At 41.1% G+C, this 116,198-nt stretch overlaps 5 protein-coding genes and 1 long non-coding RNA gene across 9 annotated transcripts; 2 read left to right on the forward strand and 4 right to left on the reverse strand.

Moving 5' to 3' along the window:
• Positions 1 to 6,813: 6,813 nt before the first annotated feature.
• On the reverse strand, positions 6,814 to 34,258 carry LOC113437427 (dual specificity tyrosine-phosphorylation-regulated kinase 1B). Of its 4 annotated transcripts, none has more exons than XM_026702405.2 (11): positions 33,907 to 34,258; positions 14,857 to 15,002; positions 14,282 to 14,401; positions 13,798 to 13,986; positions 11,898 to 12,045; positions 10,970 to 11,256; positions 10,550 to 10,696; positions 10,141 to 10,281; positions 8,203 to 8,506; positions 7,941 to 8,047; positions 6,814 to 7,800 (listed from the first exon to the last, which is right to left on the reverse strand). In XM_026702405.2, the coding sequence occupies exons 2-11, from the start codon at positions 14,917 to 14,919 to the stop codon at positions 7,405 to 7,407; spliced, it is 1,902 nt and encodes a 633-aa protein (XP_026558190.1). In that variant the 5' UTR covers positions 14,920 to 15,002; positions 33,907 to 34,258; the 3' UTR covers positions 6,814 to 7,404. The 4 variants fall into 4 exon arrangements, with proteins under 4 accessions (XP_026558190.1, XP_087796023.1, XP_087796024.1 ...); XM_087939897.1 differs by lacking the exon at positions 33,907 to 34,258 and adding an exon at positions 22,256 to 22,551; XM_087939898.1 differs by lacking the exon at positions 33,907 to 34,258 and adding an exon at positions 15,674 to 15,692.
• Positions 34,259 to 36,175: 1,917 nt separating this feature from the next.
• Positions 36,176 to 47,605, reverse strand: FBL (fibrillarin rRNA 2'-O-methyltransferase). Its single transcript, XM_026702404.2, has 9 exons — positions 47,508 to 47,605; positions 47,279 to 47,341; positions 44,998 to 45,183; positions 40,728 to 40,822; positions 39,518 to 39,688; positions 38,493 to 38,625; positions 37,726 to 37,838; positions 37,387 to 37,532; positions 36,176 to 36,379 (listed from the first exon to the last, which is right to left on the reverse strand). Exons 1-9 carry the CDS (start codon positions 47,515 to 47,517, stop codon positions 36,346 to 36,348), a joined length of 951 nt encoding a protein of 316 aa, XP_026558189.1. The 5' UTR covers positions 47,518 to 47,605; the 3' UTR covers positions 36,176 to 36,345.
• A 413-nt stretch (positions 47,606 to 48,018) lies between these two features.
• On the forward strand, positions 48,019 to 51,582 carry LOC148124916 (uncharacterized). Its single transcript, XR_015744810.1, has 3 exons — positions 48,019 to 48,129; positions 49,594 to 49,648; positions 51,449 to 51,582. It is a non-coding gene; the product is annotated as an uncharacterized LOC148124916 (long non-coding RNA).
• On the reverse strand, positions 48,785 to 70,766 carry IL20RB (interleukin 20 receptor subunit beta). Its single transcript, XM_026702403.2, has 7 exons — positions 69,825 to 70,766; positions 65,297 to 65,423; positions 60,175 to 60,365; positions 58,698 to 58,822; positions 55,124 to 55,274; positions 52,777 to 52,922; positions 48,785 to 51,475 (listed from the first exon to the last, which is right to left on the reverse strand). Exons 1-7 carry the CDS (start codon positions 69,880 to 69,882, stop codon positions 51,347 to 51,349), a joined length of 927 nt encoding a protein of 308 aa, XP_026558188.1. The 5' UTR covers positions 69,883 to 70,766; the 3' UTR covers positions 48,785 to 51,346.
• A 99-nt stretch (positions 70,767 to 70,865) lies between these two features.
• Positions 70,866 to 83,429, forward strand: DBR1 (debranching RNA lariats 1). Its single transcript, XM_087939900.1, has 8 exons — positions 70,866 to 71,435; positions 73,620 to 73,744; positions 74,663 to 74,743; positions 75,514 to 75,599; positions 76,771 to 76,995; positions 77,894 to 77,974; positions 80,387 to 80,532; positions 82,427 to 83,429. The coding sequence occupies exons 1-8, from the start codon at positions 71,236 to 71,238 to the stop codon at positions 83,112 to 83,114; spliced, it is 1,632 nt and encodes a 543-aa protein (XP_087796026.1). The 5' UTR covers positions 70,866 to 71,235; the 3' UTR covers positions 83,115 to 83,429.
• Positions 83,430 to 92,588: 9,159 nt separating this feature from the next.
• LOC113437677 (kallikrein-14-like) lies at positions 92,589 to 103,242 on the reverse strand. The gene is made up of 6 exons (XM_026702805.2): positions 103,187 to 103,242; positions 101,322 to 101,413; positions 97,585 to 97,765; positions 96,029 to 96,279; positions 94,575 to 94,711; positions 92,589 to 92,874 (listed from the first exon to the last, which is right to left on the reverse strand). The coding sequence occupies exons 2-6, from the start codon at positions 101,362 to 101,364 to the stop codon at positions 92,704 to 92,706; spliced, it is 783 nt and encodes a 260-aa protein (XP_026558590.1). The 5' UTR covers positions 101,365 to 101,413; positions 103,187 to 103,242; the 3' UTR covers positions 92,589 to 92,703.
• Positions 103,243 to 116,198: the final 12,956 nt, after the last annotated feature.

Below are 116,198 nucleotides of genomic sequence, written 5' to 3' on the forward strand. Positions count from 1 at the left end.
CTGAAGAAGCTTCTTGGATGAGAAGTGAAACATCTTCACAGGAAAAAAAAAAAAACCAGAAAGTCCAGTTGCCTCTTGAAAAAGCACCTTTGGGACAACCATGACTTGGATGACTGAGAATCTCCACGGACTTTCAGGTGGTAAGTTTCAAAGGAGTCTGGCCAGTTCTGAGTTCGCATAAATGATTCCTGCCATTAACAATATGTGATCAAACATGCAGGATATCTTAACAGTTCCTAACTCAGGAAACCGATACTCAGCTATTAAAAAACAACAACAACCACACACACAATTTCTAGCTTTTGTCATCTGAGTTAACTCCCGTTTGTTCTATCACCCTTGAAAATGAGCGAACAGGCCACTTTGCACTTCCCAAGGGAGTGGGTGGCGATAATCTTGCATTACAGATTTCCATCTGTTACCGTTTTGTGGCCACCTTCAATTTTTTTTCTCTCTCTTCCGCTGCTAAGAGATTATGGATTTCCCTTCCCCCCCCTCCCCCACCCCAAAAAAACCGTCTTGCGATGAACACAGCGGTGGCCTTTATGAATAGATTGTATTTTTAGCATTTCTGTTATGCAAAAAACTCCACAGGTCGGTTTTCACAAGAGGAACTTGTACTTACTAAGAAGATGGATCTAGACCAGCATATACATCCGCTGGGGCACAAGGACCATGTATCATCCAGGTACTGATGTAAGAGAGCGCGAAGCGAATGTGTTTTCTGACATAGTTGGGAGCAGCACGGTAGCCTGATTGGAGGAGCAGTCTGAATTTTGTTAGCTTTATAGCAGTGGTCCCCCATTCCCAGTCCATGGACCAGCAGTGAGCCGTGGCATGCCAGAAACAGGGCCACGGAAACAAGCGAAGCCCTGTCCCACGGGATGCAGGCAGCATGTGAAACCACGCCCGCCTCCCTGGTTTTGCAGGAAAACCGATTCCTGGTGCCCAAAAGACTGGGGACTGCTCTGTAGCACATCAGCAAGTTCACGATCCTGTTAAGTGGCTTCCATGATGTTTACATATTTATTTTCAAAAAGGATACTTTTTAAAAAAAAAAAAAGAAATGAACAAGACAGTTTAAAGGAAACTGAACAAAGTCAGGAAATCAAAACAGAAACTTGAATATAACCTGTACTTCAAAATAGGAAAGTTTGAAAGGATTCCAGCCTGATGAATAAGCTCATCAAGGAAGCAATAAAACTTAAGAAAACTTCCTTCAACAAAATGGTATTACTCAAATTGAGGGCAGGAGGCAGAAGGGAATAATAATCTGGTGTAAGAAATGTAATTTGGTGGCTAGGACAATGGAAACAATCTCTGGGGAATATTGGCAGCATAAAGACTTTTAACAGGAATGATTCGAATCCTGGACTGAGCCAAATGTGGCTTGCTTTGCCTTGGGTTAGGGTTTTGTGAACACACCTATTGTCTGTGTTTTAGATGCCCTTACAAATATAGCCAGAGACCTTTTGTGCTCCTAATTGGCAAGTTAGATAGACTGTTGAAAAACTGAATTCCTCAACTCTTCACTATTAAAAACATCAGACCTTTCCAGGATGGATTTTTTTTTTAAAAAAAGGAGGTGAATAAAGGTAGAGATGTGTTAACATGTACTGATCTTTAACAAAACATTGAGCCCAAATATCCATGCTGCTGCTATTTATTATCATTTATTGCAGATGGAAATTGGAAAGTAACCAATGGTTACCAATGGATTCCTTAAAAAGGAAACTGCTTGTTCAAATTGACATGACAAGTTTTGCTGAAGAATGATTTTCTGCTTCTGCAAAGACAACTTCTGCCTTGCTATTATTTTTTGCTTTTAAATGTTTTGAGCATATTAAATAAGCATGTGGTTCAGAAGATTTGAAGCTCCTGTGGAAACGCTGCTTGCTCAGGGGACAAAATGATGGCTCTCCTAAGGTGTTTACAAAAGCAGCAGGGCAGAAATAAACATAAGGAAGGGAAACCTGCAAATGTCACTATTAAGGTTTCTAATCTAAACAAGTTTGAAATTGGAGGGATGAGGTAGCCATGCCAATTAAAAACCGCCCTGCTATCTTTTCATATCAATGCATTGTTCCCAATACATATGTACAGGTAATCCTTGACTTACAAGCATTCGTTTAGTGACCATTCAAATTTACAACAACATTGAAAAAAGGGACTTAGGATTGGTCCTTGCACTTACAACCATCATAGCATCCCTATAGTCATGAGATCAAAACTTGGTCACTTGGCAACCGGCATGTATTTATGATGCTAGCAAGCGTCCCAAGCAGTGGTAGTCTACTGGTTCTGGCGAGCCGGTAGCAGCGATGAGCAGCAGAGGCTGAACCACTTGGGCCCACTCGCCCGCCCAGGCTCCCATAGTCATTTTATCCGCTGAATTTGAAGCGCAGCTGCTTTGCGCAGCACAGAATAGTGCCACGCGGCAGCTGCTGAAGCGACTGGGATTGGGCAGGCTTGCAGGAGGGGAGTTAGAACGCCTCTGTGCCTGCGCAAAGTGTGCCTTTGGCGTGCACGTGCACGCAAAATGTGTGCACATGCACAAAGCGCGCCCACCAAGCCACGCCCACCAAACTGGTGGCAAAAATATTTGAATCCCACCACTGGTCCCAGGGGTCATGTGATCAACATTTGGGACCTTCCCAGCCACCTTTCAAGAAGCAAAATCAATGCTGGAAGCCAGATTAGCTTAATGACCACAGTTCACTTAATAACTGCGGTCAATTTTTTTTCCCACCGTGGCCAAAATGGTTGTAAAATTAGGCATGTTTCACTTAATAATCACTTAGCAACAGAAATTCTGGCCCCAACTGTGGCTGTGAAGTCAAGACTACTTGTACCCCAACTTGTAACTTCACTGTTGATTGTGACCAAAGATCTCTGAGTTCTGGGTATTTCAAATAAAAATTAGGTCTATTTATTGGGGAAGAAACTGAAAAACTTCCAGAAATGACACACACTTTTAAAGAATAAGTAAGTCCTCACAAGGTTCTGTTAGGGTTAGTATCCCCATTAGGAGGAGCATTGACTGTTTTTGTTCATACCCTCGCAAAGAAAAACCATCTCTCAATCCCAAGCAAGTCAAATCCACACTACTATCACCAGAATAGGTGAAGGGGAAGAAATTAATTTGAAGAGAGTTTCCCCCTCTCCCCTGTTCAAAGTTCATGGAAGTTAACAGCACATTAATTTGGCAGCAGGGATTGATCTGCTAAAAACTGATAGGAGGGTGAAGGAAAGTCATGTGGCGGGTCGGATTTCCCCCACCTAGCAATGTGCATTGGCTTTCCCATTGATTTGCAGAAGAAACTGGGTGACGATGGGATGTCAATGGGGAGGACAGCCTTCCAAACAGGCCTAGCTATGGCTATGCCGTATTGAGCTCGATAAGTTAATGGCTGTTAGGCTGTGTTGAGGCTATTAACCCAATTAGCCATTATTATCTAGGCAGATATTTTTCTGTGCTCCTTTCATAATGTATATAATCCATTTTCTCAACCCCCCAAATGTACAGGTAGACCTGGTGTGAAATATATCCAAGATTAATCTGCATTTGAGCTGATTTGGCTCAGGAAGCAAGTTGCAGGGCTCATGGCTGAGCTTAATAAACTTCCTTAAAGGGAGCAAAAGGTGATAGAGGAAGAAATACTTGCATCAGGGCGTGAGCTTACAAGGATACATGACGGTTGTTCTTACGGATCTATTATCGAGACATTAGATTGAACTGGAAAAAAGTAGCAGACATTATATCGTCCTAGGCCATCTATTGCATAGAAATTATTAATGGGAAGGGAACCTGGGGCTGTCAAAAACAATAGGGATAATTGTATTTGTGTGTGTGTGTGTGTGAAGTTTCAGATTTTTTTCCATGAAAAACCTGCTTGTGATTAAACTAATCACATTTTCATGTAATATCCTCAGAATGAAAAGAACATTAGCGACCACAGCAATACATCAAGAGTAACGATAGCGGAGTCCAACATGTGGAATTCTGTATTTTCACTGTATATAATCAGACAAGACTAGAAGTTGGAAAGAGAAAATCAAGCTAACCCAATCAAAACAGTAATTATCTCAAACACACACCCTGAAACACCGGGGATGTCACCCATTAGTCAAAATGGTGAATTAAAAATGAAGGGACTTGAGCAGATTAGACATTAATATCCTCAGCAACCCTATATATAGGCTATGATTTGTACAAGCTAGGCAAATTGCAAATTTCCATTTTTCTTCCCTATTTGTCACTTTTGAGGTACAAGATGGTAAAATAGCTCTCCTCAAGAACCAAAAATACGCTATTATTTTTGTTACCTATTCACCAAAGCAAAATACAGGTCTCATGGCATAAACCCAGTGGGGATCTACAGTGAAAGACTGACAAGGTAGATGGTGTGTGACTGGTTAACCCAACATGCTACCCTTAATCCAAATCTAAACAAATCATATGATGGCTTAATACAATGCATGAACGTCTCCTATGCTTTCAGTAATTCCTTGCCTTTAACCACATCAGCTCCAGGGGAAGAAACAGCCCTATCACTTTTTAAAATCCAAATGGTTTTAAACACCCGTGTCAAGTTTATGCTACAAGTCTTCTTGCTTACCTGAATTAAGTTTATAGTGTTAGGGATTGTATTTACAGCAGCTTTTATTCTCACCACCTCTAATTTGATCTTGTTTAAAACCAATCTCCACTGTCATTTTTAAAGTCCCCCTAATTAAAACTCAGGCCTAATCCAGGTAATTTGCAATTAAACCACTGAAACAGAAACGTTAACGTTTCCTTCCGTTTCCATACTTTTTCTTATATTTGTATCTAACTGAAAAGAAGAGTGACTTTGCAATGACGACCTTTCCTTGGGTGGGGTAAGTTAAAATTCAAGAAAGTTAAAAATCTACGGAACCGAGAAATCATTTCCTTCCCTTGTGCACCTGCACAGACTACTTATCGTTGTGGTTCCTAGTTTCAGCTTGTAAAATATTTGTTAAAACACAGCACAAGAACTGTATTTCCAGTTACAGCTACCCTGTGGCAACTAGCATTCCGGTTAATTGGTACCAAGATAATCACATAAGAGGCAAGTTGCAGAAGATGAAAAACTATTGTGTGCATTTTGAAGAATATAGATGGATGAATGACAAAGGTGTGAAAATGTGAACTCCATGGTGGGGAGGGAGAGACAACAGGTAGGCAAGCAAGAACACAGAATCCTTTGATGCTCATTTCTAAACATTTATCATTTAAGGAGGGCTTGCTAGCTAACAATACATTCCCAAGTTTAGTTTAAATTCTAACGTCAGCTCAGAATCAGCATCCAAAATTGCAGGGTGTGCAACTTTTGCGATGTTTGTTGCTGACTGGCAGTGCCTGAGGGTTCCGTTTCCAGTAGAAAGCTCTTCATACAAGTATCAATGAGCGTCAATGTAATTTTTTATCCACTGTGAAATTGTTCTTGAGTACGGCTGTGACTTTTCTTCCCAGTTAAGACTGCCTATAGCTATTGATGTCTTCATAGCCCTCCTTCCTAGCTGGGTATCTATGCCACTCCACCTCTGCAGTAATACATCTTTCAAACTTCTTTTAAGTAGCAGCAACCTGTGCAAGGTTATGTACCTTGTTGTAAATAACACAACAAAGCCTTGCAGCCTTGAGAAAACTTAAAATACTGCAAACCTGTGTAGATTGTGAAGTATGCTTTATTTCAGCTTTCTCTAGGTGGCAATGGACACTCCAGAAAAACTGCAGCATCCTCACTCCAACCAACCCGAAACCTCATGAGCTGCCTCCTTACTTCACCAGGTCTGTTTGCACTTTTAAAGCTAGCCTTTATGGCAGATTTTCAGGAAACTGGATCCTAATATCAAATGTCAAGCTACAACGTACCTGTGTGTATGTGTAATGACAGCTAAGCGCAAGGCTAATATTAACACAGAGTGTGAAACCTGTAGCTCTCCGGATATTGCTAAATTAGAACTGTCATTATCTCTGGACATAATGGCTGAAAGCCCATGGGATGGGAACACCACAAGTTTCTTAACCCTGATCCACTGGAATGAGTTTCTAGACTAAAAAAGGCTGTGCGCCATAGACAAAAGCCACATTCAACCACTTGATATTTCCACTGAGGCATCACCTTTGGTCTGACTTTAGCCAGGCCTGGAACTATGTGTCCTGCACTAGAGAACAAAGAAGAGAACATCTCGTTCCAGAGCAATCTGCTGGTGCTACAATACTAACACAAAACATCTCTAACTCTGGTCAGACACTAGCACTTTTCTTGACTGCATAGTATGATAGCACTAAGCACCTGGTGAGTAACAAGAAGCAAGTGGAAAGTGGAGATATGTTCTCCAAGAGACCTTTGGCCTTGGTGCATCGGTTTCTTGCCTATCCAACAGGGAAAGGGGAGGGAATGGGAGGGGGAGGGGGGAATACCCATATGAAGTTAATATATTGGTGCATGCTTGGGTGCTAAGGTTAAGGACCAATCTCAAGTGACAATGAATAGTGATATCGGGTCACATCCCTCATTCTCTGCACAGCTTCCAAACTTCCTATTCAAGAAAGCAGAATCAGACGACTGTGCAAAGATGCAAGAGCTCAAGTAAGGCAGAGTTAACAGTTCACAGCCACGGTCCAGCTCAGGTCCCACTTTGCCACCTTTCCTAAGGTAGCCTGGCACGTGTGGTTCCACCCAAGGATGTCAGAGCATAGACCTAGGCACTATCCCCTGGCATACACATAACAAGAGGCAGGTCCAAGATGGCTGCGCGTGAGTCAGCATAAACATTCGCTGGTTGGGGCAACCCTTTATTTCCAAGCAGGGAGGGAGTTTTAGCAGCAATTCCCATGGGACCACACAGGCCACCAAGCCCATCAGTCCATGTAGTGCACAGGAGTCTGTCTGTCCGTCCAAGCACAGGATGTTGAAATCTCTCGCACCAGGGAAGGGAATGGCTGGCAGGCCACATGTCGCTGAGTGAATCAAGAGGAGGGGCTGTGGCCAGGAAGGACCGCATGTCAGAGAAAGCACTGACTGTGACAAGGGGGAAGGCAGCATCCAGTTTGCAAGGGCGGCAGGATGCTGGCTCCACATGCTTCCCCCCTCTCAAATCCCCCCTCCCTCCCTAGTTCCCACCCAATAATGCTTACCACTGGCAGCAGGGTCCCGGGTAGTAACAGGACCTGGTCTCCAGACTGGCCATAGCCAGGCAACCTGACCCATCCCACCCCAAGTCCTGGCCCACTCAAGGTTCTCGCATGTGGAGAAGTGCTCTATGGGCACTAGTTCCCTGCCCTACAGTTAGTCCCGGCCCGTCCAGGCTCTGGTGCAACAAAGGAGTGCTCTTGCTGGGCACCGGCTCCTAGCCTGCCGGGCCAGTCCATCATCAGGAGCTGGCAGCTGTGCCCTGGGGCACACAGACGCCCATCAGTGCAGTCTCGTCAGTGTCTCGGTGCCCACGGCCACGAAGTGGGTAGTTGAGGCCAAGTCCCTCAGGGCGTGAGCCGCCAGCAGTCCTAGTCCGGAAGGCCGAGGCGCCCAAGTGCAAGCCGGAGGAGCCCAGCCCAGTGGGGTTGCAGTCCAGATGGCGAGGGCCCAGAGACACCTCCATGGCCTCCGGGAGTGGAGGAGATAGCGGGAGTGGAGGGCGCTGGTACGGAGGGTGCCCGCTTGGGGGGAAACATGGCATGGCCTGACTAGGTGTGGGCTTATGAGGTAAGATGTGAGGAATACCCTCGTTGTCACCGCTGGCCCAGAGGCGCATCTGCTGTTGAGGAAGCGCCTGCAGGAAAACGAGAAAGGAAAGAGAGGTAATTATAGAGCGGACGGAGGCAGGAAGGGGCTGGCGTTGTTCCTTTGAGGACTAGAGTTTCAGAGAAGACCTGCAACCCGTAAGTGGCTGGGGCCTGACATCCAACATACCTGGGGACTCTGCATCTCACAGTCAGCATGCACTGTGCCCATGTTGCTGTAGTAACGATTGCTGTAGCGGTAACCACGGTTGTCATTGGAAGAACCACTGGAACCACCTGTGCAAAGACAGGACAGTGGAGAAAAGAATACTCACCAGATGGACTAGTATGAAACTCTCCAAGCTGAAGATGGAACAGGAGTGCTGGGAACATGAGGAGGAGGAGAGCTAGGAAGAAGGGGAGGGGAGGGGAAGGGAAGGAGAGATGCATACCCGAACTGGACACAGAACTGGTGGTGCTGGTGGAGTGGCTATGCTCTGTTCCCAGGCTTGGTGAGGTGCTGGCACTCGTATTGGTGCCCTCATCAGCAGTTTTCTTGAAAAAGTTATGCTGCAGGGCATAGAAGGGAGTGATGCGGCTACGGGGTTCATAGTCCAGCATGCGCAGCACTAAATCCTTGAACTTCAGGTAGTCAGAAGGCGAATGGCCCTGCTCTCCTGCACGGCGTCCGCCTGGGCCCCCACTCTCTACCCCTAATACTTCATGCAGCCGCCGTGTCCCTGGAACCTTGTAGTCCTAAAAGATATCAAGCAACAGGAAAATTAATGGGAAGGTGGAGAGAATTCATTACTGTATAGAACAGCGGCCGCCAACCGGTGGGCCGTGAGAAAATTTTGGTGGGCCGCAGAGAAATCTCAGCCCCAGAGCACACACACCCCCCCAAAGCAATTAATCCAGGTTGCGCAGAAACACAAGGCTGCTCAGCCCACATGGCCTGCGGAAACCCTCCCCGCCCACTCACTCCTTACCCGGTAAACTTGTCTGCTAAGTTGCTATTTTTCCTTTTTCCGACCATCATCTGTTCTGCTGTGCCAGGAGATTTAGATTAGCTAGGAAGCAGGAAATGGATGGATTTCTTGCTTTCTAGCTAGTCTTTAGATCAGCCGAACCTCCCTTAGGACTGAAGGTCCTGAATTTGCAAGCAAATTCAGCGCAGACTCATGGCAAGCAAATTTGAGAGACTGAGCTAGCCGATGGCAGATAGATAGATAGATAGATCACTGAATGATTCTGTGAGCAACTCAATCTGCCTGCTTTGCCTGATTTTGGATAAAAGTTGCTTTTTTTCAATAAAAAATTCAATATTTACATACATGGTGTATTGTGAGTTAATTTTGTGAGTTTGCTTGCTAGCAAATTTTATGCGACAGACTGAGCTAGCCAATGGCAGATAGATTTCTGAATGAATCTGTGATTCTGCGAGCAACTCAATCTGCCTGCCTGCCTTGCCTGATTTTGGGTAAAAGTTGCTCTTTTTTATAAAAAAATTCAATATTTATATAAATATTTATATTTACATACAAGCCATGCTCAGCCAGTCACATGACCACCAAGCCACACCCACAAATTAGGCCACACCCACAGAACCAGTTAGTGGTCCCTGGGATCTAAAATTATGGGTTTGGTGGTCCCTGAGGTCCAAAAGGTTGACGACCCCGGTATAAAATATATAGAATATATTCATTACTGTACAGAAACGAAGTGTTTCCTTTTAACGTAAGTTCCACCAGAAATAATGCCCTTGTCTCCTTCAAGCAAAAGGCTTAACGTGACTCTAAAAGCCAACCCAAAGAACAGCATGAGGGCTATTCCTCAGCTTAGTATTTATGCAGTTGTTTCCCACCCCCCCAACCCCCCTTTTGCACGCAGGAAGTCCGAAGGGGGGAAAAAAAAGACCAGAATGTGAGCAGAAAGAGAGCAGAGAAAAGAGGATTTAATCAGCAACTGTCCTTGTATTTTCTTCCCCCGACTTTAGATCAGGGGTCTCCAACTTGGCAACTTTAAGATTTGTGGACTTCAACTTCCAGAATTTGCTGGCTAAGGAATTCTGGGAGTTGAAGTCCACAAATCTTAAAAGTTGCCAAGGTTGGAGACCCCTGCTTTAGATAGCGCTCTGCAGGAAACATGCTAGAATGAAGAATTTAATCATGAAAACCCATTTCTTCAGTGTTCGCCTTTAGCAGGGTATATTAGAGCAGACTTATATTATTATTGCCACCCTCCTCACTTCAGATGCACTTAAGGGCACTGATCTAACATAGCAGGTAGACCTTTAGTGCAGCTGTCTACATTTTCTGGAAATGCAGCTGAACGAGGAGTCAGAAGAACCCCTCCCTCCCAAAGATCCCAGAGTGATGCAGAGCAATTACCTTCCTGCCATCTTTGCCCCGCCGGAGGACCCAGCCCCCCTCGGGCAGCTTCTCAAAGTATTTCCGAGCCTTGGGAGCCTGCTCCAACATGTGAGGTGGCGGCAGTCCCAGCACCTCCACAATCCGGCTCATTTGATCTGCCTGCAAGAGAAAAGGGATCACAGGATCAGGGACCTTCTCCCCTGATATGAATTTCTGATGTCCTTCTTTCTTCAGTGACCTCTGGGATCCATCTATACGCTTACTGACTTAGAAAACTGGTCACGGTGCTCAGGCACCTCCAGTATTTTTGACTCAAAGCAACCGAGGTTTCGCTAGGCTCTCTGACTAGGGACTGGTGGCCCTGCCGGCCCAGTTCCAATTCCACTTGCGGTGAGTTGTTCTTTGAAATGTAAATAGACCACTTTACCTCATTGGCACCACTAAAGAGGGGCTCCCCTGTATGCATCTCCACCAGAATACAGCCCAAGGACCACATGTCGATTGCCAGGTCATAAGGCATGCCTAGCAGCACTTCAGGCGAGCGGTAAAATCGGCTCTGGATGTACTGATAGATCTGCAAAAGACAAAAGAGATGGTCACACGTCTGTGCCGAGAGTATCGGAAAGTCGAGGCAGATGGGATTCCTCTCTGTGGTTCTCTTGTCAAATGGTGACCGAATCAAACGAACCCCCCCCACCCAAACTAGGCAAGGTCAAAATGCTGAAGACCTGAGATGGAAGGGAGCTCTTCAAGATCAAAAAGGGCCAAGGTGAACCAACAGAAAGGGGCAGGATCAGGGCCCGGGAGACAGTTTCAGGGGGCAGGTGAGAGCTAGGGAATCACTTACACGCTGGCCCAGCTGGCAGGAGCTGCCGAAGTCTACGATTTTAATGGCACTGCGCTTGGGGTTGCAGAGCAGGATATTTTCAGGCTTGAGATCACAGTGGATGATGCTGAGTTCAGGTGTTGCCAGGAAGAGCAGCGCAGTGCACAGCTGCTGAGCAAACTTGCGAGTGAGATTGAGAGAGACGCCACGGAAGTTGGTGTTACGAAGCAGGTCATAGAGGTTGTAGGACAGCAACTCAAACACCAGGCACAAATGGCTCCGGAACATGAAATGACGCTTCAAGTGCACTGAGGAAGTAAAGAGAGCAAAGTGGTATGACAACACTGTCAGCCCGCTCCAGTTATTGTTATTGTTTCTGTTATTGTTTATTGAATCTGATTCATAACGTACTGTGTTCAGTACATAAATACCACCTCACTGACAAATTTCTCTCTAGAGGGGGTCCCCAAACCCCAGGCCACCCACTGGTACCTGTCCATGGCCCGTTAGGAACCAGGTTGCACAGTTGGGAGGTGAGCGGTAGGCGAGCAAGCAAAGCTTCATCTGCAGCTGCTCCCCAGGGCTACATCACAGCCTTCGCTCCATCTCCGATCATCGGGCATTAGTCTCATAGGAGCACGAACCATACTGTAAACTGCGCATGTGAGGGATCTAGGTTGCTCTCTCCTCCTCCCTCCACTCCCATCAATGGAAAAATTATCTTCCACAAAACCGGTCCCCAGTGCCAAAAGACTGCTGTTCTAGAGTATCACTGTCAGTGAAATCCTGTCTTTTATCAAAAGGTATGCTGTTGGCAACTGTCTCCAATTAACTCCTCCAATGCATGGAAACTTCTCATCAATCTCCAGTCCTGGCTACCTCTTAATGTTTCTCAACCAATTTCAGAATCTCTCCCTCCTGTTAAGAGAATCTACTCCCACAAACTCACCAATGTAGTATTTCATCTCAGTGTCATGCTGGTTCATGAGCTCCAGCAGCCGCAGTTCAATCTGAGCCTGACTCAGAAATGCTTTCTTATTCTTGATAATCTTGATGGCTACCCATTCCTGAGCCTGTTGATCGTAGGCCTTCACTACCTACAGGGGCAGGAAAAAAACAACACAATAAAATGACCTTGCATTCAGCAGCTTATTATTTATTACTTTGGTATATGCCACCATTTCTGAAGACCCAAGCGGCTTACAAAATAACAGCATAAAATTAAAGCACAATCAATCAGCATCAGAATGAAAGTGTCATCATTTGGACAGCAGAATCTTCAGGGACCCCAAAAAAGTGCCTCCTAGAGCAGTATTTCTCAACCTCAGCAACTTTAATATGGGTGGACTTCAACTCCCAGAATTCTCTAACCAAGCATGAGTGCACATCCTGTTAAAACTCCCTAGGATTCCCTGGTACAAACCTAACTCATATAACCTTGCAAAATGAGGTCTTGTATCAACTCAGATGGTCCTGCCCAGATTGTATCTAACTGAGTGAAATAGGCTGATTTGATCTTTTAAATGCTACATGAAGCCCAACAGACAATCTGGCTTGGTTTTCCCTAATAGCGCTACTGCTGGATGGATGGCTGTCCATGGATTCAGTGACAGTGGAGAATATCTTTCACTGCTCTTACAGTCCCAACATAGGCACGAACTTGAGGCTTTCCCTATGTTCAGTCACATATATTTTTCGTTTCACACCACAGTTCCTCTACTTGATTCCTAAATCATATAATCTCCCAGAGCTTCTCAGAGTTCCAATATGCTCTCTTAAGTTGATGGCCAGAGATGGGTCACTCAGAAGCCATTCTGTCTACCCCTGCAGCTGTGCCCTTTTTCCTGAGTTTAGCAAATATTCAGTAGTACTGTCCACTGGAAACCAACAAGATGTCAACTCATAAAATATTCCTATGCCTGCTTTAGCTTGGCTTAAGTTTGGCTTGAGAATCATGATTTAATTAGAATGACTGCTGGAATCTTGACACAAGAATCATTAGGCACTTGGGGTGGGCCAATCAAACAAGTCCTTAAGTAAGTCTGGGGAGCCAATCAATTCCATAGTAACCAGAGAGTGATCCTTCCCCTATAATAAAACCAAATAAAAAAATGTGGACATGTAGCAACCCAATATATACTGGGGCCACAATCCTGAACAAGTCCATGAATGTCATGGTGGTCACAAATTCAGAAGTTGCATCCCCATCTCCTAATGAAGGAAAACTGAAATTCCCGTACCAACAAGCTTAGGTAGGAATAACGCTAGTGACAGGGAGTCCAATACAGTGTCAATATCCCTAGCCTATCACCAAGGCCAAAAATCACAACTCCACCAAGTGCCATGTTAGCAGTTAACTCTTATGGAAAACTAACATGTGTAAGTAATTGCTCAAAAGAGAAAAACAGACAAATTTGCCAACAACAGTACTCTTTGGGAATTGGAAAAGGGAACTTAGCTTAGGATGAGGCGGAAATACAATTCCCAGTTACTTACAGAAGACAGGATCTACAGCCTTACAGAGACAAATGACAGTCCACATAATATAGTACTGTTTCCTGACAGGCAGAAAAGTCTGTGGGATTTCAAGCAGACCACTTACACACCCTCCTTTGGAATGCTTTATGTAGCATTCAAACCATGTGCTCTACCACTGGCCAGTGGCTCTTCCTTTCTGAAGATTGAAGATAATTTGCTGCTATGTCTACACTGTCTTCCATCTGATGGAAGACACTATCTGCGGCAAAGGAGGTTTTCTAGCCCATGTTCACGATGGAAATGAGTACAGCCCCACATATGGTTACAAATCAGATACAACATTATTTTCTTTGCTGCCCCCATCCTCTGACCTGTCCAAAGGATCCTTTGCCAATGAGGGAGTCTATCTCATAGCGTTCTAGCCAGCGCTCGCCATTGCGGACAATGTAATCATAGTTGTCATCATCATAGCCTTCGTTGTGCACTTTCCGTTCCTTTTTGGTACTTGTATCCTCAGGTGCCACCTGCAAAGCTCGGCGTTTCTTCTTAGCATAATAGACCTGTCAATTATAGCAAAGATCAGGGTGTAACTAAAAGCCAACCAACCACCCAAGCAAAAAAGAAGATATGGGTGTATGTGTGTGTGCGCACGCGCGCACGTATACGTGCATGCCCTTAAAAAAATGAAAGTTACTTTTTCTCAGGGCAATAACTAACATCTCAGATTGTCTACTGAGAGAACATGGAACGGTACTATCAACATAAAAAGTGAAGGAACAATGAGGCTGGTATCTATGACATTACTGCTCCTCCTCCTTTCATATTTTAATCAAAGCTGCCCTCAAAAGAACTTACCTCATTGATATGCTTGTATGTTTTGATGAGGTCCACGGAGAGCTTGCGCAGTGGAGCTGTGGCAGAGTCCCGAAATGTAAGTGGGATCCTTCTCTGCAGAACGGCCAGGTCTGGCATGATCTATGGAAAAGAAATAACCAAAAGACCACAGTTAGACATACTGTAGGCATAATTCCCATGGAACTAGGGTGAAAATAAATTCACCAAGAAAAGAGTGTGCAGTAATGATGTTAAATGACTGTATTTTGATTTTGAAATATAGAACCTGTCACCAAATTTGAGCTTCCTCCAGGGGATTGACCAATAGTTTGCTGTCACTTGGAGGTTATGATTGATACTATAGAAGCCATTTACCTCCTCTGAAATTTCTATCCATGTTCCTTGGTTTACAGACTGAACTAATGCCTGCAGGTGCTAAAAACCAGGGCTTCAAAGCTGAAAGGTATGCATGCAGATTTTGGCTGGAATAGCTACCGGTCGAAAGCGGGAAAACAGCTAAGTTTAATTGCATGCTTTTTGAAGATGAGCTGAATGAGATCTCTAAGGAAGGCAGTCAGGATTTCCCAGGGAACTACCTGCTGATGCTCAGCCATGGTCTGGATGCTGGAGAAGGGAGCATGGCTGTGCTGGCTCGACATGATTGTCTCAGTAGGAAGAGAGCGGCCCAGAGAGGCAACCTGGCTGCAGGGAGGCAGCTGGCATTGTGGGGTGCTGCTGCCACCTAGAGGACAAAAAGAGAGCCTAGATGAAAAATATTGCAAAACATGGTTTGGACTGCCCCAAAATAACATTATGCCTTGACCCCAAAATGAACTTGTTTAAGAACAGAGTCATGTATCTCCATTACAATTTAGAGGAAAGATGTGGACCAGAAATTCAGTTCTATTCCTAGCTTGTCTGTAGGAAAGGAGGAGAGCTGACAATGGATCTAATTTCCTAAAATAGCCCAGACAACAGAAATACATCAAATTGTCTGTATTTTACTATTAAGTATATTTCTTTAGTAATATTGTAAACCACAATGTGAGGGTCAAGCACATACAATTCACTATTTTAATGCTTGGGTTCAAACTCTGTGCTCAGTCCTGAAGGTTACTGGGTGACCTTCAGAACAATAACTACCATTCAGTTAATCCTCCTAGAGCAGAATGGGGAACTATGGCCCCTTTATGACTTGTGGACTTCAACTCCCAGAATTCCTGAGCCAGTCATGCTGGCTTTAAGTTAAAAGTCCACCAGTCATAAAAGGGCCATCGTTCCTCCCCTGTTCTAGAGGTTTGTTAAGAAGATCAAACAAAGGGAGACTCAACATATAGCCCTCTGGTTTTTAGAGGAAGGACAGGATAGAAATGTAATCAATTCTAGGTCTGGAAATGAAATGTTTCTCTTTACCTTTTAGAACCAAGAATGCATTCCTGAGGACATCCTATCACTACTGTAATTTGGAAAGGGAGGATGAGAGGATCACAGGGGCAGGCAAGAGGAGAAACTAAGGTGGAGCCAAGCATAAAGGAGGGGCAACAAGTAGAAAACGAGAAGGCGGCATTCGCATTATTTTTTGGTGAATACCTCTCCTTGGATACCTTTTCTGGTAGGCTAGGACCACAAGGACTGAAACAGATGATTAGGTGGGGCTTAGGCAAGAAACAAAGTTTTGTCTTGCAGCCAAGCCAAATTGCTTAGGGCTGTGCAAAATGTTGAAGTGGTGACTTACTTCAAAAGAGTTTCAATTGAACACCCTTTCAAATCAAGCCTATGATTTGAGGTGTCTTCAAATAGCTTTGGAGTGATTTGATGGTGATTCAAAGATTCTTTGCAGGTTTCTGACTTTCAGAGTTTTAAATATTATTATAATTTTCCTTCCATAAAAAGACAAATCTGAGGAGCAAAGTAGTAGAAGGGACTGGATTCCCTGATGGTGACATGAATAGCTGGACAACGAACTATGCCAAGAAACGTCCCAGCAAAACAGGTGGTCTGAGAGTGGTGAACCCATTGATCTTTAATCATAACAGTTTAAAAACTAGTTTTTGATGTTTTCAGTTCTAAACTGATTTAGGCAAATTCTTTATAGTCTGTTTTCTCATCCCTTCTAGCCTGTATTAAAAGAAGCAAAGGGGGAATAGTTCAAAAATATATTGTAATTAAATCCTCTAAAGTAGCTAGGGAAAATTTTGAGTGTTGGTGTCCTCCAAAAGTTCTATCACCACAGCTACTTACATCCCACTCTGCAAATAAAGTAGCTGAAAAGTTTTAATTCCTCTCCATTAGAGCCCCTCCCTTTTTAAAGAAAAAAAAACACTATGAAAACTTCAAATATGTTCAAAGCTAATCTTGTTCCTGAATCTTATATGAAAATAAAATCCTGCCATCTTCAAATACTAAACCTTGAGTTTGTATATTTTGGTTGTTTTATGCAACCCTACACATTTTAACATCAGTTTTATTTATTAAAACAATGAAATACAAAAGAAGAATCAGCATTGTGTAGTGATTACACAGTGAACAACAAAAAAGTAAATTATCTTAAAATATTTAAAATGATCTATATGTAACTATAAATAATAACAGAAAGATCCGTAAACTATGAATACCTATATAAAACTAATAGACATTAAGCTTATCATTAAATCTAAACCATATCGCAATATGGCCCTACAAATAAGATCACTTTTTAAACATAGTTAGGTAAAAGAGTTCCCAAGAGTAATCAATCTTTTAACTGTTTCTGGCACTGCCTTCAGATTCTAGACTATCATTTGTTGCTCTTCTCCCTCAAGAAATAACTTTTTACAGTCAGTGCAAGAACATATCAATGGGAATGAGTGGTATTCAGTTTTCCTAACGTACAATTATTACAAACGGCTCCAGACAAGGTCCTGATAAAACACTGTAGCGAGCGAAAAGTAATGAACAAGAATTCATGGAATAATCTGGAAATGGCAAGTGTCCATCTTGCTTGCTTCTAATTTCAATCTATGTCACATATGATATACTGTACATGCTGCATTATATCCCATTTGCATTTCCCCCCATTACACTGATATAAAGATGAAGGCCAAGGGCTCATTCGGACGTTGTTGCAGGATGTTTACGATCTGGCAACTCAATCCTATTCCCTGTGCAAATGTTTCCCCTCAGCCCACAATCACAGTGGCTAGGGGACTTGGATAGAATTGACCATTTATTTTCTCTAGATCAGTCAGAAAGATCAGGACACCTTCACATGATGTCTCAAAGGCAATAAGATGCAGAATCAGTGAATGTTACATCACGAAGAATTTATTCAATTTTTGGACTAAAAATAATTGCACAGGTATAGGTAAACATTTTGTTCTGAACTAACTACCGGTACCTGCTCCACATGACATTGTAGATTATTTCACTCAACTAGTCCTTGGTCAGCCCATGTGATCCAGCAAGAATTCTAGCACCTGCATGTTTGACTGAGGAAGGCAAGCTCTGATTTCTTTTCCAGCAATTATTTGTAATTTTGCACTGGAAACTTGAGGAGCACTCTTTTCAAATACTGAAGGTATCATCAGATCATCATTTTTATTCTACCGTTTTCCAGGATATATACATTTCTATTTTATGAACTCCTTTGCTGAGATTCACATGTCCTATCACAGCACCTTTTTCAAAGTATTCAAACAATCCCAAAACTTGAAATAACTTAAATGTTGCTCAAATAACATACATCCATTTGCATGATATATTACGCTATAATAAGGAAGTCATGGTGCTTTTAACTATCTGTAAATATAATCTTCTCTAATTTTTAACTTCTAGATGAAAACTTCTGCAGGACCAGACCAGATTACTATTACCAATTTTTTTTTCAAAGAAAAGTCCTACAGAATACTTTTTTTCCTCCCAGAATTAATTATGAAAAAAATAACCACAAAAGGTTTATTAATGTAAGATATTAATCTAATTGGGTGCCAAGAGAAGAATTTTGTTCATGCATATACGCTTTTTCTTCCCCCTCCCCTCCCTCTCTCTCTCTCACGCACATTCTCTGCTAGTCATGAGAAGTGGTAGTGCAGGTCACAGAATTCTAGTCCTATTTCTACTGGAAATCTGATTTTGACTTCATTTTCTTCATGTTATTTCCTCTGTTATAATGTGTGTGTGTATATATACAGCCTTGATATGCACAAACATTGGTAAAAATAGTTTGTCATATTTATATATTATGAGATTTCAAAGATTCCCAAAAATATAACCTAAAATGACCTTAGGAGGTATTACAGTATACTAATTCTCCTTCACCATAAAATCTGCCATCTTCACAAGAAACATTTCTAGACTAAAACTGTAAATCTAGGCTCAAATTTGATTCTTAATAATTTACAGTATATATTCCAATGGGCCATTGGAAGAAGACATGGGACATAGCTGAGAGGGAAATTAGCTTAGCAGGGACACGTCAGGGGCAGGAAGCAATTTAGCTACCATGTGAACAATGTTTCTTTGGAAGCTGAGCTAGATTTGTAAGCCAAACATTTTACCAACATTATCTACACTGATTCAGTGGCAATTCTCTTGGGCTTTCAGGAGATGTTTTCTTCAGACTTATAACCAAAGAACTTATATTGACGATGCTGGGGACTGAACCCAGGGCACTCTGCAAATGATATATAGCAGGGGTGTCAAACTCAAGGCCCGTGGGCCGCATCTGGCCCATGGGGTGCTTAAATCCGGGGCTGGCCTGGAAATATGAAAGAACTGGCCCGCAGTGCCTCTAGCGGCTAAAACAATCTGCATGCAGCCTCTCCGTGCCTCATTTTCACCATGGCCTCCTGCAGCACTCTGCCACCCGAAAATGGGCCAGAAAACAGCCCGTAAAACGGGGTGAAAACAGCCTGAAAAATGGCCCCAAAACAGAAATGGGCCCAAAACAGCTAAAAAAACAGCCCAATAACAGCAAAAAGAAACCCGGCCACACCAACCCTCCCTGCCGTCCCCCATCCTACCGGCCTGCAGAGGAGAACTACAATGCTGATCTAGCCCTAAAAGCAATCCAGTTTGACACCCCTTGATATATAGTGTTACAAAATAATGGCTGTGGTTAATTTCTGCTACTTTGAAGTGAGGATAAAACTAACTCAAGAATGGGTTCCATAGAGCAATGCTGCAGGAACAAGGATCTCAATGAACATTTTCAAACTCTCTGTCAAGTACATCCTTCCAATGCCTTGATGTCACATAAGTTGTGAAGGATTTTTAACCTATTACATATAATTGGCCAGGTGGTGTCCCATCCATGGATTTGAGCCCATGACCTCAACATGAAAAATGTGCAGCTAGACCATCTGTTGCAATTCAAGGAGGCAAGGCTGTTTGTTTAGTTTAAAATGCAGCTTTGCCTTAAGAGTATCCACAAATAACAAAAGCCAGTGACATGTCATATTAGTCAGTAGTCAAAACAGTGGGCTGGACCCGGCTACATCTCCACAGCATGTAGGTTCTACACTGTGGGGGCATTAATTATAATGCAATTAAGTACAATTTATTTAAACCAATGCATTTAAATACATAGTTGTTTAAATAAATTGGACAAGGATTTGAATAAGAGTACAATCCATGGGGGTAGTGTATCTCATGACTGGTGGAGAGACAATGCCTCCATAGCTTTAAAGGTTTTGGTCATTAGTTATTTATGTCATAGAATCTGTATTATTTGGAATGTCATATTCCATAGTACATAATAAAGCCAATCAGGGATGGTCATGGATGGACATTTATAGCAACTAATAAAGAAATGACTTTAAGATATATTCATCCTGGAGGATCAAAATATGATTTAAGTTTTAGCTTATTTTTGAGAAAGATTTGCAATTAACCCTAGGACTGGACTGAATTATAAATCATTTTGTGCATTATGCTCAGGAAAGATGGTTGTCACACACTTAACTGTACTTTTAGTTGAGAAAAGAAGTTGACTGTTTTAGTTAAGCAAGCTCTTCTGAATTGGAAATGATGGGGTTTGCTCTGCCTGACCAGAATTGTGAGCTCAAGTTGTCTGCACAGAGCAGAAGCAAAGCACCACAACCCTACTAAGTATGCAGCTATAGCTGGCACAACATTATAGAGATGCTGTTCTGCTGATAATTGCATGTAGCTGGGCTGAACTTGCTAAGACAGTACTGGATTTTGTGCTTCAGTGGAGCAAAGCTAGGAATAGAAATGGCTAGCTCTCTAACATGTTCGCTACTGTATCCCATTCCAGCCAGTCTTAAAACATCCCTTCCACATCTAAGAATAGCACTTGGTACTTTGAGTGTTGCTGGGGCACCATCCTTAGTAATAATAAATTCTATTTATTATTTATTTATCAAATATATATGGCCACTGATCTTTCAAGGAGTGATTTTGGGTGCCAAACAGCAAAAAAGTATAAAACAATAAACTTGACAAACACAGTCATATTTTAAAAGTTTTTAAAACAGCAGACACAAGAGAAATCACAAACGTAACTAAGAGATAGCCTATACAACTCCAGTGCCAATTCTGAAGGCTCCCCAAATCTTAATAATAGTTTAGTGCTGAGTGGGTTCTGCTGTTCCCTTGTATCAACCATTTATGTTAATATGGCATTTTGAGAGGCTTGGGAGCATTTGATTTTCTTCCCAATCATACATTATTCCTTTCATATTTTATACTTTAATTTTACTTCATTTTTTCTAAAAGGATAGCCACAAATAAATTCTCAGAAACACAGTTCTGGATGCACCTCTACTCTTTATTATCTTGGATTCTATCTAGCAAACCAGGGCTTGAACATGAAATTAATAAATTTAAGAATAATTTAAGACCTGGGAGTATTTTATTGTTAGGTCCAGCTCAACAAATGTTCTGCTATTAAATGCAACTGCAAATGGTTTTTTGAGTTTCATAGTCAACTTACGTTGTCTTGCATTTTGAAACCCATGTCTTATGGTCCTATAATGGTTTAATGGCTTTTTGTGTTTGTAAAATAAAATCAAGGCATTTCACTTCTTTTCCTTTAGTAAGGCATGTATCTTTCCATATCTTGAAAAGAGAATGCGAGCTCATGAATTTAAACAAATATTTTTTTTCTTTACGGTACTTTTCTTCTCACAAGGAATAATTTATACAATAGCATTTTAAAGAAAATACTGCAACCACCTTAACTCAGCAGATCAAATACGTTTCTATCAGATAAGCGACAAAGATAACCAGCAATATAATATGCAACTCCCACAAAATTCACTGATCATTCAGTCTAAATAAAATTCTGTAGCCATAAGATTCAAAAACTTCCATATATAGAACACTCGTCTGTTATAGCAGTAATTATAAGCATGGTCTTTATGATGCATCAGTATAGAATTCATCATGTTGAGTCTTAGAAATTCATTCAAACTCAGCCATGTTACTTCTAACTCAGGCATGTAACTTAAAGGTGTACTGCTATGGTTCATAAGATTTTCATTCTCATTACACTGAAGACAATCTATTCCTTGCATTTCAAGAAACTAGGTCACTTCATCTTCAAGAATAAAAAGTCATCCTAACCTAGATTTTAACTGTTAAATAATTTTTAATATCAATTTTACTGTTAATTTTAATCTATGTTTTACCTCTCTCTATTTTTAACTTTTCTTAACTATTTTGAGTACATGTCAGAGTAGAATGGCAGGATGTAAGCCAAATAAATAAATAAACTTAACACTTCAGCTAGACTTTCCTGCTCAGAATGCTTCCAGTTTCTCACACTGCTCTTTTATATGGCTTGAAAAATATTCTCACATTACAACTTCCTTTCCCATCTACTACAAATGTAAAACAAAATGCCTTTTCCTTCTCTAAAAAATCCATTGTCCTTTTGCCCTATGATTGTACACAATTGTATACCTCATCCGCCATCTCCATATTGACCGCTCAGGAGAAGGATTTTATTAAATGGCTATGTAGAATCCTTTTGCTACCACAAACAGATCTTACCTGTGACCATTTTTCTGTTATAGCAAGTGGAAGGCAGAAAACAGGAAGGCTCTTGCCGGGCCCAATGTGTCTGCAATGTCAGCAGCATTGTACAAGATAGACCTTAGCGATGGAGAAGATCACCAAAGGGAAAGGCCACCCCAGTTTCAACCACATACAATCCACGGAGTTGATAGCCAGGCTTTTGGGACAGTACTCACCCAGGTTGTGCCCCTGAGTGAGTCTTAAAACCACAGTGAGCTAACCCAGAAAGCAGTGCTACACAGCTGTCATTGCAAAGGCTATGGAAGGTCAGTGGGTGTGGAATGCTCTTTTGCCTGGATCAAAGCAAACAGCTGGTTGCATGCCATGGCTAAGTGGAAACTGATCAGAGGAACAGCTGACAAAAGATTTCTAAATGCAGCCCAGAGAAGCTACTAAGGAAAGGACTGAAATGTGCCAAATCTCAACTCCACTAACAAATGCTTCCTCTAGGCTACCACTTGACTCTGTGAGGTTTCTCAATGGTATTCACTTGTTGGTAAAGGCCTGGGCCACAAGACTTTAGGAGGTGTATATAAATATGATCACCCACTTTTTTCTGCCAAAATACAGCATACTGTTTCAATGTATGTTGACAATGTATTGAGCTAGTTCAGCTTATGCTTTATTGAACAAACCACGGTTGAGCAAGACAAATCATAGTTTGGAACTGCATAAATGAACATTTGCTGTACTCATTTTTGCACTATTAATTTACAGCAAACTGCTGTATCCAAATGCACAAACCTTGCAACTTTGACTAAAGCCCAGGAAGTTTTCCAGCAACTTCAAATTTAATCTGATTGGTCACATCAGATCTTTTGCATCTCTCAATTTTTTGCTCTTCAATAAATTGGCCCCGTCCTGTTTTTGGCCCAACACTGTCACTATTCCCAAGAAATTAATCTAAGGCATACAAGAAAGACCAAGCTTGTGGGAATTCTCCAGGGCAGAGCACATTGGAAGAAGGCAAATGTGCCCTTATCTTTATGTTTTGGTATCACACGAGAGACACTGTGTATACATCTGAAAGAGTTGGAATGTGAAATTTAAAATCTAACATTGATGATAATAGAACAACCAATTCTAAACTTGAAAGGAATAAAAAAGTTACATCATTATTAAATGGTCATTAAAGATGGGATGACAGTGATGTTTTTTTAACCCTGTTAAATCATATACAATGTATTTTTTTATCCAAGCATCAGTGCATGAGGTAGATTATGTTTCCCTCCCCCCCATCCTGGCATCTACATATTGAGAGAAGGTCCTGTAGACTTTCCTATCCCAATGACACCTGATTATCCCTCATATCACTGGCCTTTCTATTCTTATTAATTCCTCTAGTATATTAACACAGTTTTTTAAAAATCTAGCATGCAGAATCTCAAATAAGGTCTTACCAATGCTAAGCAAATTACAGTATATGTTGATATATTCTCTGAATAGACCAAAGAAAAATGAAATAATTTCTGGAGTTAATACTCAATGCTACTCTAAGTCTCTGAAGCACCTTGGCCTATTGGGAAAGAGCGATCTAGAAAACTTCTAATGAAAAAGGTCTGAGTTTACAGTTTACATTCCTGGAAGGCATGAAGACTTTCTCTTTTTGGGGGGTGGGGGGTGGGGTGTTGCGGTATTTTTTTTTTTTTTTTGACTTCTGGGTTCCTTAAGGCACTTCTGTAAGTCTTGAGAGGGTACTGTGTTTTTCCAACAGCTTTCAAAATTGTGTCATCCATACTTTTGCTGTGCCCAAGTACTTGCCACTTCTTCTGCTAGTGACTGGAGGAAGCAACTACTGTCTGGAATCACTGAGAGTATATGTATACTGCATTGTAAAAGCTCCATCTGAATAGTAAGGAATAGCTTTTAGGAAAGATACTGACACAGAACCTCATGTTTATTTGACACGAACATTACTTTGCCATCTTAATGGTTTCAGAGCTGCTTTCTTGATCAAACTTGCAATGTTATACAATTTGAACTGGCAATATGATGAAATTAACTAAGAACTTGGAAGTTGTCTGCAAAGACCACACAATTTATCCAGCTGCCTATTGAATTCCAAACACACAATCAAAATGAGTACAGTTGTCATTTCTGGAGGTCTCTAGTTGCTTTCTACTTTTTTATATGTCAATCTCTACCAAGTTTTGAAGCATTGGGGACAAAAACTTGGAGAGCCAATCATACAAGTTGTGCAAGTAGTTCAAAGCTTGAGAAAAATATGAAATCTTAGTAGAGGACATGTGTTCATCAAAAATATATATATTTTAAAAGCTTTTTTATTTTTGTACATTTTCTCAATGTAATCTGGTCAATTACTGGGACAAGAAAAAATGAAAAAGAAACCCCTTTCTTTTACGTTGGAAGATAACATCACTTTTCTTGCAAAAAGTAAGGTTACTACATCACAGCTACATCCAAATGACTCCTGGATAGCAGAAGAATGATACAGAAAAGCCTCTGTTGCCATCTAATGGTCATTTGGATTTTTGCCCAGATAATACATGGTACCCTCAACTGGAAACAGAAACACAAAATTTTCCATCTTTCTTCTTCAGGCCTCTCTTTTCTAGAAGCTGCAATATCATTTGAATTCCTTGTACGTGAATCTATGCAATTTATCAGAGCAATTCTATTGAGGATCCTGACTCCTGACTAGGACTTGTTCTATAACCCAGCACTAACTAGTGGCAATTAAAAATTACACCTATGCTAGGGCCACAATATAATCCAAGGAGGAAGTAGATGCAAGCAATCTGACATTTAGCAAATTAGATTTATGAAAGGGGACGTTTCTGATGCAATTTTGGAATGTGCTCCATTTATCAATAAACAAAGATACACTAGTGTAAAAAAAGTGTTTGGTTTAAAACAGCTGCATTAAATAAATCACATCTAAAGAGGTAAGAATTTGATGCCAGCACAAGCTGAAAAACTGCACTGCATACCAGTAAAAATTCAAAATTTCAGACTTTCATGGCTGCCGGTGAGTTCTATACGTATCAACGTTGCCAGCTCTGCTGTTGCAATGGCTTCTGATGGAACTGTGTAGCTAGCACAATTGCATGGCCCCTACACTAGGAGAATGCACAACAAGCTTTTTTGAGGCTGCATATGTCTCTTGTCAGAACACTCTTGCTGTTCAGAGTAGATGGGGGGGGGGGGGAGAGAAGGGGAGGGAGGGAGCTTACATGGAAAGAAGACAGAGGAGGGGTAGGAAAAGAGAAGCATGTTACAGGCACTTTGCAGCAGAGGAAATATTAGCCAAGGAGCCGTACTGCCATGTATGCAGGGTTACCTAGGGGAGTTTCAGTCTGTCAGCCCACCCTAGCATTGTACGTCACTGGCACTGGGCCAAGCCTGCACTCTGCTTCCAGGCCACAGGCTACGCATTAACCCTCTGCCTGGTCCCTATTCTGCCCTGCAGATTTCCACCAGGCAGCAAATTCAATCCCCGCCTCTTCATTTGCTTCTGTGCAATGGTATCTCTGCCATGGCAACAAGCTTCTCATTGGAGAATGAGCGCTGCTGAGGAGCCAATGAGAAGCCAGGCGGTGTTGCTAGGTTCTCCGGGATGCAATGGGCTGATTATGCCCAAACAAAGCAAGAAAGAGAAGGCGAGAGTCTCCAAAAATACCTCGGTGAAGAACTGGCTCTCCTTCCAGGAACAGGGGCTAGAAATAACCTGCAAAGGGAGACCCAGCAACAACAGGGTTCACAGTGCTGGCAGAATGCCATAGCCACTCACTGCAGTCGTGATCTCTCTTGCGTGGTGACTCTTACAGCCAGCTGGGTCAAAAGTCCTCCCCCCCTCCCGCAATCCCAAGTGGTGCTTGAATCACATCTTTCTCCATCTTCAGTGTAACAAGCAACTCTATCATAAAGGGCTTCTTGGTTTGGCCACAATGCCCTAGCAGGTCCTGCACCCTTTTGTGCCAACCACAAGGCATCCAGTATCTTTCCCCGAAGAGGCTCAGTGCCAGATCAGAAGCTTACGAGAGTTTCATAGAGTTAAGGAAAATACGTGGTCAAAATGAATGGCCTTATGAACAGGAAACAGCTGTGCTATAAAACCGGGCAGTTAAAAGCATTACTATATATTTTACAGGCTTGAGACCTTAGCCAAAGGCCACTGGAATAAACGGTGAACCTTTCCTTGAGATAAATCAAGGTCTGGATCAAGCCAAGTCTTTTGACTCTAGGATTGCCCTAATTAGCCAGAAAGAGCAGATTCCACCCCCCCCACATACTGTAGTTATTTCCTGGAAAGAGAATTATGCACCTGGGAACCTACTGCAACCCACTGGAGGTGAGGAAAAGCCCCAAAAGGTCATGCAATTGCAGTCCTAAATGTGCCTCTCAGAAACACCTTGAAAAATTAAAACAAGCAAAATCCTTGCAGAACGTTTTAAGGGCATATGATCTCATGAGGAAGGATGCCAAACAGCCTTTTGGTGTTTTTTTTTGTTTTGAAAGTTATGGATTATAATTTATGTCAAAAAACTACACAGACCATTCCCAGCTTGAAAGCTTTATATGCTGTACCTTTTACTTTAAATAATAAATGATAAGAAATATCTCCTTTAAGGAAAAGTTCATTCCAATGCCGCACAACAGTTTCACTCCCCATTATTTAATAATTTCAAATATATTACAACCTGTCAATAGGTAGAATATAAATAGTTTGTATAATATAGTTTGTAAACTGCTTTGAGATGCTTTTATACAGGAAACTATAAAAATTATTAAAAGTATATGTTGTTACTACTGTACAATATGTAAACCAAGTTTATATGTCATTGTATTTTTTTTAAAGCTCATCTTCTAAATTACTCACCTTCAATTAAATCAATAACAATAAAGCACACATATCTGCCTCATTTTCAAATTATTTGGGGGGAGAAAATTAATCACAGAATTATTAAATTACATGGCACCAACATATAAGAAAGTCATTCCTAAACTCTCTATGTTCAGAAACTCAAAAACAGTATCATAAAAATAAAAATAGGAAAGACTAGGTAGAAGAAAATGGTGTTTTTTTTTAAAAAAAAGAGGTTTCCAAATCTGAGTTCACCTCTTGGATTTTAACTGAAGTTACTTCCAAATGTATTCAAGAGAGCAGCCTGTTTTGAAACACTAAGCAGACTTACTGGGAAGTCTTATGAGCCACACTTCTGAGTAAAAGGTAGACCGTACAGAGATGACTCAGGGCACTGTGACACCACATCAGAAGCTTCAAGATCTACAGAAGCCCCCCAAAATATTTTCAATGCATCACAAAAAAAAAGTATGAAGATATCATACAGCAGAAAACAAACTGTAAATGAAAATAAGGTACCTAGAATTGCTGCCAGCTTTCCTTCTGAATAAGGTATATGAAAAGCTCAAATGGCAAGTGAATGGACTAGTAATAGCAGGAAAAGTGTATGTAGCAGGTTTGGCAGTAACATAGATGACATGATTAACCTACAAGCCATGTTTGGGTGTGAAAGATCCTGCCTCGGTGCAGAAACCTTGAGCAGACAAGCCATTCTGGGATAAACTGAAGGTTTATCAGCCAAGTAACTCATTGCCAACAGTAATTCCATTTGAGTGTTAACAAGACAACATTCAGATGGCATAATAAATCCCAAGCCAGCTTCATTATCTCCAATGTTGAAGATGAATTGTTTAAATTGAATCAAAGTTAAAATTAAGTAGTACATTGAGTTGACAAAACTCAACCTCTAATGTTCTAAAATGGAATAAAACCACTTCTGATAACTTCATAGGAAGGAGGGGGGTCATGTATATTGGAGATACACATAAGTTGGACTTAGTGTGCTAAAGATAATACACCTTGATGATGGGCAGCCAATATATTTTGATAGCTCAAGATGCTAAAAGAACAGCCCTTTTCTTACTGTTACACTTCCATACATTTATAGGTGAATCTTTTAAAATAATTTCTGCATTCCATGTAACTGAATTCAACGGATCAAAACTGAACTTTCCTAAAAGTTTTATCTTGTGAATGAACAAAATTCATTCCAAATTTGCCTTTTTAATCAAATTGTTAGCACTTTCAGGGAAGAAGTTTCTAACATTTTTAGCTCATTGAAGTGGATAAAACTGATCACATTTTTAGATGTGAGTGAGCCAAGATTTTCACAGCAAAATATGTGGATACATACATGAGTCATGTTAAAGTCTATTTTTAGGGACTCCTTTCTACCAAAGCTTAAAGTTTAAATCTTTATTTTCCCTCATTCATCTGATACAGGATGTCTCAAGGTGACATTTATAGGAATAACTTTCAAGATCTTCCTAACTGTATTCCGAATAACCAAAACCAAGTACCTGAATTTACCTGCTCCTTTTAGAAACCAGAAATGACCTGCTCTTGGGCATCTTAATTGTAAAATAAATCATAATGTACTTGGAGTTAAAGTCACACATATTTCTTACTTCTATTCTACATCTGAAATATTGTAAAATTAATCTTAAATTACAAGAATTTGAATAATTACTATATCATAAAAGTTCTTTTTAAGTCTCTCATAAGACTTAAAAATCTGCATTTTAAATCCTTTTTTCATTTAAAAAAATTCTGGTTTTCCTATCAATGAAACTGCAAGTTTTGTTCAGAACCTTGATAGATGCTGGAGTAGCCAGAAGTTAAAGTCCAAAAAGATAATAGCCAAGTTTTAGTCTAATCCTCCTCTTGAACCAAAACAAGTTTCCCACATTAAATGTACTGTTATTAATAAACTATAAAAGGCATCAAATATAAAAAATACCAGCAAATAGACATTAGAAGGCATCAGAAAAGAAGGTAGAAAATCCATACCAAACAATTTAGGGCCCCAAAATTAAACACATGAGAAATAGAACATAGGAATGTTGCCAGTGAAAAGTTACATTGTAAAAAAAAAGAACATTTGAAAGCATATCATAGACTCTAAATATAATAGGTTAAGGTTTTTGGAGAAGACGGTAATTCTCTCTGCATATTCTTTATAGGAAATCTGAATCTATGTCATCAATTTGGAGCTAAAGACACCCACTCAAAACATCCCTATGCACAAATTGTCAGAATATACTAACATAAAGGTGATGTAGGTTAGGAACTAGTTTTAATGGTTTAAATTGCTGGAGAAATGATTCAGAATAGAATTTAGCCAAATAGTAACAAAACACACTGAATCTGAAATGTCTAAAAATTGTAAATGAACAATACTATTTGGAGCTATATATGTTACTAATTCCTTATTCTGATGTTGCTCTATGTGCCCTGTAAATTGTTGGTTCAGAAGTACAATCAATAATACCTGTATGGTGTTTCCAAGCTATATACTCTAAGTTTAACAGGATTGTAGTTTTTCTCTATCAAAGATGAAGATTGATCCTAATATATGCAATAATATACTATGGCTAGTAAAATAAGATTTACCATAACCTCCAACCTCTTGCCTGAAATATGAATAAAGAACAGGCTATCAGCATGCAAACCTTACATATTTTCCCAATTCTGAAACACCTATAACTCCTTATTAAATTAACATACAATGTTGAGCCAAGTCTTAAAACTATACAGTATTAGAATCATCAAGCAGCTAAGAGTTTTGTGTTTTCATAGTATCCACTGAACCTGAAACTACTTTTTGAAAGTCATGGATTCAATTATAACAGTCTGACCTCAGATTATAACATTCTTGCCCATGCTTACATTTAATAGAAAATAATTTCTCAAGAAGATAAAAGTATAGCTCAATATTAATTTGTATGTTACATGTCCTATTGCATTTTAGTTTCTCTTCAGAAATGAAAACAGTTAGCTAATATGACTCCATGTTCCATCCAAGTTTAAGACCTCATCCAAGCTATTTCTACATAACACAGTGGTACCCTAGGTTAGTCTTATAGGTGACTGCAACTCAGCCATACTCCATAAATGTCATTGCAGGACACTTGTATTTTAGTGTCTACCACAATTTACCCCGGTTGCCTATGGGAAATTATGGTTTGGCCTCCACCATGAACTGGTTTCTAGACAACCAGTCCAAAAGTGATACTTTGGGGTGGGGGGGACTACATTCAGTGAATTAGATTCTTTAATGTGAACCATGGCACACAATATTTCACTTTAAAGGAAAACGTAATCATTATGAATTTGCAGTATACATCTTGACTTGTTTGTTGAATTACCAAATTAGATGGTCTTACAGGATCTTTATTATTCTTGGTTTATGGTACACTATGGATTCAAGGATTAACTTTAAATTGACATGTGAATTAACCCTTTCTAACAGAGTAATTAAGTTTTGTTGTTTCTTCAGCTCTGTGATTGTCAAAAATGATGTTTCCTATATACTAGATATATTTCTCATTAATAACATGTAATAAGTATTATCCTCTCAATATCCATCTTATCCATACCCATTTAAAAATCCAAATTACTTTTTTGGAGCAATGAAACAATAGCTTGTCATTCATAATCATTTATGTTGGGCTAGAGAGTTTCAAGTATGTTACCTTTCATTATATACAGGTTTATGAAATCACTCAGCTCTGTCACAGAAATAATGTAACTTATCTTTATTATGCTTATCAACATATCAGCAAATGTCATAGTATCAGTTTGCAAAACAGGAAATGCCTCTAATGTGGTAACCTTTACATGATCCCCGGGGCAATTTAATTTCTTCCAGTGCAGAAAGTACCCTGAACTTTTGCCCAAATATGAAAGGTTCCAGAACTACAAAAAAATAAGGAAAACATACCTGAACAGCACAGTAAACTAGAGAAATTGTCTACTTGGGTTTTCAAGAGGAAGTATCCATCCCCTCATTTTCAGAAGTAACCAAGTCCACAATGTATTCTTTATACTCTAAAGGCTGCTTTTCTCTCCTAACAAAATTTCAACTCCCTATTCTACCTGCCAGAGTTCATGGACTGTGTAACATATCATCCCATGGTCCTTTGCCAATGATTTCCATTGCCTCACATCAATTCACTTTTGGATAACAGAATTCACTTATCAGAGATGCTCTTTTTGTTGCTTCCCAATAACCAAGCAGACAATTATATTACTTGTATAGGGTATTGTCATCTTGGAAATTTAATTCACAAGAAGTTTAAAATTGGGATGGATACATACACACGCATACACATACACATCACTCAAGGTTTATTCTTTGTGACCAAAAGCTCCTCCAATTTTTGATGGATGAGCTTTTGGCCACAAAGGCTTCCATGTTTTCAATGATCCAGACCAAAATGTGATCAAGAACAGGGTTCTACAAAAATCAAATTAAATCTTCACAAATTAAACCAGACAACAGTTAGACTAAAAAAGCACAACAACAATTTAGTCTGAAGCCATAATTATTTATGCTTTTCAAAGAGTTTCATGGTATGTTATTGCACAAATTGGATACTAACAGAGAATTGCTAGGGCTGTATACACCACCACATAAGCCAATCCCAACCTCAATGAATAACATCAGATTCAACTCAGGAACAGCTGAGAACTCCAGGAATCCAACTTACCATCAACATCCATAATATTTCCAAACAAACAAAATCACTGTGCTACTACAGCTTGACAAACCAATACAGCATTTTTTTGAACTCAGCAGCTGAGTTACTTGCTAAACATTTATTTTATAATAGTCAAAAACTATATTGATCAATACACTACTTTTTGTAACATTTCTGTCATAAAAGCACTGTTTATATATGCTAGCACCTATCCAGATTAGAGGATTAAGAAAATTCTGTCACTTATTTTTGGCAGACATGTAGTGAAATTTATTTCCTTAGCATTATTGTGAATTATCTACATTGCATAATTTTATTACTGTTTAGTCAAAAGTAAGTCCCACTGTATTTTTATGGTTTATATCCAGGCAAAAATGGATTGCAGCTTTGCATTGCTTGACCGAACACAATGGCATTTATTTCTGAGAAGCACTAATAGGTTCACTATGAATTTCTCCTCAAAGTTATTGGCATCAAGGAGCGTTTCCATTCTCTGCTCCTACAATTCATAACTATTCTGAATTATATCATTACAGCTGCTAGCATTATTTATGGTGGCATTTATATTTAACATAAGAAACTCAGACAGGAGATAAGAAACAGGTCACACTAGAATTAGTAATACTGAGGCAAAGAGGGCAATTATGATTTTTTTAAATTTCATTTGGTTGGGGGCAATGGAGAAAATACAATATATGTATTAGGACAAGGAAAGCATTTGAAGATCACGTATTTCAAGAAGAGTGACAGAAGCAGAAGTAAATGTACTACCTGCCACAATATTTAAATAATTATGTGAGTGAAACATAATTTTGCTTCCCTAAAGATAAATCTTAAAGGAATCAATTCAGCCCATTAAGATCAATAATGACACTTTATTTTAAGGTTCAGGCTTGTCCAACTTAAATCTTCAACCAGCAGTCTCTTAAAAATAATGGGGCACACTGAGGCACAATTTACAGTTTTGGAAAAACAAGGGCCTTTAGATCCTAACTTGTCCAAAGTTAGGGGAGCTAACTATCTTCTTCATGTATCTTGAATACCAAACATTTAAATAATGGTTGAAGGATTGCAAATGGATTTTATTTGTGATAACAGGATTATCAAATACAGACTCAACCTGTGCTAGTGGTTTTTATTTTTTTTAAGTACAATACAGAGCAATCAGCTCACCCAGATTATTATTTTTTTACCCATCACAAATTCTGGAAAAAAATAAAGAAAGGAGAGGGGGAAAGGAAGGGAAGTACTACCAAATCCAGTGATATCTTAGAGACCGGCCAATTTGCCTGGAACCTCAATTTTACTAGTACATCGCGCTGATCTTGAAGCAGCAATGACTCTCTACCAACTGTAACAGCATCAGCAATCATAATGGCATTTAACAAAAAAAAAAAAAAAAGCAAGCTCCGAAAGAGAAATAAATGGACGAATGCCAGAACAGATCTCATTCCTTTTGGAAAAGGTACCAAAAGGGAGATAATTGGGGGGAGGAAGGGAGGATGGGGGAACAGAGAGAGACCCGGTGGAAACTGACTATCATGAAGGCAAGGAAAAGAGGGGGAAGAGAGATGGGCCGTCCATGCACCACCACCACCACCAGCAGCGCGCAAGGGAAGGGAAGGGAAGGGAAGAGAAAGCGGGGGAGGAGGCGGCGGCGAATCCGATCCAGCGGACCGGGCCTATTCTGAAGCCAGCAGCCAGGAGAGGTTGCGGCGGGGAGAAGTTTGGGGCTCAGAAATGGGGAGGGGAAAAAAAAAGGGCGACGGCGGCGGGGGGATCAGGGTGGGGTCGGGCGGCGGGGAGGGGACGAGGGCGGGGCGGGATGGACGGGAGGCCGAGCGGGGTTCCGCCCGAGGCGAAGCCGGAGAGCCGGACAGGGGCGGGGCCTGACGAGGCAACCCGGCTCGCTGGGCAAAACTGCCCGCCGCAGCCCCGGCTGTTTGAAGTGGAAGGGAAAAGCGGGCGGGAACAGGTTGAGGCGCCCCGGAGGCTTCCCCGCCTGCCCCGCTCCCGCTCCCTTCTTCGCGCTGGGGAAGGGCCCTAAGGTGAACGGGAGGGCGGGAGGCGAGGGAGCGACAGCCGGGCGGGTCTCTTACCTGAGGAGGCGGCTGCGGCCCGCGGCGTGTTTCAAAGCTGGGGCTGAGGAGGAGAAGCGCGCTGGGGGCGGGGCGCGGCAGGCGGGCGTCTTGCGCCCCCACCCCCAGCGCAAGGGGCGTTCTCCGGCGGCTGCTCCGGCGCCGGGATTTCCCAGTAATGCAACAAAAAATGGCGACCACAACAAACCGCCTCCGCTGTCGCCGCTAAGCGCATGCGCCCCGCCGGCGTAGCCACGTGAGGCAGCGGGCCGGGAGAAGCAGAGAAACGACGGGGGGATGGGGAGAGAAAAAAATGAGGGGGGTGTGAAGAGAAGAAATGGATGCCCGCCCGCTAGGAAGGTGCGTGTTCCCTGTCGAGGGTGCGCATGCGCCGGAGTCTGCAGCCCGTGCAGCTGGGCGTATATGCATCTCGGCACCCCCCCGCCCCATTTGCAGAATGGCATCGACGAAGCCTAGAACATTTTCTACGTGACATAGAAGGAAAGGGTAGCAGGATGGGCTGCACCATTGAAGAGCGAGCGAGAGGGGGGGAGGAGAGGGGAAAAAAACTCCCTTTAGGTTTTTTTCCCCCAATGGTCTTCCAGGTGTGGGTGGAAATACGGAAAAAGTGATCTGTTGCCGCGTTTGGGGGCAATTTCCTTGAGCTAATTTTTTCAAGGTTTGGTTGGGGAGGGGCTGGAATTAACAACGCGCTCTGCAATGCCCTAACGGTATTGGCAAATCGATGGATAGAATTAGCACAATTTTAGTTTCGCAGGCTCCGGATCCCTCTCCTTGGTATCACCCCTGAAAAGGAGCAGCGCGGGGGAGATCCTTTTTTCCCACCCACCCCCACAGCCCCCACCCCAATCAATTTGCTGCCGAAGATTAAAGCCTTTAAAAAAAAAAAAACCTAACACGTCCAGGTTTCGTAACAAGAGCATGAAATAATGCACAGGACCCCAACCCTTTCTGGACTGCATTTAATACAAGCATTTTTTTGAAGAAAGAAAAAAAACCCTTCAACATCCCTACGGCTGAACAACTTTGAGGAATTGAATGCTATGAGAAAGCTTAAAAGAACACCTAGCCTGAAATCTTGGATTGACATTACCTTAATGGCATAAAGATGCTGTAGCATGGAATCTGGTGGAGTTACCTATGGATGGTGCCATTGCAACATGCAGTGGTCGTGTGTCAGGGAAGCTTTGGAAATAACTAGTGCATCTGGACCAGAGGATTTTGGAAGAAGAAAAAAAAGGGGGGGGGGAGAAAAAGAGCTATTCTTTTTACAATTCTTGGGCTACTTGAAAAGGACTGGGGATGCTACTTCTGAGGTTTTGCTCACTTTGCTAGTTTATTACAGAAACCCTAGAATTTACAGCTCCCTCTTCACACTGTTCTTTATTCCTGAAAATAAACTGCAAGTCCAGGTTTCTTTCCTCTTGTGATAGTAAACGTTTTGAATTATAAATTGTCAAACAGCTATCACATACAGTGTACAGTATCAACCCTGAACCATCAACCTTGAAAATCTGTTAAAGAGTTAACAATCAGCAAGGACCAACTTGTAATTCCCATAAATCTGGTGTCTGTTTTCCAGAAAAATTCTATAAGTTACTTTAAAAAAAAGTAGCTACTTTTGTAAGGCTTTTACAGTATAACAGTTCCTCCTACATTCCAATTTAGGTTTCTTCCCCACTTTATTACCAATTTAAATGTTAATCTGAACTGTTCCTGAATCCAAGGCACTGGGATTTTTTATTTTTATTTTGGCAAGGCTTTAATTGGAGACGAGAGTCAGTTTGGTATTAAAGGCATCCAGATAGAAACCAAGAGATCATGAATTCTTCTGCCTCAAATATGAAGCAGCTTGGATGATTTTGGGCCAGTTTCCCTCTGTTTTAGGAAGAAGACAATGGCAAGCCATTTTTAAACAATGTTGCCAATAAAACTGCAGGGATTTGCCCACGCAGCTGCCAAGACAGACTTGGGAGCCAAAAATAAACAAATCTGAAAATGGTCAACCAAAAATCAAAATGGAAATAAATCAACAGCTAAACGGGCAACACTGTATATACATTTCATTAATCTACTTTGTTTAATATTGTTTTATGATGGGAGGTGTTTTAATACTTCACATACAGTATTTTAAAATGATGGATGCAGATACTGGGTAGGATGTAAGCAGAATTAATGAAAGAGCAGGGCTAGAGTTCCTTGAATCAGTCTGATTTGTTAATTTTGGCAAGTCTTGCCTCACTCTCAAAACTACAAACAATCTAGCAGGTCTCTATATTACTTATTTTAATAAAAAAAATGTACACATTTCAGAATGCCACAGATCATAGATGCAGTACAGCATCTTAGACTGTTGAGTTCCAGGCAGTAGCAAGAATCCTGACATAAAAAGAAGTAAGAAAAGTCCTTTTGCCCCTATAGCAATAGGCATCAATTATTTTATGAGTTTTGCTTCTTCGGTTTAGGTGGTGGCCTGTAAGAGAAGGAAGATTAGATTAATTTTTTTAATGTTTATAGACAAAATAGAAAGGAGAGAGTCTGTTACCTGAATTGGAAATAAACAGGGACACCTCAATCCTTTGTATGTGGCAAAACTATCCAATGTACAATTCAATATTTTCAGGCTTTGCCTACAGAGTTTTTAATAAAGTCTTCGTTCATAAAGGTATCTATTTGCATTCCAAAGTTTTATACAGATTCAGAGGTAATCTTTGAACAACTATCCCATGTAGCTGCAAAGAGGGATTCTTAACAGCAATAGTAGGATGGTTTTCCAGGAGGCAGGAGATAGTCCAACAGGGAGCTCAAAAAATATATGACCAAGCTTATCTCAAGTTTGAATGAATAAATGGCCGTAGGTTAGGACATGTCTTTGATTTACCCATCGCAGGTTCAAGAATAACCGAATACACTGTATGCCAAGTCTCAGATTAAGCCTTTGCTGACATCATCCAATGAAAGGGAAAAATGAAATTAACAAAAAGGGCGCTTGGAGAGATATTTCTCTTCAAATCCACACAATAACAGATTAGATGGAAAAGAAATGCTATCATTCAGAAGAAGGTTGACATAGGGCTTATAGGTTGGAAAGTTAAATGAGATAACGGGTATTTTCAATGTCTATGGAGATTTTCAGTCATCCAGATCATGGTTGTCCCAAAGGTGCTTTTATAAGAGGCAACTGGGCTTTCTGGTTTTTCTTTGAAGACATTCCGCTTCTTGTCCAAAAAGCTTCTTCAGCTTCTTGGATGAGAAATGAAACATCTTCAAAGAAAAACCAAAAGTCCAGTTGCCTCTTATAAAAGCACTTTTGGGACAATATTTTGAACGATTTTGGGCAAGCAAGGGCATAGCTGCTGTTGTTGGAGGGTGGATAAGATGGAAGAACAGATTCCATATTTTACTAACGACTAAATACCACCTTTTCCAAATCCTGGGAAGCATAAGGAATTCCATCAGTGGCCTCTGGTTTCCTCATACCTGTATATGCCAACCACCACAGCATGATCTCGCTCATATGGCTCCAAAGTCAGTTGTTCCTGGGGTTTCATGTTTTCATGCTGCATTTTCTTTACTTCTGATGCAAAAACTGCTTCAGGGGCCGCTGTTGAATCAATACAGTTGGCCTGGAAGACAGGGGAACGGATAAGTATACCAAATCCTCAGCTCCAACTAGATTAGGGGACACCTTACCACTCCCATCAAATACAGGAATACAAAGCAGGGATCTCTAACAACAATCATACCATATGATGTTCCCCTATTGGCCCAAGATCCTACAGCCAGAAAATAAAATTTGAATCAAGATTAAAGCCTTACTTTGATGGAGATAACAAAATGACCACCGTTCTTCAAAAAGTTGTGTGCATTTAAGGCAACAATACGTGACTGATCAGGCTGAGCCACATCTGCGAAAATGACATCCACCATGCCTGCAAAGAGAACATGTATATCAGAACATCTACAGGCTATATGCAAAGCCTTTAATTTATAGTTTATGTTACAATTAATATGTAATCTACCTTATTCATCTAGCTTAGTATTTTCTCAACCGTGGCAACTTTACAAAGTGTGAACTTCAACTCTTAGAATTCCCAAAGCGGCATGCTACTGAGGGTTAGAAGAACTGATCTTATTACAACACCCAGCAAGATTGTGGAAGCTGTAAGTCAACCTTGAAAAGTGTAGGCAGTTAAGCTAAATGGGATGCCAACGATGAAGATACAGAATTTTACCTATTTGCAAAACAGCTTGGGCACTGAATATCCTGGAACATTTTGTTCTGAGAAAAACAGGTCTTGAAGATTCCTACTGCTTTCTTACATTCTTAAACTTCTATTTCTTTGCTCAAGGTATAGGATAGAGCAGGGGTGGGCAACTAAGGCAATTTTATGACCTGTGGACTTCAACTCCTGATGGCTCAGGAATTCTGGGAATTGAAATCCACAGATCACAGAGTTTCCATAGTTGCTCTACCCCAACCCCCATCCTGGAATAGGAGAAAGCAATAGACAAGGATTCCCCTCTTAAGTAACTTAAATTAGTACTCATAGGTCTCTTTGGAATCATAGCTTTACTATTCTTACCAATCAACATGCGATATTTGTGTGGATGTCGTGCATCCTCAATGACAGGAATGATGTTGGTCCGTTTTTTTGCTACATTGATGAGGTCACGACCTGAGCGATGGGAGAACTCCACAGCATACACAAGCCCTTCCTGTTTAACCAGAAACAGGAAGGAAGGAAGAATTGGTGCCTTGCTTGACCGCACACACACACACACATGGTGTGTGTGTGTGCATGTGTGTGTGTGAATGGAAGCTGACAAAGAAAACATTCATATCTTTGGGAGTGCAGCTAATATGAAACTATTTAAAAGTTAATTATTTGGAAGAGCAATGATCACTCCTATTCTTCACCATGTTGCTTTCCCTTGATCTTTTCTTTAGCTAGGTATTGTTATAGAGAGCATAGCTCATCCTCACAAATTATATTTGATTCAGTATTAGATTTTTATCCCGTCTTTACAGCATTATTTTATAAGTAACTCAAGGCAGCAAAACTACCTAATATCCCTGTTCTATCTTTCCCCACAACAACCTTGTGAGGTGAATTGGACTGAGAGAGGAGGCTCTCACCCAACGTCACCCAGCCGGCTTTTATGGTTTCCAGATCAGTACCTTAAGCATTACGTCAACCTGGCCCTCCATGGTGGATTCCTAATTGGGAACCATTTCTCCTTTTCCCTGTTCCTGCTTCCGATATGCAGTTAAAGAAGAGATTTTCTCCACTCATCCAGAAATCTAAAAATGAGGTCTGGTGCAGCTTTCTACTGATCACTGAGCAAAATCCACTGAAATGCATTAAGGCTTAGGAAAATTGTTTTTGCCTAAAAATTCAATTAGCTGTGATACAATTGCAGCAGCAGCCTATGGCAAGGATAGCAATAGCACTTAAATTTATATACCACTTCACAGTGCTTTAGAGCTCTCTGAAAGCGGTTTACAGAGTCAGCATACTGCCCCCAACAATCTGGGTCCTCAGGATAAATCACCCTTAACATTTACTCAAGTTATAGTCGCTGTTTTGGCTTCTGAGCAGTTTCTTACCGATCCCACTATGTCAGAGACATGAGACACCGTTGTTCCCGATGCTGCTCCCAAGTATAACACTTTTGCTCCTGGTTTGATATGAATCTGATCAATGCCTCCAAGGATGGCAGCAGCCAACTTAGAACGAAAGGGGTTCCAGGCACGGTATTCCACTTTTGTTTCACCCTCCTGGATTTGAAAAGCAAAGCATCCTGGATTGAGAAAGCCTTTATAAAATGAAAGAATCCTTTGGGACATGCTTCTAGTTTGACCATTGGTAGTTCTCAATTTATGATCGCAACAGAGATCAGAATTTCCATTACTAGGCAAGGTGATTGAGTAGTTGTGCCTGATTTTACGTCCTTTTTTGCCAGTTAAGCAAATCAACTACAAGTTGTTGAGTGAAATGTGCAGCCCTTAAACAAATCCGGCTTCCATCATTGATTTTGCTTGTCGGAAGCTGCCAGGGAAGGTCACAAATGGCCCCTGGGAGGCTACAATTGTCATGTGAAGATTGGTTGTAAAACACTTTTATTTTCAATGCCACTGTAACTTATAACTGTCTCTAAATAAATGGTTTTAAGTAGAGGACTACTTGTATCCCCAAAAGCACTTACAGACAATCCAGTGAAAAGAAGGTCTAGGGGAGACATGATAGCAATGTTTCAATATTTGAGGGGCTGCCACAAAAAAGAGGGAGTCGAGCTATTCTCCAAAGCACCAGAAGGCAAGAAAAGAGATGGATGGAAACTCAACAAGGAGAAGAGCAACCTACAGCTAAGGAGAAAATTTGTAGCAGTGAAAACAACCAGTGGGACTGTTTGCCTTCAGGAATAGTATGTTCTGTCTCCGGAGGTTTTAAGAAAAGACTTGTTTGGAAAGGTATAGGGTCTCCTCTTGAACAGGAGTCTCCAACCCCCGCCCCACTATCTGGCCGTGGCCTATTTGCAACTGGGCTGCGGACTGACGCACACACATGCAGCTCGATTTGTGGGAGTGGTGGGCCAGTGAGCGCACACACACACACACAGTTCCACCTGCAGTCAAGCTGAGTGTTCGTCTCGGCCCACCACTCGCGAGAGTTGAGCTGCGCACACGTGGCCCAGTTCCACAGTTGAGGACCACTGGATTAGAGGACCTCCAAGGTCCCTTCCAACATTCTGTGTTTCCTCTTTCTTGTAGGTGTTCCATTGTCTTGTAATTTTCCAAAGCATTCCCTGATACTCACCTCTACAGATATTCTCTTCTCTCCATACACAGATTCTCCAGGTACCAGATTTAGTGTGACTAACGCATCTTCTTTTCCTCTGCAAATGAAGATACCTAAGTATACAAAAGATTAATTCATATAGCAGTCATAGAGATTTAAAGATTTAAATGCCTTGGTCTCTAGTCAACATTCTAAGAGCACAGTTTGTAGAATACGACACAGAGGGAGGAAATCCTGCTATTTACCCATCCTTCAGTTATTCCCAGGTAATTCTTCCTCATTAAAAAGGACCAATGGTATACAAACAAAACCTTAATCATGGATCCGTAACGTAGACCCCATGGCTGGTTATTCAGAAACAACCCTTATGTTGTTCAGCTAGGTTTATTCTCAGAAAAGCAAGCACAAGACTACTAGTCATCATCTCAGACAACAGCAAGGAGACCTTGGGCCTATTTCAGCCTGCTGTTGTTACTTTCGAAGTTTGTCAAGAAGCCAAATGGAAATTTCAAACAACATGAAAAACAACCATCTCTTTAAAACATGTCTATGTCAACAGCACGTGAACTCTCTTTCCAAGAATTTGTAATATACATACTATGCAGCTTGTGTTTATTTGTATTCCAAGTAACGCATTAAGCTTATTATAGCTCGGAATTTAAACATGCATGCAGTAGCCATTGGTAACAAGGGATTACACAGACACATGCATGGAATTTTATACAGGCAAAGGAGCCGGCTGGCAGTAGAGAACTGGGGGAGCATTCTCTCTCCCCCATCAATACTTGGCACGAAAGCTAAACTGGATGAAACTCTGCCTCTTGTGCTCAACACTGAGAGGGACAGAGCAAATAACTTTAAAGGGTTTATTTACAACAGTGACAACTAGAATATTTCCAGATTTAGCAGGTTCTTTTCAAGATCTTGTTAGATGTATTACTTTCCAATGGGGAAGGAAAGGCATTATATTTCTTTTACATTATTAAAAATGAACGTTCTAAGTTCTGTACTTGTTTGGCTTAACAATGGCTTCCTATGATATTAGTGCCTTTAAAATTTAAAGAGACACATTTTTTTAATTAAAACACCACTATGAAGAAAATATTAATCAGATTAGGCTATATCTGGACAAAAATATGTAAGTGATATCTTTTCAGACAAATAGCCCAATCTAGTTGGAGCAGTTTCAAGCAATCAATGCACATTGAGATGCTAGAATTAGGCCTCAGCATTTGAAAAACACATTTCACACATATGCATTTTTCCTGTGTAAATATAGACAGTCCTCAACTTACAACAGTGACCAAATTACAATAGCAGTAAAAAGTGGTGTATTGACATTTTTTTCACACTTATGATTAGTACAAGGGTTCCCATGGTCACCTGATCAAAATCCAGACACTTGGCAACTGACTCATATTTATGACGGTCAGTGTCCCAGGATTATGTGATCACCTTTTGTGACCTTCCGACAAGCAAAGTCAATGGGGAAGCCAGAATCATTTAACCATGTTAATGATAATTTTAACAACTGCAGTGATTCACTTAACAATTGCAGCAAGAAAGTCCGTTCACCAAGACAAAATTCACTTAACAAATGACTTACTTAGCAACAGAAATTTGGGGCTCAGTTGTGGTCGTGACTACCTGTACAACAAAAATCCAAACTTTCTAGTACTCTACAAAATCATGTACTTGCAAAGATTCTAAGCATTAGTGAATAAGACTTTTCCCTCCTTGGACACAAATTACTGTTCAGAAGTTGATCTTTAAAAAAATGGCTCAAAGGAGAGGTATGGTGGAGATAGCCTTGCTCACCGTCAGCATACTCTTAGCAAGCCACAATGAGGAAATGGCCTTTGGGGTCAAAACAAAAACAGCTTTCCATAAACCAATATTCTACAATGAACAGAGCCTTGTTAATCTTCTACTAGCTAAAGCAGGGGTGTCAAACTGAATTTCATTGAGGGCTGCATTGGGGCTGTGGTTGATCTTGGAAGCAGAGGTGGCATTCAGCAGGTTCTGACCAGCTCTGGAAAACCGGTAGCAGAAATGTTGAGTAGTTTGGAGAACCAACAAATCCCACCTCTGACTGGAGATTTTACAGTATCCTTCCCCTGCCACGCCCACCAAGCCACGCCCACAGAACCGGTAGTAAAAAAATTCTAATCCCACCACTGCTTGGGAGCTGGTTGGGCGTGGCTGACTGTTTGGGCGTGGGCAGCTTGACGCCACTCCCCAAACTGCTGGCATGTTTTCTCTTCGCATTGCGTAGACCGGGCCGAAGTGATGCAGGCCAGCCTCTTACATTTTCCAGGACAGTCACATGGGCCGGATCCGATCACATTGCAGGCCTTGTGTTTGACACCCCTGAGCTAAAGCATTTATTCCGGCCATAATTTTGGTCCCAGCTAACAAGGTATTATTGAAGAACTATGTTAGTCTATGGTGGAAAAAAATAAAATAAAAATCAGAATCTGAATCTGGTATAGTAGTGCATTTTTGGTTAACACATTTTATCCAAACGTACAGGTAGTCCTCGAATTAAAAGAGTTCATTTAGTGACCGTTCAAAGTTACAATGGCATTGGAAAATGTGATTTATGAACCGTTTTTCAAAGTTACAACTTCTGCAGTATCCCCATGCTCATGTGATCAAAATTCAGATGCTTGGTAACTGGTTCATATTTACGACCGTTGCTGTATCCCAAGGTCATGTGATTCCCCTTTTGCAACCTCCAGACCGACAAAGTCAATGGGGAAGCCAGATTCATTGAACAACCAGGTTGTAACTTATCAACTGCAACGATTCACATAACAACTGTGGCAAGAATTATAAAATGGGGCAAAACACACTGAATGTCTCACTTAACAACAGAAGCTTCGGGCTCAATTGCAGTCATAAGTCAAGGACCTTGGTGCCTTGACCATTACAAACTGGCTCTCCATTGGGAATATAATAAGGCAGTATAATTTGCTGAATGTTTGTGTGCTTGTGTGTGTGTTCCAAAATGTATGCTGTCCTTTAAAACAGGGCTTCAAAGAGTGGTTTACAGTATTTTTAAAATTACATACGTGAATATTTTGGAGATAATACTGCTACTATGTCCTCAAGGAGAGTAAGAGAAAATTACTCAGTCAACGTTTTGACAGTTAAGGACACATGTAATGTTATTTGAGGCAGTCACAGAGTTTACAGGAAATAAGTTTATGATGCAAAATGGTGATGCCAGAATTTTTGAAGGGAATAATTCTTAGATTTGAGGAAGGAAATTTCTCTTTCTTTTAAAAACACTATTAAGTCTAGTTTACGATTTATTTAGGTTTTTTCCTACTTGTATACTGCCAAATCAATACAGACCTGCGGTGGTTTACAAAATAGTCAATAGGAAACATCCATAAATGGTTAAAATGTCCACAATAAGTGCCAATCAAATTAAAAATAACTATTTATCAAGTTTGCAATAAATACAATAATAATGAGAAGTAATCAAAATTATTAACAAAACCAAGTATTAAAATGAAATAGTAAACCATTTGATCACTATAAATGCATTCAAAGAAAGATAAACTATACATGTTTTTCAGCAGAGTCCCATCATATATAACTTCCACTCTGTTAGAAAGGAGGTGCTCTAAGGGAAGTGTATTACATAAGCTATAATGTCAATCTGACTAAAATATATTTTAATCAACTATTTTGGAAGGCTGCAGATGCTACTGAGCAATAGTACCTTCTGGCTATCATTTCACTTATTTTGAGAAAGTAAAGTTTAACATTAACCATCTTCCAGGAAAATCATGCTGGAAGGGCAAATTCAATAATCCTGCAGATAGATTCTAAGTCACAGGGGGTTTAGGTCAAAACCAAACTTCAAATTGTCCATAGAAACCTATTGGTAACTAATGTAAAGCTCAGGTAATAATGTAATGTGACTTGGCTGCTAATATCTATTAGCAACAATCTTTTTTTGCACCAATCCTTTTTTTCCCTCCTGATGATCTGCAAAGGTGAAGTCCCATGAAACCACATTGCAATACTCTATAATGAAGAAGCATCAAGGATATAAGCCAACATTATGAAAATTTACAGGTGAATTTGTTTTCAACAGCTATTGGGGCTGAAAAAAAAAGGGCTTCCGGGATTGCATTCTGTGTCAAGCTTCAGGCTGCCTATGTCTTTTCTAGACTGATGGCATTATTCCTCCATCAACTTCTTAGCAAAGAAAGCTAAAAAATAAAATATTGTTACATTGGAGCCAATATATGACATATTGGGCAAATCTTACCTTCATGCCTATGGGGTTCTATAGTCACCCTTTTGCCTCCTTTGAAGCCACCCCGTCCACCTCGTCCACCACCTCCTCTTCCACCACCTCCTCTTCCACCTCGGAAGCCGCCACCGCCACCTCCTCTTCCACCTCGGAAACCTCCACCACCTCCTCGGAAACCTCCTGGAGATTTAAATCCACCTCCTATGAACAATGGGGGAAACAGATGGCATAGACAGCACCTGGTCAGTATTACATGACATTCCAAAAATTAACCTCAAGATAAAACCTGTACAGACAAAGTTTGAGACTGATATTAACTCAACACTTAAGCCCAATTTGTTCCCTTCAAAACAAGCTCTGTGAAAAGGACTTCCAACCTAGCTTTTCTCCTAAAAAAATCAAGATTACATGACCGGCAATGTCTTATCACTTCTCTTGGAAAACAAATCCATGAGAACAGAAAAGATTCAACCCTAGTATAACCCAATAAGTTATATAGTAGAACCTCTGGTCATGAATGCTTCTGAGTACAACCAAATCAGGTTCTGGCCAAAAAATTCACAAATCTGGTCACGAACACATACTCAGGTGGCGATCAAACACAACCCCTGACCCATAAATTCCTGAAGATGAAACAGAAGACAAAGAAATCGCCTTCTGAACAAATTATGGTCATGACCAGAGGTTCTACTGTACTAGGTTTGGACCTTTATTTGTTCCACTGGCAAATACAGATTTGAAACTGGGCCTGGAGGACCACAGATATTTTTTTTAAAAAAACCACATTTTCAGAGAAATATCTTTAAGTTTTGCTGTTTTCTTGCAGATGTTTCATTAGCCAACCAAGTAACATTAGAAGCAAACTAATCTGGAAGCAAGCAAAGAAGCTCAGAGAGCACCAAGAACAGTCTTTTCTATTAATATCTTTAAAGCAAATTTAACCTATATTCATTTTGACAAACAACAGAATAAGTAAAAGAAAAAGCATACAGGTAGTCCTCACTTAATGAATGTCCTGTTTAGCAATTATTTGAAGTTACAATGGTGCTGAAAATATAACTTTACAAACTGGTCTTTGCACTTATGCCCTTTGCAGTGTCCTATTGTCATATAACCATCATTTGTACGTTTCACAGCTGTCTTCTAACAAGCAGAATCAGTGGAGAAACTGGCAGTAAAATCTCAAGTTTTAGTTGTGCAATGTTTCACATAACTGTACTGCTTAGCAATGGAGTTGCTGGTCCCAACTACAATTGTTAAGCAAGGACTATCTGTATACAGCTATTGTTACAACTATTTGCAACAGATAATCAAAATTAAAAAGATAATCTAGTAATCAATGTCATTATATAACATATTCGTTCTTCAGCAAATTGCTCCATTACTGCTGACAACAGTTTAGAAACCTACATTAGATCCCAACATACAGAGCAGACAAAACATGCTCTAAGTTACACAAATTTCTACCATAATTATAGTTGTTAATGTGGTAATGGCATCGTAACATCTTTTCATGGTTGTGGTTCAGATACCACACTAGCAAGGCCCAACATGTAATCTCAGGGGGAAAAGTTGACACATCAGATGTACACCAGCTGCATATTGACCAAACTATTAAGAGAAAATGCAACTAAGCATAACTTTCAGGTAAACAATAATTTTGACTTCAGCTCACCAAAATGGTAATGAGGAATCCACAAAGTGGTGGCACTAAATGTGAGATTTCAGCAGATTCTGTGATCTTATTTATATACAGTATTATTAACTGTTCTGAGGTTGTTTTAGATTCGTTTGTTTGCTTTATTGTATGCCACTAGGAGTCATGTTAGTAAGTTGTGGGGGGTATATACTTTTGAGAAATAAATAAAATCTACAAGTACCTTTGGTCTCCCCTACTTTAATGGTTATGTGGGAATGGCTTTGGGAGGCAGGAGAGATCTGCAGCCCAGATATTGGTCTGACGGACCAAACTTGAGCCCGAAAGAGGAATAATGGCAAAAGCATCCCAGAAAAGACCTTCCCCTACTTTTCAGAAGAGTAAAACGAAGGGGGTACTTTCAGACTTACAAGAATGATGTTGGGTTTGCGAAGTAGTCCACACAAGAAGCACAACCAGAATTTCAGAGTTTCTACTGCAAACTTCCATTAACAGAACTTCGTTAAGTTTGACCATACCTCTACCCCGCCCGCTCAACCGAGACCTAGGGGCCGGTGGAATAGCAAATCCCAATGTTCCAAGCCCATATTGAGATGCGGAGAGAGAAAAAGGAGAAGAAACTCATAAGAGTTAACAAACCTCGTCCTCCTCGGAAGCCTCCTCGTCCTCCACGGTCCCCACGACCTCCGCGAGGGGTAAAACCTGCAGGCAGAGAATCCCAGTCACAAATGGTCACAGCAACCCGCTGCCCGAATCCCTCCGTCCGTTTCCCCCCACCCCACCCCACCAGCTGGGCCGCGTTAGTCGCCACACGACCGCCGGAAATCAGTTCGACCGCGCCGAAGGGGTTTCCTCACACGCGCCTTACCGGGCCGCATGCTTGGAGAGAGAGAGAGCACGCCCGCCACCTCCTTCCCCACGCGCCTAAAATTCCAGGACAGGAAACGCAAGCGCGCAGTTCTTCAGACGTCACAGGCCGCGGGTCGCACAGGAACTACGCGAGGATCGGCACGCATGCGCGAGCGCGCCCCCGGGCTTTCTGGGGAATGCAGTTTGCTGCAGTGATTTTTTTTCCTTTTTTTTTGTGGGGGAGGGGAAGCGCTCCCGGTTTCCGTCGCTTCGTTCCTTTCACGTTCAAAACGGTTTCTTTTTTTCCTTGTCCCCCCCCAACCCCCCAGCCCCACCTCAGCGGAGGCTGGATTAGGAGAGGATTTACTGATCCTCGCGGATCTACTTGAGATGCCGCTAAAGGCGTTTTATTGCGGGAGGAGGAATAGCAAATGGCGACCTTTTTAAGTCCTGGCGCATGAAACCCAGCGCTGGCTAGGAAAATTTATCCTTCTCCTGTCCCTTGAAATGCAGAGAGAGAGAGAACCAAAAGAAAATATAATTTATAGCCTTTTCCAGGCACGTGAGGTCACCATTAGGATTGTCACCTGATTCCGTAAAATTTTGGTCGACCGTTTCGGATCTTGAAATCAAGAATTTGTGTAAGATTTTCTGGGGGTGGGGTGGGGAGATGTTCCGAAGCAAAAAGAAAATAGTTCTCTATGTTAGCGCAGGCTTTGCTTTTAGAGATGGATGCTTCTTTCCGTAGCACGGAATGAATGGAGATTGTCAAATGCAGTTTGCAATAATCTTTTGCTTTAAAGGGAGCTGTACAGAGTGTATCTGGCATCTCAATTCAGGCAGAAACACTTTTCGCAAATAAAAATGTCCTACATGTAATCTGGGTATTTACTTAGAAGTATGTACCAGCAAGTTTAATACAATATTTATTGTTCTTAAAAAGGTAATTCTTGGCTACAAAATATTTGCATGGTTACCTAAGAAATAATCTTTAATATTTATAATGGGATAAAGATGAAGAGACTATCAATTCAATATTATGTCTGAAACATTTTATCTCTGAGCAAAATGCCTTTGCTTCATTACTGAATAAACACATGTAGCTTCATTCCTGCCTCTAGCTCTCCTTTGAATATATCTGTATTTCTGCAGTTTTGGATGTGAATTGTACATGTTTGAGGTCTACACATGTAACATAATTAGAGATTCACCTTAGTGAGCTTCACCGAATTATTTTTGTTCACACCAGGAAGGGAAAAAAAATATTAGGAAGAATTTTAACTACTGAATCAAAGATTTTCCATAAAGTATTTTTGATTATTAGCAGTTGAAGCATTTAACAGAAAAGTATTGAGATACTGAAGCTTATTTGATTTCAGACATGTAAAGGTGTGACAATGCCACTTCAGTTTTTGTATACGTTCTTAATGCATTTTATTTAATTCAGCAAGACTCTTCCTGATAATGGAATTAAAGCCAACATTCTATAAGTAGTCCTCAACTTATGACCATTTGTTTAATTACCATTTGAAGCTACAGCAGCACTAAAAAGTCTGCACACTTACAACCATTGCACCATACCTGTGGTTACATGATCAAAATTTGGGCATTTGTATTGATGTATTTATGATAACTGTAGCATCCTGGAACAATTATTGCCATTTATGACCTTCCTAGCTACTTCCAACAAGCAACGTCAATGGGGGAAGTCAAATTTTCCCATTAATGACTGCATCAAAAAAGGCAAACTTGAATGCAGCTTGCTTAACTACTGCCTTGTTTAGTGACAGAAGTTCCAACTGGTTATAAGCTGAGGACTATATGTATTCTTTTTGCCTGAATGAACATATACTGAATTATAAGGAATTACAGCATAAAGAAGGCACAATTCAGTCAAATTTATGTTACCATTACTACAAGTTGCCATTGTAAATAACAAATGCTTACTTATGGATTATTTTGTATATATTTAAATCAGGTCTAACTTTCAAATCATGAATCATAAATCATATATTCTGATTCTGTTCTATTATCGCAAACCATTGCTATTGAACCAGGCAGCAATGTTCATAGCAATTCTAACATTTTCATTTTCTTAATGACAGACATACTGCCGTAAGGTTGAAAGAAAAATCTGATTGATGGGGGAGGGAAGATCAGGTAAAATTTCTAACTTTCCCCCTTCCTTGAAACTGTTGTAACAGGTTCCCCTTCTTTTAAAAAATACATGAAGACTGTTGTTTAATAGCTGCATGACAGACCAAGATTTTCCTGGTGCAGTTTTTCCCTGCCTGCAGAATCGGTGGCATGAAATGCTGGGCTGGTTAAGATTCTGCCTTTTGTGCACTTGTTAAAGGTACAGGCAGACACAAGAGAAACATTTAGCAAGTCTAACAGGATCTTGGATATCACTATATAATCTTGTTTTGCTAGAGTTGTTGAATATTATGCATAAGTTCACCTCATGGCAAGGCATAAGCTACCTGTAAGTCAAAACACCTGGATTTTCACAATGCAATAAACTGAAAACTAAACAAATCACATTATGGCTTAGTGTGAAATGTGAATCAAGCCACTCAACTTATGTGAATTTGCCAGAGCTTGGTTCCCCTTCCAGCCCCATAGTCATAATTTTGCATTATCTGATGCAAAATTACCCATACATTTGTTTTCAGCCATAGCAAATCTTAGGAGTGACCAGGCTGTAAACACAGATACACAGCAAGATATCTAGCTGTTGTATGGCTGATATAAGAAATATACAAAGGTTTACACCCGTCTTAAACCTCCAAGTCTGTGAACTGAACTTAAAATTCACATGTATAGCCATAAAGTAAATAAAAGCTCAACTCAGTATTTTAAATACGCATTTAAGCATTTCAGTGCTTGCATGTTAAAAAACACAAGCAAAGAAAAAGGTTTTTTCATTTAAAATCTCACCCAGGAATAGAAAGCTTCCAAACATTGAATTCCAGTTCTGCAGTAAGTATTCCAGTTTGTGGAAAACAGCCATGTTTTTGCTCAGATTTGGCAGTTGGAAATATATACCTATCTAGGAACCTCAAAAAGAAAAAAAATACTCCAAAATACAGCCAGCAAGCCAGCTATGAGTTAATGAGTTCTGTATTTGATTCTAAAACTCACATAAAAATCAGAACCTTATCTAGATGAGCTGATTTGCAGTCCTATGTGGAATTATACCACAATGAATGGTCAGAATAGGTCATAATGCCTAGGAATGATTGATTGATCCTTTCTTTGAACAATTGATTGAATGATCCACTAAATCTCAACCCAAATTTCTGAGTGTAGGGCTCTCACTGACTACCTTTCTGTAACAGTGGAAAGATAGTAGCATTTAGAGCTCCATTGCTTTCTGAATACTTGAGAGCCTGTGGCTAAAGCCCACAAGAATTGTAATAAATAATCTGAAAAAAGATCCATTTCATGCAACTTGCTTTCTTAGAGAGTATACTGTACTATTAAGACAGAATACCTCCCGGTATTTTCCTCTATTCCTCCTGGCTTGCAAGCATGAATTGGAAAACTGACTTGGACTTGTACCTCTTTCCAATATTATTCCAATATTGGATTGGCTCAAGATCCTTACATCTCAATTAAATAGACAGTAATTCAGTAAGTGGCTGTAAAGATGGTCTGTTTGCAACCCACAACCAGTCTACACTTCTCTGTCAAGTAAGGTTGCTGGAATCTCTCCCTGATACCGATATCTATTTTGGTTCCCATCTTTGTGCAATTTGTCCTTCTCGGTAGAAACCTTGTGTGTGCCTGAAGAGGGGTCAAGAAGGAGAGCAAGACTGTTAATCTCAGTTTGCAATTAGTGTCTTCAGGGTGATATTAAAGAGTTTCATGGATCCAAAAATGAAGCAAAACGTCTTCGGAAGGCAATACTTGCACTGATTCATCACATTTCTCCATCTCTTCTCCCCTCTCCTTTAGTATCTTAGCAGGTGATGCTGTTAGCTTCTAGAAGAGAAAAGGTAAGCTAAGTGGAGCAGAATACCTAGAAATATCCTTTCTTACTGCAGAAATCAATTCACCCACAGAGAAGACGATGTCCTAATATTCTGATATAAATACAGTGCAACCTCTGAGCATCAACAGCCTGGACAAGAACCATAGCACACTTTCCCCAAAATGCTGTCCTTAAGATATATCACATTATGTTTTCCAGAATTGTTAGCTCAGAAGCTGAGAATTCTGTAAATCTTTGCCCAAAGGATTTGGAGAAAGCCAACTTGGGCAAAACTAAATAAATATAAAACTATACATGTTCTGTCTGTCCCAAGTGTCTTTTGTTATTTTGCATATTTTGCATTCTAAATTTCTGTAACTTATCTTCTGATGCCTAGCATCAAATGCTCTGTTAATGTACCCACCCAGCTTACACCAATCTAAATCCTTTGTTGACCAAACCAGGTTGCAAGCTTTTGTAGGCTTTACGGTTCTGGAGATTTCGTGATGATGCGTGAGTGGTATTTCATTTTTATATATATAGATGAAGTACACATCTAGATAGCCGGTTTAACAACTCTTCTTTCAGTCTGGGAGATGACATAATTTGCCCTTTCTTGCCAGCTGATTTCTATTACACCTACTTACGAAGGCAGTAATCTAATGTCATCCTGACAATTTTAATGTGGAGATAAGTTGATGGAAATAATTGGTGGAATCCCTGCTTGCAGAAGAGATCTCAATCATTGCTCTTCCTAATGAGGGGTGAGGCGGGGCTCAGAACTTAATTGATGGGGGTGGGGTTTTTCCTGCTTTCCTGGGAAAACCCCGCACTCACTACACAGATCGAGCAATGCTGTTCCCACTCAACCCATTAATGATTCATAGATTACCTCTTCCAACATTGGTTCCCGATCATACCTGCCGCTCAAGTTAAAATACATATTGAGAGAAGGTGCCAAATGGGATTAGAAGAGAGAGGGGGAAGACAGAGAGGGTGGGGGAGGGAGGGAGTATCCAAATCACAGAAGCCAAAAGCAAGAAATAGGAACTGGTCATATTCCATCAACCGGTTGCAGCTAAACTGCTGCCGATCATGCATGCAGTGTAGCAAGGTTTGTGTTGGGACATGGACGACTACATTTCAACATTGAATGGGGGAAATACGAAGTGGAACCGTCCCTACATTTTGCTGGGAAGCAGAAGGAAAGCTGAGTCTTGAAGACGTGTCCCTAAAGAATAACGGCAAGGTGCGTGGACTCCAGGTGGATGAGTTCAGAGGCACAAATGAAACACCGCACAGAGCTTCTTACCAATGTATCTGGAAGGACCTCATCTGGGCAGAAGGAATACTGGCAGATCCGACAGGTTTTCCAAGCAAGAAAAGGAAGGACCAAAACAGCCACAAAAAAAATAACCAGGAAGAGCGGGGCAAAGGTCAACAGTATGACTTTGGCATCTGGAGGCAGAAAAAAAAACACAAATATCTCAGTGAAGGCTTTGCACTGACAATTTTCAGAAGCACAGGTGGGCAGCATAACAATTTAATATAAATAAACAAACGGAATAGGTGCATTCTGCAATCGGTGTTCTCAGTAGCTTTTAAGCATTCTCCAAATTGCTTTTCACCTGAGCAAGTTCCTTCTGCAGATATCTCTTGGACATGTATTAGTAGCAAACCTTTCCCAGATCAAGTTATCCAATAAGGAATTTCTATTCACTGAGAAATAGCCTGGAGAGCCTCAGAGAGAAAACTTTAAGTCACACAAGAAATAACAAAACCAGTCACTGGATTAGCAGGGTTATTATAGAGGTCTTCAGGCAAAGAGGGACAACTGTTTGTTGAGATGCTCTCTTGTGAATATCCTAACTTGAAAAAGTAGGACAAGATAATCATGAAAGCCATTTTCATGTCTATGATCCTTATACTTTAGCTAGCTCTATACCGTGCTTCGCTATGAAACTATGTGGTCGGGCTTAGTTCTTGGCGACGAAAATAAAGTGGGGAGGGAATTGTGCCTCTGCCAACCAGCATCCATCGGTACTCATCCTGTCAGTGTGTGAGAGTTGAGGGCTGTTTGGAAACTGAAACATGGAAATTGAAACAGCATTTGCTGTGTGAGCAAGGAGACAGCAAGGAGCCTGGGTGTAGCTTAGCTCAACTGTTCTGTACTAAAGCTGCTCGGTGCTCTGAAACTAAAACTCCTCTGCTTGTGTTTTGCATTTGGAACAGATTTCTTTTCAGGTGGGGAGGGGGAATAGAATTCCTTAGCATCAGAGCGTGTTAATAACAATATACGAAATACTAAAGCTCTGGTGGACATTTCAAAAAACCCTTTCTTAGTGAGCACCTAGAAGCCAAATTTGCCAAATTTCAAGTTTGCAGACTTTACAGTTCTGGAGATTTTGTGATGACGCATGAGTGCTTTTTCACTTTTATATATATAGATTTGAAAGACTATAACCCCTTTCCCTTTTATAACTGGCTATGAAAGCCCAACCATGGGGGTCAAACCTGCGGCATCATGTTGCTGTCATGTGATGTTTCGCGACGTTCTTCCTCTTCGCGGAGCTGGGGTGGGCGTGGCCTGCATGTGACGCATCTGGCCGGTAGGCCACTAATTTGAAACACCTGGCCTAAGGGTCTTCCATTTGTTTTTGTGCCTTCTCAGGGGGACCAGGTAGCTGAAGAGCAACCATGTTTGAAAGGGTGGCTGCAACATGTTTTGTCTTTTTTCCCTTGAGAAAGTTATTTGGAGGTAATTAAGAGAGGTAGTCACATTTTGCCTCATAGATCCCTCAAAATGGGGAAAGAGGGCACAACTTGGGGAGCAAGATGGGGCTTTATGGGGTGCCATGGACTCTTTAAGGCCTTATGAGGCTTAATACTACAATAATAATTTTATCGTTTAAATCCCCCTCCCTTCCAGTCCTCCCTCAATAGTTTAGATCTTTTGGCTTTGCTTCTTCTGGAGCAGCGTTCTTAATCTTGGCAACGTTAAGAAGTGTGGACTTCAACTCCCAGAATTCCCTAGCAGACATCTTAAAGTTGCCAAGATTGAGAAACCCTGCTCTGGAGAGTCCGTCCAGCTTCGCAAAATCTGTAAGCCCCTTTTATCAGGGGTGGGATTCTACAGGTTCGCACGTATTCTCTAGAACCGGTTGTTAACATTCTAAGCAGTTCGGAGAACTGATTGTTAGAAGAAATTATTGGCCTAATCCTGTAAGGAAGGCAGGAAGGAAACATTCTGGTGTTGCTTACAGAAACTGCCTCTCCGTTAACCCTTATTACATTCTTGGCAGGACTAGACTTCCTGTCTCAGGAACTTCTCTGGAGTTTTTCCCCCTCATTTGCTGGTACTTTGCTTGTATGGAGTGACCATTTAAAGTTACAATGGCACTGAAAAAAGTGACTTATGACCATTTTTCACACTTACGACTGTTGCAGCATCCCCACAGTCATGAGAGGCCAGGCGAGGAGATGTGTGCCTTGATGTGAGTGATATTGAGTTGGCCACACCCAGCCAATAACATGACCACCAAGCCATGTCCACTCAGTCACATGACCACCAAGCCATGCTCACCACCTAAGCCGTGCCCATAGAACCGGTTGTTAAAAATTTGAATCCCACCCCTGCCTTTCATCCCCCTTGTTCTCACCTTCTGATTTCACGCACTGCACCTCGCTGAAATTGCTGCTCCTGTTGATCGCTTCCACAAAGGTCTGAGCTTTAACACAATATTCAGCTCCAGCCTCCATGGTTTTCAGATGCACAGTGGTGGTGCTTTCTCTCACCACTTTGTGGTAAACCTAGGTGTGTAAAACACGGAATGAAAAACAAATACAAGGCTGAATTTCCACATGTTAGGTGAAATAATCTGCTTCACTAGATTGGTTTACCCTTCCCCGGACCCCTGTGGCTAAAGAAGAAAAAAAATTGCACTGTTCATTTGTAGGATGCCTCCAAAATCTAAAGGAAAAGCAAACGGTTATGAATTTGGGGGTTTTACACGTTGAAATGTGGTTATACACAAGTGGCCCTCAAATTCAACCATGCATTCAGTGACTGTTCCAACTTACAACGGCATTGATAAAAGTGATTTCTGATCGTAAGTTTTTCATACTTATGACCGCTGCAGCATCCCCATGGTCACGTGATCAGAATTAGGATGTTTGGCAACTGGCTTATCTTTGGGGTGGTTGCAGTGTCCCAGAGTCTTGTGATCACTTTTTGCAACCTTCTGTCTAGAAAAGTCAACAGGGAAGCCAGAATCACTTAACAACTATATTACTGATTTAGCAACTGCAGTGATTCGCTTAACAATGGTAGCTAGAAAGGTCTGAAACGGGGCAAAACTCACTTAACAAATGTCTTACTTAGCCACAGAAATTTTGGGCTCAGTTGTGATCGTAAGTCAAGGACTGTTTGTATTTTGAGTATGAGATTCAATGTCGAAGTTTAGAACAGTAACAAAAAGTGAGGAAAGTACACACAGGAGTGTTTGTAGGCAAATTCAGGATATCCAACTGTTACATGTCTCTTGGGTCTGACAGCCATTTAAGCAGCTCCGGGAAGTTAAATCATTCCGTACTGCAATATACTGCTTTATTGATTTGCAATTTGCAATCAGTAAAACAGTTAAAAGAAAGAACGGGTGAAGAGGAAAACCCAAGCCTCACAAAGGAGCGACAGAGAAAAACACAATAAAAACAAGCCTAAAGCGTGCATCAAAAATGCGGCCTATCAAAGAATGTTTTAGCACCACACTAAAATACCAATAAAGAAGGGATCCAACTGGGTTTCCTAAATTAGTCCACAACTTGGGTGTTTGGTAAGTACCCCTGCCTCTAATTTTGATCGGCCCTCCCGCACATCAAACCATTTCTTTTCTGATCCAACATTACAAGCAGCACCAAGTAGCTGGTTCTACATTTCTCTCCAAATCTCTTAAAATTCTCTAGACCTCGGATTCTTTGGGGCATTGTGAGACATTAAAAGCATAACTGGACTCTCTCCTGAGAACTTCATGGCAAATATGGTCATTTGCAGAGGAGGTATTCAGCAGGTTCTGACCAGTTCTGGAAAACCGATAGCGGAAATTTTGAGTAGTTTGGAGAACCAGCAAATACCAGCTCTGACTGGCCCCGTCCCATCTATTCTCTGCCTCCCGAGTCCCAGCTGATTGTCTGGGTCTTCTTTGGTTGCCCTGCACAGGAGAACAGAGTTGGAAATCAGGTTAGTAGGGTGGAGAGGGAATGGGGATTTTGCAGTATTCTTCCCCTGCCATGCCCACCAAGCCATGCCCACAAGCCATGCCATGCCCACAGAACCAGTAGTAAAAAATTTTTGAATCCCACCATGGTCACCTGGCCCCAATGAGAAGAAAACTATGCATGAGAGGCTTTTTTGACCAGGCAGCCAGGTGACTTGGGGCTCAGTGAGTACAGTAAAAAAGCCTTTTCTTGCATTTCAACTCATAACAACTCCTATTATATATAAGTAGTGTACTTGTATTTATGCATGTTTGTTTTTCTTTAATGGTTCAGTGGTTTCTAACTCTTTGTGACCTGAAGGATGTCAGTTTGCCAGGATGGTTTACCTGTGCCTGCTTCTCAGAGTTTCTCTAATCTCCTACTTGTGTCACCGGTGCTGTTATCTAGTTTTCTATTGTCTTTTTGTTATTGCCTTTGATTTTTTCCAAACATCAACCTCTTCTCTAATGATTCTTGCCTTTGCATCTTACATCCCAAATATTTTATAGTCAATTTCCTTCTTAATGCTTTCCAGGAGCTGCATGGTTTCACTTTATCTGATGTTTAATTATTCGTTCTTCTCACAATTCTAAGATACTCGTAACAATTTTCTTCAGTCCCAAATTCAAAGGTGTACATTTTTCTTCAGCCTTTTTGATGATCAAGCTTTCAGAGCCATATGTTCCAACTGGGAAAACCATGGTTGACTGTCAATGTGGGTTTGCTTATTATTATTTTTATTCCCACATACAATAAATGAGAAAAAACAATAGCAAGAGCACTTAGACTTGTATACCGTTTCATAGTGTTTTTAAAGCCCTGTCTAAACAGTTTACAGAGTCGCCATATTGCCCCCAATAAACTGGGTCCTCATTTTTACCCATCTCAGAAGGATGGAAGGCTGAATCAACCTTGAGCTGGTAAGGATCAAACTGCCGACGGTCAGCAGATTTAGCCTGCAATACTGCATTCCCACCACTGCGCCACCACGGCTCTATAATGGCAGTGGGATTCAAAAGCAAGTTTTGATAATGGTTGCAGATAGGCGTAATGATATGGGAGAATAACCTTGGGAGACGAGGATCAGGAGTGAGATCCAGTCTAGGGAATGGTTAAATAAGAGAGGACATAACTTGCAGTTGCATATAGGCAGTAGTCCTTGACTTACGACTGCAATTGAGTCCAAAATTTATGTTGCTGAGACATTTGTTAAGTGAGTTTTGCCCCATTTTACGACATTTCTTACCACATTTGTTAAGTGAATCATTGCACTTGTTAAATCAGTAACATGATTGTTAAGTGAACCTGGCTTTCCTCACTGACTTTGCTTGTCAGAAAGTCGCAAAAGATGATCACGTGATCCCAGGACACTGCAACCATCATAATATATATCATAAATATAAACCAATTGCCAAGCATCTGAATTTTGATCACATGACCATGGGAATGCTGCAACGGTCATACACATGAAAAATGGTCATTTTTTTCAGTCCTGTTGTAAGTTTAAGCAGTCCCTAAATGACCTGTCATAAGTTGAGGACTACCTACCATATTATGGGCAGAGAAAGAAACTCAAAAGGGATTTCCTTCACCCCCAATTCTGTAAAGGAGATGGTGAGAAATTCGAACTTTCAAGCTTCTGTTCACTGTAGCCTTACAATGAAATTGAATTACTTCAACTGGTTGTTTTTCCTGTCTGGTCTACCTGAGAAGGCTGGCAATAGGTGAACATGCTCGTATTTCCAAACAAGACAGCTGAATTGCCATATGCAGGAACCAAAATGATCCTTTGCTTCTACAGGCAACAGTATATGACAAGAAATCTCAAAGCAAAGCAGATGAGTCATGGCGGGGCTATGCTCCTAGCAGCATTCAGAGTTTCAGTCAAAGCTCAGGATGGCTTGATGATTCAACCTTGGCCAGTAAAGAAATGTTCCTGCCTTTCAGCTCATCCAAATCAGAAGCAAGATCAGAACTTACTGTAGGTTCTGGGCCCTTCTTCCAGTAAAATATCCAGAATTCAAAGGCAGGCCCCAGGTGTTCTAATTCTGCTAGCAAGTGATATCCATCAGTGGTGACGGTCAGCATTGGTGGAATAAGGGATGCTATTAAAAAAAAGAAAGAAAGTGGATTCACATATTCAGTAGGTGGAAAAGAGGAAGGTTGGAGGCAGGAGAAAAATCACTCATAATTGTTGGGTCCAAGAATGGATTCTTGAGGAAGGGCTGCATCGCCACTGTTTCCTTCAAGGGAGGTGTGATTTTGCCACCACGTGGACCTGAGTGTCATGCCCCTGGTGGAGGCTGACTCTGAGGGAGAGGAGGAACAGGCAGTGGAGGTGTGGCTCCGGAGGTTGTGGAGGAGGCTGGGGAAGGGCAGAGGCCGGCTGGGCAGTCAGAGGAGGACCCAGGCCCACCCCCTCTCCATCCTAGGGCATGCAGGGAGGAGAGGATAAGGCAGAAACATGGTCTACTGGGGGGCGGGGAGAGGGCCTTGATCCTCTTCATGGGCTGCAGCTGTGACAACTGGATAAGAAGACGGACATGCGTATGGGCAAGTGCTGGAAACAAAGCATGTATGACCCCACCCCAAAAGTCATCATCCTCTGTCTTAAAAAAGGAGGGAGGGAGGGAGGGACGAAGGAAGTCAAAGACAAGAATTTATCAGGAGTAAGCCCAGCCCTTCATCAGTGGACACCTCCCAATTTAATCAGAGCATGCTGAATTTTTTAAAAGCAAGATCCCCTAATTATATTCCTGACACAAGCATGTTTTGTGTATTCTCTATTTCTCCTGACCTATTCCTGATTTTTTTTTTTGTTTAGAAAACCCTTAGGGCTAAAGTGGGGAAGAAGCTGAGTTCTATCATTAAAGCCAGCAATCTTGCTTGGACTTGAAATGCTTCCTGGGTTGTTTGAATGTCGTATTTGCCCCCAGGTGCCTTCTGTAGTAATAAATAATCTGTTACTTGTGCTCTGGTTGTAACTAGACAAGATAACTGCAATGGTACTTTATGCTGAACGGATGGAGCAACTCCTGTGGCCCACAAGACTTGTGGAATTCCTTCCCATATGGTCAATATTAGTCCTTTGCTCTTTCCATTGAGAAAATGGACTCTTAAGATGCATTGTTTCAGCTGCTTTTTCTTTAAATAGAGCCCTTACTCTGTTTATGCTGACTTAACTTTCCTGATTTATTGCTCCCAAGCACTCTCCCGAATCCGAATGTGAATGGTGGCTTAAAAAGCTTACTTCCCACTGAGGCAGGCTGAATCACCACCTCAGTACAAGGCCTCATTTCCAGTCAGAAAAGCTGTCACCAAATCCTGCCCCACCCAATGCAGCTGCTTTAAATGGTTGCTAGGCCTGATATCAACAAAACACAGTTCAAGACGGCCAATTCAGGCAGGTGCTGTGGGTTGTGAGGTTTTCTAATGGGCCGCAGACTGAAGGACTTACTTGTGACACGATTGAAGAAACCATTGAGTGTGGCCCAGAGAGAGGCCTGTGTCCCTGTAGATGCTCTAACACGCAGATTATATGGCACAGTAGCTGATATGTCTTCTGTGATATCACACTGAGTAACGCTAACACCTGTGCATTCTGCAATGGGGATCCAGCTGTCGTTGGCATAGTCTCTCTCATATTCCCTAGATATAGTTAGGGGGGAAAAAAAACAATGTCAGCTTCTATACAGAGAACATCGGACCTTCCTTACATTACCTCAAAAAAATAATAATAACCCCAGTCATTTGATTCAATGACATACAAATATAATAAATAAAATAGCAAGGACTAGCTTATAAGCAACAGGATTTCCTAGTTGTAACTTCAATTGCAGCTCTGAGGTTAGGTATCCCTAGACGTGTGTACATAAGTTCAAAAACTGGACAGATCAAATAATGAGTAGCTCATCTGCAGCCAACCAATGAGATCTGATTCCAAATCATTAACCTTTCAGCAATCTTTAGGCCCTTAGAATATCTAACCCCTATTAGACAAAGATGGCTCAGAGTACGCTGGAAGTAACTCGTTTCCTGAGCCTAAGGATAGAGCAGGGGTGTCAAACTCAAGGCCCGCAGGCCAGATCCGGCCCACGAGGTGCTTAGATCTGGCCCGTGGGGGTACCCTGGAAACAGCAAAGGACCGGGCTGTGGTGCCTCTGCCAGCAAAAATGGAGTTCGGGAGAGCAGCCCTCAAACTACAAAACAAACTACAAACAAAATAAGAGGAGAAATGTTTTTCCTTTTGTATTTGAGCATGCAAGAAGGGACAGGAAAGGGAAAGAGAAAAGAAAAAGAAGAAAAGATGGGAAGGGAGGAAGGAAGAAGAAATAAGGAATGAGGGGAAGGAAGAAGAAAGGAGAATGAAGGGAAGGAAAAAGAAAAGGAAGGAAGAAGGAAGGAAGGAAGGAAGGAAGGAAGGAAGGAAGGAAGGAAGGAAGGAAGGAAGGAAGGAAGGAAGGAAGGAAGGAAGGAAGATAGATTATAATGAGAGTGAGGGAGGGTCTGAGGGAAGTCCTATCTTAGCACTTGACCACCATGAGTGATGTCAAGCTGACCACACCCACCCTGGCCATGCCCCCTCCCGCCCCCCCTCTCCCCAGAAGTAAAACACAACCCTAATGCAGCTCTCAATGAAATTGAGTTTGACACCCCTGGGAAAGAGCTTTCAGCCTCTCTCTTATAACTGGCTCCCGTTGGTGGATCTAATGGAAGAAAAAGGAAGGCATGGCTCTCCAGAGGTTAGTTTTTTAAAATATGTTTTTACTTGTGAACCACCCATAGTTGTTGAGTCAGGCAGTGTATAATTTTAACAAATGAATAAATTTAGCTGAATTACTATTCCAAATTTCTCACTGTTAGGTTAATGCTGCCTAGAGCTATCGGAAGCAATCATTTTACTACAACTGGAAGACCACAGGGTTTGTACCCTTCAGCTAAAAGTTATTTTATTATTATTTCTGTTGTTAATTGTTTTATAGAAATGCCCAAAGTTTAATTCATAGATGTACTCAAGTCTACCTGCGTTCTAAGTCATAGATCATGATTTATAATTTTCAAAAGCCAGATTCTCACACACTAAGCTAATGTTAAATTGTATACAGAGTCAGCTTAGTCTTGTGGTTAAGGTACCAGGTGAGAAAGTGGGAGACTGTGAGTTCTAGGCCTTAGCCATGAAGCCAGATGAGTGACTTTGGGCCAGTCACTCTTAGCCAACTCACCTCGCAGGGTTATTGTTGTAGGAAAAATAGGAAGGTATGTCGGATATGTTCACCGCTCTCAGTTACTTGTAAAAATTAACAGCGGGGTATAGATAAATGAAATAGCATTTTAGCATAATGTGTATTTATATATAACAATGTATGTTCGTACCAGTCTTTCTACATTTGCCTCTTTTTCTATACTTGTTTCTCACCCTCTTCCTTCTCTCCTTCAATGTATTTTCCTACTTTTTTGGCTGCAATTTATTTATTTATTTATTTATAAAATAAAATTTACTGGCTACCCATCTTACCACTGAGTAACTCTGGGCAAAATCTTAAAAAGATAAAAACTATACAACGCCTGAGAGACATAACTAAAATACTGTAAAGATCCCAAATTAAAAGACAGGGAGGGACAAATAGGAGGAGGAGGACGGGAGGTGGGATCCATTAATCATCTACCGAATACCTCCAATGTGAAACTTTTCCATTGGAGCCCCAAGCTAATTGGCACAGCCAGATCTTTAGGCTCTTATGGAAGGCCAGGAGGGTTGCAGCTCACCTGAGGTGGGAGGGGAGATGTTCCAAGGAGAAGGTGTAACGGTGTTCCCTGCCAGCTAGAATACTGTGGCCAATGGGGCCCACGGCATGCCTCCTCTGCCAGCACAGGTGGGATGGGCCAATCCAAAGGGATGAAACAATGCCTCAAGTAATCTGGACCCATGCCATGAAGAGCTCAGATGCCTGAGATGTTCGATTCAAAGAGCATTCATTTTGCCCTAAAGATGTTGTTGACAAAAATCTCATCCACCCACCCTCCTTGCCCTGGAGCAAAGAAGGGCTGTTTACTGTTGAGGACACCACAAGATGCCTTCAAGAATGAGAAGAAAGCACATTGCTGTGGATGGCCCAAAGGACCTCCTGGAGATGATGATCTACCTGTGGCTTCCACCTGTCCCATGGTTGCTGTGCTTGTTCATGTCACAGAGAAAGGAGAATGTAAAGACTGTAGTTGAATCTCCTTTCTGAATGAAAGCATTTCTTCCACCCCGACCTACAACCGCACATCTGCATTACAATGTGGTGAAGCCCAAAGGCATGTAAACCTGACAGGGATACTAGTCCAACCATGCATGTGTTAATTTCTTGCAATACTATTGCGTGTCTAGCTTGCCTATACATGCAACAGAATGCCATGGCAAAGTTTTAAGGCGGGAAAAGAGATTTCATCACTCCAAACAGCAGATAAAACATTTGAAACGCTATTCTTAAATTACTTGGGGGTAGAAAACAAGATTAGTAGACGGGGACCTGGTTTAGAAGTTTCTCCCAATATGGACGGAAGCTAACCAAGGGGAGAAGCAACCTAAAACCAAGGAGAAATTTCCTGACAGTGAGAACGATTAATCAGTGACACGATTTGTGGGAAGATGGAGGCGCACCATCACTGGAAGCTTTTAAGAAGAGATTGGACAACTATCTGTCTGAAATGGTATAGGGTTTCCTGCTTGAGCAGGGGGTTGGACTAGAAGACCTCCAAGGTCCTTTTCAATTCTGTTATTCTGTAGAACTTTCTCCCAATGTTTTTTTAATTGCACTTTGGTTTCTTAAGGGGAGTAGAGTAGAGTAGAGTAGAGTAGAGTAGAGTAGAGTAGGAGTAGAGTAGTTGGAAGGGACCTTGGAGGTCTTCAAGTCCAACCTCTTGCTTAGGCAGGAAACCCTATACCATTTCAGACAAATGATTGTCCAATCTCTTCTTAAAAGCTTCCAGTGTTGAAGCATTCACAACTTCTGGAGGCAAGTTGTTCCATTCATTGTTTAAAAGGAAGTAGAAGTGGGGGAAAAAGGATATCACTCTCTAGTAGTCTGAAGTGATACAGTCTCCTGTTTTGGGAGATTTTTCCATCTTACATTCCTGCATTTGTATCCTGATGAGGAGGAATTTTGAAGGAGCTCAACTTTTGGAACAAGTAAACCCATCCTCCATGCATACACCAAGATGCTTTGGATCTTATCTAAAATTTGCCTTGCAGTTTCCAAGAAGCTTGGTCAAAAAGGCTCCTATTTTTCTATCTAATTGTCAGGGTGCTTGAGAATTTCTTTCAAATTTCTCTCAGTGGACTTTTCTGATCTTACCGCATGGGTGGAGGTGACAGAGGGTGCGACTTCTGTGTTTTGTGGTGTTGTGTTAACACATTTTTCCACTTTCCTAGCTGCCTGTCCTTCCTATACCAGAAATCCCTAATGGAAAAAAATTACCTCACCCTGATAGCCTTTCGAGTAATAACAGGGCCTGCTGAATCAGATTAAAGGCTTAACCAGTCAATCTTGTTCCCCCAAACAATGGTCAGTTAAATAACCATGGAAAAGTAAAGTGGTACATAAAAAACTGCTGCCTAAGACTTCTTAAAAATATATAGATAGAAGACAAAATTAAAGTCAGCATTATGTGATCAAGAGGCAAAATGGGATTGCCAAACCATTTGGGTGCTGTAACTGTCCACAAAGAAAGGGGCTAAGTTTCCCTTCCTGTAGAGACCCTGGGAAAATCCCCAAAAATGTTAGCAGGAAAATTTTTACTGATCGATCATTCTTTATTTGGGATTGCAGGATACAGTCTCCAGCTCTGTTCTCAGAAGGAAAGACTTTTGGCCTCATGCAAGGAAAGCAGCAGAAGTCTTTCTTTCTCTCTCCCAAACTCCACCAGAAATGAGTCTTTGCCGGCGCAGCCTCTTTGAGCAGGATGCCTTGCAGGGTCCCAAAGATTCATTTCTGGTGGAGTTTGGGGGAGAGAAAGAAAGACTTTTGATGCTTTAATTGAGTGCAGCCAAAAGCAGAAGAAAGAAGTGGAAAGAAGCAGCCCAGTGGCCCGGTGAGGCATGTGGGGCAAGTTTCCCCCCCACCCCGCCCTTTCCCCCCTCCCTTCACTACCTCATGTTGTTTGCAATGCAAGCGATGCAAGCCTTGTGTTTCTGCGGGCCATGTGGGTGGTGCAGTCTTGTGTTCCTGCGCAGCCTGGATTAATTGCTTTGGGAGTGATATTTCTCTGTGGACCACCAAAATTTTCCCGCGGACCACCAGTTGGTGACCACTGCTTCATAGCATACATAACTTCATAAATCTCTGTGGTGTCTCCTCATTATTAGCTAAGTATTGTATTGAGTATAACAAAAAAATATATAGCTTTCCTTCATCTTGTAATCTCGACTTGTGGGACTGTAACTTCTACTACTCGCAGCTGGTATGACCAGTTGTATCTTAGTCCAACGTATCTGGTTGGTATAAGTTGAAGATATCTAGGAGCACATATTTAGTTATCAGTCATGCTGAGTGGTCTTTAGGCAACCGGTATTCAAGATGAGGAGAAGAACTTACCCTTGAAATTCGACGGAGTATTTTACAACCTCGCCAGGCGCAATCTCAGGAACTGGGCTCCAAATGAGAAAGTGCTTCATATTGGTGGACAGAATTGTAATATTCTGAGGGGGTGTTAGTAACGCAGCTTTATGTAGGGGATCATCAAAATGACATACAAAGAGAGAAAAACAGAAATTACCTCACAGATTAGAGACACTGATTTGATTATTATCAAATCCTTTATTACTGAACGATCAATTACCAGATCTAGGTGTATAGGTAGTCCTTGGTTTATGATCACAATTGAGTCCAAATTATGTTGCTAAATGAAAGGGTTAAGTGAATTTTGCCCTATTTTACGACTTTCCTTGCCACAGTTGTTAAGTGAATCACTGCAGTTGTCAATCACATGGTTTTTAAGCGAATCTGCCTTCCTCATTAACTCTGCTCATCAGAAGGTTGCAAAAGATTATCACATGACCCTTGGACATTGCAACCGTCATAAATATGGATCAGTTGCCAAGCATCTGAATTTTGATCATATCACCATCGGGATGCCACAATGGTCGTAAGCATAAAAAATGGCCGTAAGTCGCTTTTTTCAGTGCCATTATAATCTTAAAACAGTCACTAACTGCTCTGAAGAGCTTAGTTAAGCTTAAAGACAATGCTGATTTAGCTAAAACTAAGGACCAGGGGCTCAGTGGAATTTGCTTAAGAGATATGCCCCAAATTGTGCTTTTAATAGAACTCGAATTAAATGGCATGCAGTTTAGTATTTGTTTTACAAGATACAGGATAGAAAAAAGAGCTTTATCAGATATTTAGTATTTGTTTTACAAGATGCAGGTTAGAAAAAGTGTCTTATCAGATCCTGTACATTACTTAAGAATGAGGAAGACTCTGCGTCAATTCATTTTTGTTTAAACTTAAAAATATGTGTTTGTCCATAGTTTAAATATTTTCCTTCAAGGTGTATTCCTGCTGTGAGAATTTTATATTTTCCCAGCATACATTTTATGTGCTCTTGTCTTTAGAGATGCATCTCTTTTGCATTCACTTAAGATGGCAGTTCTGTAATGTATGAGGGCATTCTTCTGAAAACAACAACTATATTCAAACATTGTATTAAACCATAGTTAATACAGAACAACTATAGATTGTTTATATCCTTTATCTTGCCTTAATCAATTAGAATGGGGTTGCAAATGTGTATCATAGTTTGTCCCAGAAAGATTCTTAGTGTTTGTGATTTATGCTAATCACTGCTAAGATTCTATTGTAGGACTAACACTAGCATATCTAAATTGTCAACATCTGCATTACCACTTGGTAGCACCAAAAGAAATACTATAGTGTTTCAGGGTCTCTTTGCTGCCACCTATTGACTGAGCACATAGTTGCAGTCTACATATGCCAATCTTGATAATGGAGATCCCTACCCTGCTCTCCATAATGGTGACCACTTAGCTATTCCCTCCCTGGTCCCTCCAAAAAAGAAAGCATATTCACAAACAGAGGAACCATATTTGCAAAATATTCACATATGCCATCCAATTCATAAATTACATCTCTCAACTTTCTTTGGAAAGAGGGAATAACCAAATCAGATCTCTGGTGCAGAAATAACCCAAATGGTTATTTCTGGTTTCCAGATGCTACCCTACAGCAATTGATTAATTCACAAGCTCTGAACATTTCAGTCCCAACACAACTCAAGGACAATAATTTGGGGTAGGTAATCCCATAGTCTAACTGTCTGTATATCTGAATCTATGAGTGCACATTTTTTTAATTTATTTATTTTATTTTATTTATGTAAGGTGCTTAACTAGGACATAATAAACTACCTTATTGAAACCATTTTTATTGTTCTTATTCAGGATATAGGAAATTGCCCTATTCAAACCCTTTATTTGTTTATTTACAGTTCTTATCCAGGACATAGGAAATTACTTTATTCAAACCCAATCTAGGGTTGATAATATAAACTGTGCTGATGCTGGCAACTCTATGAATAATCTGAAATATTCTAACTCTGAAGAATAAAAGCAAAAGAATATACCTTACATAGAGTTAAACACTGGCTGGGCCCAGTTTCTATCAATCTTCAAAAGCCATATCTTAGCCCAGTTTCATGTTGTATGTTCCTCCTCAACTTCAGATGGTTTTCATGCCTGTCACCTTGAAAGTGGACTACTGCAATGCACTCTACATGGGGCAGCCCTTGAAGACCATCCAGAAGCTACAGTGGATTCATGAATGGAACAGCAAGCACAACAATAGGCACATTTTGGTCATTATTGCTACACGAGCTGCATTGTTGGCCAGTTGGCTTCTGGGTGGGTGCAATTCAAGGTCCTGGTTGTTACCTATAAAGCCCTTCATGGTATAAGCCATGGTTAATTGTGGGACTGCAATACCTATCTCCAAGTTTATACCCACCTGGGATGTTTGGGCAGAGTGAACATGCTTCAAGTCTCCTCAATTAAACAGTGTCATCTTGTCTGACTGGGAAAGCATGCTTCTCTGTCACTGCCCCTGGCCTCTGGAACAGCAATGATCTCACTTCCATATTTGTGGTGAAACACTCTATTTGTGGGCAGCAGAGACTAGAAGTCACTGACCAAGTTGGCCTGAATAATGGGGCTGGAATGATATCAGAAGCGAATTGTTCTCAGCCATAGCCATGTATGTCTAAGACTCAGACTGGTATTAGCAATGGCACTTAGACTTATATACCGCTTTACAGTGCTTTACAGCCCTCTCTAAGCAGTTTACAGAGTCAGCCTATGGCCTCCAACAATTTGGGTCCTCATTTTACCCACCTCGGAAGGATGGAAGGTTGAGTCAATCTTGAAATTAGGAAGAAATAGATGGCTGTCAGAGAAAGCACACTTTTCCGTTCATAAAAGGGCAACACAATGCTATTTGCAGTTTCTGATTGTCAATATTCTTTTTATTGCCAAGAATGTCTTATTGTCTATGGGTAATCCTCGACTTATGACCATAATTGGGACTAGAATTTCCATTGCTAAAATGGTTGCTAAGTGAGTCACACCTGATTTTACAATCTTTTTTTTGCCATGATTGTTAAATTAATCACTGCAGTTCCTATGAATTGTGTAGGTTAGAGTTAGATTTATTTATTTGTTTGTTTGTTTGTTTAATTTTTATATCAGTCACCTCCTCTATAAGGTGACTCTGGGTGACTTAGAGATTATAAAGGACAAAGGGAAAAATAATTAAAATATACAAATTTTAAATTTTAAAACTGTACAAAACTAGGATTTGGCTGGCACAGGGAAGTTTTTCTTACCCTGTCAACCACTTCCAGTGGTGAGCACCCCCATCAGGGTCCTAGGTCAACCAGCAATGTCAAGTTTTAATACCCTTCCAGAAAACCAAAAGGATGGAAGCAGTTTTCACCTCCAGTGGTACAGGGTTCCACAGGAATGGGGCCATAATGGATGCTGCAACCATTGTAAATACATGCCAGTTGCCAAGCTCTCAAATTTTGATCATGTGACCATGGGGATGCCACAATAGTCATTAGTGCAAGGACTAGTTGCAAGTCATTTTTCTCAAGGTTTTTGTAACTTTGAAGAGTCGCTAAACAAATGGTTCTAAGTCAGAATTTTATTTATTTAATAAATAAAATCGGTCAAAAACAAGCTATATTCCCTATCCCATTTACTGGAATAATAATATGGCTGGAATTGGATATTACACTTAGAAAAAGTCTTGTTTATTGTTTATTTATTAACTGAGGCTACCTAGCTCCAAAATAACTCTGGTAGCCTTGGGCTGACACTTCCAGACTTAATCCAACATCAAACACTGTATACAAAATGAAATATAATTTTCCCTAATCCCATTGTATCCTCTGTTTCCTGTCTCAAAATTACGATCGACCCATCGTTCTAAGGAATCTTACTTTTTCCCACAACAGATATTATAGGAAATGACATTACAGTGCAAACATTGTTCTCAGTCACCACTACAGTATACATGAAGGATAAGTCTTATGGTTTTTTTTTCTTAGCTGTTGGCAAAGTAATCTAGATTTAAACATACCTAGCATAAACCTTTTGAAATTAATACCGTGCGAATTCATCACTCTATCCATTTATCAGATTATTCTGTTCTTTTTTTAAAAAAACCAATATTCAAATGTCAATTCTACTTGAGTGATGTGTTAGAAATACATGTTTCTAAATATTAAAAGATTCAGTTTTACACACTGATGTTGTCCAAAGAGTTTCGTATTACAAACAATGAGCCTCAACAAAACAATTTTCCTCTTCCCTAAATCCGGTTGCTGGAAAAAAACCCCACATTTAATTAAGAAAGCTACATCAACATTGCCTGTTCTTTATATCCGGTTTCTAGCGAACTGAGCTACAAAAGGATCTGTTGAACTTTTGCAACTCCAGTCAAAAAGAACTCTGCCTTCTTTGGCTCTAAATCCATACTCCTAGAAATCTTACTTCATGTTTTCACTTTGCTTTAAGGACCTGCCTGAATTGGGGGTATCACCACTTACCTGAAGCGAAAAATGGCATCCAAATAAAGAAGATCATCAAGAGGAAGCATATGGCCATTTCCCAGCGGTTTAGAGACCTTGCCAAGGTATAAGCAGATCCGGCATTTCCCACTTCTGCCTCAGGAGCAACTCCATACTCAAAGCGGATGCTTGATGTTGAATGCACGGCACCTTTGTTGATCCCACGGGGTATCAACTGCTACTGTCGGTGTCTAGGCAGTGTCAGATGGTTCTCCTGTTCCACGTTCATCTGCATTGCTTGGAAAGGTGTGGCTTAGAGCTAATTTGGGTTCAATAATAGGTTTGGGCAACTCCATTCTGGTATTTTCCTACAGGTTATGCAACTGACCTCGTGAGAAAAGAGGGAGGGAAGTGAACACTTGGCAGTTGAGGCGTGCTAATGGTGCAATCAACAACCTGGAGGGAAAACTGACTTTAAGAGTGACTTGTGTTTCTTCAGATTCTAGAGTGGAAGTTTTTTATTTCCAAGGGTGTCGGGAAATGCCAACCCTTTGGGTATGTTTTTGTTCTGCTTTACCCACCGACAATCTGTCACATCTATGGCAAGTGCCCAACATCAGGCCAATGCCCTTTTCTGAATTTTACACACTTCTCTGCCAATTTCATCATCTTTCCCATGGCACCCTAATGGCAGGTTTAGGGGCTTAATTGCAAACAGGAGACCAGAGATACCAGCCTATGGATCTGCTCACCCCATCTATGGCGGCCATTTATGTATTTATTGTTTAATCTTTCCTCGAGTTATCAGTAACTCAAGACAACAAACGTACATCCTATTTTCCCCACAACAACCCTGTGAGGTGGGGTGGATTGGGCTGCGAGAGGGAAGAGCCAAACCACCTAAACCAGCTTTCATTTCTAAACTGGGACTAGAATTTACTCTCCCAAGTTTCTAAGCCAGCACCTTCACCACTACAGCAAGCTTGTACGTATAAAAAATACGTATCGTTAGGAAAAAGGGAAGGTGCCCTAAAAATGCTATTACGTTTCTTTTTAAAAGCGAATTTTCCACGGGTTGGAGGGAACGGGAGGGCGGCAGCGAATTTAAGGCGTTCCGCTGCGCGCTGCCCGCGTGCATCTTTCCTTTCCACGCCATTTTCCAGAGAAACCAATCCGGAAAAAAAAAAAAAACTCTGGGGCAGGAAGGAAGGAAAGCAGAAAGAGGGGGAAAAGAGGGAAAAACAGAAAAAGAAACCGCCTCCCGCTCCAACACAGCCCCGCGCCCGCTTGGCAAGGCAGCAAACCGCGGGACCCGGGCTCCATTTCCGCGGGCGCATGGGCAGAGGGCCAAGAAGCGGCGGTTGGTTCCGGCCGCGTCCCGAAAGCGAAGGCGGGCGCCTGCGTGGGAGAGGCCCCGGCCGACGAAAGCGCGCATGCCTCGTCCGGGAAGATGAAGGTGGCGGTGGCCGGTTGCTGTCATGGCGCGCTGGATAAACTGTACGAGACTCTGCAGCTGCTGGAGCAGCGCCACGGCGACGCCCGGCCGGATTTGCTGCTCTGCGCCGGGGACTTCCAAGCCGTGCGCAACGCGGCCGACCTGCGCTGCATGGCGGTGCCGGCCAAGTACCGCCAGTTGGGAGGCTTTGCCAAGTGAGTGGGGTGGGGTGGGGGGGACCGGAATATGGGGAGAGGGGGAACCGGGGCTGATTGGTGGTGGTGGGAGATCCGTTGCAGGCGGAGAGCCGAGGGAAGCGTTGTGAGTTTTGGGTCGCCGCGATGTACAAAAGATTTGAAAACTCTAGAAAGTGTGCAGAGAAGAGCAGCAAAAGTTGCTTAGGGGACTGGAGGCTAAAACATACGAAGAACGGTTGAAGGAATTGGGGCACGTCTAGTTTAATGAAAAGAAGGACTTGGGGTGACATGATAGCAGTGTTCCGATATCTAAGGGGTTGTCACAAGGGAAGAGGGGGTCCACCTAGAATAGAATAGAATTCTTTATTGGCCAAGTGTGGTTGGACACACAAGGAATTTGTCTGGGTGCAAATGCTCTCAGGATACATTAAAAAAAAAAACATTCGTCAAGGGTCAAGAATCAATAATCCTAAAAAGATAATGCTACTATCCTTCAAAGCGACCTTGATTATGTGTCTGAATGGTCAAATCATCTGGCAACTCCAAATCTTGACCAACAAACGTTCTATACTACACATAGGCAAAAAAAAATCAGTACACCAAATACAAGCTAGGTGGTTATGACCTCGTTGATGACCCTCACTCTGTCAAGGACCTTAGAGTACTCATTGTAACAGCATTGACAAAAAGGCATTAAGAGTTGTAAAACTAATCTTACAAAGCTTCTCCTCTGAAAATATCGAATTGCTAACTGGAGCATACAAAACTTTTGCCAGACCAATAGTCGAATACAGCTCATCAGTCTGGAATCCACACTGCATATCAGACATTAATACAATCGAGCAAATCCAGAAGTATTTCACGAGAAGAATACTATACTCCTCTGCTCGCAACAGAATACCCTACATCACCAGGCTTGAGATTTTGGGCTTGGACAACCTTGAACTACGCTGCCTATGGTTAGACTTAAGCGTAGCACACAAAATTATCTGCTACAATGTCCTACCAGTCAATGACTACTTCAGCTTCAACCACAACGATACAAGAGTGCACAACAGATACAAACTCAATGTGGCTTCAAACTGGATTGCAGAAAGCAACAGAGTGGTCAATGCCTGGAATACACTACCTGACTCTGTTGTTACATCATCTAACCCCCACTCTTTTAACCTCAAACTAACCACTATTGATTTCACCCCATTCCTAAGAGGTCTGTAAGGGGTGTGGATAGGTGCACCATCGTGCCTACCGTCCCTGTCCTATTGTCCCCATTTATTCGTACCTATTTCCTGTATTCATACTCATGTTTATACTTATACCTATTATCTTGTAAGCGATTGACAAATCAAATAAATGAATAAATATATAAATCATAACGAACAACACCGAATGATAGTCATAGGGTACAATAAGCAATCAAATCATACTAGGAAACAGTCAATATAGATCGTTAGGATACAAGCGACAAAGTTACAGTCATACAGTCACAAGTGCGAGGGGATGGGTGATAAGTAGTGATGGGAAGATTAATAGTAATAGTAGTGCAGACTTTGTAATAGTTGAACAGTGTTGAGGAAATTATTTGTTTAGCAGAGTGATGGCTTTCGGGGGAGGGGGGGAACTGTCCTTGTATCTAGTTAACCCTAATCCTAACCCTAGTCTCCAAAGCTTCTTGTCCCTTCCCTCAGGTGCTTTGGAGAATATTTCCTCTTCTTTGGGGCAACCCCTGAGATAGGGGAAGACTGCTATCATGTTTCCCCTAGTCCTTCTTTTCATTAGACTTGACATACCCAGTTCCTGCAACCGTTCTTCATATGTTGTAGCCTCCAGTCCCCTAATCATCTTTGTTGATCTTCTCTGCACTCTTTCTAGAGTCTCAACATCTTTTTTAAATCGTGGCGACCAAAATTGGATGCAGTATTTCAAGTGTGGCCTTAGCTGGACTACTAGAAGACCTACAAGGTCTCTTCCAACCCTGTTATTCTGTTCTACGAGAGTGGGGTCCCACAGAGCTGCTGAACTTGGCTAGCACAGCTATAATTTTATGCCCACTAACCATAGCTTCTTGGCAAGTCCCTTCCCTTCGGTTCCAATGGAAAGGGTTTAATTAATGGTGATCCTGTGAGTTCCCCTAAGTAGAGGATATCATAATAGAAAAACCTGGATCTTTAACAGCTCAAACTTCCAACTGTCTTTTCCTAGATATTATTCTGGAGAGAAGAAAGCGCCTGTCCTGACTATCTTCATTGGTGGCAACCACGAGGCCTCCAACCACTTGCAAGAGTTACCATATGGTGGATGGGTGGCCCCCAACATCTATTATCTTGGTATAGTTCTTTTTTGCTTTCTGGCTTGATAGTATCAAATGCTTGATGTAGAAATGGAGAAGGGATGGAATGGAACCCTACATGGATGAGACAATGCGGTTCTTCCATCAGTGTTTTATTTATTTATCCATCATATTTATACAGCTGCCCATCTTGCAGAACATCATAAAAACACATCATTTAAAAAAAATAATGAAATGTGCAGAAATGAGTAGATTGACATTTGCTATTAGAGAGCAAGAAGAAAGAATACTATAAAATTTGGGATTTATATTATCAATGGCTAGATAAGAAAATAAACAAAATACATTATAATATAGACATAATATAATAGTAAAGATGATACATACACTAATAAAATGTAATACTTGATGATGGTGAAATGAATGATATTATGAACTAGACATTGTAAAAGTTGAGATTTGCTCGAAAAGAATGATATGAATTTATAATCAAAGTCTAATAATGGTTTGATAACAATATAATACAGTATGGATAGTTGATTTATATAATATGAATTTTAATCTAAGGTTAGGAGAGAAAGACTGTTAATATTGTGCCCAAGAGATATATACCAACCGACACACTGTACAATGGAAAGATGGTTTTATGTTCTGTGTTTATGTTTGTCTATGTTGTTAAAATAAAAAATAAAAACACATTATTTTAACTGCAGCAGTTTGCTTCGGGATGTTGAAGCAGGTTCCCCTCTCCTCTCCAGCGTTTTATATCTTTATTTTTTTACATGCTCCATTTTAATTGCTGTGCAACTTTTTAAGATGTTTTGAGCCTTGAGAATTAGGGAGGAGCCTTCATGAGACCTGTTCAATTGTTATCTGGACATTCTGGATTTTAAATGGTTGCTTTTAACCTAGGTAATGTTTCCCTTTGTCAAGGTTATTCTATTACTCTCTACAGGTTATGCTGGAGTCGTCAGGTACCGAGGGGTGAGAATTGGTGGCCTCTCTGGTATTTTCAAAGGTCATGATTACAGAAGAGGTATGTGTGAGTAATTCTTCAAGCTCTTGTTTGAAGCAAATGGGCCGTTGAAATTTGTGTGGCTTGGTTCTAGTGCTTTTTGCTGCTTTTATTGTTACTGATATATATGTTTAGGATTGATCAACTGTAATGGGAAGCTGGGTTGTCAAAATAGGATCTGAAGCTATAGTTTGATCTTGGGTTATTTGACTAACACAGTCTCAAAAATCCCTCCTCTGAAGTTAGCTTGGAACTAATAAAACAAGCACACAAGGATGGAATAACTTCTGATCAGATAGTTTTATTACAGAAAAGTTAAGGAGACATTATGAAAGAATTCTAGTGATTGCCATGTATCAAAGGCCAGTCCTCTGTGTGGGTGGCCCTGTTTGTATGTGTCTCATATTTTGGTAACAATCAAGTCTCCAATCAGATGTTTTTTCCCTTTGACTGTGCAGGAGCCAACTCTTACTGTCTTTTCAATTCTTGTTTAAACCAAAGGGATAAATCCAAGCGTAGCATGATTTTCAGTCTAGTAGTTCTTTCTGTTAAATTCTTGTCTCCTTTGACTTTAGACTCAAGTTTATCAAACTTTAGATTCATCTCTGCAATTTGTTTTGGCAAGATAGTAGATGTGGCTTACTATTATTATATGCTCTCTGGGATTTTATTTTTAAGTTGATAGTTTAGCCTTCAGCCTTGGACTTCCTCCTATGAGTATTACCCAGGGCCTGTCTTTCAAAGCGAACCTTTCTTGATGTTTCAAGGTGCTGTTTCTGAACTTGTTTCAGGTCACTTTGAGTATCCTCCTTACACCCAAGATACAGTACGAAGCATCTATCATGTAAGAAATATTGAAGTTTTCAAGCTGAAGCAGGTAAATCTAAATATCATCTTGTCATTTATTGGGCTCTTCGTATTCATTCCCACCATCTAAAATGAAGTAGGGGATGCTGTAAAGGAAGGCCAATGCACAGAAGAATTATGGAGCTGAAAGGGACCTCAAGGATCATTTAGTCCAACCTCTGTAGGAGAGGTGATTGTCCACCCTCTTTGTAAAAACCTCCAGAGATTGTGTAACTCACAACCTAACTGGGTTAGGTCACAGAAAAGTCAAACTTACCTCTGTATCCTAGTAAACTGGCTAAATATGACCTCTAATTGTTATAAGACTCCAGCATTAAATCTGGATTGATTATGGAAGGTCTCTTTCTGAAGATGATCTCTGTATCTCTGTTCAAACCTTATGTCCAATCATGGTTTGCTGAACCATAATTTATTGAATAAACCACTTGTTATCTACATACCACATAATAACCCAACACTTTACAAACCATAATGGCTGTTCAGCTAAGCTGGAATCATATTAGCTTAATAAGAAATGCTATGTGCAAATCTGGTTTATATTAAACAAAGCCAATATATTTTTCTTCTCCATAAGTGTTCTTATTTATTAATTTGTTTATATTTCACATTTCTATATTGCCCATCTCCCTCAAACAATTCTTCAATATCATCTAATATCCTCAATCTATTTATGCCAAAGTTGACCGACATTTGCAGCTCCTATAACCAGCTCAACTCAAAAAGACATCAGCCAACTACAAAGTAAATCAATGCAACAGTAGAAGTAAATCAAAACTACAACCTCCCTCTAGATCAGGGGTCCCAACCTCCAGTCTGTAAGCTGGCACTGGGCCGTGGCATACTAGAAACCGGGCTGCACAAACAAGCAAAGCCCCATCCATGGAATGCAGGCAGCACACAAAGCTACGCCACTTCCCGGTCCACAAAAAACCTCTTTCCGTGGATCCGGTACCCAGTGCCCAAAAAGTTTGGGACCACTGCTCTAGATAACGCACCCATCAAACTTTGGTAGGATTCAGTCTAGTGAAATAAAACTGTCTTTAAAAATCACAAGGGAAGGAAATTTATCTGATCTTTCAGCTGAAGCTGATGGGAAATTGTTTGCACCTGGCTACTATCTTCCCTTTACCATCAACGGCAACAATTTCATTTCACTTCTGTTGTTGTTTTCGGCTTGACAGCTCAAGCAGCCCATGGACGTATTTTTGTCCCACGATTGGCCTAGAAGCATCTACCATTACGGAAACAAGACATTGCTGCTTAAGAAGAAATCCTTCTTCCGCTCAGAAGTGGAGAACAACATTTTAGGGAGCCCGGCGGCATCAGAACTCCTGCAGCACCTGAAACCCAGTTATTGGTTTTCGGCTCATTTGCACGTCAAGTTTGCAGCATTAATGCAGCATCAGGTAAGAGACAGGTCTCCAATGATGGCAACTTTAAGACTTGTGGACTTCAACTCCCAGAATTCCTCAGCCAGCCATGCTGGCTGGGGTATTCTGGGAGATGAAGTCCACAAGTTTTAAATTTGATATGTATTTGAATATAAGTAGCTCGGGTTGGTAGTTGGGCTGTTGGGCTGAGCTTGGCAATTTGGTTGAAAACATTTGGTCACCATTCGAGGAGACATTGTCAGTGCGCGAGCACAATTCAAAGCCAAGGTTGGAGACCCCCACAGGTAAGAAATGTAGAGAATGGGGGTGAGGGGGATTGCTTTCTTTAAACTGAGTACATTGTAATGAAAACTGGAGAACTTTAATGGTGGACATAATCTCCCAATTTTGCAAAATGTTTCACAGGAATGTTAGTACTCAAAAGACAGTCTGTTTCAAACTATAATAGTTAAGATAGCAGCTTCTTAAAGGAATACCAAGATTGTTACTTATTTATCAACTCTTTATTTCATTGTTTAAGATTACCGTCTCACCATTGACTCAGGACAGGCTACAGAAGATTAAAAAGTTAAAAGTAGATTATAAAATCAATTAAAACAACAGTAAAAATGGCCAAATTGTGGGGAAAGGAAAATCCACGATTGTGAAATAATATCAATTCAAATGGTGGGATTCACACCACTCCCTGGCCTGTTGTCCTAAAGGACAAGATCTGGGAGTTGAAGTCCACATATCTTAAAAGACGCCAAGGTCGAGGAAAACACTACATTATAGAATCAGATGACACTGAGTACAGTGGCAATAGAAGCTAGAAATCGTATCATGTTATCATGAATGTTAAAAATTGAACCTTAAAAACGGTGGCAGGGGGAGGCCTTTCACAATATGATTGTCCCTGTTCTTGCTTTTTTAGGCTGATAACAATGAAGAGCAACCCAAAACTACCAAGTTTCTGGCTCTGGATAAATGCCTGCCCCACAGGGATTTCCTTCAGGTAAAACAATCCTCAGTTTTTCTTTTTGGACACATTCGGACAGTGATGGCAAACCTATGGCATGCGTGCCAGAAGTGACACGCAGAGCCATCTCTCCAGGCACGCCAGCTGTCACCTGTTGCTCTTCCGGGTTCCGGCATGGACATGCACACTGGCCAGCTGGTGTTTGTGCACGGAAGCTTGCTGGAAACCAGAAGAGCAGCTTCTCGGCGTACACATGCATGCCAGAGAGCTGCTCTTCCAGTTTCTGGCTTTCCCTCATGCGTACTTGCGCTTTTTGTGTCGAAAAGGTTTGCCAGCACTGCATTAGGATATATCAGTAAGATACAACAAACTTTGGAGACTTCTGTGGGAGGAGAGCAAAATGATTAGCTAACCACTTTGTGGGTGGGTGTGCTTTCATTATTATTATTATTATTATTATTATTATTATTATCTCATCTGAACTTGCATTTGCATTTGATCCTAATTTCATCAATCAACGTTTAAAGGCTGCTCTTCACTTGATTGACCCAGGATTTTAACTGTAAGCATGACATACTTGGAGAACTTCTATCTCATCCATTTACATACAAGACTCTTACTCAATGGGTCAGGGCTGTCAAAACTCGTGGTCCACAGGCCAGATGCGTCATGCGCTGGCCACGCCTATGCCTGGTTTAGCGAAGGGGGGGGAAGTCCCGATATATCACATGACACCGCCATGACGACGTGAGTTTGACACTCCTGCAAAAGACAGCAACAAGAGCAAAGGGATTATATCAGAATAGAAAGTATTTATAATGAGTGTATTTTATTATGATTAAAAGTAGGGGAATGAAAATTTATTAAATTATATAGGTAAATCTTGGCTAAGTGAAAATAAAGGGAAAAAATGAAATGGTTATATGAATATCTCTGGAATAAATATAAGATACAATGTAGATTGGGGGATATACCATGTGGATCCTAAATATATTAGTCTCATTTTATTTTTACTCTTTTTTTGGTTGTTTATTATATTTCGGTCTAGAGAAAGCTAAGGATGATAATGATGTATAATGTAAAATAAAATAGGTGTAAGCTGAAAATGGGAATAATGGGGGATAAAGAATTCAAAATATATGTGAGGATGAAATGATATTGATATTGAACTAATGAATTTAAATATGACATGGAAACTTTTCTAAAGATGGAATGGATAATGACTTGATGTAATGTTAAACAAGATAGTTGGAAATGTAATTATGACTATGCATAAATGACGTAATCTGGAATCATGTTGCTGACGTGAAGAGATGTGTAAAAAAAATAAATTTAATATTTTTTTTTTTAAAAAGAGCAAAGGGGATTTCCTCTCATAGGGCTTCCCTCCCAAATTTATGCCTTTCCAGCTTTATACTTTGACACAAACCTGGGAGAACCAAATAGTATCAATAACCTGATTGAAACCCACTAAGGTCATCTTTGGCCCCTAGCTAAAGATTCTGCACACCTACATTACAGTTAGGATTCTGAGGTACAGATAATCCTCGGCATAACGACCACAACTGAGTTCTGTTGCTAAGTGAGACAGTTGTTTAGCAAACTTTGCCGCGTTTTATGACCTTTCTTGATGCAGTTGTTAAGTGAGCCACTGCAGTCACTAAATGAGTAACATGGTTGTTCAGTTAATAACACGGTTGTTAAGTGAATCCAGCTTCCCCGCCGACTTTGCTTGTCAGAAGGTCGCAAAAGGTGATCACATGACCCTGCGACCATCATCAATATGAGTCAGTTGCCAAGCGTGTCAGTTTTGATCACATGATCACGGGGAGGCCACAAGGGTTGTTAAGTGTGAAAAAATAGTCATAAGTCAGTTTGTTAAATGCTGTTGTAACTTTGAACGGCCGCTAAATGAAGTGTTGAAAGGTGAGGACTTGTATAGGTATCCCTGTGTCAGGGTTGCAGCAGTTACCCCAATTAAATCATGAGTCTCGAGCCAAACTTCCAAAAACTTCAAAAGAATTTATTGGGAGTTAATATGTCTGGCATTGCCTGGGTGTAGCCGACTCATTCATTGTTGCCCTTGGCCCTGGTTTCCCCCACCCCACCCCCTGGGTGTAATTCATATTCTCCAATGAGACACATCCATAGCCAAGAGTCATCAATCATGTTCTCCAGTTAGAATTTTGCACCGCAGAAACTTCAGTCACCTGGTTATTATCTCTGAAAAACTATTTATGGAATGCACTTTTGGTTTCCAAGCTGCCACATTACTCTTTCAAACCCCTTTCCCCCCTCCCTTTCTGTTGGCATAGAAATATTTTATGAGTTGACATTCTGCTCCCCTCACTTCTTGAAGGTCACCTGTACAATACGAAAGTTCATGATTGCCTTTTCTCTGTTGTGAGAGCCAAGAGGCCTCTCTTGATTTCTCATTCTTCTCTTAAGATTGTAGAGATCGAACACAACGCCACTGCATCTGACTGTCTGGAATATGACCCTGAGTGGATTGCTGTTCTGAAGGCGACTAATGATCTCGTTAATGTCTCTCCTTGTTACTGGAACATGCCTGAAAATAACGGACTGCATGAAAAGTAGGTGTACCGTAATCTTGCAGGCTGGTAAATTCAGTCTGAAGTTCTAGAGCGGAGGGCCCCAACCTGTGGGCCGCAGCCCACTAGTGGGCCATGGCCTTTTGGCCACCGGGCTGCATGACTGACTGGCCGGCCAGTACGTGCACTTGTGCTAGCGTTGCCACGAGCGCTGTGTTGGAATAAAGAAAGGAAAAATATAGTTCAGCACGAAATGCAGTTGCTTTACAAGAAGATTCAACCATGTAAGCCAGGGGTGTCGAACTCAAGGCCGGGGGCCACATTTGGCCCACGGGGTGCTCAGAGCTGGCCCACGGGGCCTCCCTGGGAACAGCGAAGGACTGGCCCGCAGTGCTTCTGCCAGCAAAAATGTAGCTGCAACACTCTGCCAGCAAACCCAGAGCTCACTTTTCACCAGCAGAGCGCTCGGGCCACCACAGGTGCCTCCAACATGAGTGACGTCAAGCTAGCCACACCCACCCTGGCCATGCCCACCTGCCTCCCCCAGGTCAAACACAAACCTGATGTGGCCCTCAATGAAATCGAGTTCGAGACCCCCGATGTTGGGTAGTGAGAGAGATTCTTCCTGCCCAGACATTAGAAATAAGAGCTGAAATTCTAAGCCGCTATATCGAAACCGCTAAGAAACTTTATGAACTTTATGAGTGCTGCGTGGGTGCTGCCATCACCACCTCATTTGCATCATGTGCTCACAGCCCTGTTTGCGCATGCGCGTATATAGGCTCCTTTCCCTCCCTCTCCCCCACCCTCCAGGCCGCCAACCCAGAAAGGTCAGGGGTCACTGTTCTAGAGAACTATAGGCTAGAAGGGTAGACCAGGTTTCTCAGCCTTACTCGGACTAAGTCAAGGACTTTGTACAGGTATCCCTTGACTTACGACCAAAATCGAGCCCCAAATTTATGTTGATAAGCAAGATCTTTGCTAAGTGAATTTTAAGTGCCCCATTGAACGACCTTTCTTGCCAGAGTTGTTAAGCGTATATCATTGCAGTTGTTAGTAAAGTGAATCTGGCTTCCCCATTGACTTTGCTTATCGGAAGGTCGCAAAAGGGGATCATGTAATCCCAGGACACTGCAACCGTTGTAAATATGAGTCAGTTGCCAGCTGTCTGAATTTTGATCAGGTGACTATGGGGGTGCCACAATGGCTGCAAGGGTGAAAAATGGTCACAAGCCACTTTTTTCAGTGCCGTCGTAACTTTGAACGGTCACTAAAGGAACTATTGTAAGTCGAGGACTGTCTGTACATTGTGTCTACCAGCTTCTGTCCATATGGATTGATAGCCCTGTTAAGTAACAATCAAAAACAAGGCTGGGCAACCTTCGGTACTTCAGATGATGCTGAATTACCAAGTTTGGGCAGCTATAGGAAGAATGGCCAGGGATGCGGTGGCTCAGTGGCTAAGACGCTGAGCTTGTCGATCAGAAAGCTCGGCAGTTCGGCGGTTCAAATCCCTAGCACTATGTAATGGAGTGAGAGCTCCCGTTACTTGTCCCAGTTTCTGCCAACCTAGCAATTCGAAAGCACGTAAAAAATGCAAGTAGAAAAATAGGGAGCACTTTGGTGGGAAGGTAACAGCGTTCCATGCGCCTTCAGCGTTTAATCTTGCTGGCCACATGACCACGGAGACGTCTTCAGACAGCGCTGGCTCTTCGGCTTTGCAATGCAGATGAGCACCACCCCCTAGAGCTGGAAGCGACTAGCATTTATGTGCGAGGGGAACTTTTACCTTTACCTTAGGAAGAATGGCCAGTAATTATGGACACATCTGAATGGAGTTCCGTAATTTCTTTGCTCCTGATAAAAAGCGTGTACAGGAGTACAGAATAGGGAGGGTTCATTTCACTGAAACTCTCGAACTTTTCCCCTTTTGCAGATGGGACTACAGTGTTACGGAAGAAGATATCAAGAAGCTTTTGGAAGAGGTCAACCATGACCTTGTGATTCCCCAGAACTTCAGCATTACAGAGGCTTGCTACAATTCAGACAAGTCTCCACAAAGGACGGACTTGATTCATAGAATCAACCCCCAGACTACCGAGTTCTGTGCCCGGTTTGGCCTTGTGGACATCAATACTAAAATCCAACAACAGAAGGAAGAGCGCAGAGATAATGTGCATGGGGGTGAAGAGGAAGAAGTGGAGGAGGAAGAAGCAGAAGAAATAGACACTACTGGGTCAATGATGGAGTCTAGCACCGATGTCTCTAGTTCAATTTCTTTGAACCCTGATGAAATATTACTGGATGAGGATAGCTGCGATGACGACTTGGAGGCCTCAGAAGGGCCATCCTCTGACTTTTCCTGCAATACTTCAGAAATCTTTTCTGATATCAGAATCCTGCCTGATTCTATGGTAGTGTCCCCCAACGACACTCTGGATGCTGTAGAAGATGAACTGGAGAAATCCAGCAATGGAAATCAGGCCGCGGAGCAAAGCCCTGGTGTGAAGCCTTTGAAGCGCTTAAGTGATGAGAACAAAGAAGGGACAGTTGGCCCCAAGAAAATCAAAAGGCGGAACCAGGCTATCTATGCTTCCAAAGATGAAGATGAGACTCCTGGATGAGAATCCTTGATCGAACTGAGTGACGGGATCGTATTCTTGGCGTGCCTGTGGCAGCTCCAGAAGTTGTGAAGCTCTGTATACTTTTGATATTGAAGTTGTAATAAAAGCCTTATTTTTAAAATAGTACTTTTTATAGTAGATCAGGTGTTTTATTGACATCCGCAGATTGATTTGGAAGAAGGAAATTACAGGCTTTTTTTGAGAACCAAAAGCTAATGGAAAACTTTAGAATTTTTGCTACGGATTTCCCTATGATTTGGATTTGCTTTAATGGATTCCAAAAAAAGAGATAAAAGAAATATTGTTTGCACCTAATGGAATGGATTCAAAGTCTTTTCACTTTTATTAAAACTCATGTTTTTGTTTTATCATTCAATTTACTTTTATATCCAAATCCAAATGTCCATCCATATTGGATGTATTTTGTGGCAATAACAAGTGGTTTCTTTCCTTTGTTCAGATCAGCCATAGAATCAAGTCAGATATCTTTATTATGGGTCACAGACCGGATAAGTCCCAGAACTGAAACAAGGATAGATAGTCTGGTACTTTTCAGATATTTTGGACTACAGTATCCGTAAGGCCTTATGGACAAACGTTGAGCATTTTAGAAGGTCTGTGTGTGTACTTCTGGGATAATCTGTGATATTGTTATCTCTAGGATAACAAGCAAAATAATAATTTCTGAAATTGGAAAAACAAAATGGTGCATTGGGCCAGAAGTAAAAGTTTATCCTCCTTAGTGTCATAACATTCTAGACCAGGGCTCTTCAAACTTGGCAGCTTTAAGACTTGTGGACTTCAACTCCCAGAATTCCTCCTCCAGTCATGTTAGCTCAGGAATTCTGGGAGTTGAAGTCCACAAGTCTTAAACTGCCAAGTTTGAAGACCCTTGTTCTAAGCTCATATGTGTATATAAATGTTGTTTTACAAAAACAACATTTTACACTTGTTTTTGGCTCTCTTTTCCAGTTTGTGGAAGGAAGTACCATCTGTATTTGTGTTTTTGTCCCAGTTTTGCAATATGAATCTTTATTATTCTGTTTTAGAGTTTGTACTAAGCCATAATTTAAGGCAACAAGGATGAACTTCAGCTCTTGTCTGTAATTTTTTTTCTTTTCCAACTCATTATGCTAACTATGGGATGGCTGAATAAAAGGACCTTTGAACCATGGGTTATGAAACTCTTGTTTTTACAAATCCTAGTTAATATTGGTTGCAGTTTAGAATTGGATTCCACCTTGAAATGCAGCTGGTGCAATTCAGAAGATGAAGTGCTCTATACACAACTAAATCTAGATTACTTACTGCCTGTTTGCAACCCCAGCTACTACTTCACCCCATAAAGGTTGGACTGTTGCAAACTCAGTATTTTAATTATAAAAAGTAATTTGGATCAATTCTGGCAATGCAGATTATACCATTGCATAGCAGTTGATATTAAAAAAAATTATTTTCCCTCTACATACATCAACAACTATTAGAATTGCTTTCTCTGGATGCTTATATCTTTTATTATTCATTAAACAGAAGCAGCAGTATCTTTTGCCATGGTAATCTGACTGTTTCCTATTTTGTGGGCTCATCTATATAAATGGATGTGCCCATGTACATCTCTCTTAAGTTCACTGTTCAACTTGCATTTGTGAAGTACCTTTTTCTGAAGGACAAGAAAAAAGCACCATATTGACAAGGTGCAGGGAGTGAAAGGGTTAGGAAAGATTTCTTACTTGTGGAAATGATGCTTAAAGATAGTCCTCGACTTAACGACCAATCAATAAATGACCCGTTCAAAATTATAATGAACTTTCCCAGAGCTGCTTATGACCCGTTTTCAGAGTTACAGTGGCCAGGCACCCTCTTGCAATCATGTGATTGCATTTTGGCCAACTGGCTCATCCTTACAACGATTTGCAGCATCCGACAGTCACATAACCATGGTTTGCGATGTTTATTTTTTATGCTTTCTGTATTTACTTCCAGTTTCCATCAAAAAAAAAAAAAAAACCCATTGGGGAAAATGGATTTGCTTAACAACTGTGGCATTCAGTTAATTCATGTTAATGAAGTAACTTCACATCCTTTCGTGGGATGTCTGGAGTTACAACTGAAATTTTGGGTACAATTGCGGTCATAAGTCGAGAACTACCTATATAAAAACCAGTTTGTAGAGCAATTCAACTGAAACACTGCTGCTGAGGAGACCAGGTGCCAGAAGAGGGCATCCTATACCCAGCAATGCAACCACTAGCTAATTCTAGTTCTGCCAATTAAAATGTCTCTGATTTTCACGTGGCAACTGTGCCCATTTGTGGAGTCAAAAAAACCTAAGTGATGCCACAGTATTCATGGGGTGAAGTTGACCCTTTGACCGTATCCTGCATTCATCCCTATAAAAATCCTTTTTTGGAAACGACTCAGTGTCTTGCCCACTGCTGGGAGTGCAGGGTGGGATCATGAAGCAATGCAGTCTTTTTTAATACGCTTTGGTAATATGTGTGCTTTCTGAATATAAAAAGGAAGTGATTATTATTTCTAAACTGTTATAAGTATACGATGCCTCTGCTTTCACCACCAAATTTTGAAGGATGTGTAAATGCACAGAAAAAGGGTCATAATAAAAGCTGTCGGAATGCACAGGAAGAAAGCTAATTGTTACGCCCCTGTTGGAGTCTGAATCCGAGGAGGAAGACGAACAGCTGACGGAGTGGGAGTGTGATTTTGTTGGCTGTAGAGGAAACTGGGGAAGGGCAAAGTCCAGCTGGGCAGAGCAGGGGAGAGGTAGAACAAGGGAGAGGGAGTTCAGAGGAAGACGGGCCCACCCCCTCTTCATCCTAGGGCATGCAGGGAGGAACAGAGCAGACAGCAATGTGGGTTGCGTGGCTTACGGGGGAGGAAAGGGCCCTGATTCCATTCATTAGCCACATCTGGGAAGAGAGCTTAAAAGAAATGCATGCTGAATGTAATGTCTGCTGGGAACAAGTTTATCTTGTGTTGACTTTGGTTATCTACATTCCTGACATCCTCCCAACCGTGTTGAGTTATTGCGGTGCCTTCACATCTGGAATACCTTCTCCTGCCTTGCTGGACTAATTACTTCATTTTGCCTTGTTTGGACTTATAGTTACAGTTTTTGTTGACCACATTTTGGACCTGATTCTGTGCAGCCAAAGGCTGTTCCTGGGAGAGTTTTTTCCAGCCAGCAGGTAACCAGGACATTGCGGGCAAAGTTGGAGCTAATAAAGGAACTCCAACTGTTTATGACAATGTTGCCTTTGTGCCACGCCCTGGGTCATCACACTAATATTTCATTTCCTAGAACATTTATTCTGACTTCAGGATCTCAATACACTTCATTGGTATCCCCAAGTTTTTTAACTTACCTGTAAGTATCAGTAGAAGTAGAAATAACTTGAAAAGACGCACATCCCTGTAGAGAATAGGTGTCATCTGGCTGAGTCTTCCTGGTTGCCGGTGGGGCTATTAGATCAAGAGCCATTTATTTCCACAGAGTTTACCCCCTTTAAACCTCTACTGGCCCCACCTTCCTTGCCTTTATCTAGAAACAGAAGGATCCAGTTACGTGACTCCTCTTTCCTCCTACACAGCCTGCATCCTATCAATCAATCCTTTGAGGCACCACTGGCCATACAAAGGAAAATGAAGCAAATACTACAGAGAAGTCTTGATCTTACCCTTTGGCAGAAGAACTTGCGGCGGAGAACGAGAATAAAGCAAATTCCCCAGTATTTAACTGAAGAAAAATAAGGGTGGATAGGACAGTACATGCTGGTGTATGACTTTACGAAGTGGGCTTACTTGCGCGTTTAATCTGTTTCATGAGCATGAAATCCAGGAACTAACTGAATTGTAGTTCCAGGCACTAAATGCAGTGTGTGTGTGTATGCGTGTACACATGGGCACATACATGCATGAAGGTTGTTTGCAGTTGAGTTAAGAGAAGGGGAATCTTTATGTACTGGTCTCCTAACAGCTTTCTTGTCTGTGCCACAGATGTGGCATTTATTTTGAAGGAGTGCTATATGACTGTTACTTTTTAATTATCTTATTTTATTTACTACATTTATTTGCTGCCCATCATGCCATGAAGAGACTTATACTAAGACCATGACAAGAGGCAGGAAAATTCCTCCCCAGTTTATTTGCTATCCAGTGACATGGACTTTGGATACCAAGAGATGCAAATAGCATCATTTAAACCACAATTTTAACCAGAACTGTGGACATAAGTAAATCTAACCCACTCCTCCCAGCTTCACGCCTTTTGGGTTTAGTAGCAATTACAACTTCCTTCCTTCCTTCCTTCCTTCCTTCCTTCCTTCCTTCCTTCCTTCCTTCCTTCCTTCCTTCCTTCCTTCCATCCATCCTTCCTTCCTTCCTTCCATCCTCCCTCCCTCCCTCCCTCCCTCCCTCCCTTCCTTCCTTCCTTCCTTCCTTCCTTCCTTCTTTCCCACTTTTCACAGTTGCTTATAGTTTTGAGCAAATATCAATCTTGGACTCTTAGCTCTGTTGTAAATCATTGTGCTATTGATAGATACTATCTGAGATAAGGTAGAAATTACAACATGTTTAATCAGTTCCACAAATCACTTACGATGCTCACTAATATGTGAGATAGGAATTCTCCTTGGCTATTACTTGTTCTCAAATGGGACTTTTAAAAAAAATCACAAACTTTGCTTATCACTTTGTTTGACCATGATGATATATTTTTATGTGAAAACTGAGTAATTTTTTAAATCAATGTACATTAAAAAAAAACACTTCTGTGCTTGTACACCAAAGTTATGTAACAGCTCTATGATTAAGTTGAGAGGAGGGTTGTCAAAACAAAGTACATTATCCTTGCAGGGAACAAGTATTCTTACTCATGTTTATACTTATACCTATTACCTTGTAAGCGATTAACAAATCAAATAAATCAATAAAATAAAAATAAATTAATAAGCATAGGGACAGCACTGTAGGGGATGTGCTTCACAGAAATGTACCATCTTGGTCAACATCAGACAAATAAAAACTCTACCTACTGAATGACCGATAAAGTGGTTTCATACTGGAACGGTATCCAATAAGAACAAAGAGTCTTGTGACTCAAGGAATCTAAATCCATGACAGCACTGAGGAAGTGGGTTGCCTTGGCTTAATACACAGTTGGCCAGGATCAAATCTGCTAGACCAGTTTTTTCATCTGAACTGTGACTGGCTTCCCAGACAGACTAGACAAGATAAGCTAATTCTTCTTTATGGGAAAACTACATTAATAGTATCTTGCAAGTCTGAAAGTGCAATATTCCCGCTTTTACAGTCTGATAACTTAGAGCGGGTTCCTCCTGAGCTACTTGCTCTGTTCGTTATGTAGCTGTGGGCTATGCTTCCACTTATCGGATCATTCCCTAGGCAGCATCTCTTTGCCCAGTCTCCCAAGATCACTTCCACGTATTATTACATCTGTACCACAAGGCCTTATGTTGCCGCACTTGTGTGAGAAGCACTGAGGTGCCCTCAGGTTGAACTAATTAGCCAGTGACATCACCATTGCCCAGGGGATAACCAATTGGGGGCTACTTTCATGTCCCCAACATGAGCTGGAGTGAAGAATGGGAGCTCAACCTCGCCCTGTGGCAGCTCTTGGGTCTCAAATGCAGCCTTGCTAACCTCCTGCCCACTTCCCAACCACTCAAGCCATTGTGCTCCTCTCAAGACTTCTGTGAAAAGCCACCTCTTACTGATTATTGAAACTCTACATTATTGTTGTAAGGTATAATGAGAGAATCTTATAAGCTTTGTTTTGGTTAGGAGTGAAAGAACCCTTTTCTGTCCCTAAACCCACCGTTCTGAGTCAGGTGAAGTGCCAGCATGTAAATATTTGCATGATTTCAAAAAATGGACTACAACCATTGACCTGAAAGAAGTTGCAGATCCCCAAACTCAGGTTATATTTCAGAAGAAGATGTTATTCTCTCGTCACTTACCAACAATGCATCTTTTGTAACAATGGAAGGATTGGCCACATTCCAGTATTCCTCTCATTACGTCTTTGATTCAAACAAAAGGCAAGCTAAGGAAACAGATGCCTCTTTGAAGCAATGCCAAAGACATGTAAAGCCTTAAGGCAGGAGCATAAGGAAAGAGGGGTTTGTCTAAAAAAGTGAAGAAGGAGCCCACAACTGCATAATGAAGGCCCTGCTCCCCACCCAAAAAGGGAGGGTGGGCACAGCTTTGATCATGTAGTTGCATATGCCAACTTGATTGTTTTGATTCCCCTTTCAGATATACCGTAATGGTATGTGAGAGTAACCTTGGGAGGGAGGAGGAAGAGCTGCAGACTAGGCAACTGTCATGCAAAAGGTATCTCAGTCCAGAGAAGCAGAAGAAACATGGGAAGCCCTTCAGAAGGGACCCTCCCTGGTTTTCTGGGGAGTGCAAGGAAAGGATGGCTGTAACACGTTCAGAATAGCAAGATTCTTTTAATATAACTATAGGAGATGAGCAGGCTGAGCCTGAATCAAACACATCATCAGTCTCAAATCCCTTCGCACCCACAAGAGATCTAAGTCCAACCCACCTTGAATTTCTCTGACTCTCACCTACCGTCAATTTGATTGACCATTAGTAGTTCAGATTTTTGTAGAGAGCTTACACTTGCAGTACATCTTTATTTTCATTTGAACTGCCTGGATTTCCGGATTTCCTTGGGGCCTGACATTAACCTTACAATAAAAATAGAATTAGCACCCATTGCTGTGCTTTTATCTGGATTACCTCAAAGGGCTAACATCTGTGTCAACTCGTAAAACATTCCTATGCCTGTTTTCAAGTTACTAAAAACAAGGGAGGGAAAAAACTGAAGGAGTAATATGGCAGTTTAAAACCAGAAGTACATTCCACCCTTATCTTAAAAAGATTATACCTAGGCTACCAGATCTATCTGCCCATGTAAATCCTTCATTGGAGAATGTGATTGATGACATCCAGCCCGTGAACATGCTTCATTGGAGAATCTGATTTATGATACACCCAGGGAGGAGGGGGGAAACAGGGTCACAGGTGACTGTAAATTACGTATGCCAGAGTTGGCGTCATTTTTGAAATTTTCTGAAGCCTGGCTTGAGGTTCATGATTTAATTAGGGCAATCTCTGGAACCCTGACAATCTGACAAACTAGAAAAACAATAAATGTGGGAGATTTCAGAGAAAATCTATCTCTGGTATTTGAAGTATATATTCAATGCCTGCACACACATAAAGGATATTCAATGTACAAACCAAGGAGAAGTAACAAGATCACCCATCTGTTGGACTGTTGCCCTCTGATTTATTTCCAGTTCTAATCAATATATATATATATACATAAATGAAAGTTGAGATTGTAATCCAAGAATACTAATAAAAAGGCATTGTCTAGATTTTTTTGTTGCAGCTGTTTCATGTCATTTTCTTGATTTTATTTATTTATTTATTTATTTATTTATTTATTCCCATCTTGATAACCTCTTTATTGTTATCTTCCATGCTTCAAATTCTATGCCAGGTAAATTTTTTAATTTTTTTCTCATCATCTTTTAAAAGTTTATCCATCAAAATCTGATCCTTTATGAGATATTACTTATTAATATTTTAGGTCATGTAAAAACTTGAAAAGTTATAGCTGGGTTGGCCATTTTAACACTTTTCTGCATGATCTTTTGGTTCCCAGCGTTATCCATTGGCAACCTTCATTTATTAAAATTAAATTTATATGCCACTCATCTCACACTTGAATGATCTGGGCAGCTTTATCAATCTTTATTAAAACTCAGTTCCTAATATGGTTTTCATTTCAGTCATGTCCCACAAATATATTATTTCATTATACACTTGCCTTTCAAATCTTACAGAAAAAAAATAACCAATATTACAAATCTCCCTGGTTTCCCAATCCACTTTTCCCCTGTTTTTTGTCAATTGTATATTATTGTATATTTTCAATACTCTATTTAAAATGTCTTAAATCCAAAGAAGTTAAAACTTCCCAGATGTCCAACTGAGCTTTCTGTTTTGAAAGTCTCTGATATCCATAAACTAGTTAAATTAGACATTTCCAAAAGTAATTAGAAAGTGAGTTCAACTGTTTTAGCGTCCTTATGAAAAGCTCTGCCCCTACTGAGAACAAAGACATCATTTTGGCTCCTGGTGCTCAAACCCCTGGGAGATGGCTGTTTTATGGTCTCCCTCACGAGAAGCTGCCATTCAGAGCACCTCTGGGTGACTTCCCAACCTGTCCTTCGTTGAAGAAATGTGAAGGACTGGTTTACTCACCAGTCTTTTGCACAGTAGTCATTGTCTCCACCTGTTCATAGAGGCATTTTTAGTTAGCCCTGACTCACTCCGGAAGCCAGGGGTGAAAGCTATTGCTGAGGTTCTCCTTTTTAATGTAATCCATGACTCAGGTAAAACCTGAAGCTTGGCCTAACAGTACTATGCTTCAGGGGTGTCCATAGGTTTAAAAAGAAAAATCAAGATGGCAGCCATGATGGTATGATTGAATTGCTGCCCAGGCAAACCTAAATTTTTGACCACACCCTACGGACCACCCTGCACACTTAACATGCTGCAAGAGCTAGATTTCAGAGTTCCTTACTGAAATCTAGATAACTACAAAGTGTTCACACACTGAAACAGGAGCCATACAGCCCCATGTGTTTTTTCTGGCTCTCCATTATAATAATCAGGGATGTCAAACTCGATTTTATTGAGTGCTGCATCAGGGTTGTGTTGGACCTCAGGAGGGCCAGGGGGTGTGGACAGCTCAACATCACTTGTGTCAGGGGTGCCTGTGGTGACCCAAGTGCTCTGCCAGTGAAAACAGGCTCCCGAGTGCCATTTTCACCTGTGACGGCCTCCTGCAACCCTCTGCCAGCGAAAATGGAGCCTGCGGCCTTCCTGAGCTCCGTTTTTGCTGGCAGAGGTACCATGGGCCAGTCCTTCGCTGTTTCAACAGCAGCCCCACAAGCCAGATCTAAACACCCTTCAGGTCAGATCTGGCCCGCGGGCCTTGAATTTGACACCCCTGTAATAGACCCTCCTGCTCTGATACCCAAACAGAGAGAAGAGATGAGCAACTGGTACATGCAATGTGATTATTGGTCTTACCAAGTAAAAATGTGGTACAGATTTAAAAAAAAGTTATATCTGAGTTAAATTGTTGAGGAGCCTTCAAAACTTGATTTTGATATTGGATACCAGGGCATTATAGAGCCTCGGTGGCGCAGTGGTTAGAGTGCAATATTGCAAGCTACTTCTGCTGCAGCTAGTTGCCTGCAATTTAGCAGTTCGAATCTCCCCAGGCTCAAGGTTAACTCAGCCTTCCATCCTTTTGAGGTGGGTAAAATGAGGACCCAGATTGTTGGGGGGCAATAGGCTGACTCTGTAAACTGCTTAGAGGGGGCTGGAAAGCACTGTCAAGCGGTATATAAGACTAAGTGCTATTGCTATTATTTTTTCCCTTCCCGTTCTCTTTTCCCCCAGTCCTTTGCCCTTCCAATCCCTCAGAACAAGACAGCCAAGAATGAAGATGTCTGTGGTCCTAACCAGAAAATTGGTCTCGTCTCTTCTTAATTGTGCTCTGAATCCACGGCACAACACAGCAGGCTTTGGCATAGACTCCTGGGTTCCCTTTTTGAGCGCACACATGCTTGCCCCAAGAAACCACACCTTCAAGTCGCCCGTTGCAGATGAGGGGGCCCCCAGAGTCACCCTACAAGGGGAAAAAAAACGGCAGAAATGGTCACTTAACACTCTCGGGTGGATCTTATTCTAGTTTAACTTCCAGAAAAACCCTAACCCAGGGGTGTCAAACTCAAGGCTCGCAGACCAGATCTAACCTGAAGGATGTTTAGATCTGGCAAGCGGGCCCATCCAGGAAACAACGGAGGATCGGCCCGTGATACCTCTACCAGCAAAAATGGAGCTTGGGAGGACCACTTGCAACTTCCCCCAAGCTTTGTTTTCGCTGGTAGAGGGCTGCAGGAGGCCATTGTGGCCAAAACGGAGCCTCAGTGAGTGATGTGGAGCTGGCCAGGCCCACTCTGGCCATTCCCCCCTGAGCAGTGGTGGGATTTAAATTTTTTTTACTACCGGTTCTGTGGGTGTGGCTTGGTGGGCATAGCAGAGGAAGGGATACTGTAAAATCCCCATTCTCTCCCCACCCCACTAACCCGCTTTCCAGCTCTGTTCTCCTGTGCAGGGCAATCAAAGGAGACCCAGCCGATCAGCTGGGACTCAATGGGAGGCAGAGAATAGACGGGGAAGGGTCCAGTCAGAAGTAGCATTTGCCGGTTCTCCGAACTACTCAAAATTTCCGCTACCGGTTCTCCAGAACGGGTCAGAACTTGATGAATACCACCACTTGCAGTTTGACACCCTGTGGCCTAACCCTAATTAATTTTTATGGGTTTTGTTACATTTGTCGTTAGTGGTTATCAGCCCAATCACTAACTGCAGTCTCTAGAATCAGCACATTTGCCCACCCTTGGCAGGATGAAATACATGCCTTCAGCCATTATGGAACCCCTATACAGGTAACCCTTGACTCATAACTGTTCATTTAGCAACCATTCAAAGTTGCAACCAGCACTTACAATGCTATCTCGGCATCCCCACGTGATCAAAATTGAGTTGCTTGGCAACCGGCATGTATTTACGAAAGTTGTGACACTCTGGAGTTGCTATTGTGGTCATCATTTGCAACCTTCCCAGCCAGCTTTCAACAAGCAAAGTTGATGGAGCAAGCCAGATTTGCTTAACTGCCTTGCTTTGCAATGGAAATTCTAATCCCAATTCTGGTCATAAATCAGGGACTACCTGTACGTGCCTCCGTGGTGGGATTCAATTTTTTTTCTACCGGTTCTGTGGGCGTGGCTTGGTGGGTGTGGCAGGGGAAGGATACTGTAAAATCTCTAGTCAGAGGTGGTACTTGCCGGTTCTCCAAACTACTCAAAATTTCTTCTACCAGTTCTCCAGAATAGGTCAGAACCTGCTGTATTCAGCCAGCTTTGACCAGTTCTGGAGAACCAGTAGCGGAAATGTTGAATAGTTCAGAGAATCAGCAAATCCCACCTCTGACTGGCCCCGCCCCCATCTATTCTCCGCTTCCCGAGTCCCAGCCGATTGGCTGGATCTTCTTTGGTTGCCCTGCACAGGAGAATGGAGCTGGAAAGCAGGTTAGTGGGGCAGGGAGGGGAGGGGGATTTTACAGTATCCTTCCCCTGCCACACCCAAGCAACACCACTCCCACCAAGCCATGCCCACAGAACCGGTAGTAAAAAAATCTGAACACCACCACTGCTGAATACCACCTCTGACATGCCTCTAGTCATTATGTAGCCACTGTAACTCTCACATGTTCTTAAAAGCCTGTAGGCACAAGGCTGAAACCGCCACCAGCTCTCATCTTACCTGGCAAGTGTCAATGCCTCCTTGAGGTACTCCAGCACACAACATGTGTGAAGTGATCTTACCAAAATATGCTTTATTGCATTGATTATATGGAACAATGCTGACATTTGCACATTGCATCTTCGCTGGAAGTTTGTCTGCAAGACATACCAATTGGTCAATAGTAACAAAAAAAACCCCCAAAAGTAAGTTAGTGATGCACGAACATCAGGCATATCTGTGGTTTCTTCAGGGGTGGGATTCTACCAGTTCACACCTATTCTCTAGAACCAGTTGTTAACATTCTAAGCAGTTTGGAGAACCGGTTGTTAGAAGAAATTACTGGCCTAATCCTGTAAGGAAGGCAGGAAGGAAATATTCTGGTGTTGTTTACAGAAACTGCCTCTCCATTAACCCTCATTACATTCTTGGCAGGACTAGACTTCCTGTCTCAGGAACGTCTCTGGAGTTTTTTTCCCACTCCTTTGCTGGTACTTTGCTTGTGTGGAGTGACCATTCAAAGTTACAATGGCACTGAAAAAAGTGACGTATGGCCCTTTTTCACACTTACAGTAACATCTCCACAGTCAGGAGAGGCCAGGCGAGGAGATGCGTGCCTCGATGTGAGTGATGTTGAGTTGGCCACACCTACCCAGTCCCATGACCAAGCCACACCCACCAACAAAGCCACACCCATAGAACCAGTTGTTAAAAAATTTGAATCCCATCCCTGGGTTTCTTCGATGTTTCTGGGAGAGCCGTTCATTCAAATTTCACCTTTGGTCCTCCTAACTGGGACAGGTTGCCAGATTTCACCCAACAAGCAGAACCTGAGTCAATTATGGAATGTTATGAGAAATCAAGAATGTCTGAACAAGACATCAAAAATCTGTTTGGAATCCCTTTGATCACATTGCCTGGGAATTATTGGAGGCAGAACCCTAACAGTTCTGGAGAACATGAAGTTGGGGAATGTTGATTGAATTGTCTAATAGTTTGGTTGAGCTGGTTCTTAGGCTTCCATTCACATACAAGCTGGAAACTAAAGGTTGAGACTTCCAAGCTTAATTTATATTTTATCTTCTCGCATATGGCTCCAGTGTTGCACTTCTACTTCAAGTTACACCAGACCTTTGAGTGTTTCTAGTTTTTATGAATTATACTTGAAGTGCCTTCTAAAACCAATTCAAACTCCAACCCTAATCCTAGCCCTAGCCTTAACTCTTACCCACAGCCCCATCTCTAATTCTTAACCTTAACCCTACCTAGGTTTCTCTTTTCTTTTAAGGTTATCCTTTTTAGAAGTGCACGGGCCATTTCATAACTGTCTGTCCCAGCACTTACAGTACAGTAAGACAAACAGAATTTAGGAGTGGGAGATTAAACAGCAGTAAGAAATTGCCATGAATTGCCATATTTGCATGAATGATGACAAGAAGAAAACAACAATTGCCCATCCTTTTTTGTCTCCTTACTTTGAGGTGATGTGATCGTGCCCCAGCCTGAAACTGAACATTGTTGCCCATGACTTGGGCATCTAGTAGGTAGTCGTGTGACATTAACTGCTTTAGTTATCATGGCACAGGGTTTAAGCCGAATAAGCATGTAATCCTTGTCCATTTTCTTTTTATTATAACCTGGGTGTGAGATAGCTTCAGCAATATCCATGCACTGCTCCATTGGTTCAACCTTTTTCAGATCATACTTTCCTAAACACACCTTCACTCTGTGCAAAATGAAACAGAATAAAACAAGCCACAGGAAAATCATGAACAAGGCTGATAAATGCCACCCTATGGAAACTAGAAATTATTACTTATTAGATTTTCATCCTATCTATTATTTTGTGGGTAACTTAAGATAGTGAGCATACATAATACTCCTTCCTCCTATCTATTTTCCCCACAACAATTTTGGAGGTGAGTTGGGCTGAGAAAGAGTGGTTGGTCTGGATTCATCCAGTCTGCTTTCAGGCCTAAGGTGGAACCGGAACTCCCTGTCTCCTGTTTCTAGTTTCTAGGCCAGCACCTTAACTACTACATCAAATTGGCTCTGGTGGATTTTAGCAATAGCACTTAGACTATTACTTAGACACTAAACTTCACAGTGCTTGACAACCCTCTCTAAGCGGGTTATACAGCCGGCCTATGGCCCCAACAATCTCGGTCTTCATTTAACCCACCTCAGAAGGATGGAAGGCTGAGTCAACCTTGAGCCTGGTGAGATTCGAACTGCCAAATTGCAGGCAGCTGGCGGTCAGCAGAAGGAGCCTGCAGTACTGCAATCTAACCACTGTGCTACTATGGCTCTTATTATACTGATATTTTAGGCTGAATAGATCATAACAGACAGTTCTTAAAATGCTTAAATTGAGCCTCTTCATTTGCATATTGAGGTTTTGGAGTTGATAGTCAAATCTTGTGTGTGTGGGAATGACGTGGACTTTGATGGCTGTTTCTTGTTGGGCTCCCTGAGGAAGAGCAAGATTCTTGTTCCTTTTCTTAATGTTTATCTCGCCTGGTAGCAGAGCCTGCTTGTTTTTGCCCAGCATTTGCCCGGTTCACACAACAAAATCACCCCTGAATGATATGATGAGAGTTTTTTTGTGTTTCAGCCAGTGTCAGGCATGAACAATGTGAAGAATTTAATTACCTACTTTATTGCCCAGTGCCTATTTCACAGCAATCTTCTCAGACAGACAGTGTGCACCTGGGTCAGACTAGACAAGGTCCAATGGCATTCAAAGGGGCCAGGCCTCTTATGCCTATGTAAGGCTTACGGACTAATTTCCCACTTGACTCCTCCCTCAGCTCAGCCTGTCTCTCTCCTATAGTCACCTTGATGCTGATTTGGACTGAGAAAGCGGGACTGTCTGTCTCATGATTTCCCATCTGGCTTCCATGCCTAAGGGAGCACATCACTCCCTGGGTCTCCCCATTCTTAGCACCTTAACCAGTACATCAACTGGCTCTCAAGAGAAGGCTTTTATCCTGCTGCCTGCTGCTTCACGCTAATTTCATCTTCAACTTACCTTTGTCTGGCTCTACAATGAGCTGCTGTCAGCACCCAACATGGGTGCACCAAGCTTCCTCCACAATAAATCCTCCGGTTGCCTTTATCTCCAGTTACAATGGCTGCCTGGTAGGGGCGGGAATTTGATTTGCAGTTATGTCCACCTATGACTCGGCCACCAGTACTTTCCTGTGCTAAGACTTGAGATAAAAGCACATCAAAGAAAAAATGATCATCAGAGTATCATTTGCAGGAACTTAGCCCACAGCTTGGGCATCTCCACTTGATATTTTCTAAAACCAACCTGAGCATAAAGTCCATCTACATTCTGTTGCATTGTTTGCAATGTTTTTCTAAAAGGACTCAGAAGGGCTTTTTTCCAGAAAAACTGTTTCTTTGCTCCAAAATGAGACCAGATAATTCCACGTAAGATAGAATAGAATAGAATAGAATAGAATAGAATAGAATAGAATAGAATAGAATAGAATAGAATAGCAGAGTTGGAAGGGGCCTTGGAGGTCTTCTAGTCCAACTCCCTGCTTAGGCAGGAAACCCTACAGCATTTCAGACAAATGGTTGTCCAATCTCTTCTTAAAAACCTCCAGTGTTGGAGCGTTTACAACTTCTGAAGGCAAGCTGTTCCACTGATCAATTGTTTTCACTGTCAGGAAATTTCTCCTTAGTTCTAGATTGCTTTTCTCCTTGATTAGTTTTCATCCATTGCTTCTTGACCTGCCCTCAGGTGTTTTGGAGAATAGCTTGACTCTCTCTCCTCTGTGGCAGCCCCTGAGATATTGGAACAATGCTGTCATGTCACCCCTAGTCCTTCTTTTCATCAGACTAGACATACCCAATTACAGCAACCGTTCTTTATATGTTTTAGCTTCCAGTCCCCTAATCCTCTTTGTTGCTCTGCTCTTCACTTTTCCTAGAGCCTCAACATCTTTTTTACATCATGGTGACCAAAAGAAGAGGAATGGAAACCTGAGCACTGGGCAATTTTTATGCAGTAGACACTGAAATATCAACCTTGGAAATTATGCACTGAATTGTGGTCCAAGGGCTACTTTCTCTCTCAAGATCTATAAGAGCAGGATTGTTTTCACTGGAAAGGTGAGACCAGTTTGGAAAGAGCAAACCATAAGAAGGAGAATGGAAAAAGCTTCAAACGTACCTGCTTTCAGTTAACACCTGGAGAGCAGGTGTTAACAGATCTTCCATACTCTGATGACAGGTAAATAGCATATCTATTGACATTATTATAATGGCTATTTCTAAATTAATATGTGTATATAATCCGGTACATACACATTTGATATAAATGTGTGCCCTTTTTTGTCTTTCTTTCTTTCTTTCTTTCTTTCTTTCTTTCTTTCTTTCTTTCTTTCTTTCTTTCTTTCTTTCTTTCTTTCTTTCTTTCTTTCTTTGCTGATAGAAGAGAGTATTCTTAAGAGCTCAGAGTTGAACTGTGAGGTCCTTGATGTTCCCTGAGCTTGGCTCTTTTCTTGTGGATATTTCATTACCAAACTAAGTAACATCATCAGTGTTAACCAACTGTCTTACTTCAGAGCACTTGGGGGCAGTTTTTCCCTATATTTTTTCTTCCCTAGTTGTTACAGTGCTGTTGTTTTTATCTCACTGACATGTGTCTGTTAGGAATGTAAGTAACCTAACAGCTATTTGGGATGGAAATATATAAACCAGGATAGACATTTTAATACTGTCTCTTTACGAGCATGCTAAAAACTGCAGTTGGGTGTGGTTACTCAAACGGCCATAAAATGGAGCCAGAAACCTGGGTTGTTTAGTCCTAGTCTCAGAAGAGTCTCAGTGAAGTGAGTGAATCTCTGTTTTTCCTCCTGTTGGAGAGTATTGCTGTTCCTCCATTTTTCCTAATTGACTGCTATTTCTGGATTTTATGTAAGTCTGATACTGAACTGTTTTTGACACTGGACTTTGTTATTGGATTATCCCTGGACTAAAAACTGACTGATCTTACCTGTGAATGACTTTGGACTGATTGTTTTGAACTTTGCTTAAACCTTTCTGGAAGTAAAAACCTACATTTACTGTACAGTGTATCTGTGTGCTGTGTGTGTATTATTCAAACACGTCTCTCAATACATCTCCCTGTATGCGCTCATTCTCCTAATGGGGAATTACCTCAACAGTCTCTTCCCAGCTTTCCAAACTACAACACAGAATGACCTGCCATCCTGATTTATTTTTTATCATGCCTCCATAATGCTGCCTTCATCATAACCCGAGCTCACAAGACAGACAGGCTTCAGTTATGCTTAGCTCTCTCCATTTTGAAGAATGGTGAAATCTCAGTTAACTGCCCATTCAGGAGGGGCAGTTATTCTGAATGTTGTTACATTGCAAATCTCATTTTTCCCAGCAGTTCATGACATATACATCCTGGTGTACTGATGCAAATGATGTAAATTGTTGTGAATTAAATAATTTGTGTCATAACACAAATGTCACAAATTACTGCTGGTGATGTACAATTAAAGTAAAAACAACAAATTTATCTGTCCACTCTTGAATATTTCAGACACAATACACTTATCTGCTATTTCTAGAAGAAATTCTGGCTGTGTCATGCCCCTGTTGGAGTCTGACTCCGAGGGAGAGGAGGAACAGCTGACAGGGGGTGGAGATATGGCTCTGGAGGTTGTGCAGAAAACTGGGGAAAACTGCCAGCTGGCCAATTAGAGGAAGACCCAAGCCCATCCCCTCTTCATCCTAGGGCACGTAGAGAGGAGAGGATTAGGGAGAAATGTGAATGGCATGGTCTACGGGGGGAGGAAAGAGCCTTGATCCCTTTCATGGGCTGCAGCTGTGAGGACTGTTTAAAAGGATGGACTGAGCATGGGCCAGTGCTGGAAACAAAGCATGAAAATATTTTTAGTTTGTCTGTCTTATCTGAGTTTGTTGTCCTTCCCAGTGTGTGTATTTTGATATCTGTGGACATCTTCAAGCCCTTATCCTGCCTTGTCTCAGTAATTGCTTCAGTGTGGTTTGTGTTGTTTTTTTCTATTTATAATTTATATGCATTTTGAGTTTGAATGGAAGTTTTTCCTTTTCATAACTGTTTGTGTGGGAGTTTTTTGTCTCCAGTCAATGATGATTGGAGCTTTAAAGCCAACTTGAAGGGATTAAAAACACTTCATCTGTTTTTGTGACTGTGTTGCTTTTGTATCCCATCCTGGATCATTACAGGCTGTTATTTCCAGAGTCCACTAAAAGGGGTAATTTAAGTTGAGGTTTCACTTTAGGATTGGAAGATAAAGTACATAGCAGTTTGACCTGTGCATTTCTTTAAATCTTTTTTATTTCATTTATTCCATCATAGATTTATAACTGTCATTTTGTTTGTTACTACATATCATATAGGTCTTTACTGTGTCCAGAAAAGAAAATAAGGGATTTTACTTCAAATTTATGAGGAGTTCCATTTTAGGTTTCCAGATTCATACACAACATTCTTGCTTCATACTGGATCAGACTGATTATTTATTTATTTATTCACTATATCGGCTGCCCATCTTACTGTAGAATAACTCTGTGACAATTGTGCATCCAAGAATGAGAAGGAGGGGGGGGAAACATTGATAAATTTGTACATCTGAATCTGGAATATTGCACTATGTCTCCTCCTCTTATACTTACCTCCTGGTATTGATAGCAAAGATCCTAATAAAGCTTACAAATAAGAAAAGGTTGGTTACCTAGAGTTAATTTCCTTACCTGTTGAGCTCACCAGAAGTAACCCCCAAAATAATTGTTTCATCCTTTGTTTTGTGAGGTCAACTGGAACCCAAAAGTCTTGGGACAATTGGCTGCAGGGCAAGAGATTTGCAAAGAACAAATGCATGGATATCTACAAGATTAAATCACGGTTAATGGCCTCCTCAGTGGCAGTAATGAGGCCAACCAACATTAATACCGGTAACTGTGTATGTAAACAGTTCTCCTATAATTATTATCCACAATGCATTATCATTTCTTTTGTCTTGCTGTGAAACATTGGTAAACACTTCCTCTGGGTGATATAAAATTTAAAACTGAAACAACTGTAAAAGTCTGACTCACAGACGAAAACAATACAGAAACCTGATGATGGCAGATGAGATTCTGCTGAAATGTTGCTACAACTTTAAAAGCACAACTATAATGACGTGGGAAAATATATAAAATCGGACAGAGGAGGTTGGAAATTTTACTCAGATTATTTATTTAAATTATTTATATGGCCACCTCTCTCACAGCAGTGACAGTGAATTTTCATTGTCTGTGATCATAATAAAATAATAGAAACGAGGAGAAAATGGAGGAGGAGGAGGCTGATTTATATTTTGATTCTTAGCCACTTTTGAACATGAGGCGTATAAAAGAAACCATAACAATAGTACAACTTCTTCCAGATTAGACAATGGATTTATAGCTTCCTTTTCAGCCACTTAAGTAAGACACATATTTCAGCTGGTAAGACACTATTTCAGATAATCTAGTCCATCCAGCTAAAACATACTTTTGTAATCTAGTCTGCATGTTATTCAGAGCCAGAAGTATAGTACGTTGGGTGATGCCCATATCTCAAATATACTTTACTTTACTTTATTGTCATTGCACCTCATACAATGAAATTAAATACCATCTTCAGTGTACAATTTATGACTATGAAAATAAACACAAACACACATCCCTCACACTCCACACATTGAATTGAAAACCCCTGATATCCCATTAATATTGCAGTATACAGTAGAATTCAACAGAGTTACTGCCCTGGGATAGAAGCTGTTTTTCAGCCTATTTGTCCTTGTTTTTATTATCCTGTACTGTCTGCCAGATAGTAATAGTTCAAAAAAAAGGGTGTCCAGGATTAGATGGATACTTTTTTCATTTTGTGTTCCATATAATTTAGGTTTCATGAGACGATTAAAATATGACATGACAATAAAAGGGCGGGGGAGAACGGAATAGAGGTGGCTCTCACATGTTTATCGAAGAGCACCAAAGTTTTGAAATCATGTTATAACTTCTCTTAGAGTTTCTTCTGTGTGCTTCTGATCCGTGATCCAGCCATAGATCCCAGAAATGTAAAAACAAAACAAAACAAAAAAAAACTCCTTTTACAAAAACTATATAGTTTAAATCTCTTGCACTTTTGATAACAAGTTTCTTTAGCAACATTCCTTCTCTCCCATGAAGCCAATTTATTAGGAAATGAAGTTGCAAATTTTATCCAAAGGTGCTTTTTTTTTTTTCAAGAGGCAACTGTACTTTCTGGTTTTTCACTTCAGCTCAGAGCTGAAGAAGCTTCTTGGATGAGAAGCAAAATGTCTTCAAAGAAAAACTAGAAAGTCCAGTTACCTCTTGAAAAAAAAGCACCTGTGGAACAACCATCACCTGGATGACTGAGAATCTCCCTAGACATTTGCAAATTTTACACAATTCTTTTCTCATTTGATAACTTTCTACAAAGGGGAACTCTATCACTATGCGTTGTAATGCCCATTCCAAAAGATTAAATACAGTAGCGTAGCCTCTTGTCCAAATTTAAGACTTATAGTCAAATATCCTGAGTGAAATTGTGAATTGAATCTCACCTGTGGTTCTCGACAAAGCTTCAGATGGAAGGCAATCTTGACACTGTTGTCTAAAATAGAACAATGAGTAACTAATGGAGAAGTTAACATTTAAATGCTGATTGAGGAGGATGTCCTGGATGTGAGTCCTTGCATGATGCATCACAAGTTTCGAGCATCCACTGTGACTCAAAGTAGTGGTTGTATATTGTCCAATCTCTTTTCTAGCAAGAAACCCACATTAAAATCTGAATGGACCAACCTACCACCTCCTGGTTCCACCCTCCGCCTCTTTATAGTATGTCTTTTGAATAAACATCAGGATCTTCCTAGAATATAATGGAGAAAAAGTAATAAGCTTCTTCCCCCACCACCACCCCACAATCACAGAGTGTACTTTTCTCTGATAATGTAAACTCATGATTTGAGTTTGGTGGTAGAGAAATGGGGAAACTAGATGCCCCATATTTGAATGTAAAGAAAGAGCGACTCCTGGAGAACCTGAAATGCCAGCTGTTCGGCGCCAAAGATAAACAAAAGTTTATTCTTTATCAGAAAGCCAGATCCTATCCTCTTATTTCACGTTGGACACATGTATTGTTCTTTACTTATCTTGATTCAGAGACTAAATTTAAAACACAAGTAGAATGGGAAAGCTCCAAATGGAAATCTATATTTGGCCTTTTAAACAGCAATACTTTCAGATAAAAGTGCCAGGGAATAGGGTTTAACTCCATGCATCACAAGTATTGCAAGCTTTGCCTTGTTGCAATAGAGATGGATTTAAAAAAAACAAGCAATTTTGTTTTATGATATTTCTAGACTACAGAAGAAGACTATTCTCTAAGCATAGACACTCCAGCGAGCATGGCTCATGCCTGGTTGGAATATAAGTTGGAATATAAGGACATCTGGATGACCATGGTTTTTCTTCCCTGTACAAGGGGTAAAAGCTTATTAGCAGAGATGTGTTCTTCAAGCATAGAATAGAATAGAATAACAGAGTTGGAAGGGACCTTGGAGGTCTTCTAGTCCAACCCCCTGCTTAGGCAGGAAACCCTACACCACTTCAGACAAACGGTTATCCAACATCTTTTTAAAAACTTCCTGTATTATAATTCCAGCATCTTATAATTCAGTTATATATAATTGACCAATCTAAGAAATTTAATAGCATTAGGAAATGTTGATTTCTAACAGACAGTATTTCTGCAAATAATCGGACCAGGAAGGAAAAATATATGAACAGTTGGAGCTGTTGGGTATGCCTAGCCTGGAAGGAAGAAAATTATTCCTACCCAGGTTGTCTAATTATCCATTGTTTAAAAACCTCCAACATGAGCACTTTCTTACAATGAAATCTGTGCGTTCTGCGGGGAAATAAACTCCATGTAATTAAATGGGAATTAGGTGGCAATCTTATCTACTTTTCTTTCATTGTACTTCTGAGTAGCACAAGTAATACAAAATAGGAAATAATTTCCTGCACTAAAAACATTAAAATGACTCATTATCGGGTAACATTAGCCAAGATGGTTTAATAGGAAAATCATTAGGAGTGTCCTCTAACATATCTGTACATGCATTTGTGTGCCTATGCTAACCATATATAAATATATGCTGTAGATTATATAGGAAACACACACATTCCAATTTACATATTTAGATTAGATTTATGCAAGTGCTAAATAATTCTAACATATAAGCATTCTCCTTTACCATTCATCAGTACGGTATGTGCTATAGAACTGAATGCAACATGTGATAATATTTTGGCAAACATTTCCAGAACTGCTGCGAAGAAGAAAAAAAAAGCACTACAGCACAGAACATAACAGTATGATCTTCATCTTCGGTTAGATGTTAGATTAATAGTTTAGAAGGCAGGACTTTTGAAATTCTCCCTGTGTGACGTCACAAGGGTTTTTCCCCCATAGAAATCACTTGATTGCGACCCAAAGATGTTTTTTTGACCCCCAAGGAAACTGGACCTTTGTTGGGGGGAGAGAAAGAAATCAATTGTGACTGCATGGTGGTGGGATGGAAGGATTGTATTTTTTTGCACCCATCTGCTCATTAGCACTTTTTCTGAGAGCTGTTGAGGCCACTTGGGGGTTTATCTGTACCTCAAGGGCTCAGAGAGAGTGCTAATGACCAGATGACTGCAAAGAAATGCAATCTTTTCATCCTTTCCCCCCACCATTCAGTCATAAGTGTCAGAAGCTATCCACCCACCCACCCACCAACCAGTCACTACTAATGAAGATTCTTGGCTGAGAAGCTAAACATCTTCTTCCTCCAGGAAAAAAAAAAACAGTCCAGTTGCCTTTAGAAAAAGTACCTTTGAGACAGTTTTGACCTGGATGTCTGAGAATCTCCATAGACACTTGGTTGGGATTCTCCCCCACAATCCTCTGTGGGAAGCCCCTCCCCCCCACCTCCAAGAAGAATAAAATATTTTGGGAACTATTAAAGAGGCAGAATATTATATTTCCCCAAAGGAGAAATGGAGAAACAGAAAGCAGCAGAAACCAGTCTTTCTTAATAGCCCACAGCACTTAAGAGCTAAAGAGTTTATTGAAAGAGGAAGTCAACTATCTAGATGGCTCCATTCATAAGCAAAGCAAATACTGCCAGCGGAAGCCCATTCAAGACAAGAATATTTCAAAACTCCTTGCAGCAAAGTTTGACAGCTAACAAAAACAGAACGGTAGGATTAGAAAAAGCAGCCTCTCACCCATGATCCAGCACAGGACGAAAGCCATTTAGCCACAATAGGAATTGCCCAACACCCTTTCAGAAGACAAGCTGCCTTCATTGCATAATCCATCCCTCTCAGCAGCATTTCAGGACCTATATAAAAATCCTGGCACTCATCTAGCTAATTGGTCAGCTGCCCCTGGTGCTTCTGTTCACCAATAAACAGAATCTTTCTTTCCAATCAGCCTTTGTGTTATTTCCAGCGTTTTTCTCCCAGCTTGGAACTGAACCAGATGGATTTTCCTTCCAACACCTCCATGGAAATGAAGATGCAGTCCTAAACTTGGCTCAGAAAAGTCAAACTTTCTCAAATCTGGAGTTTTGGGGAGGAATGTTATAAAACGGCTAGAACAGAGGTAGTATTCAGCAGATTCTGACCAGTTCTGGAGAACCGGTAGCAGAAATTTTGAGTAGTTCAGAGAACCAGCAAATCCCACCTCTGACTGGTCCTGCCCCCCTCTATTCTCTGCCTCCCGAGTCCCAGCTGATCGGCTGGGTCTTCTTTGGTTGCACAGGAGAATGGAGCTGGAAAGCAGGTTAGTGGGATGGGGAGGGAATGGAGATTTTACAGTATATCCTTCCCCTGCCATGCCCACCAAGCCACACTACACCCACCAAGCCACACCTACAGAACTGGAAGTAAAAAAAAAAAAAAGAATACCACCACTGGGCTGGAAAAAGAACACACACATCCCATTTTGATTCTCTATGGATGCATATTTATATTTGTATTTCATCTTTGCCCTTGCTTTTTCCCTCCAAAATCCTCATGTCTTGATTTCCAAACACTGTTGTGCTCACCCCGCAGCCACACTCAGAAACTATGTACTTGGACTCACATCATCTCAACCAAGTACTGCAATATTTATCACTTTTCTCTCTACTCAGCTCATGTGAAAACACGTCTGGAGGATGACAGTGTTACAATGGCATCTTTCCTATAGCATCTGACTTTTAGATTAGTATAAAGCAGCTCCATCTCGCCTGTCTATTCTTTAATTGTTCTTGAACTCTGGCTCTCCTTCCTCCTCTCTCCCTTCTGAGTCTTTATTATATAATACATCAAAAAGGCCAATTTTGTTGATCTTGAACAAAAACTAAACACAATTAGTTGTAGTTATTTTTGAATGGAACATCACCAGGAATTTCTGTGGCCCTAGACTAGACTGAGAAGTTGAAAAGAAGTAATCCTAGAAGAAAATGACAAACTATCTCCACAGCTTTGTTAAGAAAAGTATACACAGACATGTGGGCTTGGTTGTTTTTGTGCAGGCATTTCATTACCCAACTAGATAACATCATCAGTGCTGCACTGAACTGCACAGTACTGAAGATGTTACCTAGCTGGGTAATGAAACATTTGCAAGAAAATAACCAAGTTCAGAGAAGGACTCCACAGTTCAAATCTGAATCACAAATATTTTTTATTATTTCTAGATGCTGTTGATAGATCTGTGAAGTAGCCAACCATTGAACTTTACTCAAGCTTGATAATGACCGAAGGAGTATCAGTTTATATAAAAAGAGATTATGGCTCATTAAATTCACTTTAAGAATTCGCTGTCATATCAACTGAGGGCTTTAACTGTAGAAAACATTTTTTAAAAATCTATTTGTTTATTTAATTGATCACTATTTTCCACAATCCTGGAGATGCTTCTCATTTCCGTGCTGCTTGATAGAGGGTTGAACTTAAAGCAAACAACCTTTTTCTGCATTGTTCTCCAGAAGCTGAGCATGGATCCTAGTTCGGTCAAAAATTGTGTGAGGCATTTAGGATTGCAAACTGAGGCATTGTTGACAGAGATCAACAATGTGTAGGTGTGTAACATCCCCTTGTTACTAATATTACTGTGGTTCCACTTCCTTCCTCCAACTAAGATTGAATAGATCAGGAGTGAAAAAGAGGCAAAGTGAAATGGCACCAGAAGACTGTTGATGTTGATGGAACTACATATTTCTAGTAGGCAACTGCTATCCTGCTGCTTGATTTCATAAAACCCCTATTGATAACAGGCTGTTACCAACACAAAGCATTATCATAGCACACAAACCAATTTAAGCCTTCAAAAATCTTAAGTAAACCATCTCAAGTAAACAAAAGTCCCTAGTAGTCAAAGAAGAAAAAATAAGGGTCATCTACAACAAATAGCATAAGGTCTGTAACAATCACTATGTAGGACAGATAGGCAGAAGGCTAGCAGAACACATCCATGAACACCAAACACCAGTCAGAAGACACTATGAAAACTCTTAATTTCACGCCACACAGACAGACTTAACCATAGTTTCAACAGGGAAACTGTGAACATCTTAGACCAAGCTAAATCCAAAAACACTAGGAAATTCCTGGAAGTTTGACACTCAGATAACTCAGCCATCAATTGGCACATAGAAATAAATCATGATTACACACAATTCAAAAGAGTTATAAAAAAGCCAACAGAATACCAGTGTCAACCCTCAGATAAATAGGAATTAACACCAGGCAAACAATCAAGCAGAAAACAATACCCTAGTACAGTGGTCACCAACTGATGGGCGGCGGTCCGCACGAACATTTTGGTGGGCTGCAGAGAAATTTCACCCTCAAGGCACCCCCCCCCCAAAGCAATTAATCCATGCTGCACAGGAACACAAGGCTGCGCCGCCCACATGGCCTGTGGGAACCCTCCCCGCTCCTTACCTGGCAAACTTGCCTGCTAAATTACTATTTTTTCCTTATTTTCTTCCCGACCGTCAGCTGTTCTGCTGTGCAGGGAGATTTAGATTAGCTAGAAAGCAGGAAATGGTTGGATTTCTTGCTTTCTAGCTAATCTTTAGATCTTCGGCTCTGCTTTTAAGCAGAGCTGAACCTTCCTTGGGACTGAAGCTTCTATTATTCAGTGCAGACTCAGGTAGCCGATGGCAGAATCATAGATCTCTAAGTGAATCTGTGATTCTGTGAGCAACTCAATCTGCCAGCCTGCTTTGCCTGATTTGGGGTAAAAGTTTCTCTTTTTTTTAACTCAGCATAGCTGTCTGGAGAATTCTGGGAGTTGAAGTCCACAAGTCTTAAAGTTGCCAAGTTTGGGGACCTCTGGTGTAGAGTAACTTCATCGCTGCATGGAAGGGAATTGACACTACATATTATGTCGGGGTGATATGATAGCAGTGTTCCAATATCTCAGAGGCTGCCACAAAGAAGGAGTCAAGCTATTCTCCAAAGCACCTGAAGGCAGGACAAGAAGCAAAGGGTGGAAACTAATCAAGGAGAGAAGCAACTTAGAACTAAGGAGAAATTTCCTGACAGAACAATTCATCAGTGGAACAACTTGTCTCCAGAAATTGTAAATGCTCCAACTGGAAGTTTTTAAGAAGAGATAACCATTTGTCTGAAATGGTATAGGTTTTTTGCCTAAGCAGAGAGTTGGACAAGAAGACCTCCAAGGTTCCTTTCAACTTTGTTATTCTATTCTATTCTATTCTATTCTATTCTATTCTATTCTATTCTATTCTATCCAAACATAGGAATCAAAGCATGTGCAGGCCTATGCATACATTACAAAATAGTACAAAACAGTATACATTAGAATAATGCAAATAACTCTGTTCCTTTGCAGAAGCTGGAAGTCCAGGTGTTATGTAGCAATGCGTGGGTGTGGTATCTACTCAAATTCCCTGTGCCTTCACCTGAAATGGCTCCATCAATTTTGCATGCATGCCTACGCTTTATAGTTGAGCGGCATGTGCCAAAGTGGCTGAGATTAATTCTGATGCCACCTTGCAATAAATCTACCCTATCCTCTACTGTTCTGAAGCACTGAATCATCCAGGTGTCCTCTAAGATTGATACAAAAGATTTCGGTCTGTGCACAAGTCTCTGATACAATCATTTAAATGCTAAAATGGATTCCTTTGATCCTTAAACAATGGAAACATCTGAAGATACAGAGGCTGATGATGTTTTTACCATCAGGGTGTGTGAATATGGGAGAGATAAATAAAACTATTTGATTGGGTGTTCCAGAAAACACACACACACATATGTCTAAGCTAGAAATTTCAGGCTGGCTTGTCATTGTGATCCTATTTATGTAGAATTTTATCAGTGTCTTTTTATAACAGGCTTGTGTATCATGAACATACACATACATAGAAAATGTGAGAATTCTCCACCAAACACTTTTGGCTTTATTGCTTTTAATGTAACCTGTCCAGAGTTGTCTTTAAGCGAGATGGATGACAAACAAAACTTATTCCCAAACAAACAAACAAATACACCTCTTGATAGATAATTCTCTGTATTAATTGCAGAATTACCTACTAGGAGTAGTGGAACCTTGAAGCAGCCATTTTAAATTTCCCACAGTGCTTGTCATTACAGATCAAGGAAATCAAGGGAAATTTATCTTTATGATTTATATGGACTGTTTCCTAGTACGATTTGATTGCTTACTGTACCCTATGACTATCATTAAGTGTTGTACCTTATGATTCTTGACTCTTGATGAATGTATCTTTTATGAACACTGAGAGCATTTGCACCAAGGGAAATTCCTTGTGTGTCCAATCACACTTGGCCAATAAAGAATTCTGTTCTCTTCTGTTCTGTTCTGTTCTGTTCTGTTCTGTTCTACACTACTCTACTCTACTCTACTCCTATTCCTATTCCTATTCCTATTCCTATTCCTATTCCTATTCCTATTCCTATTCCTAATCTATCCTAACCTATCCTATCCTATCCTAATTTAAAACAAGCACTTTGAGGAGTCTATCATTGGTATAATGCTATTAAAAAAATCTACCCTGGAAATAGATCAAAGAGCAAAATAGTTTTTGCTATGGCCTGGACTTCAGGACTAAATAAAGTTTTCTAATTATCTCTCCAGTTAAAATGTATACAGGTAGTCCTTGAGTAACGACAACAATTGAGCCCAAAATTTTCTATTGTTAAGCGAGATGTTTGTTACGTGAGTTTTGCCCCATTTTACAACTTTTCTTGCCACAGGTTGTAAGTGAATCCCTGCAGTTGTTAAGTTAGTAACAAGATTGTTAAGTGAATCTGGCTTCCCCCACTGACTTTACTTGCCAGAAGTTCGCAAAAGGTGATAGATTACATAATCCTGAGACTTTGCAACCATCATAAATATTGCTCAGCATTTGAATTTTGAACATATGACCACAGGGTGCTGCAATGGTCATAAGTGTGAAAAATGGTCATGTCACTTTTTTCAATGCCGTTGTAACTTTGAACAGTCACTAAACAAAGTGTTGTAAGTCAAGAACTGCCTGTGTGAAAGATTTAAATGAAAGGGAAAAAAGCAAGAAGGTATATAAGTAAGAGAAGTGAAAAGTTTCTGGTGAAAAACTTGGCACCATAGGAAATCAAATATCTATTTGACTAATGTGGACACAGGTAACCTGTGCACTGGATCCAAGAGTGTGTAGCTAACATGATAGCGTTTCTGTTCGTAGATTGTTTTAGTTGCAATCCTTAGCTGTTCAGTCCATTCAAAATGCTTCAGGCTTCAGGTCTCCAATCAGGGGTGGGCTTCTGGGGGCTTGCAGGGGCTTGGGAGAACCCCTAGCTAAGACTCTGTGGGCTCAGAGAGTCCCCAATAACCTCAGAAAGACAAGCAGCAAGGGAAAGCTCTTAATAGGCTTAATTGAACTTCTGGGCGTTCAGCCAAGAGCATTTCACACCTTGTAAAAGTGTTGCAAGCTAGATAAACAATCCACTCAGTGCTTGCAAGGGAGAACCATTGAGAAAATCAGATAATATAGCCACTAGCCTCTGAGGGGATAAATTCCCAAATAGTAAGAATCACGCAATGCACCAGAAACTGCATTAAGACTCCAAGATCCCTCTCACAGTCACTGCTATTAAGCCTGGTTTCACCCAGTCTTTTATTTAAGTATTAAATGCATGAAATAGTAAACAACTTTTTGATATATATCTTTTTTTAGGTAATTAGGGCAAAGAAGCAATGTCAAGTTGGCCACATCCACCCAGTCACATGACCACTTAGCCATGCCCACATGATCACATGACCACTCAGCCACGCCCACCTAGCCAGTCATTAGGGCAGCCCACCCCTGTCACCAATAGTCAGATAGATTATGCAAGATGCTGAAAACAAGAAGAAAAGAAAATATAAAGGAGTCAAATAAGGGCTACCTATCCTGGGCTGCCATTGACCAGTCAGTCACAAGATGGCAGCAAAGAGTCAGAGGAAACTCCACTGCTACTTAGTGGTGAGCCAGAGTTTAGCAGCCCATGCCTGGTAACTACTAAGCACACTCAGTGATGTAGTCATAAATCTTGGGCTAGTCTTAGCTTTACAATCTTCTCCAAGTATCACAGCCATAACACCCAAACATAATTTACAGATATGCCAAGAAGCGTCTAAAGCCAAAATTCATCCCCCCCAAGCAGAAATTTCCATTGCTAGATCTCAAAAACAATCCTTAGACATATATCTTAAAGGAAATATATAATCTGCCCCAATATATTTTTACATGACATTCTGTTGACTTAAGCTGATAGCAATATTTTCCCAAAGTTTTCTTTAAGAAGATTTATTAAAGAGAATGGAATAAATTACAGAAATCTCAGCAGCCAAATTGCTTTCATTTTGGGATTCAATTTCTCTGTTTATTGAGGCAGATTTTTTTTATTTAACTGTCTCTTTGTGAACCAACTAATTATCTCTTGGTTTTCCAGATAACTAAGTTATTACTACTAGCCTATGTTTTCCCAGTCAGTTTCTGAATCTCTCTCGGGCTCTGAATATACTATGACTTAATTGTCTTATTGTTGTTTATCTGCAACACTGTTTACTTTTTGATTTAGGGCTTAATTAACAAACAGAAATACATATGCCACCCTCTTCTATAAAAAGTACTCATAAAAACTTCTAATTAAATTTATGGGGCATGATTGCCATCCCATAATTATTTCAAATACTTCCTTCTGATGGCAGAGGTTCAGCTTCAAAAAATGCATGGAGGTTTAACCAAAGATTGTAAGTGATGTAACTGGTGGCTTTTAATTAGAATTGTGTAGGAGACGATCAGGCAGACTTGGAGGGCAGAGTAAAATGTGTCATCAATTTAGAATCCTTTCATTGCCACAAGAGACCCAGGCCAAGCCCCCTTGAATTTGGTTGACCTTTACCTAATGCCTATTTAGTGCTGACTGTTTGTTGACCGAGTTCTTATGTATAGATTTCAATAAATCATTTATAGTATACTCCAACTTACAAGAAGGGTCTTGATTCTTTGCATCTGACAAAATGCTATTTATCTTGCCAGGAAATATTAGATGTAAACAGTAGATTGAAATAGGGAACCCCAGTTAAAAAAAGAAATAGAGATATATTCAAAGTTCTGCTTAATTATTTCTCAGATGTTCTCACTTCCTGTAATCTGATCTGTCGCAAACAATAGTAAAACTTGAAAGCCTTGTTCTTATCTCTTTCTTGTGTCAAGGACATCCTGAGAGTTTCAGATGGGAAAAAGATTATTCTACATTTCAATATGCTCAGGGAATACATGGAAAACTTCTTACATAGCCTTTTTCTCCAAGTTCACTAGTGGTTGATAATTTCTTGGTTGAATCTCTCTGATTTGCCTTAATTCGCTTGAATTCTTGGTAATAATTCCTTTGGAAGAGACCTCACTTTTATCCTAAGTAGATACGGTTCCTGCAGTTTACAAATGCGCTTACTAACCTGTGTAGCACTGGGCAGCAGTAGTCAGCTATTGTCCATGGAGGAGACTCTCTCTGTGCCGTTTTCTCCAATGATTTGCGCCTTTGTGTGATGTGTCAAAAATATTTAAATGTTAGCTTCATTACAAACCTACCATGAATGGTAGTAAGTCTGGTCTTCATCCAATATTGAATGATATTCAATTTTTAAAAACCAGGATTTTTTTTTTTTAATCCAGGTTTCTTAACCATTTTCTCCAGCATCATAATTCAGAAGCTCCCTTCTTTTCATTCATTCTCAGACATTCTTTTTGATGGCCCAGCTTTTGTATGTTGTAACTTGGAAAACCATAGATTTAGAATAAAATAGAATAGAATAACAGAGTTGGAAGGGATCTTGGCAGTCTTCTAGTCCAGGGGTTGCCAACCTTTTGGAACTCAGGGACCACCAAACTCATAATTTTAAATCCCACAGACCAGGGACCCTGGGAAAATCCCCCAAAAAGTCTGCAGGAAAATTCCCTACCCCGTTTTCCTACTGATCGATCATTCTTTATTTGGGATAGCAGGATACTGTCTCCAACTCTGTTCTAAGGGGGAAAGGGGAGAGAGAGAGACTTTTGGCTTCATGCAAGGAAAGCAGCAGAAGTAGCAGAAGTCTTTCTTTCTTTCCCCCAAACTCTGCCAGAAATGAGTCTTTGTGAGGCTCGTTGTGCTGGTGCAGCCTCTTGGAGCAGGAGGCCTTGCAGGGTTCCAAAGACTCATTTCTGGTGGAGTTTGGGGGAGAGAAAGAAAGACTTTTGCTGCTTTCCTTGTGGGCAACCAAATGCAGAAGAAAGAAGTAGAAAGAAGCAGCCCAGTGGCCAGGCCAGACGCGTGGGGTGAGGGGGGGAAGTTCCCCCCTCCACCCTTTCCCCCCTCTCCTCACTACCTCATGTTGTTTGCAATGCAGCAATGCAAGCCTTGTGTTCTTGCGGGCCATGTGTTCCCATGCAGCCTGGATTAATTGCTTTGGGGGGTGCTTTGGGGGTGACATTTCTCTGCGGACCACCAAAATTTTCTCGTGGACCACCAGTGGTCCCCGGCCTAGTCCAACCCCGCTGCTTAGGCAGGAAACCTTACACCACTTCAGACAAATAGTTATCCAAACTCTTCTTAAAAACTTCCAGTGTTGGAGCATTTACAACTTCTGGAGGCAGGTTGTTCCACTGATCAATAGTTCTAACTATCAGGAAACTTCTCCTTAGTTCTAGGTTGCTTCTCTCCTTGATTAGTTTTCATCCATTGCTTCTTGTCCTACCTTCATGTGCTTTGGAGAATAGCTTGACTCCCTCTTCTTTGTGGTAGCTCCTGAGACATTGGAACACTGCTCTCATTTCACCCTTAGTCCTTCTTTTCAAAAGACCAGACATACCCAATTTGGCAATACATGCCATTATTGGCACTGTGATATCTCTGCCATTTAATGCTTTGTCTAGATGCATCGTGGCCCTTCTGCCAAGTAATGTTTAGTCTTTCCCAGTTATCCCCAACTAACAGTTCACTTTTGGCTGGAGGTGATGGTGTTCATGCCAGCAATTGAAAGACAAGCAGTTGGAGAAGGTTGATCTAATCTGATGTCGACAATCATGGGAACCACCTATTCATGCTGTATTTATCCTGAAGCTTGTTAAACCAACACAGGTGCTAAAGTTCACATCCTCTGGTGCTGGCACATTGGATGTGATCTCTGTATGCCTGTTGAAGCCCCATGAGTCACACCTTGTTCCTTCATAGCAGAGTGGGGAGTTGTTAGTCACCTACAACAATAGATTATCTTGTCCACAGAAGCTATAATTTGGAGCGTTGACAGTTAACAGTGCGGCAGGAGATTATTAATGCATGTGTTTAATGGTTTAATACTCTAGACAAAGAGCTCAATTGCATGAGATTCCCCAAGACTAAGTCAACAGTATTGTGAGAAGCTTAGCAGGACTTTTTGCGCTTGCAAGAACTAAGAAATGACAAGGGAGAGACTTATACAAAAAATAGAGAAGGTTCTTGAGAGACCAGCTTTTCCCATTTGTCTCTTTAAAGGGACATTGATTTCAGTGTACCTTTGCCCAATCAGATGTGGACTGTGGACAATGAACCTTTTTCAGTGGTGGTATTCATTTTCCGGTTCTGTGGGCATGGCTTGGTGGGCATGGTATGGCTTCGTGGGTGTGGTGTGGCTTGGTAGGCATGACTTGGTGCAGGTGGCAGGGGAAGAATACTGTAAAATCCCCATTCCCTCCCCCTCCTGGGGGAAGGTTACTGCAAAATCTCCATTCCCTCCCCACCCCACTAACCTGCTTTCCAGCTCCGTTCTCCTGTGCAGGGCAACCAAAGAAGACCCAGCCGATCAGCTGGGACTCAATGGGAGGCAGAGAATAGATGGGGGCAAGGGGGGGGGGGGATAACCAGAGGTGGTATTTACCAGTTCTCTAAACTACTCAAAATTTCTGCTACTGGTTCTCCAGAACCTGTCAGATTACCACCTCTGACCTTTTTGCAGGAATTCTTTCAGAATACTTTAGCTTATGTCATTGGGAGAATAAT

Source organism: Pseudonaja textilis, chromosome 10 (assembly GCF_049901715.1).
Source record: "Pseudonaja textilis isolate UNSWEBS1 chromosome 10, rPseTex1.2, whole genome shotgun sequence".
Lineage (NCBI taxonomy): Eukaryota > Metazoa > Chordata > Lepidosauria > Squamata > Elapidae > Pseudonaja > Pseudonaja textilis.

What these genes read in the sequence shown, in the direction of transcription:
- LOC113437677 (XM_026702805.2), bottom strand. Translation starts at nt 101,364, where the DNA reads ATGAAACAATTATTTTGGGGGTTACTTCTGGTGAGCTCAACAG. An exon ending in CATTGTAGAGCCAGACAAAG is followed by an intron (nt 96,280 to 97,584) that starts GTAAGTTGAAGA and finishes CATTTTGCACAG; the next exon opens with AGTGAAGGTGTGTTTAGGAA. An exon ending in GAGGCATTGACACTTGCCAG is followed by an intron (nt 92,875 to 94,574) that starts GTAAGATGAGAG and finishes TTCCCCTTGTAG; the next exon opens with GGTGACTCTGGGGGCCCCCT.
- FBL (XM_026702404.2), bottom strand. An exon ending in AGAAGAGAATATCTGTAGAG is followed by an intron (nt 39,689 to 40,727) that starts GTGAGTATCAGG and finishes TTTCAAATCCAG; the next exon opens with GAGGGTGAAACAAAAGTGGA. An exon ending in TCTCTGACATAGTGGGATCG is followed by an intron (nt 38,626 to 39,517) that starts GTAAGAAACTGC and finishes CTGGTTAAACAG; the next exon opens with GAAGGGCTTGTGTATGCTGT.
- DBR1 (XM_087939900.1), top strand. Translation starts at nt 71,236, where the DNA reads ATGAAGGTGGCGGTGGCCGGTTGCTGTCATGGCGCGCTGGATAAACTG. An exon ending in CAGCATTAATGCAGCATCAG is followed by an intron (nt 76,996 to 77,893) that starts GTAAGAGACAGG and finishes TTGCTTTTTTAG; the next exon opens with GCTGATAACAATGAAGAGCA. An exon ending in CCCACAGGGATTTCCTTCAG is followed by an intron (nt 77,975 to 80,386) that starts GTAAAACAATCC and finishes TCTTCTCTTAAG; the next exon opens with ATTGTAGAGATCGAACACAA.
- IL20RB (XM_026702403.2), bottom strand. Translation starts at nt 69,882, where the DNA reads ATGGCCATATGCTTCCTCTTGATGATCTTCTTTATTTGGATGCCATTT. An exon ending in GATGCCATTTTTCGCTTCAG is followed by an intron (nt 65,424 to 69,824) that starts GTAAGTGGTGAT and finishes CCCTACATAAAG; the next exon opens with CTGCGTTACTAACACCCCCT. An exon ending in AGGTCCTTCCAGATACATTG is followed by an intron (nt 51,476 to 52,776) that starts GTAAGAAGCTCT and finishes TTTCTCTTCTAG; the next exon opens with AAGCTAACAGCATCACCTGC.
- LOC113437427 (XM_087939897.1), bottom strand. Translation starts at nt 22,343, where the DNA reads ATGCTGCTGACATTGCAGACACATTGGGCCCGGCAAGAGCCTTCCTGT. An exon ending in TGAGATGAAATACTACATTG is followed by an intron (nt 11,257 to 11,897) that starts GTGAGTTTGTGG and finishes TTACTTCCTCAG; the next exon opens with TGCACTTGAAGCGTCATTTC. An exon ending in CAGTTCTGTGTCCAGTTCGG is followed by an intron (nt 8,048 to 8,202) that starts GTATGCATCTCT and finishes GTCTTTGCACAG; the next exon opens with GTGGTTCCAGTGGTTCTTCC.